A 107,140-nucleotide genomic window follows, 5' to 3' on the forward strand; every position below is an offset into this window, starting at 1 on the left:
AAATATGGAGCCATTCATACCTAGAGAAAATAAGAAAATTGTGTTATGCAACCCAATGAGACACACAATCACATTGTGAGAGATGTAGAATGCATTTAATGTAACAACAAAATGAATTGTCAATTTTTGTTTTATACACAAAGGGCCACAATTGTTTTACTTTCTTTGAAAAGCATTTGGCACATGGATCCAACAAAAAAGGTTAGAACCTGATTAATCCTCAATAAAACCTTGCTTTAGAAGGATATATATATTTAAAATTTGTGTTGTATATATTAATCAAGGGGATCACACCAAATGTTCCATATAATAGGTTCATATTTGATTCAAGTCATTGTCAAGAGAATGTTTATGTTGGTAGGAGACAAGAGAATATGTTACTAGTATAATCTTAGGGACCAATTCTAAAAGCTAATTTCAATGGACATCCATGGTATTTTTTGTTGTACGTTGGAAGTTGAGATTAATGAATCCAAAACAAAGGATCATTGCCCCACCAATAATCTCAATAGTGTCTCAAACGTCGTTGTGAAGGGGCTAGTTAGCCCCATTATATAATCCCACTCTTTAGGGTTCCAGATCGCCACATGGTTTCTCCTAGAATAACTAGTTTCTCACTTACCTTTACCTTAAACCATTGAAATTAACCTTTTAGATTGGTTCCTAAGGTCATGCCTATAATAGAATCATACAAAAATGAATTGCAAAATCATTCATATCTTGACTTCTTGCCGTAATATGTTGACACTAAAGAGTTATCAAGTTGCCCAAAACAACGATGGCATTGGACTAGAATCTAATGCCACTACTATATTAATTGGCATTCACAATCCAAAGGTGGACATTAGAACATTTTAGAGTTATGTTGTTAAGCAGTTCCATTAGATGAAAAATAAATCCCTTACTACTAGATAACACTATTGCAAATAGTCGTGAGAAGCAAATTTCCCAAGTAAAGAGGTATCAAGTTGCCCAAAACAACGATGGCATTGAATCAGAATCTAATGCCATTACTACTCTGATTCCATTAGATGAAAAATAAATCCCTTACTACTCGATGACATTATTGCAAATAGCCATGTGAAGCACATTTCCTCTACCTGGATACAACTTCTGTTTGAGGTCACCATTTGGATAACATGAGCAACTTTAATTTTCTTGCTGTTGAAAAATGCCATATGTCTTTGAAGGTGAGATGGTATCAAATGTACTAGCAATGCTGAAGGGAACATGGGGGATAGCATAAACTTAAAGAAATATGGAACCATTTTTACCAAGAGAGCACAAAAGAAATTCTGTTGTGCAATTCAATGAGAAACACATTCACATCATGAAAAATGTAGAATGAATCAAGTGTAACAGCAAAACTAATTGTTCAATTTTTGTTTTATGCCAAAGAGCCAAACTTGTTTTACTTTGAAGAGCGTTTGGCACATGGATCCAACAAAAAAGGTTAGAGCCCATTTAATCCTCAACAAAGCCTTACTTTAGAAGGATCAAAGAGGATATACACATTTGATTTTGTGCTGTATAAATTAATTGAAGGGATCATGCTAAACATGCCCCAAAATAAGTTCATATTGTTGATTTGATTCAATCTCATTGTGAAAGCCCCATCCATTTGAAATAACTTTTCTTTTAGCAATCAAGTCATTGTACAGATGACATGCTGATAGCTAGCCTGTTTAAATTTTCCCCAAATACATGCCTGGAGAAATGCTTTTCAACATGTTCTCTAGCTGACTTCCCCATTGATATCGCCTTCTCAGGTTCATGAAGCAATATATTCATTGCAGTACAAAAGTTCTGGGGACTAGGTTCACACAAAAAGCCAGTTACATTATGAGCAATGCTCTCCTTTGGTCCTCCACTATTGCAAGCAATGACCGGTTTTTGAGATGCCATGGCTTCCAATGGCACAATTCCAAAATGTTCATCCTGTAATGGTTTTATCTATCAGGGAACTTTTTGATGGCTTAAGAAAACATAAAAAAACATGGACACAGATATAAATTGCACTGCTAAAATTTGATATTCTCAAGCATTTCGGCACAATTACCGTTGGAGTATAGATAAGGCATAAACATGAAGAAAGAAATTCATTCCTTTCTTCAGTTGAGCATGATGGTGAGAACACAACATTGTCCACGATTCCTTTCTCCTCACAAACGTGTTTGAGCTCTAGAAGATATTCACGGTTTTCCTTCAGCCGTTCATCATATCCTCCTGTCATAAAACAAAACAAAATGTCCAGAGATCACCTCTATTTGAAGGAATGTATGAATCCTCCCACAGTGGTTTCTTATGCACGGCTCAGTACAGACTTTGATTTCCAACTGTTGTATTGATGAGTTTTTGTGCTTTTCTGATAAAGACTACACGACAATTCTAATGGACTTTACGTAAGTTAGTTAAACTATGTTCCTAAACAAGAAAAAGGATGCACACCTGCAATCACAAGCTTCAACTTCTTTCTGCTTGTGTCACCTTGATTTCTATTCTCTCGCTCTTGTCCAACCAATAAAGCAAATGCTGAGATTGCTAATCCAATATTTTTCTTTCTTTCAAATCGATTGATGGACAAGAAAATGAACCTACACGAGGGAAAACAATTAAATAGTTATGATGCTGTGGACAACAAGGGAAAAATAGAAGCAAATGCTCAAGGTAAACACAATATATTCTCTTGCTTTTGATAGGCATACAAGGCAATGCCATCATCATCTGAAGTCCATAAATTAACCATCTTCTGGAGGTTATAAATTGTCGTCTATAACATGAATGATGTTCCATTTTTTATAAGAACAAACGTTTTATTACTGTAAACATATCCGTAGGTTGTATATAGAATGTGCAGAATTGTATGTATGTATAATCACCGTGGTTTATTCACATTCCTTTCCAAGTTTCCCATCGCTATTCATCACAGCCTCTAGCTATTATATTGGCTGCAACTGGAAACTGGAAAATCTAGCTACATCATTGACACAACTGGAAAATCTAGCGAGTATTTACTCTTCTGAAGTTGACGATCGCAAATGTACTGGAAACTGACTAATATTGACTGCTGGGTAAATGACCTCTGGCCTGATTCCTTTTGCATGCAGCGTTGTAAAAGTTGATGCAAATGTAGATGCTGTGAACTTGCTGTTAACAAGCACAATATCAGCCATACCTGTAAATCAAATACACGCACACAAATTCTAGTCATTCTTTGCAATGCAGTTTGCATTCAGCTATGTAAGAACGAAATACAAATTCTATGGAGTCAATCTATGCTAAATCTTGAAAACATGATTTGAATCATAGATATCAATCACGACTATTGAAAAATCAAAAAGATTATAATAAACATCAATTTAAAAATCTGGTTGGTATGAAGAGAAAATCACAGAAGATTCTGCTTTCACCTTCAATAAAGGCTCTGGAATAATTTTTAAAGTATTCTATCCTTCCGAAGATAAATTGACATGCAAACCTGTTGTCTTTTCTTCGATCCAATCAATGGGCTTTCTATACAATCTTCTCAGTAAACTAGTGTGTTTTGCAAGAAGTAGATCAGGAAAGTGGCAGTAAAAGATAACCTGTACGCAATGAATAAATGCAACTTTCAGTTTTCACATTGTTCCTTATTATATTATACCCATTTTCTTTTGTTCAAAATTTTATTGATGATGTACAATGGTAATCATGTTACTTCATTTAATGTGACATAATGTTCTCAAAGGCTTGTTGTCAATCAAATGTAGGAAAGACCCACTCTCCACCAAATAACACATCTGAGGCTACTAACAGAAGATAAAGAAGAAGAAAGACGAATGAATAATACAGTGAAATGAATACAGACATCTAAGCATCCCATGATTTCTTATCCAAAGAAAGCTTTTTTTTAGTAGGTTTTAAGTGCTACAACAGAGGATGATCAAACAAAATCATTTCGATGCTGGTATCTACTAAGATGAGAGCATCATTTTGTCAGTACCACTAACAAACCTTTGAAGAAGTAGTCTTGAAAACAGGTATTACAGCTGACACTTGATCGACTAAAATGATATCAAATGCTGCCCAGAACCAAATCATGCAAAAGGCTACATATATGCAGCGTACATAAGCACACAAAGCATGAAGCCTGTAGAAAACATGACGAGGCAGAAAATCGCCATATACTGTAACACGTAGCTTTCCTGCAAAAACATCACAGCAATTACGACAAAAAACATTTAGAAAAGAAACCCATAACATAAATGACAACCATATAGAATGTTAGATGAATTACCATCTTTTGTTTCATCAAAACACCTATTCTTATCATGATGCGCCGTAAAAATGTGCACATCATGTCCTCTTGATGCGAACTCTACAGCTGCATCAACTATGAGCCTTTCTGCACCACCTGATGCAATGAAGTCCAAGTAAATTGACCTTGCTCCTCTTAGAAAGAATTTGACCAAAACTACTCTCTCGTTCATAAAAACATGGAAATATCAAGAATTCAAAGTTCTCGTATGGGATATTGTGATGTACATACTGTCAAGACCTGTTATGTAGGTCATCATGTGCATGAATTGAGAAGAAAATACTTTAGTTTCAATGCTGAAATTTATGGTATGCGAAGATTCACAATTTCATACGGATAAACATAGATTAAATACAATGATCACAAAAGAGACACAATTAAACTTCAGCATCATTCTTATCTTGATTTTTTTTTTCTTTTCAGTTGATTATAAAGACTTACCAATTCCAAGATCAGGATGGCATATTGCAATCCGTAGCTTATGATGCTTAGCTGACATAATTGGCATAGAACTCAGTCTGTTATGTACATTCAAGATGTCAGCAGACTCTTTGCTATCTGCAGTGATGAAGGACCGTCTGTAAAAACATCAGGCAGAACTGTCTTTTGAGAAAGAACGAATGAACCAGCGATAAGAAGAAAGAATGTAGTAAAGGTAAGACGTCAAAAAGCTAAGCAAAAAATATTGCTCTTTTATTTTTCATGTTTAGGTCTTTGTATTAGAATCTTTTTACTGTATAACAAATAATGTGCAAGTGTAGTTTCAAAATTTACCAATTAAACTCAACTGATTTAACTTCTGCTATGCGTATCTTAAGGAGAAAATAAACCACAATCCACACCCCATATATGCAATATGTTTACATGTATAAGAATGCAGTACAGGTAAGAACGTCAAAAAGCTAAGCAAAAAATACTGCTCTCTTATTTTTTCATGTTTAGGTCTTTGCATTAGAATCTTTTTATTGTATAACAAACAAGGTGCAAGTGTAGTTTCAAAATATACTAACTAAACTCAACGGATTTAACTTCTGGCATAGATATCTTAGGGAGAAAATAAACCACAATCCACACCCCAAATACATAAAAAACAAACAATGACTACAAACGAACACTACCTAAATGAGTCACCTTCCTCAAAATATATGACCAGCATGTCTTTTGGTTCCCACCTTAGAAGATATGAATCGCATTTTAGAGAAATCTGGTGCCCTTGAGAACATAGCTATCTTCATCGGGGATAACCTCGCATTGGTTCGGCAGCATGCATGCAAGAGTGCATGGTAGAGATTGACGAAGCCAAAGACAATGGAAACGTATCCTTCCACCAAGGAGGCAAGGTGGTGATAAAGAGAGTGATGCACCACATGACAGTGTAAAACCTACACTTTTTACATGCTTAACACTTAATTTACAAATGCTTTTGGAAGGGTTAACTACAATCTAGACAAAACCTTGGGTACGTCAGAAACAAAAATGTTTCCACTCACAAAACCCAAATTCTAACTATGGTTTAGAAACATGCTGAAAACGAGTTGTCATGATGAAATTGCAAAAAGACGAGGTTCCAAGTACAGATAGAGGTCCATTGGGATCACTGCTCCCAAACAATTGTACAACATTTTCTGACTACTCATCTGTCAGAAATGGGGAGATATGCATCAGTTGTTCATGAGTAAGGACTCCAGCAAGGGATGGCGACCACACTAAGAAAACTCAACATCTTTGTCCATCAGTTTCCCCTGATACCAGGCATGAGTATGTGCAATCTCTTTATGCACTGTGCCTGTGCAATCCTTCTTACCTGAAACATGAGACGAACCATTATCCCTACAACTCTGATTTCTTCATATAACTGATGGTAAGGAAGGGAATTTACAGACTGTGTGGGAAAGAGCACAATATCTGATGGTATTATTGGGGGGCAAACTATACTTGCTAAGCATCATCATTGGTGAATCATTGTCAAGACTGAGTACAGGGGAGAGCACAAGATAATTATAGTGTTGTCATGGCACAAGTTATACATGCTAAATCTCACCGTTCATCAATCATTGGCCAGCTTTTATACATACATACATATATATCCATTCTTGAGCATGATTTGGGCAGCAGGATGGAGAGCAAATGGGGTCATTCAAAAGGACAGAATGGTTTCAAGAGGAGATTCTCTGCAGTGGATCCACTGGCTGAATGCCAGTGGACATCACAGATGAATCACATCTGCAATGTTGTTCAGGATGCATGAGCTGCCAATTTGCAGATCATATCTTCACACATCAGGCTTTTATTGAGGAGAGAAGACCATAAGAGAGAGCCTATTGTAGCTTTGATGGATGTTTGCAAATCATCTGACATGGTCCTGAGAGCCGAATTCATTGGCAGACAATGGAACTGTACGTGGATGTACATGGATATCTTACACATACATACGCTATACACGTAAATATGATCCATTCCAACCTGATCTAGTTCTTCTGAATATCTACGACAACAAAACACCTCTATCGTATAGCTAAAAGAATGTATGTATATGTGTACCTTATGCATGCATACAGCATACAGCATACAGCATACAGTATACATGTATGCATGATCCATTGCAACCAGATCCAACCATTCTTAATATCTATTAACAACGAAAATGCTTCTTTAGTGACTGCATGTTATGTGACCGAAAACCTACATTGAGTTCGTATTCAATAGCCTCAAGCCGAGAGACCACAATTTAGTACTGTGAATAAACCATTTCCTTTACTCTATCTGTCTCTCTCGCTCTCTCGCTCTCTCTTTATCTCTATCTCATATATATACACATATCATAAACAGTCATATATCAATCCGTTCAAATATCCGATGATGGAATATATCCCGTCATTAGATGAATCGATTGAAGCAAACGGATCAAATAGAGAGAGAAAGAGACCAACCTGAGAACGGCGTGCTGAAGCAGAGAACAGAAACAGCAGAGACCCAAAATCTTACGATGCGAGTCTCTTCGAAAAGAAGCCGCTTTGGGGGCACATAGCTCTAGCTACCCATCCAATCCATCACTTCTCTGATGCAAGAGATTTCCTCTGTTTTTGACTCTCTGTTTTTCTTTTTCTTTCTCTTTCTCTTTTTCATTTTCTTTTTTTTCATTTTCATTTTCTTTCATTTTTTTGTTTTTCTTTCTCTTTTTCTTTTGGATAAATACCACGAAGTTAAATTAAATTCAACTGTGTGTATGTAAAGACCAACAATTCCAAATATGTATTGCAGAAGAATCTCCTATCCTTTTTCCTTGTTATGGTTAATAGTAATGGTTTAATCACGAATGTCGGATTACAATCAATAGATGGAATATGAGGATACCCTATCGGCTCACCACCACAGAATCGATCGATTAGTCAATCAATCAAGGGTGTCCCCATCACTTCCCTCATCGTCTCTACAATCATCGATCAATCATTATGAACCTCATATTATATAGATCCATAACGATCGATCAATCGATACAGTGTGTTCCCATGAAATCCCTCATCATCTCCATGTACATTGAGCGATTGTAGTGCGATCAAGCCCAGTGTAGAAAACGTCGGGTTGACGATGCCTTGTCGTTCGACTAATCCCTAACCCCTCACTCCTTCATCAACCTCCTTGAAAATCTCTAAGTACATAAGTATATTGCACATGACCAAACACCCGTTGTAGCAGGGGATTTTGATATTCCACTTATAGCAACCCACACTAGATAACTGATAAATCGATGTTGATTATGTTCCTTTGAAAGTATAGAAATTTATTGGACTTTGCAAAGCATATCCTAGAGGTATTCCACCCACCATGAAACCTCCAATAAGCACATCAGCTTTGAAAGAAAGACAATATATGCCACCCCTTTTGCATCACACTTTGCCACCCCCTATGGGATCGCGTTATCCACCGGTCTTTATTAACTCGTTCTACCATCCATGTATACTTACCTATTAGTTTATGATATACATCATTTGTTTTGACTTTGTCAAGGCTTTTGTGACATGCAAATCTTCAATCTATCTTCGATACCTCAAGGCTGAGACCATATGGCATAATAATTTCTATGAATACAAAACGTTGTTCTAGTTGTCCGAAAAACCATGTTTTTTTTTCTTTTGTGTGTGTGTGTGTGTGTGTGTGTGTGTGTGTGTGTGTGTGTGTGTGTGTGTGTTGGGGGAGTGGGGGGGAGGGGAGGTGTCCCAACATGAAATTATGCATGTCAACCAAGCCCAAGTGTGTCATATAGTTAAACTAGGTTAGAAGGGAGTGCTTAGCCCCCATCACAAAGAGACAAGATGTTCCCAAGCCCTCCAATATCAAAGAATTTGTATTTTTCCTTTCAGGTAATGGATGCCACTCTAAAAAAACCCCAAAACTTGGCCAATAGGCCAATAAATGTTCATGTATCAATGACCTTGGACATTTAATTTCTCTATCAATAATTACCACATGCCACCAAGAAACTATAGTCTTCACCTCTCCATGCTTGATACCTTCTTTTCTTAATAAAGTAAGCGGCAAATTCTATGAAGGTAGTTGTCCTTTAAACATAGCCTTAAGCAAACCATCTGCTCCTATAGATTTAAAATTGTTGTCCCACAGGTCTTTTTGTAGTACAAATATGATTGTAGGCTAAGCTATGATATTTCCTCTTCCACAATGTGAATTTGCATTGAGGTTGCTAACTTCTCAACAGTTTTTTCAGACCATGGCAACAATGGTAAATAACAAGATAGAATATAAATCATGATTGATTGGACCACTTTTGGTCTAACATGAAATGACCATGCTTGTGATTTTTCGATACATAAATTTGTATACAAGTCAAGAAAATATCCGGTCTATGATTTTCACTTTAGACACATCCCAACCAATAGGATAGCCTAAATGATGCCGAATCATACAATATTGTACTACTACCTCTATCCAACCAAGATCCTCCAAATTTCTCTTTGTACATGAGATGAGAACTAATTTATGCATGTTTATCTTCAAACCTAAAGTTGTGGCAAACAATTCACATGTTGATCTTCAATCTTGAGGTTGTAGCAACATCCTCATTTATTGACTTGGTATGCATGGCGTCTCCATGCATCAATGTTTGTTTTTTATTCACATCAATACCATTACTAATACAATTTGGCCTTTTTGGCATTAGCCATGCCACAATCATCAATAAATTGCATTTCTAGCTCCCTCATATCATAATTTCCTGTATTTTGATTGGGATATGAGCACAAGCTTCAAAAACTTATCTCCATCCTTGGAATGCCTCAAGTGTAAGTCTATCCTTGCACCTAGGTTGCCTTGTTGTTGCAGTGTTGTTCGTGCCATGGCAGCCAAAACAATTGCGTTGTTTCTATTGTTCTCCTCTACATAGACCACCAATTTGACGTATTATACCTTGTTGTGAAGCTCTTTGTATGAGCCAACATAAGTCTTTAACATATTCTTCTAACCTGTTCTTCTAGCTAACATAATTACATACTTCTCTTATTTCTCTATTCTACTCTTTCTTATTTCTTTTCTTTTGATCTATCTTGTTATTAGCTACATTCTCTATTCTATTATTTTCTAATTGTTTTCATTTCGCTCTATCTTGTTATTGGCTACATTCTTCTCTTATGTCTCTAATATATTCTTTTTTATTTCTTTTATTCCATTCTATATTGCTTTTGGCTGTAACCCTTACATTCAACGCATTAAAGCATGGTTCTTTGGAAGTTTGGGATCCAAATTGAAAATGGTTGTCAACAAGCCTTTGTCACTCACTTTGCTCACATATTATTCTCTTTCAAAAGAATTGCAAGCCAAAAATCACCAAGAATAATTGCATCCATGCCAAAAATCACCAAACAACACTACCACCACCAAGAAAACCACAAATTGAATATCTATGGCCATTTATAAATTCTTTATGTGACAATTGGAATCAAGAGATATTGATGGTCCTCACCTACAAGGTTATACAAGGTACTTTCATAAGAAAAGAACTCCCCAATTACTACATCCAACAAAAATATTACGCCACGTTATTGCATGCCAAAGCACCGTGTGAAAACATTGCCTTTACCAATGATAATCAAAGAAGTGCAACACGCCCTTCACCAAGTTAATAAGTTATTGCATGTTTTTAGAGATCCAACCCATTTTAGCTAATCACTTCCAAACTCATAAGCTTAATACATTAATATTTCTGTGTTCTTATATGTTTAGGCATGATGGTAACGATGTAACTTTTGGTTAACAATCAAGTCGAAGTTGTGTATATAAAAAATATACATACTTTGCTCCCAAAAAGTTGGCCTATAAAGTCTCTTTCCATAATCCAATAATTGCCATCACCGAAAGGCTCTTGCTTGACTAGCATCAAACCTGTTTTTTACTAGTTTGAATTATGAATCATGGTTTACTTCAATAAAGCACTTACAAGTGCCACCTCATAATGCATCTTCAATTAAAACGCATGAATGTAGTGACAACTTTTACTTATCTTTGATATATATATTTCTTATGCCTACTAGAAACAACAATAGGAGCAAGAAGATAGAGAGGAACTAGGTATGTTTATACCCAACACTTGTCACTACAAGAAATTGAAGACTTGGCATTACATATCTTTGCCTCCACGATTCTATAGCACAATCATCTATCCTATTAATCTACATGCGAGACATGCTATTACGTGCATGACATACAACACTCTTAAGAATCAATGTCAACATGCTGATCCCAACATCTAATACAAAAGGTGAAGATTAAGAGCTAAAATATTTCATAAATAAGATTTATGTGACCAGCTATTAATAAACCCTATTGACTGCATAAAAACTCTTCCATCTATCCCACATTATACATAAACCAAACGTCCTTTTACTTCCAGTTTGCAACCCATCAAATAAATTAACCAAGTTAAGAGATTTATCCTACAGATTGCATAGCATGTTAGCATTGATTTTAAATACCCCTGAAAGTCATTGATAGCATAAAGTATCTAAAAGCACCAAGTTCCAAGACTCTCATAATGTGCTGTCTACAATTTTAACACAATTGATAAGTCAATACAGAATATTTTGTAGTAGTTTGTTGAACATGATGCAAAGACATAAATACGTTCAGTATATATGTATACATTGAGAGATGTTATCCACAGAAATGATCATGTGACTACTACTTCAAAAACTATATGCTTGAACTGATTCAACAAAGCACTACTAATGACCTAGACTACCCCAGATATTTACATTTCCAGAAGAGTTCCTCCTAAACCAGGTAAAATGCGACATACATAAAGAGGAAAAGAAAATTATGCAGAACCCTCATCAGCAGGTTTTAGCTCACAAACATCCCGACGGCAGAGAGGACAGATCCTGCGTATGCAAACATGCAGCATTAGATAATATGTCAGTTGTTGCATGCATGCATGCATACACACATATTTATTCACATGTACCTATGAATCTCCTTCAGCCATTTGTCAATACATATCATGTGATATTCATGGCCACATGGAAGAGCTCTCAACTGTTCTCCATCTTCGTATTCCATCAGGCATACATGGCACCTACAAAAACAAAATATGTTAACTCTTTAGTGAGATCTCATAAAAGATACAAATATTATGACAAAACTGAAGGATTTCCATGTTATAATTATCGTCTGCAGCAATGAAAATCATGGTGTTTGAAAAATGCTGAACTTCCATCCCCATGTAAAATGCAAATTCCTTAAAGATAATAGAAGAAATTAATAAAGAAGCCTCGCAGGCTGGCTGAAGTGGATAAACTATAGTATTTTCTCTTTCATCATCTCAACTTCCATTCGAGCTGAATTATAATCTAATATTATGTATATGATTCAATAGTTAAGACATGGGGACGATTATTACAAATACCCAGCATAAATTAATCATTATTATTATGACAACCAGCTTAGAACTTCCATATTAGAACTGCAGGAAACCCAAACATGGCCAATGCACGGTTTCATAAGAAAGTGGATCATACAAGGGCCACATGGGGGACTTCGTGGAGGTTCAACAACGTTGTTACTTTCAAAACTCTATCTGCTTTGTTACAATGGAAGCTTGAAAAGGCAAGCCCTACTTATAGTTTTTGCATCCAAGTACAAGACAGATGGCCATGAAAAAAACTCTGAACATGATGTTTGCACTATTGATTTTGAATTTAAGACTTACTGTGGCGTAGAGCTTTCGTTCTCAACTTTGTAAAAGATTTTCAAAGGAATTGATTCTACCACGGCATCAGGTGCTGGAAGATATCCCAATGATAGTCTAGTTGTTTGAGAATCCGAAACTGATTGACGGTGTATGTCTTCCAAGACCTTCAAAACCAACAGATGGATAACCAAGGAAGTTATATAAAAAAATGTTCAAAAATGCACAAAATCATGATGACTCACGATCTACAACCATATATATATTTAATTCGTACATGAAAAAATTCACAAAGGAATAACATGTACCTGAAAAAGAGCTTCTGCAAGCATTAACATCCGTGAAATACTTGTTCTTGTGGCCATCTCTCCATGTAAACGAGAAGAATCCCTAGAGCTGTTATGTCGAATCCCTACTGCATATGGCCTTGTACGTCCAGGTAGCTGCTCAAGATGAGTGCTTAGTCGTTGTACAGCCCAGACCTGATTGATTTAACATACATTAGCAGTAATAATAATATTCTCCCTTCTTTTCCAGAGTGGAGCACAGATATAAGCAGCTAAATTTTTATTTATTCATTTGACTAGGTTTATGCTAAAACATACAATTGAATCAAGATGGAATGGCTGTTGCTAATGTTTAGAAATGGCATTATAACATATGTTATAGTACAATCTTCGTATATATACAATATTCAAGCAAGGTAGATTGTAGATATGTTAAAATATAGCATCCAAAAAAAACATTCATCTACTCATTCTCATGAACTATGTTCTCTTTTAATGCTTGAAGATTGTATAACATAGTAACTTATGTTATTCAATCTTCAAGCATATAAAGCAAAATGTGAAATTGAAAAATAACAATTTCACCAATGCTAACATGTGCAATTTATTATTGAGATTGAATGGTGTGGTAATTGTTATCATCGGAAACGGCACCCAACCTGAGACCTGAACCTTCGCCTCCTATCTTCTATATTTGAATTTCTATTCCTCCGACGATGATCATTCTCTTCATGGAGAAGATTTCTAGCTTCGACCATCCTGTTTGGTAGCCTTGTTCTGCTATGATAAAGAAGTAGTATGGGCTCAACATCTTCCCGAAAATCCCTATTACCATTTTCTCGTACTGATACAGAATGCATTAATGTGTCCCAGAACTGTCTAGCACTATTTCTCCTTGCCTCCGAACCTATACCACCTCCCCTATATATAGCAATACCTGGCACATCAGAATAGCTCAAAGGACTAATGCCTATCATCCCAATGGAGTGTACATTATCAAGACGATAGTCAAAAGTATACCTATGAGACTCTTCAGCATCTTGTTGTGAAACATAACTACCCACATCATCTGTTGATTGCAATGGTATTTCTACTCCTTCCTGTGCATCCCTAGTGCCCATGAAACTTTGTCCCTGAATTTCTTCTCCTTCTATGGTTTGCTGACTTTGTCTTTGTTCACTTGACCTTCCATTATGCTGAAGACACAATCTTCTCAATGGAGCCATATTAACATGTCTTTTTCTAGAAAGAGTTCTCATAGTTGAATCTCCTGTTGTTTCTACAATCTCTAGAGACCCTTGAACTTCGTCTTTTACCAGTTGCATGGAATATCCAGGTGATTGTCTTGTGCCATTGTTAGAACTAACTGTGGTATGCACTGCGGAGACCTGCTGCTCAACCCCAAGATCTAAGACGATGTTCTCAGATCTGCTTGATGGCTGTCAATAAATTTAAAGAGAGTCAAAACAATCTTAATCTAATGCCAAAATCTTAATAGAATAATGAGAGAAAAGAAAAACATACATGAAATTAATTTTAGATTAAAAAAAAGTAATTGAATTAGAATGGAAAGGTGGCACAATAAACTTTAAAAAGAGAGAAGTTTGGTTGTGTAGACTCGTCAAAAATGAAGTACTCAAAAATTCAATAGAAGACATTGCCTGCATAGAGGATACAATGTATCATTGCCCAAAATCAAGCCCAATTTCCCATGTTCACTATGGAGGACATGGATGCCATATTGCATCATCCATGAATGTGTTCATGAGTTGATCCACTCATATTCTACCTCTCCTAGATGATAAGTGTTTATTTATTTATTATGTATCTGCAATACTCATACCCATGGCTCCAACATCCTTGTACTTTGATCACAGCCTAGTTATTTCATTGTACCTTCTCCCTCTATCCCTTCATGCCTCCTTTCTTTGCCTATTGGTTTTCCTATATCATTGTAATATGATCAAATCCTAGTTATATCATGGACCATGCACACCCATCGTGCCCACTCTCCCCCACCTTCTTTGGGCTCTATATCAAACATGGAGATGGCAAAGGAATTGACATATTAGTATTAGGTACACCCATTCACATTCTTCTTCACTTTGATGACATATTCTTGGACATGGATCTACAACCTCATCCTAACGCCTATATAGTTTTGGAGATAACAAGGCCTGGGAAAGACTAATGCTAAAGACACAATCTTACACTCTGTATAAATACTGTGGTGACTGCAAAAACCACTAAGAAGTTAAATATTTATTTCTGAATCTCCACCACATCAAGCACAAAGCAACAAAGCTATCTTCCTCTTTTGCAAATTCACCCCAGCACCTATCCAACCACACCTTACCACGCACATGAATCTTAACTCACACAGATTCCTCACACTTCTTTGAACTCACTCGCACAAGTTAGGCATTGAGTTAGCGCCATGGCATCAGAAAACAACAAGCACGCATAAATGTAAGGTATGTAATGAAGACTTAGTGAAGAAACAAACTCACTTACTTCTCATATGCTCAGGATATAATGTGATTCACGAAAATTATGAAGACTTGTTAAGTTAGATGGATTATTCAGGTGCCACACTCAAAGCACTGCCTAAAAGGTATTTCTCATGGAGAAGTTTTACTACAAAGTAGCAATCCTCTTCTTGGAAGAAGACACATACAAGATGTATCAGAAGCACTCCCAATAAGCATCCTCATTGGAATACCCTTTGCTAAAGTGGAAGACTAAAGCTCAAGTTTGTGATTGTGTAAGTGCCAAAGGCTTTGCATGTTCTTGAAAACATGATGGTTGTACCCAACAGATACGCTAAATGTATTTTAATCTTATCCATTAGAATAACAGTATTGGCTTTGTAAAACAGCTGATAATGCGCCTTGTAATCTTTACCTAATGCAGGCATAGGTATTAACAGGAGTATCAACATTGTCTCTTTATTCCATATGGATTCCTGATGTAGCCCAAGCCTATAATGACATGTCATGTGCTTGAAGTTTAATCATTGACCTTGATCATTTATCACATCTTGAATTGACTTCAGCACCTTCTTTGCGGTGAAAAAGGTTTTCCTAGATTCTTGTTGGATAATGTTCAAGAAAATATAGCACTCCAGTGTAAGCCTTCTTAGTGCCCCTGTTTGCGAGTCTCCTCTGCATTTTATGTATTGCAATATTTACTCCCTTCCAATATTTTAGAAGATTGGAACTCAATCAGCAGCCTTTGATATGTCCATCAAGCTTCCCAGGTTAATCTCCCATGCCAAATGGCTTGATTTTTAAATTGGCAAATGAATCTACTTTTACTCAGACTTCCTGGGCCAATGTTTGGGAGATACTTTTGGCTTTTTGGACAGATTCTTCAAGTCCTAACAGCAAATGCCTATTTTGTCAAATTGAAAAGGTTTTGGTAGCTTCGGATCATCTGGATGACTCGCAGTTGCAAGGTGTTTGGTCAAAATGAAGTGCAGGAAGTTATCTTCATTAAGCAATCCCCGACCCATCTCTTTTTGATTGCCTACAACCGAGGAACATCCAACCCCAAAGTTACACTCTTTACTTTGAGTGCCCCTCTCTATTTTACTGTCTACTTGAAACATTCGACATTTCTCCTTATTCTTCGTAGGTTTTCACCTCACATTGATGTTTCCCACAAGTGTGTGAGAAAAGCTGTTAATAGCAGCAGCGGAAGACTTAAAACTAAATAGACACAGCCAAGCTGTGAGAAGGCTGTTAGACAGCAGTAGAAAAAATGGTTGCAAAGAGCAAAGACACAGCCAAGGAATAGAGCTTGTTTTTAAGTAGCAACAAAGAAAATGAAAACTATACAAAAGAGGTTGGTATAGCCTATTTATACAAAATTGGGGAATGTGGGTGAAATAGCTGTTTGGTAGTTAAGTGACTCTTGTACTACCAAACAGGTACAAAAAACTAGGAATAAAAGGGAATATCTTGGAAAAGGTAGAAGAGAGAAAAGGCATTTAAAGCATTGCAGATTCTAGAGAGAGAAGGCATTTAAAGAGTTGCAGATTCTAGAGAGAGAAGAATCTGAGAAAAGAGAGAATGTAGTACAGAGATAATAAATATGAAAGAGAGTGCAGGTTTGGAGCTGCCACCCTCCAACGCCTCCTCTCAGCTCCAGAACGGCCATCAAACATTGAGTCGACCGAGGAGCTGATTAATGGCATGCCTTGGAAGCGGGAAATATATGTATATATATATATATAGAGAGAGAGAGAGAGAGATGTGAGAAAAGCTGTTAATAGCAGCAGCGGAAGACTTAAAAGAAAATAGGCACAGCCAAGCTGTGAGAAGGCTTTTAGACAGCAGTAGAAAAAATGGTTGCAAAGAGTAGAGACACAGCCAAGGAATAGAGCTTGTTTTTAAGTAGCAAAAAAGAAAATGAAAACTTTTACAAAAGAGGCTGGTATAGCCTATTTATACAAAATTGGGGAATGTGGGTGAAATGGCTGTTTGGTAGTTAAGTGACTCTTGTACTACCAAACAGGTACAAAAAACTGGGAATATCTTGGAAAAGGTAGAAGAGAGAAAAGGCATTTAAAGCATTGCAGATTCTAGAGAGAGAAGGCATTTAAAGAGTTGCAGATTTTAGAGAGAGAAGAATCTGAGAAAAGAGAGAATGTAATACAAAGATAATAAATATGAAAGAGAGTGCAGGGCTGGAGCTGCCACCCTCCAACACCTCCTCTCAGCTCCAGAACGGCAGTCCAACATTGAGTCGATCAAGGAGCTGATCAATGGCTTGCCTTGGAAGTGGCTTAGTAAATAAATCAGCCACATTTTCTTGAGTAGGGCAATATGCCAAGTTGATGACTTGTGATTTCACTAAGTCACGAACAAAATGGTAGTGCACTTCGATGTGTTTTGTTCTACCATGAAATGCTGAACTATGTGCCAAGGCACGTGCACTTTGGCTGTCGGTGAAAACTGCAATAGGAGAGGCTTGCAAAACACCAATGTGAGAAAACAATTGCATCAACCATAGCAAGTCACAGCAAGTATCCAAGTAGGCGCGATATTCAGCTTCCGTCGATGAAGTAGAAACTGAGTTTTGCTTCTTCGATTTCCAAGAAATCAAGCCTGAACCTAACATAAAACAATAGCTAGATGTGGACCTTCTAGAATCAATATCACCTGCCCAATCAGCATCTGAGTAGCCAACAAGCTCAATGCCGCCTCTAAAAGATAGACCATAGTCGAGTGTGTTGGCCAAATACCGAAGAACTCGAATAGCTGCTTGCCAATGACTTTGTCTTGGAGCAGTTGAGAATTGGCTGAGAATACTCACGCTATAGGACAAATCAGGCCTGGTATAAGTTAAGTGAAGAAGGGACCCGATTAATCTCCTATATTTCGTGATATCCTCAAATATGGGAGAATCGTCTTCACGAGATAGCTTTGAGTTTGGATCCATTGGACAGGAGAGTGGCTTGCAATTTGTCATGCTATAGGTCTCAAGGAGCTGCTTGAGATACCTATGTTGGCTGAGAAAGATACCACCATGTGATTGATAGACCTCCATACCTATGAAATAATGGAGAAGTCCTAGATCAGTCATTTCAAAGGTTGTTTTGAGGTCAGCACGGACCTCCTCGATTTTAGATGCAAGGGACCCTGTAATTAGAAGGTCGTCAACATATAATATGATCAAGCAAAGCAAATTATCTTGGGAAAAAACATAGAGATTGCTGTCAGCATTACAGTTTTGAAACCCAAGAGAAAGAAAGAAGCTATCAACTTTGTCATGCCAAGCTTTGGGAGCTTGCTTTAAGCCATACAAGGCTTTGTGTAACTTGTAGACCATGTTTTTCTGCTCTAAAATCTCGAAACCTGGAGGCTGTTCAACATAAACCTCCTCTTTCAAGTCACCGTTAAGGAAGGCTGACTTGACATCCATTTGAAAAATGGCCCATTTGTTGTGAGCAGCAAGTGCAAGCGCACATCGGATAGATGTGTACCTTGCTGTTGGAGCAAAAGTTTCCTCATAATCCACTCCTTCAACTTGTGAGTAGCCTTTTGCCACTAAACGTGCCTTGTGCTTATCCAAAGTACCATCAGCATGGTATTTGGTCTTGAAAATCCATTTCAATCCAATGACTTGTCGATGTGGAGGCCGTGGGACCAGCTCCCATGTATGATTCCGCTCAATGGAATCAAGTTCAACTTCCATTGCTGCTTTCCACTTTGGAAGAACAAGGGCCTCTTTTGCTGTTGTGGGTTCTTTTGATTGCACAACAATGCACAATAAGGCAAAGTTGCATGAGTGAAGAGGCCGTTGTGACTTACGTGTTCGAGAACCAGATGTATACTCATGAAGTTCAGCATCGGAGAGATGAGAATCACGAATGGTGGCTTGAAGCCACTTGGGAAGTGGTGGAAGCTGGTTTGTAGAGAGAGTGGAAACAAGTGGAGTTGAGGGAGAGGTTTGAATTGTTGGCGAAGTTAGAGATTGAGTAGGAGGAGATGGGGGGCTTGAAGATGAGACATCTTCGTCTAAAATAGGAGATTCCGGAGGAGCTTGGATTTCAACCATGAACTCAGGTAAAATCCTAGAGTCATCCGGCTGAGACTCCACAAAATGAACATCCCTAGATATGACTAGGGACTTTGACTCTAAATCCCATAACCTGTATGCTTTAGATTGTGTGTTGTAACCAAGAAATTTGCATTTCTTGGTTTTGGACTCAAATTTCGTCCTTTTATGATCTGAAATGTGCACATAAGCATCACAACCAAAGACTTTAAAATGAGATACTGAGGGCTTTACACCTGTAAATGCTTCTTCAGGCGTCATTCTAGCAACTGCTTTTGTTGGGCAGCAGTTGATGATGTAGACTGTTGTGTTGACAGCTTCACCCCAAAACGAGAGAGGAAGATCAGATTGAGATAGCATCGTACGAGCCATCTCTTGGACTGTCCGGTTCTTCCTTTCCACGACTCCATTTTGTTGAGGAGTATTGGGTGTAGAAAATTGGCGAGCAATGCCTCGTTGAGAGCAAAAATGGTGGAAAGCTTTGGAGATAAACTCTCCACCATTGTCCAACCTGATCTTTCGAACTTTCTTCGATGTCTCGTTATCCACGAGAGCTACCCATTCTAGAAATTTTGCGAAGGCTTGGGATTTTTCTACAAGAAAATAAACCCAAACCTTGCGGGAGAAGTCATCAATTATAAGCATGAAGTAGCGTGCACCACCAAGAGTAGTGGTTTTCATGGGACCACAAAGATCCATGTGCACTAACTCCAAGATAGATGTTGCTCGGTGAGTGGCTTCATGAGGGAAATGCTCTCGATGTTGCTTGCCATGAAGACAAGCAACACATGGGGTATTGGGAGATTTGAAAATAGGAAGACCCTCAACTAGTTGGGAGGAGGAGAGCTTTTGAAGAGAATCATAGTTGAGATGACCAAACCTAGCATGCCACAACGTGGGATCTTCTTGTGCCACCAAGGCATGAGAGCCTTGAAGAAGATGAAGAACATGAGATTTGGAGTTTTCCAAGGGGCTATGGGAGCTTTTTAGGCGATATAAACCCCCTTCTTGTGTACCACTAGCTACAATTTGTAGGCTGTTGGTGTCAATCACTTCCAAAACTGAGCTATCAAAGTAGACTCCATAACCTTGCTTGGTGATTTTGTAAACCGAAAGTAGGTTGGTAGAGATGCGAGGCACATGTAGCACATCTTGAAGAACGACAAGTTCTTCACTTGAAGAATTGTCAAGAACCACATTACCCACACATGAGGCCTCAATGCTTGAGGCATCTCCTATAGAGATTTGGGAAGAGCTAGGCTTCACATCATGCAAAATGGATTTGTCATAGGTCATGTGTGAAGTGGCACCACTATCTACTAACCACTCATCGATGGTTGAAGTAGTTGGTCCAGCCAAATGTGAAGTATGTTCCTCAATGCCAAGGAAAACTGTTTCTTTGGCTGAGTGGGCCGAGTTGGATTTCGGTGTAGGTTGATTTCTAGTAGAAGAAGAATTCTTAGCATTGTCCCTTTTCTTTTTCCGACAATCTAGGTGAATGTGACCTTTGTAGCCACAATAATGACAAGTGAGCTCCTTGTAAGCTGGGTTGTTTGGCGGTCTTGGATTGGGTTTGTTGTAGGAGTTACCATTTTGCTTCCACTTGCCTTTACTTGTCGCATGTAGAAGCGTCTCATTGGAAGTTTGAGCACTTTTCTTCCGTGTTGCCCTATCTTGTAGCATACCAAGAAATGTATTCATGTCAGGTGTGTTGGGAAGAAGAGAAATGGTGTCACAAAAGGCTGAGAATGACTCAGGCAACTTTATCATTAGACGATGCACAAACTCAACTTCAGTGGACTTGCTTCCCAAAGAAACTAGTTCCTTTTGGAGAGTGCCAAATTCCGTTATTTGATCCATGATGTTGGGAGTGTCATGAATCTTGAGATTTGCTAGTTGGCTTTCAATAGCTATCATTTGAGCATGATTAGCTCGATGATACCTCCTTTTGATGGCTGTTCATAGTTCATTGGCTGTCTCGTCATCTTTATCTTGAAATTGAATAGCGATGCTTGGTTTAATATTAAACATGAGGAAAGCATGAGCACAAGAATCCTTATCTAGCCAAGCTTCAATCTCAGCGTTAGATGAGCCAGCAACTGATTTGGTTGAAGAGGATGAAGTTACTGGTGGTTTCTTGTCACTACCATTGACTACATTCCATAAACGATGGTATTGTAGCAAGGTCTTTATTTGTAGCTCCCAATCCAAGTAATTGTTCCCATCCAAGATGGATTCTTTGGGGAGTTGGGGAATGGTTGATGAAACAATGGTGGCATGTGAGGCCATGGATATCCTCCTCTTGAGCTACAGCTGGACAATTTACAGCAGTTGTAAGTAGATACTCAGGGTCTTTCTACTTCTCCCTAGATGCTAGGTGAGGCTCAGGTAAGGGGAAAAGAAAACAGAAGAGCCTCCCCTGTAGGGTTGGGAGGGAGGGATAAAAGAAGATAGGTCTGTGTGCTCTTTGGCAAAAAAAATCAGGCTAAGGATATGGAGACCTCACTGCTCTGATACCATGTGAGAAAAGCTGTTAATAGCAGCAGCGGAAGACTTAAAACTAAATAGACACAGCCAAGCTGTGAGAAGGCTGTTAGACAGCAGTAGAAAAAATGGTTGCAAAGAGCAAAGACACAACCAAGGAATAGAGCTTGTTTTTAAGTAGCAACAAAGAAAATGAAAACTATACAAAAGAGGTTGGTATAGCCTATTTATACAAAATTGAGTTTAGTTAAGTGACTCTTGTACTACCAAACAGGTACAAAAAACTAGGAATAAAAGGGAATATCTTGGAAAAGGTAGAAGAGAGAAAAGGCATTTAAAGCATTGCAGACTCTAGAGAGAGAAGGCATTTAAAGAGTTGCAGATTCTAGAGAGAGAAGAATCTGAGAAAAGAGAGAATGTAGTACAGAGATAATAAATATGAAAGAGAGTGCAGGTCTAGAGCTGCCACCCTCCAACAAAGTGCTCTAAGTATTATTACTAAAACGGCCATAACTTTCCACACATCCTCACAGACCAATCAAAAAGTTCAGTTCATCCTAGCAAGTCAGCAGTTGAAGCCGTGGATTCCCGTGTCTATTTAAGAGTATCATTTACAAGCACCATAGGGTGCCAAAGATTGCCTCATTCAAGGCTATGCAGCTCTGGACATGCTATGATGACAATGCCACCAAGCACACTTCCAGGAACCTAATAACAAAATGTGGTTATTTGACAACATCATCATGCCCACCCTCCTGTACACTGCAAATATATGGGCTCCAACACTCCTTGCCCTCACGTGGACACAGATAAAGCTTCGACTAGTCACAATCCCAAAGATGTTATGTGTCACACATGATAAAGTGATTCTAATAGCCTCTACATTGAGCACCCGCAACTAACCATCCAAAACAATGAGTGGAACAAGGTAATACAGAAGAACTTAAGGTAACTTGGATTACATAAAGTGAGCTTCTTCCCACAAATAGGCTGCTACAAAAATCATTCCATGACCCTCTCAAACGATGGATTCATTCAAAGACCAAGGGACATTGACACCTAATGCCCCATAGCGATCATAGAGCAACAAGACAACTTGAAGTTTCCCCTCACCAGCAGATAGAAGAGAGGTGATCACATTGCATACCTAGAGCTGATAGAATTTGCATGTCACGTGAAGGGGGGGGGGGGGGGGGGGGGGGGAAGAGAGATATAGAGACTGTGTACAGGTGCCCAGCTTACAAGCAAATAGAATGAAATATGCTACTCTTTCCAGAGCTCACAGCCATTCAGCAGATGATGGAGAATCGTGTCCGTTTGGCCAGGTTTTTCTTGAGTTCCAGAAACATAGGGGATCAAGCCTTACAGCATATTGGATGCAGCAGCAATCACACATCACTAACTTCCTCTATAGGCCTGCATCAACACAGATAATGTGGCAAGGAGTCACCATTGAAATACCGAGGTCATCAGAGACCATGAGTACAGGGATCCAAGGGACATCATTGATTCCCATGTCTGATCCACACAGAAGAACCTCATTATAGCTTGCTCCAAAGCAGACACCAACATTGGATGCAATGTCCCCTCACCACCACTCATCCCGTACATAGAAGTTGTGCATTTCTTGCTCGTGAAACCATCACAAAAAACTTTACCAATTGTAAAGCCACGTCGTCATTAAGATCATTCTCATGTATCTTTAACAAACCAAGACCTTTTGTTTTTTGTTCCAGCACAGATAACTTGAATACCCGTATTAGTAATCAGGATCTCTCTCTCACGATATTTGGTAAATCCCTGAAAAAGAAAGACAGAGAGAGAGAGAGGAACGGGACACACCTTTGAGCTAGGACTCTCTGATTCATATCCATCTGATCCATATCTAAACGCTTCACGGCTGCTTGTGATCCCCATTTTTCGGGTTTCCTGCTCTTCAGATCAAACGCCTTTCGACAAAAACATCAGATCTTACTTGTTTCCCAACGGCGAAGGAAGAAACTCTGCTTTCTGATCTGAAATCAGGACAAAATGGAAGCCAAAGAACGGAACGAACGGACGAAGACGAAGACGAAGTGGAGGAATAAGAGCATACGGAAATGCAAAGCTCTTTTACTCAGATATGAGAGAAAAAGAGGGGTGTGGTAAGGAAGGAGGGTCCGAGTAGTCAGGGAGAAGAGGAGGAGGGCCTGCGGCGGCGGAGGGAGGTTCTCGCGACGCCATCGCCAAGGAGCAGGGGACGCAGGAAACACATGGAAGAAGAAGAAGAAGAAGAAGAAGAAAACGTTTTCCCTACATTCATTCTTGTGTATGTGTGTGTGTGTCTGGTTGTTAAGGAGCACAATATGGAAATTCCCCAAATGCCCCTCTCAATAATAATTTTTGAGCTAATCTCGAATTCTACCCCTACCTCTTACCAATAGAGAGCATTGCATATATTATACACACACACACACAATAGAGAGATCAATCCAAGCGTTCGGTGGCAACTGTATGTACAATCCCATGATCGAGTAGATCAACTGTCGTTGTAGTACCCAATTGTTGTCTTTATCGATTGACACAATGAGTCGAACGTCTTAATTCCTAAGTCATTCTGCAAAGAAGATTGCGGTTGGAGATGTGATGTTTACCGACTCGGATAATTGCTTACTCAGAACATTACATAAACAACGTTCACTCGGAACTTAATTAATAGGGCTATAACATAAGATCTTGATCGATTGATAATTATGAATATAATTTGTGTAATAGAGAAAATGAATCAGAACATTTGAAACAACGAGTACTCTAACTACCAAAATTATATTAATAAACCAAAACATACCGATGTTGATACAATGCTATCGGCCCCTTTTTATAGGCAACCTGAGAGACTCTTCCAAGATAATACACTTGCCTGTTCGGCAAGAACCTACAATTACACTAACTATTCTATTTTCTACTTGGCAAAAATATAATATCGACTACTATCTTTTCACACTCATCCGACTCCGACTACTCTATCGACCTTTACACTTCGGGTAGCTGACCAACCAACACATGGCACACCCATGGAACAGTGCCTTGCACGGCTGAACCCCACACTCAATCTTGGTTGTCCTCCTCAGCATTGCTAGCTTCTAGCTCATCGTCATTCGGGTTGTTCTCCTTAGTTTCTTTCGCATCATCATCGTCATTTAGGATATTCGGTAGGGTAGGTTCTTCTTCTTCTTGATCTGCAACATTGTTTGGAGCTTGCTGACTTTCTTCGTGCTATGATCTCTTTGTGCACATAGTCAACTCTACCTCCAATTTGACTCCTCTGTTTGCCTCGTTGATTCATACCATGTGACCAAATTCTTCCTCGATCAGTTCCGGTCGAATCGGCTCCGTTACTGTGTCCTCATTGTGCTCTTGTTCATTGTCCTACCGACGACATTCCCTTTCGTAAGAGTCGAGCTTTAGTGCAAGTGTTATTTGTTGGTCATCATATTCCTCCAACAACTTCCGGATTTATGCCTTGTGTCGCATTGTGAACTCACCGATGTGGGCGAGGCGATATTTCAAAGCGCTCATTTTCGTCTTTATATCTTCTTGCCAAGTTGTGTGGGAATCATTCTCCAACAGTATTTTTGCTTTGGCCACTATGAGTGCATTCCTCACCTGTTCATACTTCTCGATGAGTTGTTGGTACCGGTCATTCATCTCGTCTTAGTAGGCTTCAAACACAACTCAGTGTGTGTTTGATATATCTCTCCTTGTGTGGTAAGGGCAACTTGGAGTTCATAAATCATACATTATTTTTTGTTAAAATGCATCTTGAGATGCATAAGTTGGCTATTGAGGTGGTCGATTTCCTCCTCTGATTGAAATGTGCCCTAAAGTTTAACCTGGAACTCGTCCAACCGATATTGTGCCTGTCGGAGTCGATCCTTCATGTTTTGCACTTTGGTCTCCGCTTCTTCTATTCTCTTATTGGCACGTTCAATTAACTTCTCCTTCTCATGTAGTTGATCCCATAACTGCCTGTCGGGTACATGTGGGATCTTCGTTTCTTCGTTTTGAAGATGTTCCTCCGCCACCTTTAATGCCGATTCGATTTGTTGTAACCAAGATGTTAATTCTTCATTGGCTTTCTGCTGCTGACCATTCCACATGCATATGTTCGGACGTCGTTGTGGTATGCTTGCAGACTTCGACTATCTCCTTGGCCTCTCGAGTTGTCTTGACCAATTCTTGATGGGTTTCGACCAAAGCTGTATTCAAAGGAGGCATCTGAATTGCCATCCCTTTATTCCTAATGTCGCATTGTCAACCGATACATTGCAACTCTCGTTCCTCCTCCGACTCTAGTGCACCTAACATTGCACACTCTTGTGGTATTGTGCCAATTGATCCGAAGCAAACTGTAGGCGCTTAGCTAACCAGTCCACCAGCTCGTGTGATGTGCCAAAATGTAGTATGGCCGCAATTTCATGAGCCACTAGTGGTATGTCTGGTATCCCTAGGACCTCATTCGGGGATATCTCCAACGCTTTTCCCCGCTCCATAGTTCCTCTTGGAACATATTCAACTGGTTCGACAATCGTTGTTGGTCCGTCTTTCTGTTGTTGGTCACTCTCACACACACACACACACACACACACACACACACACACACACACACACACACACACACACACACACACAGAGGAGTAGCAGGAGAGGGTGCGGGTTTGTACATGAACTTGCGATGCATGTGAAAGTGTGTCCCTCGGTTATTCTTTCGACTAACTTGGTTTCCATGGGATGGGGGGGGGTGTCCATTTTTTGCTTGTTTAAAAGCCTTTCTAGGCCAAACCCAAAACTGTAAATAATTGAAACAGAGAAGCTCAGCAATGTCTCTCTGTTGCCATGGAGTGCGAAGCTCCTTCCTTCTTCGCTGCCATGGAAGGGGAGAAGAGCCAGAAAAAGGTGGAAGAGGAGGAGGGAGACGACGAAGACATGAAGCGATGCCTCCAGGGTTGTTTCCCTCGCAAATTGGTCCCCGAAAGATCTTCCTCCTCTGATCTTCCTCATCCCATTCCTTCTTCTCCTTCCTCGATCCGTCCACTCCCGTACCTTCACGTAGATTCTTATCTCTTTGGCCTCTCAGGACAGGCTGAAGGTTTCGGTTTCCAGGCCATTGGTGGCCTCCATGGACAGATCTACCATGTCACCAGCTTAGCTGGTATGTCTCCTAACCTTAATGACTGTTATGTGTAGAAATTCAGAGACATGAAAATGGAAATGACGATGACAATGACAATGGCAATGAAAATGACAATGCCAACGACAATGGCAATGAAGAAGAACCAGGAGGTAGGAAGAAAATTAAATCGTTTTTACATCCGAGGAAATTCTTGAAGGCTTAATTTGCTCATTCAAATCACGAAGCCAGTAGTAGAAGAATAAAGTAATTATTTTATGTCCAATGAAAACTTTGAAGACTAAATCTACTCCTTCAAATTTCAAAGAATTTGATGAACAAAGAAGGAAAGGATTCATTTTACATCCCATAATGCCTTCAAGTCTAAACTTGCTCAATTAAATCATAGAAACAGAAAAGAAAATCACACTAATGACATGCTTACAGTAATTCCTTGGAGGTTAAATTTGTTCATTGAAATTGTGATGAGTTATCTCATCTTGCTAAATTTCAGAAAAGATCTATTGGGCAAATGCCAACTTTGCTCACTTACAGTACCTGGGTTTTTTGGTAAAGGCTGTGCTTTTTCCCATTAGGATCAGTATCGGATCAGCAATATGTCAGGTCTAATTGTGATGGCTGTATATAATATTTTCGATCCTAGCTGCAAAATAAACATCATTTTAGTTTTAAAAGCTTTGAATAGCAAACCCATGAATCATGTCCATGAGAACGAGTATCAGATGTGTAATTGGCTTTCTTACTACCTGCATTATGCAATAGCTAGTAGACATTGCCTTCCCTTATCATCTTTAAGCCAGAGGGTGCTTCAAGTCTTTTTATTGGTTTGATTTACTTGCACTAATATAGTTCAAGTTAACTTAAATACAAGGAAGAAAGGTATGAAGCTAAAACTCCTTGATCACTCAGACAAGGAAGACAACAAAATGAAAAAAACATGTAGACATCTTTATGGCTTATCACATATGCTAATTGATTGAAATAGATAGATAAAATTAACAAAAAATATAGTCTATTTTATAACTGTCTGACATCATCATGATCTGAGAATCTTTATCTCAGGAGGATGAAGAAGAGTTTACAATGTCTGTGTATCATGAATCATGTAAACATCTTTTTGGCTTATCACATATGCTAATTCATTGAAATAGGTAGATACAATCAACAAAAAATATAGTTGATTTTATAACTGTGTGACATCATCATGATCTGAGACTCTTTATGTCAGGAGGATGAAGAAAAGTTTAAGATACACTCCTTACATTTGGATTGATTGTGATCACAATTTACTCTTTTCCCATTTGTAATTGTGTACAATCAGGGGAAAGATGGTGAAACCAAAATCTAAAAAGAATGAACCAGAAAAGAGAGCCAAAAGCAAAGGAAAATGAATAAATCTATAAAATCGGAAAAATTCAGCCATGGGAAAAAATCACAAACAAAATTATTGATGCTGATAAACAGCTATTGTCCTTAATAAAATGGCTCAAAGCATCCATTTTATGCAACTTTGACTTACAGGTTGTGAAGTATTTGAATGAAGATAGGTATCAACCATACATTACCCTTCCTTATCACTTGCTGTATGCAATGTCTGAGTGGATATCTATTTATTTCACCACCTCTACGAATATTATGGCCATTTACAAGTTTCTTCATATAATATTCTTTCTCACTAGTTTTGTAATGAAAACTCAAATATCTCTACAAAGTTTACAGTTATTTTGAGTGCTAAAATTGATGTCCCAATCATGTGTTTCATGCACTCATGTTAATGAGACATAGCAAGGCAATCAAATTATATTTATCCAATATTGCAGATGATGGTGATGGAAGCCTTCGAATGGCGTGCAAGTCCAAAAAGCCACTCTGGATTGTATTCGACGTGTCTGGTGTTATAATGCTTTCATCTGCCATCAAAGTTCAGTCTTTCAAAACCATTGATGGGCGAGGCCAAAGGGTAAAGTTGATGGGAAACGGTCTACAGCTGCGAGAATGTGAACATGTCATCATTTGTAATCTAGAATTTGAAGGCGGACGGGGTCATGATGTGGATGGAATTCAATTGAAACCTAATTCCAAGCATGTATGGATTGATCGCTGCAGTCTATCTGATTATGATGATGGACTTATTGACATAACAAGACAATGCACAGACATAACAGTTTCAAGGTGACCACGTTAACTATTGTTTTTCCCCCACTTTAATTCTGTTTTTTCTCTTGACAACAGGGATTTCAAATTTCTGCATTTAATGCCTCATATGGTACTAAGGTTATGCCTGTAGGATCTTTTGTCATTCACTTTGTTTTGGAGATGTAACATGCACCCATCATTTGATTGTCTGGAACCTGGGGCTTCTCTGTTATTCTGTTCATTTCAATAATTGCTAGTAACATTCTCAACAGATGACTACTGATAGATATTGTACATGTAAAGAACTTTGCTAATCATAAGCCCAAGTTCTGAGTTCTATGGTGAGTTTCTGTTGCCACATGCAATGTACGTGAATGCATATGAGTCAATTGTGGTGTGCACATATGCATGTGAATATCACTGACCTACAAATGAATAGTCATGTAGATGTTTGTGATGTTAAGAGGTTTTTACTATATGGAAATGCAATATTGTAGGATTATCCAGTGGCTGCATAGGAAAAGTTTTAGTAAGTTAAGAAATTGGAATGTTAATTCAGCTGTTGTTTTCTGAAGGTGTTACTTCTACAATCATGACAAGACTATGTTAATAGGAGCAGATCCATCTCATGTTGGTGATCGATGCATCAGGGTGACTATCCATCACTGTTTCTTTGATGGTACACGCCAACGCCATCCACGTGTACGGTTTGGAAAAGTGCATCTGTACAACAACTATACTCGAAATTGGGGTATTTACGCAGTATGCGCCAGTGTAGAAGCACAGGTAACTAGCTACCGTTGATGGTAACTCTTTGATAGGATTTCAAACATAGTTTCTGCTGATATTTTATGGGATTTGCATTGCTTGATTCCTCTGTGATGGAAAATTCTAACATCTTTTGTGCTGCTACCCAATGGTATTTTACATTTCTTGATCCTACTCTTTGATGTGATCATAGACATATTTGACACTGATATTTTTCTTATGACATTGAATGCTTTTTGGGGCAGATTTTATCTCAATGCAATGTCTATGAGGCTGGCAAAAACAAGAAGGCTTTCGAGTACTATTTTGAAAAAGTAAGAATGCATTTGTTCATTTAAGCAACCTTTTTAAGAAAGAAGGCCTTTTGAGTCTGTCATGAAAACCTAATAATAATCTGGAAGCTTCTTATACTCATTGAAAGAATCGATCTCTCGATGCATTTTGCACAGGCAAGTGATAAGGAAGTGCAGGATTCAGGTAGTATTTGCTCGCAAGGTGACATTTTCTTGAATGGTGCCGTTGGAGTCGAAAGAAACCCCGAGACAGTTTTCAGGGCTGAAGCACACTCCCTGAAAAGCACAATAATTTCGGCACACGATCTGGCACCAGCGGTACAAACAATAGTGGGATGGCAGAATGTTCCAAGGCCACCTCACCAGATTGCATGATTACAAGAAGTGTAAGAGCCATATTCCATTACATTTATGATCTAACTCAAATATTATATCAAAACAGACATAGTTTATGGATAATTCAACATGTATGCACACACACATACATGTTGATTTATGCATAAAACATGTGTTTTAATATAACCCACAGGCTCACACACACACACACACATATTGGGAAAACCTAAGAAATTCACCTGAATTCTTTATTTCGTCAAATGCCCCTTTAGTTATTGTTATTTCTTGAAGTCAGTCAACCCCCATCTCAACCAACTGTATGCTGTATTCGACATTATTTGGTCAATTCACCCACCCTTTTTTCTCTATAATGTGTGTTGTTTGGGCAATTATATGGTGAATTCACTGTCTTTCTATCTTTGGGAGGATTAACCAGTGGCATTCGGGGAAATACTGAAAGCATTTTGCGAAATAAAGAAAGAAATAGGGGTATTTAGGGATTCTTTCATCACAAACACCCACATGCATGTGTATGTGTCTGACACACATGTTTTGATTTTTAATCAGTTTAGCAACTTTGTTCTCTCAGAAGTTATGAAAAGTCAAAAAACTTGGATTTTCATGAATATGAAGGATTGTAAGAGCATTAACCAATCTCCTTTTTAGGTAAAAAAATAAAAACATTTAAAAACTGGGTATTAAAAACATTTTGTATTTTATTTGTTTCTTAATCTTGGTGAATTTGACGTGGCTCTAAAACTCGGAAGTGTCGCAACTTGATTATTATATAGGTATTTTGATGTTGGGGAAAGAGTGAAGATATTTTCTTTTCATTCATTCTTCTCAAATAAAGAGGTAACGCCTGTTTTCTCAAACAATATTAATAGAAAAGAAAAAAGTCATTGCTCAAAAATTGTTATGCAATATAGATGCACATAAGAAAAAGCAATGAAATATTAATAAGCGTGTTGGCCCTATACGTTAAAGAGATTGATTGGCATTGCTCGGTTGGGAGATATGGTATAATCATTGTAATGTCTTGATGTGTGAGTTGTGACTTGCACTTCATGCTACATGTACAAACATCAATTCCATGTTTTCAATGTCGGGTTAGGAGGCATTTGTTAACCATTGCAGACTAATTTGACCGATTGATTGTAAACTACAAATTAATAGAAAATGGAATGCATGTTTCAACATTTTTACATGCACGAATGTCAGTTCTCATCAACTTGGGGTTAGGGGGCATTTATTTCTTGCTATAGACTAATTTGACCTGATGAGAGTAATTGAATTACTAATAGGAGATAGAAGGCATGCTTCAAAATTTTCACCCAAAGTAAAATCATTTGGGTTCATTCTCCACTATTGCATGGAATGAAGCGCATTGTATAATGCTTTATGCATCCAATTTTTACAGAACTCTGTGAGTGCATTTTACTGTGCCTATGATACATACATAATTGGGTATATTTTATGTTCTTCATCAAATTTTCAAAATCTTATTTAACTAACATTGGGGCTGTTATGAGAACCACATTGCTTTTTAAAAGGGAGTACTATTTGTTCTCATGCATTGTATGGTGGGCAGAATGACACTTTCAATGCTGTAAAGTCTTATGTGGGGGCAAAATTGTTTTGTGCATGAGCTTAAACTAAGAAATATATATATTTATAGTGGATGCGACATCAATATCGTTATTGGATATTCCAATCCAGATACTTAAATGTTCCAAAGCACATTCCTCTTGTCATGTTGATCACGTAGCCTACTTGAGTCTAAACTACTATGTACAATAGCATAATATTTACATTATGCTTTACCATGTAATGTCTACTTTGATGAAAGGGTCTAGGATAATATAAAAAGGTATGTGATGACAATGTAAGGAAATAAAAAGGGTCTAGCATATGCCATCAACAAGATACGAACCTTTCACATGCCACATGGCTTCATATTCTCCTTAGTTTTAATCATTATCATTTACACACACACACACCTAATTTCAATGGTAACACCTATTTTTGTGACCACATGCCTTGCAATGCAATGTTGGCGTCAATTTTTTATAAAATAGGTCATGTGCAAGAGTGTCTCAGATGTATGTTCTCATGAAAATTGTCAATGTTTGTGTCACGCTTTGGATGTGCCTTCAATTTGTTGCTCGAAAATTCTCAATGTTTGTGCCACGCTTTGGATGTGCCTTCAATTTGTTGCTTGAAAATTCTCAATGTTTGTGCCACGCTTTGGATGTGCCTTCAATTTGTTGCTCTTATCATCGCGTGTTCTAATGCTCTGATTGACTATATAATTAATAAAGATTTAGAATTGCCAACCAACTTTCCCTTTTCTTTTTCATGACATTTGATTTATAGAGGAGCTCTTGCAAAAGTCTTTCATTTCACCCTTCTATAGAAAGTGCAATATCTAGGAATAAGCCCACATCCTTCCATGACATTTTTTTTCATGTATACATTTTATTTCATGTTATGCAAAGATGTGGCCTCTTACAGAAATGTAGTAATTCGGTCTAAATGGTAGGTTCACAAGTTTAAGAAATAAAGAAGACTAATGGTAACTTCATAATGTACTCCTTCCCTTGGATGGGACACCAATGAAAACAGTACATATGGAATGAAAACTCTTGTACATGAAAGAAATTGCTTACACCAACTATAGAAGAATTCATTAATCCAAGAATGCACATTCACTATCCAATGTTGATTCATGTAATTAGCAGTTAATGTTAGCCAAAGTAGCATTGTCGATTGCCAATAGTGTACAACAATTGTTGTCATACAATAATTATTCTCACACTCATATTAAAAGTAATACAAAAACTACCCTAGTTATGCATGTGTGGCCCTTGGGACACTAGAACGAAATTGCACACGTGTCCAACTTCAAGAGCCACAAATAAAGTTGTTCCTTTTTTACGTCATTGTCATATCTGCACTTGTATATGGGACAAAATCTGGGATAAAAGACTTCATTATATTCGAAGACAAAACACAAAAAATATAATTACAATGTTGCTCATCATATTGCTATGATGTATAATATGAGCAAAGCCTCAACACCCCTTGTGGCTAAAGCTATATTCTTGATAGTGACTTTAATACCAAAATAGAGGAACCTTCCTTGTGATCTCACATCCTTGATGCAATTTGCACTCTCAAATGAGCACTTAGATTTGCAAGGTATAGACAAAGTACCACCTTTAACTATGGCCCCAATTTAGGGGTTCATGCATAAGAAGTTCATAAGTTGTCATACTAAGGCTAAACATATAGAAGATACAAGGTAAGTGCCCACAACTCCCCAAGGGTCACAACGATAACAAATTATCATTATGCGCTTTCTCCAACTAAGTTATTACCCTCTTCAAACTGATCCCAAACAAACAACCCACACAAATATAATGCACATATGATTAAAAAACAACATCACGATCGAAAAACTTGAGGTAATAATGAGGTAAAACTCTTTAAGCATTTTGAGACGAGTTTGAGATAAAGGTGGGTGGGGAAAACCGGAAGATGAGAACCCATTTCTCGTACTTTTAATAGTACCATAGCCTCTTAACACTCGAGGGATTCAAGTTGGTCTGTGGTTCCTAATGCAATAATGAGGATACGATGGTGACTCGGTGAGGTAAAAACTGTTTGAGCGCTGTGAAACGAATCAAGGGAAAGGCAGTGGGGAAGATTAGGGGAGACGAGAGCCCCATTTTCTCGTTACTTTCCAATGGTATTCTGGTACCCGAGAATGCGGATGTGGGCAGGGGGAGTTGTTGAGAGGAGGACATCACAGAAGAATGAGAATATACATACATAGTTGTATCTGTGTGTGTGTGTGTGTATTTGGCATATGGGTGTGGGTGTGGCCCCCCAAGGGCCACAACCATTCGATAGGTAGTGAGTTCCTTGCACCACCCAAACACAACAACAACAACAAAAAACATGAAGAAAAATGAAAGACATCATTAAACCGCCGCCAAATTTAGAGAAGGTCCTGCCAAATTTAGAGGCGGTTTTTTTAATTTAGTTTAGCGGTATTTACCGTGCCCCGCACTCCTCTCTCTCTCTCTCTTCAAGCAAACAATCACGCCCCCTTTTTCTTCTGTGTCTTCTTCTTCTTCATTTTCTTCTTCTTCTTCCATCCATCGCTCTCTCGCCCTCTCTCTCTCTGCGCCTCGCTCTCGCTATGGACTCTAATTCCTGCAGAAATAATCTCAATCACACCACGAATTCCCAATTCCTTCTTGCAGTCTCTGCGACCTCCACCGCCGGTTCTGGCCATGGAACCTTCCCCTCCTCCCCTCCTTACATTAGGCTCTCTAAATCATCCTCTTCTTCGACGCCTTCTGACAAGCAGTTGTGTTATCCTCATCGTCGGAGGCTTCCTCATCGAAATCGATGACGATGCAGACTCGGAGGACATGTTCATGATGGACATTCCTTCCCACATGCCTTCGTCCACCATGGATCCACATGAACCTGCCTCGCATTGGCAGGAGGCGGCGGCGATGGACACCTGCAGACCTAATAACCATTGCATCCATTCATATGTCCATACCTGCCCTAATTGTTCCACACCACCGGAGTCTGTGAATGCCTGCCCTAATCATTTCTTCGTCTTTTCTGCATCTCCTCAGGCGCACCCTGTAAATAACTCGATGCATTCACCATCCGAAACCTACTCCATAAATTCGATGGATTGTTCGATATCACCTGTACCTAACCCTAATTCCATCGATCCAACATCATTCGCAACCTGCCCTGTAAATACTACTACTGGTTCAATCTCCCCCACCACTCACCCTAATTCAATGGATTCATCATTGCTTGTCCACTCACACATTAATTCGAATGATACATCCTCAACTGGAATCCTCCCAAATCATCTGACCAATTTATCATCATCCTTGGACGCCGTCTTCCCTAATCGGAATTGGATTGATTCAACATTGCCGCCATCATCGGCTCTCCAACCTAGTAATTGGATGCATTCATCATCATTAAATTTGGTTGTTCACCCAAATCATCATTATTCGATCGATCCATCGTCCACATCGTCCATCCCCTGCACCGATTCGATTGCAGAAGTATCAATTCCCCATGCTCCTAACGATAAGCCGGCATCCGGCGATTTAATATTTGACCATGACATGAATCAAAGAGCGGGGTTTAACATTTCGAGCTTTGTCGTGCCGACCAATTGCTCGCACGAGGACCTCATCATTGGGCAGATATCTATTAGTGAGTACAAAGAGATGATAAGTCAAGGGAGGAAAGCAAGAAGCAAAAGGAAAAGGAAAGGGAGGAGGAGGAGGAGGAGAAGGAATAAGGAGAAGGAAGAAGATGAAGACATGGATGAGGTAAACCATGTTCAAGGCTTTGTTGTAAAGTGTGATAATGTTAATAATAGTGATCATAGTGTAGTACTAGGAGAATTTAGTGGCAAAGATACTCTAACAAGGAACCTCATGTGTCCCGGACCCGATCTCGATATGTTGTCCGTCGAGTCATCCCAACCCACAGTACCGAAGCATGCCCCTAAATCACACCAGAGCCATGTACCTGTCGTCGATGCCGGTATTGTGGACACTATCAATATTGTCAATGTTGATGACAATATTATTGGTTGTGTCGGTGAGAAGATCATCGGGCAATCTCCTGTGCCTCTGCCTCCTCCCGTGTTGCTCATGCTCAACAAAGATTTCATTGTCACTTCTCCCTTGAAGGAGAACCTCATGCTCACACTCGCCCTGACTGGTCATAAACGTACTGTTGGGGACAATGTTGAAGCATCGGACCATACTCCGTTCCGACAATATGACATGAAAAGACATATCCTAGTTGGGCAATTCAAGGCATTTTCGTCGTTCTTGCACTTCCGACTTGGGCATGATGCGATGAGGGTTCGCACTGAGAGCAATGCCGGTGGAACTTCTACAATATCGGAGGTAAATATTCGTTGCTTTACAATCAAGAAATGTATCACAAAGTTTTTAGAGGTTATATTGTTAGCATTACAAACAAAACACTAATGGATGTAATGAATACTTGAAGTGTTAAGAGGACAAGGGGCATTTATCATACATGCATACCTATATGTCTTGTGCTTTGCAACGTTTTTGTTTATATTTGAACTCCATAAAAAAATGGATAATGCATGCTTAGTTGTAACTTTTTACTGTTATATAAAGAGTTCAAATTTGAAATCCACTAAATGAAAACATGTAAGGTATTACTAGAACATGATGCACTACATCACCACATCGCGTTATGTAGGTTATAATGTCCTTTTTTGTCTCTTAATGGGCAAATTATGGAGGAGTACGATAGAAGGTCAAGGAGATAGGCGCCACAATCTCTTGAATTGTGAAAATTAGAGGACATGTGAGATGAGTTGAAGGAGTAGCTATGCCATGCCCATGTTTCCTTTGTGCTTTTGTATATATGAACTTATTAAATGATATTGGGTGTAGTCATTGTCTGTGGAGTACTTTGTAAGGAGGTTTGGAGCCAAAGACATTGTCACTGAGATGGAGGTGGAATATTGTGCATTCAATTGGAAAAAGGTAGATTACATATGTTCTCTCTATGGGCAACGAGTTGGGGTTTCAGTTACTCGGGCAATGTCATTTCCCGATCCCAAGGAATTCTCTACACAAATGGCTTACAGGCTTTTATATAAGAAGCTCTTTGGTTTGGTAAGCAATCAATGCAAACATTTAATGGGTACCATCTTGATGGTTTACATAAATAACAATGATGCATGTTGGTACTAATCTATATGCAAAATTCCTTAGGTGGTTGCCCGACATGGTGTATCGAAGCGACATTGTTTTTCTCAATGCATATTACATGTTTGGTGTGAAACCCAGCATAGTGCCCATATTATGCAACGAGAATATGACGGTACATAATTCTGGTGCCCAAAAATCAATTGATTTTATGTGTTTGAATGCAATACATATTGCCCTAAAGTCCTTCTAGTACCAACATGGAATCGTAATATAACTCCCACATTCCATAAGACTTGTGACGCACATGAATCTTTCATGATAATAAGACCAAACCTAAGAATACAAGTATAATTACTCAGCCTATACAGCCACCTAGTCTACTATTATTTGAAATAGAACCTCACTAATTGCAAATGTAAGCATAAAAGGAGTGGATACGTATCATCATTGACGAAATACTATTGACGAAACAATTTATTAATATAATACAGGAGTGTCTCGAGAATTGGATATTGCTGATGATGTGATAATGGTGTTGACAATTGCTGAAGGATGGCATGCAAGACCCATTTTTTACGAAAAACTCTTGAGGAATGCATGAATGCAAGTGAGGTAGTTCCCTCCAGTAAATCAATTTGGCAATGTTTATTGTATATAACCTTGGCATTGTTTCTTTTTGTGTGCTTTGATGTTGAACAACATGCATGACATATTGTGAATGTGGCATCGAAAGATGAACTTGTAAATTTATTTGTACATGGAGAGCATATATCATGCTCATTTGTTGTAAACAAAACTGACACAAGATGGTTAACTTGTAAATTTATTTGTATATGAAGAGCATATTGATGTTCTTTTGTTGTATAGAAAACCAATTATTTGGATGAACTTGTAAATTTATTTGTACATGGAGAGCATATTCATGCTCATTTGTTCTGAACAAAGTTGGTATAGATGGTCAACTTGGAAATTTATTTGTATATGAAGAGCATATTGATGGTCTTTTGTTGTATAGAAAACCAATTATTTGGCTTCATTGTAAAACAATACTCAAAATTGAGTGTTATACTCAAGAATGCCTTGGAATAAGCACGATCAAGCCTTGAATTCCTTTGAGATGTACTTTTGTTTGAAAATGTAGAAAAGATATGAACATATGTGCTCAATGTGTTATGAAGTGAAGCTAAAACTAACTATAGATTATATTATCAATGAGTATACTTGTTTATCAAATGCTCTTTGGTAACGTTCTAATAAAAAGGAAATAATGTGCACAATCAATCAATTTCTCCAAAGCTAGAAGTTTAACCTTAAGTATATTATAACTTGCTCAAATGTTTCTCTACTTAATACAATGTGGATTTTGCTATGGATTTGCTAGAAACTCCACTAGTAGTAATTGTCTTAAAGCTTAATCACTAAAACCGCCAAACCCCCCCAAATTCTCTCTTAAACGAATGTGACATTTTTGACAGTCTATGGAGGTAATCAAACAAGAACACCTTTCTCACGCCCCAATTGTAACATATATGTAAGGTGTCACTAATACCATAAGGTAAAGCTTTGACTCCGTAGGAAAAACCCCAAATTAATATTGCAACTAATGATGCTCAAAGTTGTGAAATATCAACCAAATGATTTTTGCAATTGGGCACATAGGCATTTTTGTATGCCATTCTACTCAAATACTATATAGAAAAAGTGTGTTTTTTCCATCTAAAAGTTGTTGGCATTTTGTTTTGAAGTCATTGCCAAAAGATAAAAATCGCCCACTAATGTATGTGTCATCAACACTTTCACATAGAATTGGAAGATGGTATTACTGTTGGGGGCAAGGCGTTAATGTTGAAGATCAGACAACGTCTGTGATGGTGAAGAACCTGCGTATGCGAGTTGACACTAGATACAGAGAGAGAGAGAGAGAGAGATACACAAAGAAATAGGATTTTATTTCTCAATAGCTAGAACTACAAGAATTACAACCAGCCACTACTAACAGGTTACAAAGTCACTTTATATAGTGATTGTCCTAGGGCAACTACCCTTTGTGCTATTTACAGAAATAGCCCGAACTTGGGATGTCCAAGGGAACAGTGTGAATACGACCATTATACACTCGTATTCGACACTCCCTTGTAATGGGCGTATACATGGGTTATCTAAAGAATTACAGGTATATATACAAGGTTTATTAGACAGATCGATTTTGTTAGAGTCGGCAAGATCCGAAGACAGAAGACCGAACCGGTCAAGTCGGAAGAGCTGAAGCCGATCCTCAGGGAACCGATGTCGGTGGTTCGAAACCGTCCTGTGTTGTGTGTCTGACTTTAACCGGACCGATTTTTCGTTACGCCCATCTGGTGCCGAAGGGACCGGAAATGATCTGCCGAAAGACACTTGGTCATTACATCTGCGACATTATCGGTTGTGGATATCTTCTCTAGACTGATTTTCCCTGAAATGATGCAGTGCCGAACGAAGTGATATCGAACGTCGATATGCTTGGAGGCGTTGTGGTGAACCGGGTTTTTTGACAAAGCAACAACACCCTGACTGTCGCTGTAGACAATTGGAGCCGAGTCAGAGTCGACCTGTCGAAACGTGTGTGCCAGCCGATCGAGCCGTAAGGCTTCTTTTGCCGCATCGGACGTAGCTACATATTCCGCTTTAGTCGTTGAGGTGGCTGTAAACTCCTGAAGTTTCGATTTCCACGAGATTGCTCCATTGCCGAATTTGAAACAGTATCCGGTTGTTGATTTCCAACTATCCACACAGCCGACGAAGTCCGAGTTGGTGTAACCAACTACACCTGAGGTTGAGTTCGGGCTGAAGAGAATGTCGTGGTCTTTTGGTCTTTTGTGCCAACTAGATATCTGAACATATGCTTGACTGCGTTCCAGTGCAATCGGTCAGGGTTGTGCATGAATCTGCTGAGGACTTGTTGAGAGACAAGCTCAACATCGGCCGGATCGGCTGAAGAAGCCGAGGACCGGATTGGTTGGGACCGATCGGTTAGGCCGAATGCGTAAACCGGTACGCAGACCGGTGCGTAGTTAGGGCCGGATCGGTGTGTAAACCGAGAGGCCGTTAGGAAAGATATTCCGTGAGGAATATATTTGGGAGTTAGTGTAGGAGCTCTTAGTGAGCATTGAAGTACTGTCTCTCCCGCGTATATTGCGTAAGCTCTCTCTCTCACTCTCTCTGTCTCTCCCGCGTATATTGCGTAAGCTCAAGCTCTCCATTAAACCTGAGTGTTCTTCCTTCTGTTCGGTCTTCATACTTGCTTCCGCACGCTACTTTCTACATGGTATCAGAGCGCGAGGGTTGAGAACCTCTTTGCAGCCGACACAACTTGACGAAGAAGAACAAGAAGGACGATGGATAGAGGCATGGCGAGCTCGCTTCCAACAGAGAAGCTCGACAGAACCAACTATGCGTCTTGGTCCTACAAGATGCACCAGTACCTGCTCGGGCACGACTATTGGAGTTATGTCGAAGGAGCTAATGACGCGGCACCCGAATCGACACACAGAGACTTCCCGTCGTGGGAGCAATCGGCGAGCAGGGTATTATACTGCTTCGCGTCGTGTGTGGGTGAATAGCTATTGAGCTATTTTCAGGATGCAAAGACGCTGAAGGGTGCGTGGGAAAATCTGAAGAAAATTTTCGCCGCGAGCACCACTGCCAGGAAGCTTCAGCTCCGACAGGAGTTGAGCAACCTACGACAACGCGACTTGTCGGTGGCGGACTATACCTCGAAGATCAAGGATATCTGCGACTCCCTCGCCTCCATAGAGGTGAACATCGAGGAGAGCGAGATGGTCCAGATTTGTCTCGGAGGTTTGGCATCGAAGTTCGGAGCGTTCCGAACGGCTGTGTGTACCCGGGAGAATACGTCGTCCTTTTTCGACTTACAATCAATGCTCATGGTAGAGGAGAACTACGCGGGTGCGTCTACAAGCACGCACACCAACAACAGAATGTTGTACACGGAGGGAGATAGGCCCCGTGGACGTGAAGGACGAGGCGAGTCGGCGCACAATGGAGGTGGCTGACGAGATCAAGGAAGAAGGCACCGAAGTGATGCCGACAGCAACTCTGGACCCTCCGGAAACAGGGGGAGTCAAAGCGATGAGAACCGGCAAGGGAAGGCCATCGCGGAGTGCTGGTACTGTGGCAAGAAAGGCCACAGGGAAAGTGAGTGCTGGAAGAGGCGCGCCGATTCGGAGAGAACAGGTTCCGGAAACAGCTCCGGACATACCGACAAGGGAAATCGGCAACGATCGCACTACGCTAAAGACTCCGGGAGAGCCGGAGAAGGGTCTGCCTTCGTGACGAGACACGAAGCAAACTCAATGAAACAGAGCACCCCGAGATCGGACGAGGTGTGGTACCTAGACTCCGGCGCGTCAAACCACATGACGAGCCATAAGGAGTGGTTCTCGTACCTTGAAAAACCGATACAACCTGGAGTAGTCGCAACTGGAGACGACACTCCGCATCCGATCGCAAATGTCGGAGAAGTTCCCCTTAGCCATGTCGGGCAGAAAGGGAAACTCATGAACGTGCTGCACGTTCCGACAATCACGAAAAACTTGGTCTCGGTCGGACAGATCGTCGACCAAGGGATGGGGGTTCGGTTTACACACCTCGGGTGCTTCATTGAGGAAGAAGGCCGTGTGATTGCGCAAGGGCGCAGAGACGGGAGGATGTTCATCCTCGACTCCACTGACGGCGGCACCGCAATGTTCGCGAAGGGACGAAAATCTGAGTTGGACATCGACTTGTGGCACAAGCGGATAGGCCACGTCAACTACCAACAGCTTCAAGATCTGCAATCGAAACAGGTAGTGTTCGGATTGCCCAAATTTAGTGGCCGAAAGGCACAAATTTGTGAAGCCTGCTAGCTCGGGAAGCAACACCGACTTCCTTTCCCCAACGAGCGAAACCGGAGCCGGAACAAGCTCGACCTTATACACTCCGATGTGTAGGGGCCGACACAAAATGTTAGTCTTGGCGGGAGCCGATATTTCGTCTTCTTCATCGACGACCACACGCGGCACACGTGGATCTACCTCATTGAAAGGAAGAGCGAAGTCTTCGACTGTTTCCTGGACCTCAAAGGGTTCGTGGAAACGGAAACGGGACGAAAGATCAAGTGCCTACGGTCAAATGGCGGGAAAGAGTACTTTTCTGGTCAATTCAACGGTTACCTACAACAAATGGGAATTCGGCGCGAATTCAGTTGTAGATACACGCCGGAGCAAAATGGCGTGGCCGAGAGGAAGAATCAGTCAGTTGTGGAAGCGGCACGGGTAATGCTGGAGGAGAAGAGCTTGCCCAAGTTCTACTGGGCCGAGGCGGTAAGGACCGCGGTATACATCCAGAACCGGATCGGAGACAAAGTGTCGGCGTACGAGCTATATTTCGGAACGAAGCCGAACTTGCGACACTTGAGGGTGTTCGGTAGCATTGCGTATGTGCATGTACCAAAGGAGAAAAGGAGGAAGTTGGACGCAAAGGCCGAGAAATGCATCTTGGTCGGTTACTCGGACGAGCAGAAGGGTTATAAGTGCTATAACCCTCGCACCAAACAAGCGCGTGTTAGCCGCGACGTTGTGTTTGACGAGTCCGCGTCCTGGTACCAGCCCCCGACTCCGAACCCCAACTCCAATCCGAGTTCTAACGATGACGTCAGTGAGGCCGAGATGCCTCCAGATGAGCCCGAAATCGAGACCCGCCAAGAGGGTCCGATTTCACTCCGCTTAAGTGGACCGATTGGATGACTGAGTCGGTACGATCAGTCCGATGAAGAGCCGGTGAGTAGTGGAGACTCGATCGTGCATTCCCCGCGCAGGAAGCCGAGGAGACGGCTTACGCGCAAAGAGAAAGGGAAGAAGAAGGTGTCAGATTCCGGCATGGATAGGAACGAGTCAGACCGACGCGGGTCCAACTCTGAGGGAACCGGTGACGGGTCTTTAAAAGTGAAGTCCGCGTCGACCGAGAAGGCCTCGACATCGGCTAATGTGAGATTACGCCGATCTACCCGCCAGAAGAATCCTGTTTTGCGGTTCGGATACAACGAGTACATGGCGCATCATTATGCGTACATGACCCGTGTAGCGGAGTGCGTGAGCCGGAGAGCTACGCAGAAGCGGTTAAAGACGCGGCTTGGCGTGCCGCGATGGAGGAAGGGATGCACGCATTGGCGGAGAACGAGACCTGGGACCTGGTTGACGCACCGAAGGGTGTGAAGCCGATCGGGTGTAGGTGGGTGTACAAGGTCAAGTACAACACTGATGGCTCGGTCAACTGGTACAAGGCTCGGCTAGTGGCAAAGGGCTACGCGCAGAAACACGGCATCGACTACGATGAGACGTTTGCGCCGGTCGCGAAAATGACGACTGTTCGTGTTTTGCTCGTGGTAGCTGCGGTGAAGGGGTGGCACTTACATCAGATTGATGTAAAGAATGCATTCCTGCAAGGTGACCTTGAGGAACAGGTGTACATGGTACAACCCCCCAGATTTCACTCCAGAACGAACTCCTCGGTAGTATGCCGACTGAAGAAGTCCCTTTACGGACTGAAGCAAGCCCCGCGTGCCTGGAACGCGAAGATCACGCAACAACTGCGTCGGATGGGCTTCGTCACATCAAAATCGGACTCTTCCCTATTCATCCGGAAAGGTCGACTTAGATCAGTTAGTATTTTACTGTATGTTGATGACTTGGTCATCACCGGCGCCGACCTAGGTGAAATCGACCGCGTGAAGCTCCAGCTTGCGGCATCGTTCGACATGAAGGATCTGGTGGACCTTCATTACTTCCTCGAGATCGAAGTGATCCGTACCCCCGAAGGCATATTGATCAGCCAACGTCATTACGTGCTGGGTATGCTCTTCAAATTCGGGATGGCCGACTGTAAGTCCGTCTCGACTCCTCTGGACAGAACCGTCAAGCTTCGTCCCAATATAGGAAAGGTATGCGACCCGACGAGGTTCCGACAAATTGTCGGAAGCCTCATATACTTGACCATCACCCGACCCGACCTCAGTTATCCGGTCGGAGTGATTAGTCAGTTTATGGTGCGACCTACCAAGGAGCACCTTTAGTGTGCGCAACGCATACTTCGGTATGTCAATGGCACTAAGGACCGGGGATTGCTATATTGGACCGGTGTAGTCGCGCAGTTAATCGGCTACACCGATGTTGATTGGGCTGGCAACGCCGCCGATCGCCAATCCACGTCCGGATATGCGTTCTCCCTCGGGAGTGCCACGATCTCGTGGAGCAGTAAGAAGCAACCGACAGTTGCACTATCGAGCACCAAAGCTGAGTACCGAGGAGCAGCTGTCGCGACATGCGAAGCCATATGGATGAAGCAGCTACTTACGGACCTGCAAGAGGAGGTGTCAGATCCGACGACGATATACAACATCCAGCTCGCGAAAAACCCCGTTTTCCACGCACGGACCAAGCACATTGAGGTGCACTACCATTTCGTCCGTGAGCGTGTCCTTTCCGGTGAAGTCGAACTTCAATACATTCCGACGGATCGACAAACAGCCGACATCTTCACCAAGCCTCTTGGTCTGGACAAGTTGCGGCAATTCTCAGGTGCGCTCGGATTGCGTCACCTCGACATGCCAAACTTGAGGGGGAGAACAATCCCGAACGACCAAGCAAGGCAGCAGGAAAGGAGCAGAGACCGCGACACCGAGTCGGTTGTTGAGTTCGACTTCGGATCGATTGAAGAAGTTGAGGGCGGACTTGCGGAAAAGTCCGGAAGCGGACAGAAGGGGAGCAGCCGAAGGAGAGAGCCGAAGCCAACCACGCATGGGGAAGATGACGCCATCGAGGGCGAGAAGACCGAAGACAAGTTGGAGACAGCCAACTCGGATGAGAGCGAAAACCGATCGGAGATAACTGAGTCGGTTCGGATGTTTGATTCAGATACGCTGAATCAACCAAGGCCCAAGCGGAAGAAAAGGCAACAGGAGAAGCGTCAACACCGCAATAGCAGAAGAGCTAATAAGGGCCACATGAGCAGACAAGCCGACCGGAAGGGTCGAAGCACGCAGAGTCGAACAAGTCGAGGAGCGTGAGCGAGGCGTGAAGCCAGGAGGAACTGGAGTTGTGAGCCCAAAGATCCCGAAGAGCCTCAAATTGAGCTTGAGGGGGAGTGTTGAGAGACAAGCTCAACATCGGCCGGATCGGCTGAAGAAGCCGAGGACTGGATCGGTTGGAACCAATCGGTTAGGCTGAATGCGTAAACCGGTACGCAGACCGATGCGTAGTTAGTGTCGAATACATGTGTATAATGGACGTATTCACACTATCCCGTTTTGGCCATTTATGTAATTAGCATAAAGGGTAGTTGCCCTAAGTCGGTCACTATATATAGTGACCTTGTAACCTTTTTGTGAGGTTGGGTGTTGTATTATTGCTTTGTGAAATAAAGAGTCTTTTGTGTGTGTCTCTCTCTCTCTCTCTCTCTCTCTCTCTGTGCAATGACCTACATTCTGTCATACGCAGGTACTCAGCAAGGATCGAATGCTTCTTGATCTTCCGCATAGACGACCTCGTCTCCAACATCTGGTATCAGAGCCTGCACAGTAGTCGGTCCTTCAATCCGCTGTCGGCCGTCGTCTCAGCATTCGGTTTCCTCGCGTCATTCGAAGAAAGAGAGAAGAAGAACAAAAAAACGAGGTTTGCACCTCATCGCGTTAGATCCTCTTGCTTGGAGTAAGCCATCAGGTTGTACTCTGTTCCTTGTGATCGTAACCGCTCGAGGTGAAATCCCCTTGTGCATCATTGACACGATCGTGCTCCATTCGGTTAAACGGCATCCGAAAAGGTCATTAAACGCTGCTCGCTGCTCGTTGTAACAACTCGGTGCAGATCGGTCTTAAGACAACAACCCCAAATTCGTGCTTCATCTGGCTGATCGACATTCGGGAGGATCAGTTGGATCCGTCTCTCTCGTTGCTGCAGTCAACCGAAGCAGAATCGGTCCAGATAATCGGTTTCAATAATCGGTATTCGGCATATATATCTGAAGCGAACCGGGCTCACTCCGACTCGGCAACATTCGGGAAGACCAGTCGGTTCTGTCCCTCAAGTTACCGGAGTCAATTCGAGCAAGTTCAACAATACATATATCCGGAGCCGAACCGACTCGGGTTCAAATCCGACTAGAACGATATCGGGTGAGCCAACCGGCTGCACTCCAACAAGGTTCGTAGTCAACTCCGAACCGAGCTCCGTCAACCGAAACCAATTTGATGGCATCAACATCCGGCTCGTCAGAAATGAGTCTACGAAAGTTCGATGGATCGAACTTCAACTTCTGGAAGGAACAAATGCAGGACTATCTCATAGTCAAGGGGCAAATCGATCCCATCGAAAATGAAGAACCTCCAGAAGGATACAAACCAATTGAGTGGCAGAAGCTGGACAGAATCGTCCGCGCCACGATTCGGATGCACCTATCGGAATCGGTATACTTTACGGTGCAATCGTGTACGACAGCATTCGAACTGTGGAAAACACTGTCGGACACTTACGAAAAGAAGGTCGCCGCAACAAAGATGTTTCTGATCCGGCGCCTCTACAACTTGCGGATGAAAGAATCCGACTCGGTTCAAGCACACCTCAATGAATACGAAAGCATAAGCTCCCAAATCTCGTCACAGGGGACGGCAATCGAGGATGAACTCAGAGCAATGATACTCATGAGTAGCCTTCCCTCATCATGGGAAACTTTCGTCACAACCGTGTGCAACGCGTCAACCACGGCTGTTAAGTACTCCGAAGTCACGAGCGCAATCCTGACCGAAGCAGCTCGGAGAAAGTCTTTCGCCAAAGACTCAACAGACGACGCTTATGTAGTACAAGGTTCGACAGACCGATCGAACATACGAGGAAGAGACTCCTCACGGCCGCCGAACAATCAGCGAAGACGGAGCCAGTCACGGGATAACCGAATCTGCAACTATTGCAAGAAACCCGGACACATCAAAGCCGACTGCCGCGCACTCAAGAACAAGAACAACAAGAAGAGTGGCCGGCATGAGGAGATCAATTACGTCAGCTTCTCGGCTGATGTACTACCGGACGACCCGAATATACTGTCAATCGAAAATCCAGTCGGATCCGAAGTTCTGCTCACGACTGAAGAATCGAGCACATGGCTCTTGGATTCGGGCGCGTCATTTCACGTGACTCCTCATAGATCCCAATTTCGGCAATATACGATCCGTCACTCCGACTCAGTTCGAGTCGGCAACTCACAACACTGTGACATCATCGGAATCGGCACAGTAGAGCTCAACCTTGCAGGTGGCTCTACACTTGTACTCCACAATGTCCGACATGTACCCGAGCTCTCAAGGCCATTGATCTCAGTCGAACAACTAGATGAAGACGGCATTCGTGCCGGTTTTTCTTCGGGAGGGTGGACACTCCACAGGGGGAACCTCCTGCTTGCTAGAGGACCCAAGATACACTCCCTGTATCCGTTACATGTTACGCTCAGAGAGGGTAACCTGTTTTTGGTGGATATTCCTGTGTCATCACTATGGCACAGAAGATTAGGACACCTCAGCAAGGCCGGCATTACGCATCTATCTAGAGCCGGATACATCCCCAAACTCTCCTTCTCCGACCATCAATTCTGCGAGCATTTCCAGTATGGCAAATAAGCAGCCGCATCACACCCGACATCAGCACCAAGAGAAACGAGACCTCTTGATTTAGTCCATTCGGACGTCTGTGGCCCAATGCCGCATCAGTCTCTAGGCGGTGCCTCTTACTTCGTCAGTTTTATTGACGATTCGACTCGAAAGGTGTGGGCTTATCCAATTCGCACCAAAGATCGTGTCTTCTCGATCTTCACTGATTGGCTCGCTATGGTAGAAAATCAAACCGACCGAAAGCTGAAATGCCTTCGGACAGACAATGGGGGAGAGTTCAAATCTGAAGAATTCGTCAAATTCTGCCGACAACGCGGCATCCGACGTGCATTTACGGCACCACACAGTCCGGAGCAAAACGGGATTGCAGAACGAATGAATCGGACAATCCAAGAACGGATAGTTTCCATGCTCCAACACTCCCGACTGTCGGATGGCTTCTGGGCAGAGGCTCTACTCACGGCAGTACACATAATCAATATGTCGCCAAGTAGACCTCTAGGACTTCAAATTCCTCAGGAACTATGGATCGACAGTAAGCCGAATTACGACAAGCTAAGGATCTTCGGATGCGAGGCGTACGCCCTTATTCCGAAAGATGATCGCCGAAAACTTGCACCTCGGTCCAGGAAATGCATTTTCCTCGGATATGGATCCGACGGCGAAATGGGATACCGACTCTGGGATCCCGAACGCAGACAAATCGTTCGAAGTTCGGACGTTGTGTTCAACGAGTCGGCTATGAATCCATCAGTCGAAAAACCGATCGAAGTCCGAAGGGTAACATTCTCCGATGTGCCGACCCTTCAAGAAGGCCCCGCTCTCAACACACGGTCAGCTTCACGGGTAGCTGAACCTTACACTACCGACTCGGACAACTCTGACTCGGCACAGCCGAATGATTCGGTTTCGGACCATCCGACCTCGATACCCGATGCGACCAGTCCAATCATACCTCGACGATCCGAGAGACAGTTGCAACCTCCGGAGAGGTATTCTCCTGGAATTTTCTTCACCGACGCCGGCGAACCGACGTCTTACGAAGAAGCATCGACATCTGTCGATTCAGCCACCTGGCATCTGGCGATGGAGTCGGAAATGCACTCCATTCGGGCAAACAAGACTTGGGATCTGGTTGAATTACCCAGGAACCGACGTGCTCTTCCTTGCAAGTGGGTTTATCGACTAAAAGAGACGTCTGATTCGACCACCCCAAAGTACAAGGCCAGATTAGTTGCGAAGGGCTTTCGACAAGAATATGGCGTCGACTTCGACGAGATTTTTTCACCAGTGGTGAAAATGACAACCCTTCGTTTCCTACTCGGCGTAGTGGCAGCCGACAACTTGGAGCTGATTCAGCTAGATGTCAAAACAGCCTTCCTCCATGGTGATCTTGAAGAGGAAATTTATATGGAGCAGCCAAAAGGCTTCGTGGCAACTGGCCAAGAACATCTAGTCTGCCGACTCAGGAAGAGTCTATACGGCCTCAAACAGGCACCGCGACAATGGTACAAGAAGTTCGACGACTTCATCCAATCGATCGGCTTCTCCAAAAGCGATGAGGACCATTGTCTCTTCACCAACACAGCTCAAGATGGATCACCCATCTTCCTCATCATTTACGTGGACGACATGCTAATTTCTGGACGCCACGCGGGCGAACTTGCCGATCTCGTTCGGCAACTGCGGTTGAAGTTTGCCATGAAGGACCTCGGTCCGGCACGACACATCCTTGGCATGAAAATTAGTCGGCATCGCGATAAACAACATCTCTTTTTGTCTCAGACCGACTATATCGGACGTGTCTTGGAACGCTTCAACATGCAATCAGCCAAATCTGCTTCAACCCCGCTCCCAATGAATCTTCGGCTCTCTCAGCGAGACTGCCCGCCATCCGGCCCGGAGGGGGAAGATATGAAGTCGGTACCGTATGCACCGGCAGTCGGCTCCCTTATGTACCTGATGGTCGCGACACGGCCTGATATTTCTCATGCCGTAGGAGTCGTTAGCAGATTTATGCACAATCCTGGCCGATCGCATTGGAACGCAGTCAAGCATGTGTTCAGATATCTGGCTGGCACAAAAGACCATGGCATTCTTTTCGGTCCGAACCGAACCTCAGGCGTAGTCGGTTACACCGACTCGGATTTCGCCGGCTGTATAGACAGTCGGAAATCAACAACCGGATACTGCTTCAAATTCGGCAATGTAGCAATCTCGTGGAAGTCGAAACTTCAGGAGTGCACAGCGACCTCAACGACCGAAGCAGAATATGTAGCTGCGTCCGACGCAGCAAAAGAAGCTTTGTGGCTCGGTCGGCTGGCGCACACGTTTCAACAAGTCGACCATGACTCAGCTCCAGTTGTCTACAGCGACAGTCAAGGTGTTGTTGCCTTGTCGAAAAATCCGGTTCACCACAACGCCTCCAAACATATCGACGTTCGATATCACTTCGTTCGGGACTGCGTCATTTCAGGGAAAATCGGTCTAGAGAAAATATCCACAACCGACAATGTCGCAGATGGAATGACCAAGTGTCTTTCGGCAGACCGTTTTCGGTCTCTTCGGCATCAGATGGGCGTAACGACAAACCAGTCCGGTTAGAGCCGGACACAGAGCAGGATGGTTCCCGACAACCGACATCAGTTGCTTAATGATCGGCTTCAACTGTTCCGACCCGACCAGTTCGGTCTTCTGCCTTCGGACCCTGCCGACTCGAACAAAGCTGATATGTCCGAGAACCTAAGTCTATACCTGTAATCTAAGATAACCCATGTATACGCCCATTACGGGGGAGTGTCGAATACATGTGTATAATGGACGTATTCACACTATCCCGTTTTGGCCATTTATGTAATTAGCATAAAGGGTAGTTGCCCTAAGTCGGTCACTATATATAGTGACCTTGTAACCTTTTTGTGAGGTTGGGTGTTGTATTATTGCTTTGTGAAATAAAGAGTCTTTTGTGTGTGTGTGTGTGTCTCTCTCTCTCTCTCTCTCTCTGTGCAACGACCTACATTCTGTCATACGCAGGTACTCAGCAAGGATCGAATGCTTCTTGATCTTCCGCATAGACGACCTCGTCTCCAACAGTTAGGGCTGGATCGGTGCGTAAACCGGGAGGCCGTTAGGAAAGATATTCCGTGAGGAATATATTTGGGAGTTAGTGTAGGAGCTCTTAGTGAGCATTGAAGTACTGTCAGTACTCTTGTCAGTCCTTCTAGGACTTGTATAAAAGTGTTCATTGAACACACATATGTATAGGATAGTGAATAGAGATTGATGTTGGGATTACGGTCCCTTCGGATGGGATGGTCGGATGTCGGAGATGAATGCCGACGAGCCCGGTTTCGGTTTTGGAACCGGATGATGAAGACCCCGGCTTCGGAGCCGGATGACGAATGTACCCGGAGAGCGATCCGGATGCAGGGACATATCCGTGAATATGTTTGCTATAGGCCCCTGAGGCTATAGTTGTAAATAGCCCCAAAGTCATATATGTATAAATATGACTTAGGGCAAACTGTTTTGTAGTTGCTTCTTATTTTTCTGTTTTTCCACTCGAGAGGAGTGAAGAGAGAGCAGCCGTGAGTGAGATAGAGCGTGAGAGAGGAAGAGGTCGACGCCTCTGTGTAATTCCGCCGCCTGTGGCGAGGACAGCGAGCTCAAGGTCGTCGCCTTGCAGCTCGCCATTGTATATTTCTCTGTGCATAGCTTTGGTTCGGAGTCTTGTACTCCCGTGGTTTTTCCCGTACAGGGTTTTCCACGATAAATCGTGTGTCCACTCATTTACTTTTGCATTTCCCATTTTCTGCAACAACGATTCGTGTGGTTCCTTGGTTGTAGCCGAGAAGTGGAGTTTGGAAAGTTGCGATTATTTCCATCAATTTGGTATCAGAGCAGGCTGCTGCAGAAAATGGAAGGCGGCGGCAGCGGGCAGCCGGGGATGATGGTGCTGAATGCGCAGAATTACGCCGACTGGAAGATCAAGATGGAGGATCTTCTGATTGTTCGGGACCTGTACGAACCGATTGACAGGTCGGAAATACCGAAGGGGGTACTTGAGTCGGAATGGAGGCTTCTGAACCGGAAAGCCGTTGCAACCATTCGGCAATACGTCGATGTGAGCGTTCTACAACATGTGGCGAACGACATCAACGCATATGAGATGTGGCGGAAGCTGTCGGGCCTCTACGAGAGGAAGAATGCGTTGAACCGGACCTCCCTGATGAGGAAGATAGTGAACCTCAAGTACCGGGACGGCGAGAGTATGGTGGAACACGTAAGCACGTTCATGGGATTCGTGAACCAGCTTGCGGCGATCAAGTTCCCGCTGGAGGATGCAATGCAAGCCATCATTCTGATGTGTACGTTGCCGGAAAGCTGGGAGAACTTGGTGGTGACTCTCAGCACCTCCTGCACGGAAGATAACTTGTCCCTACAAACGGTAAAGACAAGTATTTTGAACGAAGAAGCGCGTCAGAGAGATAAAGAACCGGCCTCCGACTCGAAGGCGCTGCTTACCGAATCGGAACGAGGAAGACAATGGAACCGGAGTCCGCAAAGACGGGAGAAGTCGGGGACCCGGTCGCAGTCAAGAGGAAGACCCACATGCTTCCACTGTGGGAAGCCGGGGCACTTCCGGAAGAATTGTCGGCATTACCGAAAGGACAACGGAGCCGACAACACCGATTCGAAGAAGTCACCGGAGAGAAACGGTGCATATCGGGGAGCCACGGACCGGAGAGGTCCGGATCGGCGAGGGCAGGACCGGAAAGGAACGACGGCACTCGCGGCAAGTGAGGAAGAAATCATGCTCATCACCGAAGAAGGTGAACTAAACATTGCCGGCGATGAGACTACCTGGGTGGTCGATTCCGGAGCGTCGTTCCACCTGACCCCGGAAAGAAGATACTTCTCATCCTACACAGCCGGTGAGCATGGCTGTGTTCGGATGGGAAATGAAGGTACGTGCCGGATTGCCGGCATAGGAGACGTGTGGTTGACAACCCCGACCGGATGCAAAATGCTGCTGAAGGATGTCCGACACGTTCCGGAGGTTCGATTGAACCTGATTTCGGCCGGGAGGCTAGACGATGAAGGCTACACAGGTAGCATCCGGAACGGCGTAATGAAGTTCAGCAAGGGAAGCCTGATAGTGGCTCGGGCCCGGAAAGTCAACACACTGTACCTTATGAATGCCTGGTTGTGTCCGGAAGAGTTGAACGTTGCAGCCGACACTGCCGGTGAGCTGTGGCACAAGAGACTGTGCCACATGAGTGAGAAGGGGATGAAGAGGCTTGCAGAAGACAACCTTATTCCAGTGAAGCATGTGCACCTGGAGAAGTGCACCGATTGCCTGGCCGGTAAGCAGAACCGAACCTCCTTCCACTCAAGGCCACCGACGAGACGTAGCGCACCATTGGAGTTGGTGCACACTGATGTGTGTCAGGTAGAAACGAAGTCACATGGCGGAGCCCAGTACTTCGTAACATTCATAGATGATCATAGCCGAAAACTGTGGACGGCACCGCTGAAGACAAAGGACCAAGTGTTGTGCGTCTTCAAAGAACTCCACGCGAGAGTGGAAAGGGAATCCGGCAAGAAGCTGAAAGCGATACGAGCGGATAACGGAGGGGAATACCGGGGGCAGTTCGCGGAGTACTGTCGCTCGAAGGGAATCCGGCTCGAGTTTACTGTGCCGAAGACGCCGGAACTGAACGGGCTGGCCGAGAGGATGAACCGGACCATAATGGAGAGGGTCCGGAGTATGTTGGCGCATGCGAAATTACCCAAGGGATTTTGGGCTGAGGCAATGTCGACGGCGACATACGTGATAAACAGATCACCCTCAGTACCTTTGGACGGAGACACGCCGCAGAGAGTGTGGACCGGTAGGGAAGTATCCTACCGGCATCTGAAGGTGTTCGGGTGTCTCGCATATGTGCATGTGGCTAAGGACCGGAGAGGAAAGCTAGATCCAAAGACCCGGCCATGCATATTTCTCGGTTACGGCGATGACGAGTTCGGCTACCGAGTATGGGACCCGGTCGACAAGAAGATATTCCGGAGTCGTGATATCATCTTCATGGAGAACAAGACACTCGCCGACTGGGAGTCGGAGAAGAAGATGAAGAGCTCCAAGTCGACCGGTGAGGATCAACTCTACGAGGAGCAGTCCCGACCGGCAAGGGACCGGTTAGCACTCGAGGATCCGGCCGAAGACCGTGAAGAAACAGAACCGGCCGAAGAAGATGAAAATGATACCGGAACCGGCCCCGATCCCGAAATGGATTCGGATGAAGAAGAATCGGAAGAACCGGTTACCGAAGCTCCGGAACGGAGATATCCTCTAAGAGAGAGAAGGGCCCCCCGGAGATTTCCGGAACCAGAGCACGTGCTGCTAACCGACGAGGGGGAGCCGGAGAGCTTTGAAGAAGCAAAGCATGACACCCAGAGCCGCAGGTGGTTGAGTGCCATGCAGGACGAGATGGATTCCCTGCATGAGAACCACACATATGAACTTGTGGAGTTGCCGAAAGGAAAGCGGGCACTTCGAAACAAGTGGGTGTTCAAGCTGAAACCGGGAGATGCCGGAAACCCCCCGAGATACAAAGCCAGGATCGTGGTGAAGGGGTTTCAGCAGAAGAAGGGCGTCGACTTCGACGAGATATTTGCCCCGGTAGTGAAGATGACCTCCATCCGAACGGTGTTGAGCATAGCGGCAAGCATGGACCTCGAGGTAGAACAGATGGACGTGAAGACGGCATTCCTTCACGGTGACCTCGAAGAAGAGATCTACATGCAGCAACCGGAAGGATTCGAGAAGAAAGGGAAGGAGCACCTGGTATGCCGGTTAAAGAAGAGCCTTTACGGACTGAAGCAGGCTCCCCGGCAATGGTACCGGAAGTTCGACTCTTTCATGACCGACGAAGGGTACCTCAAAACGCAGTCCGACCACTGCGTGTTTGTGAAGAAGTTCGAAGGAGGAGACTTTCTAATACTCCTCCTGTACGTAGACGACATGCTGATCGTCGGACGGGACCAGGTCAAGATACGGATGCTGAAGAAGGCTCTTCACCGAACCTTCTCAATGAAGGACTTGGGTCCGGCGAGACAAATACTAGGGATGCACATCATCCGGGACTGGAGCAAGAAGTAGTTGTGGCTGTCACAGGAGAAGTACGTGACAAAGGTGCTTAAACGGTTCAACATGTCGGAAGCAAGACCGGTCGGATCGACCCTCCCGGCAAACTGCAAGCTGTCCAGCAAGCAAAGCCCCAAGACAAAGGCTGAGAAGGAGGACATGATGAAAGTGCCATATGCCTCTGCCGTCGGAAGCTTGATGTACGCAATGGTGTGTACAAGACCGGACATTGGATACGCAGTCGGAGTGGTGAGCCGGTACATGAGCAATCCCGGCAAAGAGCATTGGAACGCGGCCAAGTGGATACTCCGATACCTGAAGGGCACGGCAAACGTGTGCCTCCGATTCGGCTCCGGTAAGCCCGAACTCGACGGCTTCACCGATTCGGATATGTCGGCTGATGCAGATACCAGCCGGTCCACATCAGGGTATGTGATGACGTATGCAGGGGGAGCTGTTTCATGGCAGTCGAGGCTGCAGAAGACGGTTGCGTTGTCAACCACGGAGGCGGAGTACATGGCGGCTGTTGAAGCCGGCAAGGAAATAATATGGATGAAGGACTTCATTAGAGAGCTCGGTATCCGGCAGGAGGAGTACCGACTCTACTGCGACAGTCAGAGTGCAATCCACCTTGCGAAGAACGCGGCCTATCACTCCCGGACGAAGCACATCCAGCGAAGATATCACTGGATCCGGGAAAGAATAGAAGACAAGGAGTTCGTGCTGACGAAGGTCCACACGGACGAGAACGGGTCGGATATGCTGACCAAGGTGCTCACACCCGACAAGCTGGAAGCATGCCGGAAGAGGATCGAATTGGAAAGACATCCCATGCCGAAGTGAAGGGGGAGTTTGTTGGGATTACGGTCCCTTCGGATGGGATGGTCGGATGTCGGAGATGAATGCCGACGAGCCCGGTTTCGGTTTCGGAACCGGATGATGAAGACCCCGGCTTCGGAGCCGGATGACGAATGTACCCGGAGAGCGATCCGGATGCAGGGACATATCCATGAATATGTTTGCTATAGGCCCCTGAGGCTATAGTTGTAAATAGCCCCAAAGTCATATATGTATAAATATGACTTAGGGCAAACTGTTTTGTAGTTGCTTCTTATTTTTCTGTTTTTCCACTCGAGAGGAGTGAAGAGAGAGCAGCCGTGAGTGAGATAGAGCGTGAGAGAGGAAGAGGTCGACGCCTCTGTGTAATTCCGCCGCCTGTGGCGAGGACAGCGAGCTCAAGGTCGTCGCCTTGCAGCTCGCCATTGTATATTTCTCTGTGCATAGCTTTGGTTCGGAGTCTTGTACTCCCGTGGTTTTTCCCGTACAGGGTTTTCCACGATAAATCGTGTGTCCACTCATTTACTTTTGCATTTCCCATTTTCTGCAACAACGATTCGTGTGGTTCCTTGGTTGTAGCCGAGAAGTGGAGTTTGGAAAGTTGCGATTATTTCCATCAATTGAGTACTGTTCTTGAATATAGTTCTTGTGTTTCTCTCTCTCTCTCACACTCTCTCTGTCTCTCCCGCATATACTGCGTAAGCTCAAGCTCTCCATTAAACCTGAGTGTTCTTCCTTCTGTTCAGTCTTCATACTTGCTTCCGCATGCTACTTTCTACAGGACTCCTATGACGTGAGAAATATCAGGCCGTGTTGCAACCATCGCGTACATAAGGGAGCCGACTATCGGTGCATATGGTACCGACTTCATATCTTCCCCCTCCGAACCGGATGCGGGCAGTCTCGTTGAGACAGCCGAAGGTTAATAGGGAGCGGGGTCGAAGTAGACTTGGCCGAGTGCATGTTGAAGCATTCCAAGACACGTTTGATGTAGTCGGTTTGAGACAAGAAAAGTTGTCGTTGATCGTGATGCCGACGAATCTTCATACCAAGTATGTGTCTTGCCGGACCGAGGTCCTTCATGGCAAACTTCAACCATAGTTTTCGAACGAGTTCAGTGAGCTCTCCGGCATGCCGGCAAAAGAGGAGCATGTCGTCCACGTAGATGATGAGGAAGTAGGGAGACCCGTCTTGAGCTGTTTTGGTAAAGAGACAGTGGTCCTCATCGCTCTTTGAGAAGCCGGGCGATTGGATGAAGTCGTCGAACTTCTTGTACCATTGCGGGGTACCTGTTTCAAGCCGTAGAGACTTTTCTTGAGTCGGCAGACTAGATGTTCCTGGCCGGATGCCACAAAGCCTTTCGGCTGCTCCATATAGATTTCCTCCTGTAGGTCACCGTGGAGGAAGGCTATTTTTACATCTAGCTAAATCAACTCCAACTTGTCGGCGGCCATGACGCCAAGCATGAAACGAAGGGTCGTCATTTTCACCACTGGTGAAAAGATTTCGTCGAGGTCGACACCATATTCTTGTCGGAATCCCTTCACAACTAATCTGGCCTTGTACTTTGGGTTGGTCAAGTCAAACGTCTCTTTTAATCGATAGACCCACTTATACGGAAGAGCACATTGATTCTTCAATAATTCGACTAAGTCCAATGTCTTGTTTGCCCGAATGGAGTGCATTTCCGACTCCATCGCCATATGCCATTTGGCTGAATCGGCAAATGCCGATGCTTCTTCGTAAGACGTCGGTTTGCCGGCGTCGGTAAAGAAAATCCCGGGATAGTACCTCTCCGGAGGTTGCGACAGTCTCTCGGATTTGCGAGGTATGAATGGACTAGTCGCGTCGGGTGTCAATGTCGGATGGTCGGGTGCCTAGCCATTCGACTGTGCTGAATCGGTGGATTTAGGATGAGAGGTGTCGGGTACCCGTGAAACCGATCTCGTATTGTGGGTTGGGCCTTCATGAAGGGTTGGCACTTCGGAGAATATTACCCTTCGGACTTCAATAGGCCTTTCGGCCGTTTTATGCATAGCCGACTCATTGAACACGACGTCCGAACTTCGGATGATTTGTTTGTGCTCGGGGTCCTAGAGTCGGTATCTGATCTCGCCGTCAGGTCCATACCAAGGGAAAACACATTTCCTTGATCTTGGTTTGAGTTTCCGACGATCGTATTTCGGTATGAGGGCGTATGCCTCACAACCAAAGATCCTCAGCTTGTCATAATTCGGCTTACTGTCGGTCCATACTTCCTGAGGTATTTGAAGTCCTAGAGGTCTACTTGGCGACATATTTATTATGTGTACTGCCGTAAGTAGAGCCTCCGCCCAGAAGCCATCCGACAGTCCGGAGTGTTGGAGCATGGATATTACGCGTTCTTGAATCGTCTGATTCATGCGTTCTGCAATTCCGTTCTGCTCTGGACTATAGGGTGTCGTATATTCACGTCGAATGCCACGTTCCCGGTAAAATTTGACGAATTCGTCAGACTTGAATTCTCCTCCATTATTGGTTCGGGAACATTTTAGTTTCTGACCGGTCTGGTTTTCGACCATTGCAAGCCATTCGAAGAAGATCGAGAACACCAAATCTTTGGTTCTGATGGGGTAAGCTCACACCTTCCGAGTCGAGTCGTCAATAAAACTGACGAAGTACGAAGCACCGCCGAGAGACTGATGTGGCATCAGGCCACAGACATCCGAGTGGACCAAATCGAGGGGACTCGATTCTCTTGGTGCTGATGTCGGATGTGATGCGGCTACCTGTTTGCCTTACTGTCAATGCTCGCAGAATTGGTGATCCGAGAAGGAGAGTTTGGGGATGTAATCGGCTCTGGATAGGTGTGTTATGTCGGCCTTGCTGAGGTGTCCAAGTCGTCCATGCCATAACGATGACACGGGGATATCAACAAAAAATAAGTCACCCTCTTTGAGTGTGACATATAAAGGGTACAAAGAGTGTACCTTCGGTCCTCGAGCAAGCAGGAGGTTCCCTTTGTGGAGTGTCCACCCTCCTGATGAGAATCCGGCATGGATGCTGGCTTCGTCAAGTTGTCCGACTAAGATCAAGGGTCTTGAGAGCTTAGGAACATGTCGGACGTTGTGCAGTACGAGTGCAAAGCCACCCGGAAGGTTGAGCTCTACGGTGCCGATTCCGATTATAGCACAGTGTTGCGAGTTTCCGACTCGAACTGAGTCGGAATACTGGTCCGAGTATTGCCGAAACTGAGATCGGTGAGGTGTCACATGATACGATGCGCCCGAGTCAAGAAGCCATGTGCTCAATTCCTCAGTCGTAAGCAGAACTTCTGATTCGACTGGGTTCTCTATGAACAGTATGTTCGGGTCGGTCGTCAAAATTTCGGCTGAAGAGCCGACGTAGTTGACCTCCTCATGCCGGCTACTCTTCTTATCCGCTCTCTGAGCTTTGTCAGTTTTTGCTTTGAGTGCCCGACAGTCGGCTTTGATGTGTCCCTGTTTCTTGCAGTAGTTGCAGATTCGGTTGTCCTGGAACTTGCTCCAGCTTCGCTGATTGTTCGACGGTCGGGAAGAACTTCTTCCTCAGTTGTTCGATCGGTCGGTCGAACCTTGTACTACGTAAGCTTCATCTGCCGAGTCTTTGGCGAAAGACTTTCTCTGAGCTGCTTCAATCAGGATTGCGCTCGTGACTTCGGAGTACTCAACAGCAGCTGTTGAAGCGTTGCACATGGTTGTAACGAAAGTTTCCCATGAAGAGGGGAGGCTACTCATGAGTATCATTGCTCTGAGTTCATCCTCGATTGCCGTCCCCTGAGACGAGATTTGGGAGCTTATGCTTTCGTACTCGTTGAGGTGTGCCTGAACTGAATCAGATTCTTTCATCCGCAAGTTGTAGAGGCACCGGATCAGATACATCTTCGTTGCGACGACCTTCTTTTCATAAGTTTCTGACATTGTTTTCCAAAGTTCAAACGTTGTCGTGCATGATTGCATTGTGAAGTACACTGACTCTGACAAGTGCATCCGAATCGTGGCTCGAACGATTCTGTCCAGCTTTAGCCACTCGTTTTCCTTGTATGCTTCTTGAGGATTTTCATTCTCAATCGGGTCTATCTGACCCTTGACTATGAGATAGTCCTGCATTTGTTCCTTAAAGAAGTTGAAGTTCGAACCGTCGAACCTCCTTAGACTCATCTCCGATGAGTTGAATGTTGATGCCATCTAATTCGGTTTCGGTTGGGAAGACTCGGTTTGGAGTGGACTACGAACCTTAGTGGGGTGCAGCTAGTTGGCTCACCCGATATCGTTCTAGTTGGTTTTGAACCCGAGTCAGTTTGGTTTCGGATGCTTGTTGTTGAACTTGCTCGAAATGACTCTGGTAACTTGAGGAACAGAACCGGCTGATCTTCCCGAATGTTGCCGAGTCGGAGTGAGCCCGATTAGCTTCCGATTGTATGCCGAATACCGATTACACGAGACTGATTGTTTGGACCGATTTAGCTTCGGATGACTGCAGCGATGAGAGGGACAGATCCAACTAATCCTCCCGAATGTCGATCAGCCGAGTGAAGCATGAATTTGGTTGGTTGTTTCGAGACCAATCTGGAACGGGTGGTTACAACAAGTTGGTGAATAGCGTTTGACGACCTATTTGGATGTTGTTTAACCAAATGAAGCATGATTGGGTCGATTGTTGTGCAAGAAGCTCCTCTCAAGCGGTTACAATCACAAGAACAGAGTACAGCCGACTGGCTTACTCCAATTTGTGATTTAACACAGTGAGATGTGAGCCTTTGTTTTTCTTCTCCCTTCTCTGTTCTTCAAGGAAAACGAAAAACGGAATGTTGTGTGGTGTACTATGACGGCTGGCAACGGGTTGAAGAACCTCCAACGCTCTGATACCAAATGTTGGGGGCAAGGTCGTCAATGTTGAAGAGCAGACAACGTCTGTGATGGTGAAGAACCTGCGTATGCGATTTAACACTAGATACAGAGAGAGAGAGAGAGAGAGAGGCACAAAGAAATAGGATTTTATTTCTCAATAGCAACAACTACAAGAATTACAACCAACCACTACTAATAGGTTACAAAGTCACTTTATATTGTGACTGTCCTAGGGCAACTGCCCTTTGTGCTATTTATAGAAATAGCCCGAACTTGGGTTGTCCAAGGGGACAATGTGAATACGGCCATTATACACTCGTAATCGACAATTACCATCCCATCTCCAACAAGGTGAAATGCAAGCAACATCTTCATCATAAATGAAACTCTATCTTCAATCAACTTATGATATACATTATTGGCTTCATAAATATTCACCTTTGATATTAAATTCTCTCGATTTCTCTTTGTCAATATGTTCTAGAATAAGGGCCAGAAGATCAAGGTGCAAGTATTTCTAATAAACCTAAGCCATGCCTAGCCTTGACTCTTAGGGTTCCTTAGTCACTATATACTTTAATGGAAGAGCCAGTCGATAATTGTTTTCATCGTGAATGGAAAGAATGACAAAATCATTGTTTATTGGATTGGTTTGAGTCTTGAGTAAAGTGGTAAACAAATAAGCCTTAATACTTCCAACAACAAATTGGCAAATGAGGGTGGGTGTGCCTTGAGTTTGAAAGGTGAGGGGTGGTTGGTTATGATGAGCATTGGGTGGCAACATGGCACGAATATAGTAGCTAGAGTTGGGTGCTACCTTTGAGCAAGCATTTTCTTCGTGTGGCAGGAAGCTTGCCATATGATGTAAGACCTAGCCTTGTCACTTTTATTTGTATCGCCCTTCGGATACATTTTTGGTGTGAGGTGTATGAGCCCCCTTGCCGATTTCACTCTTGTGGGTTTTGACTTGGTCCATCCTTGAGTTGTTTGTATGTATTGTGTGAACGTCATAAGGAAGTGTGCTTGAGAGTTCGTGACTCTAGTCGCTTGAGAGCTATTGACAATTGCTCTTGCCTAGTTCGCCATTAATAGGAGTATGACAATATGAGCCCAATGACTTATGATTTCGGCAACAAAAGAGACCTTCAACAAACGTGCACTTGATGTGAATGTCTAGAGCTGACATAATGGATGTCTACATGGTCCACAATGATCACAAATATATAAGCCAATTTAGAGTTTACCATTACCAATTAGAGATCAAGGCAAGACTAGCACGTCTCATTCCTAGACCTAAATGATTCTACAAATTATGTGTAGAGATTGGAATTGAGGAACATTTTGTGTATATAGGTGTGTCGCTTTCAACCAAATCGGAAAGAAGTATGCTCTATATGTGTGAACTCCACCATTTGACAAATGATGGAGAAGGTTGACATGCCAAGGAGTCACCATAGAGCCAATAGAGGGATGCTGACAACAAAGAAGGTCTTGAGCACAAGGGTGTAAGCCACATGGTCCATGACATCACCAAATTATGGAGAGAGAATTGCTTGCCATGTCTAATCTGCACGAGGACACCCACATTCACTTGCTAAACTTCAACATAGCTTTATATCACCACAATCCAATCACCACTGCTGTCATGCATGTTACTTATGAACTTCATTCTTGGAAACTGTAAGAAAAATCCTTCCACCGCACGTGTACACATAATGATGGGGGGACATGAATTCATTGAAATTGTAATCATGTAAACATAGAGTCCAATCTTGTTGTGCTCCGTTTGAGCGACCACACCACAAGATCCAAGAGATCTAAGACTTAAGTTATGTAATATGAAAAGTGATAGAGATACAATATACAGTATACTTATAGTGTTGTGTGTGAAGGTGAGGAAATAATGATGTATGAACAGGGTATAGTTCTACCCCTGATAGAGACAAAGACAAAGATGTGTCCTGATGCAGGAGCCTCTCAGAAAGTGCTCTGCTACAGTGCCCTGCTTCAAGCCAAAGCTTGGAGAAGCGCTTGTGTACAAGGAAAACCAGAAGAATGGTAACAGTAGAAGGACCCAGAAAGAAATCACTGAGATTCTGTTGAATCTCAAGGCTTGTACCAAGAAGAAAGACCTTCGTGAAGGTATCAAGGTCCATGCTTATATTCTACAAAGAGGTTTTCTAGCAAAGAATAACCATATTGGAAGTAGTTTAGTATGTATGTATGCAAAATGTGGTGATCTAGTAAAAGCTGAACAAGTCTTCAATGAACTACCCACGAAGAATGTTGTTGCTTGGAATGCTCGCATCACAGGATGCATTCAATGTGGCCAAGCTTATGATGCCATAAAATGCTTCAAAAAGATGAAAGAAGGTGGTATTTCCCCAGATGTTATCACGTTCACATGCATCTTAAAAGCATGTGGTATTGCTGGCTCACTCTCATGTGGAAAACACATTCATGATGAGATTATGAATGGAGGATATTGGGGTAAAGATGTGATGCTTGGAAATGCTCTGATTGATATGTATGCTAAATGTGACAATCTTTCGAAAGCAAGAGAAATACTTGATGAACTTCCAATTCAAAATGTTGTCTCTTGGAATGGTATGTTGGGAGGATATGTTCAACAAGGAAAGGATATAGAAGCATTAAGCTGTTTTGAGGAAATGAAAACCAAAGGATTCTCTCCAGGTCCGATAACATTTTCTTGTGCATTGGCAGCTTGTGCTAACTTAAAAGAACTTAAAAAAGGAAAAGAAATTCATGATGAGATTGTTAATACGGGTTTGCTGGAGAAAAACGTTATCCTTGGCACTGCTTTGGTGGATATGTATGCCAAATGTGGCATGTTGAAAACTGCACATCAAGTTCTTAATCAGATTTGTATCCGTGATGTGGTCTCTTGGAATGCATTGATTGCTGGATATGCCCAATGTGGTGAGGCCAAAGAAGCAATGAGATGCTTCAATGAAATGAAATGCGAGGATATTCCCCCTAATGCTGTCACTTTCTCATGTATCTTGAAAGCGTGTGGCAGTGCTGGGGCCCTTCATGAAGGAAAACATGTACATGATGAAATTATCCAGAAGAAGTTGCTTGGAAAGAATGTGGTGCTTGGCACGGCTTTGGTGGATATGTATGCTAAATGTGGTGCGCTTAGAAAAGCTCGGAAAGTTCTTGATGATCTTGCCGTGCGGGATGTGGTCACGTGGTCTTCGTTAATTGCTGGATATGCACAACAAGGAGAAGGTGAGAAGACACTGGAGTGTTTCAAAGAGATGGAACATGAAGGAATAGCTCCAAACACCGTTACTTTCCGCTCTCTACTACAAGCATGTAGTTATTCTGGTCTAGTGGATGAGGGTCAAATGTTGTTCACGCTCATGAGCAACATCTATGGCGTTATTCCAGATTTAGAGCACCATGCATGTTTGGTTGATCTTTTTGGTCGTGCAGGACACTTTGATAAGGTGATGACGATAATTACCAAGATTCCTTCTTCAGATTATCCTCCTCTTTGGGGTGCAGTCCTTGGTATGTGTCAGAAATGGGGCAATGTTAAGCTTGGGAGGTTGGCGTTCGAACAATCTGTACAGTTCAATGAAATGAATGATGCAGCTTATGCTTGTATGAACAATATTTATGTAGCTGCTGGCATGTTAGATGATGCAAAAGGGATTGAAGCTATTCGAAGGAAAAACTTCTCTGAAGAAGACACAAAATATGCATATTTATACAGATCTTGAAGGCATATTGTTTTACTGTTGGTTTGGCACCATATCTATACATATGTCAAAGGAAGAAATGTAGCATTAGTCGATGCTAGGAATGAACATTCATATGAGGAATGGGTTTTATCAAACCCTAACTCATCACACAACTAGTTACACACATAGTTTATAAAATGGTGTAATGAGAAATGCAAACAGCGGTATCAAAGGAGAGAAAGCTACTTACATAAAGGATTATCTCAGAGGTATTCCAAGAAAGACTTTTATCCACGTCCAAATATACAAACAAGTTTTGTAAACATCCTTTTTAAGTCAAACACAAAGTATGCACATTCATGAGGATCCTGAAGGTTCATTGTTTTACTTTTATTGGTTTGGCACCATGTCTATGCATGTTTTCGTAAGGAAAAAATGTATCATGAGTCGATGCTAGGAGTGAACATTCATAAGGGGAATAGATGCTATCAAATCCTACCTCATCACACAACTATAGATGTATATTTCTACCATGTTACACACTTTATAAAAACAGCAAACAGTGCTATCAAAGGAGAGAAAGCTACTTACATAAAGGATTATCTCAGAGATATTCCAACAAGGACTTTTATGCATGTCCAATTATGCAAACGAGTTATAAAAGCATCTTTTTAAGCTTTGGCTCTTTCACTTGGATCAACTGATCAAAGGCATTAAACTCTCCTCAAGTTTCCGAAAAGATGTCAAATGATGATACTTCGGTACACTGTTCCTGGATGTGTGCATGATTGCATTGTCATTCAGCGTGATCAGAGGTGCATATCCTCAAGAGAGTATATATTTGGTCACAGAGAAGTGCCCATAAATGTGATTCCCAGATAGACATGCATCAATCCAAAAGAAGATTGGGCATCAATTTGCACATTCTTAGAGGAAGATATAAATGAAGATGAGGCAAGTATGTGCTTTCAAATCCCTGTCATGATAAAAGTTGAGGTTGAAATGGAATATAAATGCATTTTTTACAGCTTTGGTTGAGCAACTCAAGGTTCCTCCTACCATGTTGGTTCAATATGCATGGACTTTTGGTAAGATGCTTGATTCATGAAACGTTCATCTCATTAAGCTTATTTCAAAAGTTGTTTTCTTGGTGTCATGTGTTTGCTCTTGGTGTGTTACACCAAGTGCACGACTTCAATTGGTGGAGTTTTGCCTCCATGCCGATATCGTTAGTTGAGGGATTCAGACCATCGTATACCCTATTGGTGGCGAACTAGGCGAGAGTAGTTGTCTATTGCTCTCAAGTCGCTAACCTCACCAACCCTACCTTTGCAGACTTTCACTCTCCCCTCTCACGAAGACTATGTTGATAAGAAGTTAGCAACAACTATTTAAAAACTCAAGTGTTAACTATGTCAAGGTAAGCAAGTAAACACTAACAAAATATGTTAAGCACACCTCGATTAATAAATAGGATACAATGCAGAGAGTAATTAGTGTTTAGCTAAAAGCTCTTAATATTAATCATTCCCTAATATGAAGGAGAAAGAGGAAAAGAGAGAACACTAGCTTAAATTTAAAAGAGGGAGGGATTTTACAACTAAGGATCAAGAGGAAGCTAAAAAGTCATGTTATATAGCTTTTTACAAAGGTTTTGTACCTTTTCACATTACAAGGGGCTTGGCATTTTGCCCAAAAGTTTTCCATGTTTCTTGTTCTTGTTTTGGTACTTGGTGCCTTTGCAAATGTTATTATCTTTGTGATTCATGTGTTTTGTTGTGTATATCAAGGGCTTAACATGTGCCTTGGGCAATGGAGATGTATATCCTTAATGATTGAATTGCGTAATGCTTTTGTTACACTGAAGCACTGGTAGTAAACTACATGGTTTTTTTGTATGGACATCTTGTTTCTACTATTAATTCCTAATTTATTAGGTAATCATTAATCATTTTTACAATATAGAATATGTTTCTATATATTAACCATTATGATATAGAGATAAAACATCAATAAGGGATTATAGACAAATAGTTGGTATAAAATGCAGAAGAATCATAACCATCGTTGGCAGAAATATTTAATAGTTAGAAACAATTACCAAGATTAATAGAACCATAAATAAGAGTGAGGGCAAGTTTAATAAACAAGAGTAGAAAAAAATGGGATTAAGGGTTAACAAAAATGAAAAAAAATTGCTTCTTTTCACCATGCCTTTTAGCCTCAAGAGCTCGCTAAAAGCTCCACTTCGTGTGCAAATCCTTGCATAGGATCAGGTGATATGCACCATTTTGTGAGGGAAATGAATAAGTAGGTGTAAACCACTCTTGAGTGTATCTAATAAGGGATCCTAGACTACATAAATAAATCTCCTAATAACATTCTTCCTCTGCTTACTAGAGATAATGAAAGAGGTTAGCATGAAGAATGTCTTATCTCACTTAATCACTTATAAACTAAACCAGGGAAAGAAATGAAAAATCATACATTTCGTCAACAATATTTCCTTATTCCGCACTAACCACACTTTGAGATGGAAGCTTAACGCTTAAGGTTAGGGTATGAAAGTTAAGCTATGGTATGGAAAGAAAGAGATGAGCACAAGAGATTAAGGATCGAGCACTAGCTTGAGGTAGAATTGAACAATGATGATGATCTAGATTATATTTCCAGGTTTTCTACTTGTTTTTATTTTTATTTTTAATTTATTATATCCTCCATTGGTATTAAACGAGTCCACTATTACAATGAATACTGCATGTGAATGTGCCGTTGCATCAGGTTTTAGACTTGATTTCAGCATACATTAGGTTTAACATTGGATAACCATAACCATGCATGCATCTAGAAGATACTCGCATTTCGCATACATGTCAACCAACATACTAACAATAAACCTATCATTCTCATATCCTGCAAATAAGATCTGGAGATGTATCTTTTGTCCAATAATAATTGACTTCAAATTGCCACTAGTTCTCACTATACATGCTGATGTGATAACATCAAGAAATAAACCATCTAACTGAATGTGTGTAAAACAATGTAGCACTTCGTTATCTGGCCCAAACTCAGCATATCCTGAAAGAAATGTGTTCCACAAGTCTAGATCTCGATTTGGCCATGAATCAAAAATATCTTGTGCCTCTTCTGCAATCTCCATGTGTAATTTTACATTCCAATAGATTATACAAATTCCAATAGTGTCCCTTGTCCCTTGTTCTTTTTGTGTTGGTTGCTTTTGATGCTCAAGAATTTACCATATAATGTTGTCACTTTTGTGTTGGTTGCTCTTGATGCTCGAGAGTTTTACCATTTAATGTTGCAATTGAGACTATATCTTTTGACTTAGAGAGAAATATGTGTAGGTGTATGTCAAAGCTAATAATGTTGGGAAAGCAAATTGAATATGATAAAAGGTGGGGTTTGTGGGCTTTGGAAGTAGAATGTGTTAATCTTGTAAACTTGTTCAAGGCAAAACATGTATGTCAAGTTTCTCATCACATTCCCAATAGAATGATTCTCATTGGAGAACATGAGAGTTAATTCATATGGAAGTTGTGCAACATATGTTACGATGTGTGAAGCATGAGCCTCCATACCCCTCCCAAGTTGTGATATATTTTCATAGTTAAATAGCCCTATTATGTGTGGAGTCTACTAAGCCATCCTGAAACTAGTGTTGCGATCCCTTCGGGACACCTGATAAAATTGGAACTATATAGAGAAGATTAGCATGGCCCATGTGCAAGGATGACACACACAAATCGAGAAATGGTCCCATTTTTTTCCAAATTGGGTTCAACATTCCTCCGGAGACTATGATTGCACCAGTTATTCACTCCATTCGCCAAAAGTTTATACATCGGAGCTCGAAAAAACTCTCGCTAGTAGGTCGCATCATAGTGGCAAACCAGGTATTACTCGCAACAACCTATCATGTTGGACAATATCCAAGGAAAGTGTACACCAGATTCAACGACTGGTATGCAACTACATTTGGTATGGTAAGGCAGATCATGCAGCCCAGGCCAAGATGACATGACCTATACTCAAATCCCCTAAGTCAAGAGGAGGATTGGGTTGATTGATCTCCTCTCACAATCCAAAGCCCTACTTGCCAAATTTGTGGTGTGAGGACTCCAACCACGGGATGACTGCTAGAAAATGTTATTGCGGGTACGCTTCGCTTACGTTAGGCCACAAAAAGGGGCCAATTGGGTACCCCAAACAGGATGGATTCTAAACATAGATCTCAAACATAGCTTCTCATGCATCCATGTGGAAGGCTTGGTATGACATTAGACGAGGGCTCAAGTGCAATCAACCTAATTCTGAACCGACCTGGCTCAGTCAACGCGTCCTAAGGAACCCATATATCATAGATGAATCTGATCAACTAAATGGATGAAGTAAGGGGTTGTCATGGGGATACATTGTAGAAGGTTGAAGAAAGAGTATAGAATGTTGGAGACAGTTTATGTCATTGCCAATACAAGATCAAGCCAACATACTCCATGGAATCAGCGGCAGGTGGATAATGAGATCTAAAACCATTGCTTAGGGAAACTGTTAACTAAAGGACGACAATGGAGAAGTGGATAGGCTACAAGGAGGAGGGCTCTTTGATCCCAAGAGGTAGGGAAACACCAGACAAGAACGAAGGCCATGAATGGCGAGACAATGAGACACTAACATTGAATATGGCAATTCGAGTACTCGCATATACTAGTCATAAATAGATTATAGATCCCGATCCGATCAAAGTACAACTAGAATGACACATATGCACTCATGAGAACAGATGGCTACGTAAGGTCAATTGGGACCCTTTGCAATGGACGTGGCGCGATCCTTATGCGGGTCAATGAAGCAAAGCCATCACGTTCTTCCAATCTACGACTAGTTTGGGTCGCTATATTCTAATCGCTCAAACCACCCGAGAGTCGGCTATTACAAAGGTATGGCACACGTATCATGTTCCTCACACCATAATATGTAATATACTCGAATGCATTGGCAAACATTCTTTTTCATACGTTCTTAAGTTTTTTATTACACTTTTTACCTTAAATATCTTAATACCTTTAAAAAAAAAAACCTTATAATAAATAATGAATACAAAGTATGGTATTTACCATACTTGAATGGTTGAAACATTCTCGAATGTGAATGTCTGTATGCTACGTATGGTTCATATTATGCCTCACACAATTATCACCAAGTTTTGATAGAAAATCCAAAAACAACATCACGCGAGGCGAATTACCACTTTCCAATGGCTATTAATACATAAGGCACTACCAGTTAGAGCATGACAACATGGGAACCTTAGGTCTCCTAATTGTGTAGCGTGCCCAAATGCAACAAAATCAATTTGGCACGCTCTGTGGGACTGCCCAAAGACCCTTCGAATATGGCAGGGGGTTGGTCGCGTATTGCAATTATGCCAGGTGCAAGGCACAATCAAGTGGAGAAATGTATGTTGCTTATCATGGCAGGCCCTAGTTGACAAGTACGAGCATCAGGAGGAGGGGATGACTTTGGTGATAAAAGCACAAGAGTTTTATTTTCCACCATCGGCAATATCCACTCAACTCCTATTAATGCCAAATCTCAAGTTGTGTTGGAATTGGTCAGCCCAATAACTCTTTGGATTCTATGGAAACATCGGTGTAAATGGGTCTTCTCCAACCAAACCGCGCATCTAGTAATGTTAATGCCACTATAAGGAGCCAATATGATGGCCTCAAGGGTGGCTCCGATGGAGTTGAAATACAACGAACCTTCATCCAACACTAGTCGTCCTCTCCCTTTCTTGAGTCATTGGGCATCCACATAAGATGGAACTATCATGTCCCTACAAGGATTTGTATATAACACTCTTATCTATAAAATTGTATAACTAATGGAAGGAGTGTTTTTGGAAAAAATAAAGAAAAGAAAAGAAACTAGTGTTGCGTATCTCATCTTCCAAATAATTTATGCATATTTTGCATTCAAAGGAATTCAATATTTTCCTTTTTTGAGTCTCGACTTTTCTACTTGTTTTTTCATGTAATTCTAAGAAGTCAATCTGAGGTTGTTGTCTTTATTATTATGCAGATAATCCATGAACCTCTCCATGGGAAGTGATATTGTCTCAAAAAGTAGATGCATTTGTGGCAAGTGGCACATTAATGCTCAAGGCAAAGGTATTTGAATTTGCTCTACCATGCCAAGTGACTCAATGTTGTACACAAAGCATGGTTTGTCATATTGAAAGTCCTCACCAGTAAAACCTTTGTTTTGGTGTTACCTACACACCTCATTGCCCATCCAAGACTTTTCCAAGAAAGTCACATACTTTTATGCATCTTCTAAAATAGTGTGGAAAGCATTACATCATCAGAATGTAATAATCGCATGATGATTGCATTACAACCACGAGGTCATTAGTTTGATACATTGACATGGCATGTACTTTAAAGGAATAGACTTATGATATAACAAGTGCGCAAAAGTAGGAGTTTTTTTTTAAACAAAACTACTCCCTAGTTTCCATTACCAATCCAATAAGCATATAGTGATGCAATCTAGTGGAGGGTAAGATAAGAGAGAAAATTTATATCCCCCACTATGTCATAATTGAAACCAAACTCCACCTATAGAAGACACAACCATCGAGGGGGTACATATTGCCAAACCTTTTTGTCATTTCTCTTCACAAAGATGAACAAATCCTTCCACTTGCCTTTAAAGGATTGTTGTTTCAGAAAAATAGTATCTTCATTACCAGTGAAGGTGTCATATTGACCTTTTAAAATTGAAATAAGCATCGACCAAATTTCCTTCACACAGTGAACCGGATTTTGCTTTATTGGTTGATACACATGTTTGCATCAATCTATCCAAAAGTAGAAATTTTGAGATGATGCCCTAGCATTAGCTAAGCTCATTACAATTTAAAAACAAATAACATTATATAAATTGCATATTATAACATATCAAAACCATTGAATTTGCCCTTCCAATTAAAAAATATTGGCACATTCTTAGTTCATATTTCCATTAATGCGATCTCTATGTGTTTCCCCACCACTTTCGAATGGATGGACATTGTGTTCAAGTTGAAGTGTGAATTCAAGATTGAGTGTAAAAAGAAGTTACAAAAGAGCTCAATTTCAATTGGTGTAAGGTGGAGAGGGCATGTGGGTTCCCTCGTCCAAAACCCAAGTGAGTGAAAGTAAAGACATCCTTAAAATCGTGAGTTGATACATCTTTGGAAACATATTGACATTAACTAAAGGTAAGATATATCATCATGAACCCTCAATTTTCATCAATGTACATAATACCTATGTATGTGAAAACATATTGACATTCATCAAAATCAATATGCCATCATTAATGCTCAACTTTCTTCAATGTCTATTTTACTCTCTCCTTGAACTCTCTTTCTGCTACCCTGAGGTAAGTATTTCTTCATTTTCACCCATGTACTATTGCAATCTTGCTTTCCCTAGTATCATCACAAAAATTCCTCTATATTTAATGTGATACCACACGTCTTGTCGAATCTTCCGAAGAAGACATAAAGTGACGATAACGTATAAAGTCTTGTATGGGTTGTAATGGAATTTCCTCCTCTATTATGTGTTGGTTCCCTATCTCTCATAATATGGAATAAAAACCAATGGTAACTTAGAGTTCTACTTGGATTGTATTGTACTATTAGTTGAACCTTGCTCATTGGAACATCTCGTAAATCATTGTTATGATGTTGAAATTGTCAAGGAAAGTGGTAAAATGGTTAAGTTTTTATGTTCCAATCGAGAACAACTACTTGTGAAAACACTCAAGTGAAATTGATCTCATCCACAATCAAGTGTGACATAAATTGAGTCTAGATTTATGATTCATATACATATTGATCACAAAATTGTGTATGTCTACTATCAATAAGGTATACTCAAAGTAACCAAAAGAGTGATTGTATTATTTAAAAACACTTACTAGTTTTTTATGTTGAAGGCAAAGGTGTGCAAATTATATTGGGGTTATAGGTAAAGTATCAAAATATCATGAGGACTACATCAATACCAAGATGACAATCATACATGTATTAAGGGTTAAGGATCAATGCATAGCCCCATGCATGAATCCTATAAATATTGCATGGCCTGAGTAGGAACAACAAAGTCCTTAATCACACTCAAAGGGACATACTAAAAAATTGTATGTAGGTGGTGCTTTTTCAAATATCCAAACCTCCATAAAGAGCCAACATATGTGGAATTTAGTTATGAGTGATTTCAAAAGTGATTTGGAAGCCTCCTAATATTGAAGGATAAAGTTGGGTTATCTACCAACATCTATGTACTTAATACATATATGATCCCAATTTCCCCAAACAAGAGCTTACTGTGATCTATGAATGCAGCTTGTTTTAAACTCTCACTAAAGTACCTCGTCCATGACGGAAGAGTGCTTGTGTCATAAACACATCTAGCTTCTCTCCCATTATTGAAAATGTGGGGATTAAATCCACATCGAAATCCTAACTTTTTACACTCAAATGAATAGTAATAATCTAATTTGGACAATGTTTCTTTCGTTGTAACCTTGACGATTGTCTTAAGTGGAGAGAATTACCCATGTGAAGCTCTATTTGGTGCATATACTCTCTAGGGAACTTGAAACTTCATGCAAACTACCTTGGGATCATCATGAAAGTTTTATGTATGAAAATGTTCAAATCCAAAGTTACTTTAGAACAATACGACCTTGGGAAGTGAAGGCCAATGATTCTATGAAGAGGGAGGGGAATGTGCTTTATAAAAAAGGAACCACTATTTCAAGGGGGCTCATAAATGAGTAGATTCTTAATCCAGAAGTTGAGGAGGAGAGTGTAGAAATCGAAATGATTGTATGTCATTGAATGCCCTCATTAAGTAATTTTGTACAATAGCAAAGTGATCGAGCTTCTTTTCAAGAAAAGTGGTGTGAACCCTCACTCCATTGTTGCAAAGTATGTGACGACAACACCCGCCCAACATGTGGTACATCGGTTTGTCCACATGGATATTTTCATCATATAATGATTACTCCACAAGAATACACAACAAGAGTGGAGCGCGATTTGAAAAACATACTACATATTTTCAACAAGAACAAACTTGAACAAATGTATAATGAGTATACCCATGTGTAGCATATAGACCTCATTGGTCGGAGTGGACATATGACACATTGTTTGCAACAAGGAAGCAAAACACAATGTTTGCACTAAGGGTACTTATCATCAATCTTAATACATGGGACTCACTCGGCAGTTGTGGTTTCCTCCAAGCCATTGATTAGCAAGTTGCTTCCTAGTAACGAGGGTTCATTTAAGGGAACATGAATGAAGATGGAGGTAGAGCGACCAATCGTGAGCTTGGATGTTTTTTCTTTAGTGATATATGGTGAGGTTGCACTAATAGTAGAGAAAAAAAGGCCACTCGAGGTAGGGGGGAAACTAGAGAATGGTCCATGTTTTTATGTGTTGGCTTATGCCTAGCGCGAAGAGCCTCATTGTTGCTAGTAACACGGCCAATGGGCAGTAGAGAATGCCAGATATGATGACCCCACTTGCTACACCCTGATCTTCTTGAGCTCCAACCACTAGAATCCTTCAATTGGGCAAGGTAAGTTGGCTTGATCGGAGATGGTGGCAGTAGAAATACCGCAACTCGAGCTGCCACAGGGATGGTGTGCACCAGTTGGGGTCAGGTGGAGAAGTAAGACTAGATTTTCTTGAATCTAGCAAGCTGATCATGGGATTTGGGCAACAAAATTGCAGTTGCTTTCAGATAAGGCACACCACGGTGCGGGTGTCTGACATTGGCACAACCACATCTACCCATTTGTAGATATGGTAACTAGGATTTTAATGGGGAGCTAGGCCATAGTTTGTGACCAAGGAGGAAGTGACAAGACCAACCCACCATCTCTTGTCATTGGTCATTGGGCAACCCAACCAACACACTATCAAAAGCATTTGATGTGGTGGACCATGGGGAAGTGTAATTCCCTTTCTTTCTTTCTTTTTGTTTTGAAGCCTTATCCAATCAACTCGTTCGTGAATCTATGTAACGGGTAAGTGTTCGTGTATGTGCACATGCATTAGCATTGTTCCTTTTGAAACAATCTTCATCCCAAGTATTGTTCTCTCTTCAATATTTTTCAACAAAGTTCTTGCAAGTTGTAAATTGTACAATGTGTGTAGATGTTTTGTTCCTCTTTCTCTCTTCTAGGGATGTGTGACCACTCCCATTTAGCTTCCACTAGTCTACACGATAATCCACTATGCTTGCTCTCTCACCACATTGTAGTGTACCAAAAGTACTCCTTGTCCATATGCCAAATCCCATGCACTTGTTGTGCTTATGCCCAATTAGTAACCACAAGCTTTTAGTCAACAATGGAAAGTTTGTGGCATCACATTCTAAACCGTGTGGATGGCCTATGCAATCTAAAACTTTTCAATACTATAGATTGTAGTTTAGGTAAATGCCATATGTTACTTGCCAATCCTCAATACCTCTCTTGCAATGCTTACCAACTACCAAGTGTGAGTTTGGAGTTCTTGATGAGCATTTTTATGTCGATGATAAATAAGTTAACGACCAAAATAGATTTCATTATTCGTGATCAATATGCCTTTCACCTCTACCAATTGTCCTGTAAAAGACAAACATGGCATACGTATTTACCTGGTCTCAATATTTTCTATCAAATCCATTTACTTCTATGCACATCATTGATGACACATTTACATTCTTGGGAGACTCAATTGATGAAATCCATAGAGATAAAAAAGGTAAGTGAAACATTCTATGTTACACATTTTCTTTCCTTCGTCACTAAATGAAACTTTTTGAATTTATTGGTTGTTATGTTCCATCCTTACTTTTGCTATTCTTTAGTGATTCTCGAACTTGGGTATTCACACTATTTATCGACATTCCAAAGAGAGTATGCAAGTTCTATTCATGGAAATAGAAGGGTAAATTTGATATGGTGTCTTATCTAGTTAGACATTTGTCTTCACAAATAAATGAGAATTTTGAATTTATTACATTCTTAAGTTGTGTATTCAACTTCGGGAACTACTTTTTGACATTAAGAGACATTGAGAGCATACAATGGCTCTTGTAAAAGTTAGATTATTAACTGAACTTATTAGATCCCTGAATGGGGGACATGGGGGAGATGTAGAGAGAGAGAGAGAGAGAGAGTCTAATTGGTTAAGATATGAGCTTAGTAGGTACCCAAAGTTCATGACTTCAATACTTGCCACGGGAAACATATTGTGTTGGTGTGTGAATTTAGATGGGAATGCAACTTGTTTCCTTTCCAACACCAACACACTATAAAATGATGGGCTATGACTTCAACATTCATCTTATATGTACCTTTGAATGATTAAAGTTCAGACCTAATATAGTTACATCTACAATCACACCTGCAATAATGGGCATGAGACAAGTGATCAAGGAGTATCAGAGTTGACATCCAAAGCTACATGATATTCACCAACCTCAATCATAAGTTGGGTTGTGTTGCATGCATATTGTTCCGAAATCCTATTAATGTTTAATTCACTATATTTAACACTAATGTTTAATCATTTCAATGAGTATTGGAAGATTAACCTTGATGACTACTTAATATTAAATTTTCACATATCAAGGATGTAGATAAAGAGTTCATATAAACTACAACAACTTTTTGTTACTCATTAAAATGTTGGCATCAAAAACAAATTTATTATAGAATGTCCATGTGTTCTTTGCTTTGTTGTATGGGGTTGCAAATATCTACAATCTTGTAGATTTCCTACTCTTAAATGCTAAAGATATATTGCTCATGAAATGTCTAGTTGAAAGGCCAAGAATCGATGGTGCAACCATTCAATGTATTGACATTCCTTTCTATAAAAATCTACAACATGTCAACGCCTTTGTAATAATTAGATTTTGGTTGTGATTAATTACCGTCATTTTAATGAGTTGTACATGCCTCAAAGAAGAGGCTCTTCGTCCTTTCACGCCTGACATCAGAGAATGGCATTCATTTGATCATGCTTTATAGCCATTTGTCAACCAAGTTCTTATGCACTTTTTTCCCTTTACAAAGAGATTCTTTAAAGAAACACTTAACATAGTGTCGCTTGCAAACCTTCTTTACCATTATTCATCAAATTGGAAACTTTATTTACATGTGCATTTTGTGTTGACATCGAACATGTTATAATTGTCCTCAAATAATTCACACCCAGGCAAGTCTTGGCAAAATTCAAATACAACAACATGAGATTTTACGAGAAAACACAATGCAATGTTCGACCACTGTTATTCTTCTTGAATGTTAAATGAAGTTACTTAACAAATAGATTCATGTGAGTTGGAAGGTCAAATTAATTATTTGTATCAGAAACACAAATGATCAATATATTAGAATCAAGGATGTTAATTTTCCATATAAAATAATGCACACTAATTTTATAGGATCAAAGTATGTTGCTCTATGAGTTTAGCGTTTAACATAAACTTTTCAAATGAGAATAGATTGTGTCTTAGAGGGACAATGGTGTGATAGAAATGACATGAACTACATTGCACTTGGTGTGACAAAAATGACATCAATTGATAAGATGTCATTTTGTGTTCATTGCTTCGAGACATTATACTTGTTGCATGGCGATAAGTAATTGATACATCAAAATACTTGCAAAGATAAGGATTGGAATTATGAAGGATGCACATCACATAGAAGTTTATTGCTTCCTTGAGTAAATATTTTGTACATTACTTTCGTGGGTAAGTTCATTATGTTCACATTTTTTTATGGACTCTTTAACTTTTTTGGATTCTTACTCTTCACTCATCGAGTGTTGTAGACTTTTCACCCTACACTCAATTGCTCATGGCCAAAAACGGTAATGAGAATGGTAGCCCGAAGTTTGTGATAATTATGCACACGGGCTAGTAAACTCTAGAGAGTCAAGGGGTCTATTGAAGCCTACCAACATTAGGAGTAAAAATGGATCTCCAACCATAGGGTATGACCTAGCTAAACAAAGTCATGGCTATAAATTTTGGTAATCACATGTAAACATGATATATATCGAAGGTTTGGGTGGAAATTTAGGGTCATTTCTCCTTTCAATTGAGCTACAAATGGACGCATAGAGACAAAGTGTGGGAGACAAAATAACATTCGAGGTATATTGTTGGGATGAACAAAATAACACATGTCATCAACTCGATCTTGAGTTTTGATTGTTGATGTGGACTAGTGTTGGATCAACTTGAAAATCCTAGTAGTACGACAAAGGATCACTTAGTGCTACGATAATACATAATGCCAATCTACATGATAAAGATAGTAGATAAAGTTTAACATTTAGGGGATCTTTTATGTTTCATAGTCAAGTCAACATGTTAGGTGAAACAAGAATTGCTACGGTTCAAGTTTATATATGTTTGTTGAGGTTCATGAAAAATTAGCCTCCTATGGATAATGGGTTGGTTGTAGTATGGTTAATAGAGAACTTGTCATTGTACTACATTGTCTTACATGTTCTTGAGGGTTAGGCCCTCTTTAGCTACCCATTTTTACCCACGCAATACGTTACTATTATTTCCTATTGAGTATTGTGTATATTATAATTGGCATCAATGCAAACCCCCATAAACTTGCTCAAGAACAATCGTTGTTTTCCATTCATTGTGAAACCAATTATCATTGTCATACTACATAATCTTCATATTTGTCAATGTCCAACAACTTAGATTGTTGGTAGCTATATTTAGAATTTTGAGCTGATATGATTGGTTAATGGGTTTGTTCTACACCATATATCTACATAAATGTTATTGTTTCTCGATATGTATAAACCAACAGTAGAACAAGTTGGCATTAACATTTAAGGTTAAATTTCTCAATTAAGTTTTAGTCTTCGATATTTGTCTACCCCCCCCCCCCCCCTCTAAACAAACACATACACACATTCTCTCTTTTGTGGATTATAAAAATTCTATTCTATTTCGTTGCTCTTTGGTGGAAACACACAATTATATTAATAAATGTGTGTGAAAAACACTACGATTATACCACAAATGAGCGGCGTCACCACTACATAGGTAGTGAGACGTGTTATATTGCCAATAGCCAAGACAAACACTCCATCGAGGAAAGACCTTTTGCTTGCCCCAATAAACAAAGTGCCCCAACTTTCATAGGTATGCTCTAACTCCATGCTTACCATCAAATACAAAACCATTGTGCATATTAATCCCAATTATGACACCCAATCACACACACGCACATCATTTAAGACTCATGTCAACCAAAAACCTTAGTCATGTCCACTTTTTGCTGATTGATTGCTCAAGAATGTGCTCCAACTTGCTAGCTCTTGATCAAAGCCTCTCCAACACTCCCACCCACTCCAATCACCAACATGAATGTAAAGAAAACATGGATGAATTGGATGATAATGACACAAAAATGATGCAACAATGAATACACGTTAATGATGAATCATCCATACACATGCATGATACAGACGAGTTTCTAGGTTGACATGGGCAATGCTATGCTTGTAGTAACGATGGAGATGATATGGTCCACACAACATGGGACATGGACAAGAGTTTTAACATGGGCTTGCAAGTGAATGATGCAATCAGGTGGATAACAATGATGGGGAACGCCCGAAGCATAGCGCAAAACACATGTTTTAACTTATATGGAGACTAGAAGTCAAACATGGGTGATGATGTGTGCGCAGAGGTAAGAAAGATAGATCATGAATGGATTGGGTGGGAGGAAAGATCCTTTTTCTAGTTTTGTTTTTATCTACTAATATATACGAGCCAATGAATGATGCATGATGTGAGTTGTGGACTACTCACAACTTGCTCAAAAGGGAAGGGGGGAGGGGGGAGTTGATGAGCTAGTGGGTGGAAGGGAGTAGTAGTAAAGAACAAGGTCTCTCTCTCTCTCTCTCTCTCTCTCTCGGAGTAGTTGGAATATGTATGGTGGTGGGGTTGGTTTAGGTGTGGAGAAAATGTATGTGTGTGTGTGAAAAGGGACGGACCACTGACTTTGTCATTAATGGCTTGATAGCTCCATTGTCTGGAGAAAGGAGGACACGCCTAGTGGCCATGGTTAGGGAAGGAGGGGGACAAAAGACTCATCTCCCCTCACATACAACTTGCACTCTACGATGCACGCATACATCCATGCATGCATGCATGGCATGGCATGGCATGTATGTATGAGACCATGACTGCTGCTTCTAGAGTCTACTACCACTATATATATATAGCACACACATACATACATGTGTGCATTGAAATGCTGCTCCGATCGTATATGTACATAATAAGATCATCTATCATCCTTTCATACTCATAATTATTAAGAAGTGTTGGAAGCGGTCTTCTTCTATTTCAACAAAAATCATCATGCTCCTCCCTCCGTTCCTCTTCCTCTTGCTGCTGCTCTTCTCTTCCGCCTCCGCCGCCCCGCCTCCCCCAGCCTCCCCTCCCCACCACTGGAGCTCTGCCCACGCCACTTTCTATGGCGGCAGCGACGCATCCGGCACCATGGGCGGCGCCTGCGGCTATGGCAACCTCTACTCCTCCGGCTATGGCACCGACACCGCCGCCCTTAGCACCGCCATCTTCAACGCCGGCCTCAGCTGCGGCGCCTGCTTCGAGATCAAATGCGACGCCGCCACCGACCCCAAATGGTGCGTTGGCGGCGCCTCCGCCAGCGTGGTGGTCACCGCCACCAACTTCTGCCCGCCCAACCCCGCCCAATCCAGCGACGCCGGCGGCTGGTGCAACCCTCCGCGGGAGCACTTCGACATGGCGCAGCCGGCGTTCGAGAAGATCGGGGTGTACAGCGGCGGCATCGTGCCGGTGGTCTACCGCCGCGTGGCCTGCGCCAAGAAGGGCGGCATCCGCTTCACCGTCAACGGCCACTCCTACTTCAACCTGGTGCTCGTCACCAACGTGGGCGGCGCGGGAGACGTGGCGGCGGTGTCCGTCAAGGGCTCCCGGACGGGGTGGATGGCCATGAGCCGGAACTGGGGCCAGAACTGGCAGAGCAACGGGCGGCTGGACGGACAGAGCCTGTCGTTCGCGGTGACCACCAGCGACGGCCGGACGCTGACGTCCTACGCCGTGGCGCCGGCCGGCTGGAGCTTCGGCCAGACCTTCGAGGGCGACCAATTCTGAGTCTTAGCTTTTTTGAAAACAAACAAAAGAAAAAAAAAAAGGATCGGACTCCCCCCTCGATTCCACAAAATTCGATTTCATTAATGTCGGTTAATTACCCCTTTCATTAACCTGCATTAGTTGAGCTGATTATATAACACCCAACAGTTTTTATTGTAGAGTAATGAGGCTGGCCGTGTAATTATATTTTAATAGATTGGAAGCAATGAACTGAAACGAATGAATGAATGGATTCAATTTGCAAAGCCTCCCTTTTTTTATTTCTTCTTTAACACAGGAAAAAAGAAGCATATACATCTATAAACATCGGAAGGATTAACACTTTGGGCTGCCACATTACTCTCTAAATACTTTGTAAACGGAAAACAAACGGACCCAAATCTAGAACACTATTAATTTTTATATTAAATCGCTCCCTCAACATCGTGCGTGGTGGTGCATTTCTATGATCCATTATTAAAAAAGCAAAGAAAAAACATCCCCATCCACACACACACACACATGCATGCATGCTCTTCTATTTGGCTGGTAGCAAATGAGGGATGCATGTGGAATTGTGGGTCATACAAAGCAAACGAGCTTCAATGTTGGGCCGTTTGCAACATGGGTCATGCATAGCAAACAAGTCCAAGGCCCGATATTGGGTCAAGGAACTATGGGCCGTCACCAAAGAAGACAAGGCTCAAGGATATGGGTTGTAGTAAACATTGGGCCTCCCAACTTATTGGTCATGTACAATTTTGGTTATGGAGTTCTGGGTCACAAATAGTAAACGAGGGTCGTTGTTATTGAGTATGGAAGTGTCGGGTTATAACGAACCATGATCGTATGCCAGTGAAGTATTATTACTCGGTAATTCGAGAAGTAAATACATCTAGGAGTTTTGGTTCATAACAAACAGGGTTCATTAATAATGCGATATCACTAGGTAATCTGTAAGGAAATTTGTTTTATATAGAAATGTCACTAAAACTAAAATTGAAGGGCATCAATATGTGCACCTTACTCATGTTACTTACTACCTCCACCTCCCTTACCTTGACATTGCCTCCAACATAATTATATATAGGTCAATATTACTACGTAGGTTGTAACTCTAATGTCACTCTCCTTGTTTTAAACCTCCCACTACATATGATAATAATAAAATCTTAAATATGTATTGGGCAAAATGGAATTACCACTCGGATTTAGTATTTCTTGTCATACGGCAAGGCCCATTAATCGACACTAACGAAGGGGGATGCAATTAGAATAATGTTGGTTAGCTGCATATGTTTCACAACATTCCTCATGAATCTTTGTGCACAAACAATTTAGTCAAACAATTTTGATTACTATCAAGAAACAATGAATTGAGGCAAAATCCAACAAAAGGATCGCCTTTGTTTCCTGATGATAAAGTGGTGTTTGTCGCTAGCTATGTCCTTTTGAATAATTGCCCTCTTTCTCCAAACCTACCAACCCTAAACTCAACACGTCATCATTCTAAGAAGGCTGATATATTCAACAACTAGTGATGAGAACTTTTTTTAAATATGTTATATATATATACACATATGTTGTATTAAATGTTTCATGTAAGAGTATGTTGTAAAGTGTGAGCAATGCCTAGATTAAAATTGATATGCAAATTTAGCTTTGAATATTCAATAGATTTTCATACAATGCGAAGGAAGACAAACATATGTCTAACCATTCTCTCGGTCTGTTGCAAAACGCATGACACATGTACATATGTGATATGATATATTAAAAGCTATGACGATTTTAAATCACCATGTGACATGTTTCCAATTGTTTTAGCAACTTACACTTTATAAGTATTTCATGCACAAAGCGCTCAGGAAAAGGTGCCATATCAATCTTTGATTTAACCAATGTACTTATTGTGGCTCTCAATGGAGACTTATAAAATGAGAACCCATTCCACATACTCAAGTGTACCAAAGACCCCCGTTATGAAGGCAGTCAAACATTGGCCTATACAATGGGGGAAGCTGGTAAAGGTTTAGCCTCTCTATGCGAGATTACAATGAATCAATGACAAAATTTCCATGGCTAAGAATGCCCAAAGTTCAATCCAAATGGCTACACGCACAAATTTCCCTAAAAAACAATCTATGCATGGCATCCTCCTTAATCGTCGTACAACGGGGAAAACATTGCATTTGAAACATGTCAATGGTTCAGAAGTCTCCAACATAGGTAAGTTCCCCCAACGTTGTTACCATAGATGCATTCACATGGCACGAGAGAGAAGATTGTCACTGTGGTGTGTCATGACACTAGACACTGCCATTGTCTGCATATGGGGAGTGTGCCATGCAAAGCGACAACTTCGCCACTAGTTGAGAGGCATGCATGGTGACATTGGAACCAAAACATATGGTCAATGGGGGTGTGTTGGGTAGGCCGTTTTTTAGCAAATGATCCAGATGTGAATGCAACATTGCTTGGCAAAGAAATGCATTCACATGGCACAAAGGCAGAAGAGTGTCACGATAGTGGGCACTGCCATTGTATGCATATGGGGAGTGTGGGCATGCAGAGCGACAACTTTGCTGCGCCACCGAATGAGAGGCATGCATTGTGACGTCTGAACCGAAACATACAATTCACGGAGAGACGGTACAACCGTGGGGTGGATATGACTCGGACACTAGGAACGAGATGAGGTCTAGTGTGGGTGGACACAAGAAAATAAAAATAAATGAATAATTAGAGGTAGGGAGAAGATCAATTATCGTATAAATAATAAGAAGCCACCAAAGAAATAAATAAAATTAAAGAAATAGATAGATAGATAAATAAATAAAACTAAAAAGATGGATAATAAATAAATAAAGTAATGATAAGTTTTAGCAAAAGAGATAGATAAATAAAGAAAATATTAAATAGATAAATAAAAGAAGAAGAGAGACTCTGAGATAGATAGATGAGAGAGAGAGAGAGAGAGAGAGAGAGAGAGATGAAGAAGACCACTCTGCGTTTCTGAGACATCGCCATGCCTGTGAAACCCTAGCCATATTTTTATGAAGATGAAGCACAGGAGAGGTGAAGAGCTAAGTCGTGATGATGAATATATTGGTAAGATTAATGGAGTGATCGCAGAAGATATTGATCACGAGACCGACATGGCTGATGAAGATCTTGACACGGAAAGGATTGCTGGAGTTCCCGATGATCGCAGCTCCCATGATGAATTTGGCAAGGACAGGAAAGGTAATATCGAGAATCTTGATCTTAAGGCCAAGATTCATATATCTGGTGAAGATTCCCACGGGGAATTGGAAGAAATACTTGACAAGGCTGACAGTATGGCCAAAATTTACAGCTTTGGTGAATACCTTTACAAGGAAAGGAATGGAAAGGTTGAAAATGTTGATCAGAATGCCAAGATTCACAGCTTCGAGGAAGAGTTGGAGAAGAAAAGGCAAGGAATGGTTGAAGATGTAAATCACAAAGATAAGGACGACAATTCCAATGAAGGTCTTCACAATTCAAGGATTCAGAGCTCTGATAAAGAAGATCTTTACAAACAGAGGAAAGGAAAGATTGGGGACGTTGATTGTAAGACTAAACTTCAATATTCTAGTGAAAAAGTTATTCTTGAGGAGAGAAATTTAGGAAAGCTTCAACATGGTGATCACAAAGGCAAGATTCAAAGTTCTGATGAAGACTTTTATAAGGGAACGGCAGGGAAGCTTGAAGATGTCGATTATAAGACCAAGGATCACAGTTGTGATGAAGATCTTGTAACGAAACGTGTTTCCTTGCTGTTGAAACATGCAAAAGCGCTGCAAACTGCTGGTTCTGCCCTCAGTTCTCGCCTTAGAGTTGAAGAACAAAATCTGAGCCAACAAGCTGTTTCTTTGGAGAAAGAAATGAAGATTGTCAAATCAGATGTAACCTCTGCCCTGGAGATGGGCAAAATCAGCCTTCAGCTCGCTGAAAAGGTATAGCTCATCACATTTTGTTTAAATTTCAGCATTTTAGCTGTGTTTTTGCAAATTTTTTCTCTAATAACCTGTTTTCATGCATGACATACTAGGAAATTATGAGAAAATACAACAAATTTTGTAGGATTTTAATAGAGAAGTTATGTACTTCTGCTGAATTTTACACCTGAAAATCCATTTATGTCTTTGAAACTCTTTTTTATTCGTAAGGAACAATTCTTGCACTAATCGATTTAGTTTCCTTGTTTCTATGCATGAAATCAAACGACATGATGAGAAACATACCTCTGCATTAATTGGATTTTGATAGAAAGGTTATATATTTCTGATAGATTTTTCCTTCTTTATATCATTGAAATTCTTTTCAATCCAGGTTTCAGCAGTGAGCGGGGATTTTTTCTTTATCAATCATCTGAGTTGCCTTTGTTCATGCATGGAATTGAGAAAGTACCATACATTTATATGATTTTCATGGATTAATTTATGTTGGAATATATTAACACCTACAAGCTCGGATATTTGACTCTTATTTTATTGAGTGAGTGCACCTTTTTCACCAACACGTTTTGTCATGTTCTAATGGAAGCTTATGTGTTTTATCTTTCTGGTTCTTTCATGGTTTTCGCACAGTTGGAGGAAAAGATTGATAGAGCATATTGGATGATTTATGAGAGTGATGTGCGAGCACTTCTTTCTCCTAAATTTAATGGTAACGCCTACTTCATTATTTCTTCAAAATTCATACTTTAAATAAAAAATCCAACCTATCGTATGACATTTTTAAATGCATCTTTTGGACAAGAATGTGAATTAACCCCAGCATAGACTCCCTATTGTTCATAACTACATTTGTGTAAAATTTCTCGTGCAGGTACATTTCTTAGATTGTTTTTGGGCCCTGTGAATGTAAAAGCTTCTGGGGATGATGTTCGTTTCAAAGTCAAGGAAGAGTACAATGCTTACAGGGTAATGATGGTGCAACACCTTTTATGTAATAGATAGCGTAGATTTAGCTCAAGAGATCCAGAAAACTGCTGCCATTGTTTTTATGTGGTTTAATGGCATGATAAGGAAATTGATTGACCACTTCATCGATAAAGGTTTTATCTCACTTTTGTTTGTATAAATAATAGACAATCGGTTTCATTAAGATTATAGTAAAAAATGTAACACAAGTTCCACATATTATTCCACACTCAGACAGTAATATTCTAGTGATATGAATGGCATTGTGAAGGTCATATTTCAGCGTTTGATCCTGGTGTAACTAAGATCATCTAACATCTCCATGAATAGATGGTTTCAATATATTTCATGATCTGGGAATTAAGTCAATGAAAATTCAGGACTTTTTATATTTGATGTTTATGAATTGACCACATCTGTTAAGATCATATTCAATTCATCTGATGGTACTTGAATATACCCTAGATACTTTTTGTAATGTATAACTCATATGTTACTTTTCATATGGAATCATTGAAACTTTTCTTCTTTCCTAGGAAACAACAATATTTATAAATGTTCAGGCTCATACATTTAGTGTAATGTGCATTCTGGTGCAACACTGTCTTTATGATTCTTGCCATGCCAAGGATGATATAGAACCAATTGATGGCTCATTGCATAATAATGTGAGGTTCTTTTGCTCTCGAGCTTGTGTGCATGTTTATGTGCTGGAATATCAAGATTCTCATATATGCTAAAACGTATTTTGTTTATGAACATTGTTATGGTGAGAACCAGAACTGAAGAGCATATATCTTAGCTTCCATTCTTGTATTACCTGTCTTTTTCTCTCATTCTGGGTTGAAATATAACCACCTTTCCTATCACTATATTGGTATTGAAGGACTGCTAAAAAACGTGGTTAATCTATTGGATATCCTCTCATAAATTCTTGTTCTCTTTAGGATCGTACTGCAGCCTTGTTTCTCATGTTTCCATTGATCCTGTGGCTGTTAAAGAATTGGCTTTGGAATGGCTGCTTCCCAGCCTTACCTGTACAGGTCTATCAGGTTGGAATTCAATCTTGTTTCAAACAAAAACTTTGACTCAAATCACTTGTCTTGGTTTACAAACTACTATGTACTATACATACAGGCTTGGCTGTTGTTCTTTTATACAAGTCTTGCTTTGCGAGAAAATATCCTGAGGATCAATGGTAGTGACATACGTCCATGGTATGTGAAGTGATTATTTAACACTATATAAATGTGTTCACAGTTTTTTTGTAGGATATATTTCTAGCTTGAAAAGGATTAAGTTATAATCAAGATAATTGCCATATAATGTCTTCATTTGTGTGCTGTTTCAGGTGGATTTATCATCACTATTGTGCAATGTTGATGGCGGTTATCTCTCTTACATGGGATTTTAAGGGGCAACATCCTCATTGTGAGGAAAAGCAGGTGAGTAACTGAAGCACTTTGGAATATATTTATGTGCAATATTTGAACCTTCTAATTGCTTATAATCAGCATGGAATCCGACATTTCTTGCTATGGGCAATGATGCAAGGAGTAGTGATGCTGCTTCAAAATCGATATCAAAGGCAGCGGCTATATACAAGAATTGCACTTGGAAAGGTACCCCTCTTAGCAGTAACTTTTTTTTTTCGTGTTTTAAAAACTTGCTAGTGGATTCTGGAAACAGATAATTCTTGGCAGTCAAAATCTGCACAACTCTAATATCGTGTTTATTACAAATGGAAGAGTTGGTCCCTTTTTCCTGGGATGTCTTTTATTAATTCTTACTGGTGAATTATGAATGTTATTGCTCATAGATCTCTCTTCATGTGAATGATGATATTAGGCTGGACGAATGGATGTTGTATGGGGTGAAACAGCGGGTAATGATGGTCAAATTCTGCTTTTATATCCTCTTCTCTTTGCATTACAGGTACAAATGCAATAATTTATGTGTGTGGAAGTCTTTTAATGTCATATATACGCCCGTGTGTGTGCATGGCCGGTTCTAGTGTAACATTTGCTATCTGACAGATCTTCCAAGGATTCATTGGATTTCTTTTGCTAAGAACTGCAGTAACTAAGAGATCCGAGTGGCAGGTAATCAAAATGCACATATCAAAAGAGTTCCTAGTTTTTATCTTCCTATAGAAGAGTTGCATGAAGAGAAATTTCTGGTGTTGGTTTTTAGGTGTCGGGTTGTGGAATTTTGCTCCTTGTCATGGCATTGGGGAACTTTGTAAATACCATGGACACGTTGTTTGTGAAAATGAAAATCAAGAATAGGATGAAGCACAAATTAACATTTGCAAAAAAGTCCTTCTAGGGTATTTTTGATAGCTACCCAGATGTGTATAACTGTAGCATAAAATTTCTGAACTGTATAGATAGATCATCATCCCCAGTTTTGATAGTTCACTTCATTTCAAGATGTGATTATTACACACTTCCTTTTATGGGGGTAATTACAAGTAGGGGGCAGCATATGATCTTTCTGAGTGTGCATTTCAGCAAAGACAACATAAACATACCATACCTGAAAGCAGCAATAAATATCTTTGAAGATCAAATGTATCAACCAAATACCATTCGTAGCCAGAATGTATATGAGCACAGGTGGTATAGATTGATGCTACATGATACAAGCGCAAACTCGTGAATAAAAGAAGATGATGCTATATGTTCTTTGGTTCAATGCTAATGCAAAATAAAGATCTCGGTTATTGGCCTTCTTTGATGGATGCATCATATAGAACATTCTATGCTGGTGGAATTCGACATGAGGTTGGCGACATTGGATTTCATGCGTCTTAAAGAACATTCAACATATATAGGTCCAAGCAAAGCATATATATAGGTCTTTATAATAATTCAACATAGTGTATATTTTAGCTACAAATACCCCCTTCGATCAACAGATCTGCTGCTTGGAGATTTGTGTTCTTTATATATTCAACAAGTGTATTAACCAATTGTGCATTATAAAGCATACAAACACAACTATTTACTCTTTTTCTTCAATGCCTTTGCTCATGTTGCATGTACATTGTTATTGACTACAAAATTTTGGCAATTTGCAATTGTGTGGAACATGATGGCCCACTTTGATCTTCCTTACATCCCATTTGTTCTTGGATTGAACGTTTTCTCTGTAACGTTAAATTTTGTGTTTCTGAACATAGTGCAAGGTATACTAAATATAAGAAAGGTTCAAATGCTATGGCCTTATTAAAGTATTCAATTTATCTTCTTATGTGGTTATTGACACAATGGTGATAGGAAATGTAAAATACAGTTTTAATTGCCAATTGACTATTAGGTAGTCGCTGCTCTTGAAAAGCTCCTTGTCATTTGCCTTCCTTCATACTATAACCATTGAGATGGTCAAGTTTCTTGGAATTGATTGTTATCATGTAGTGTTGTTGAATTTCATCAAGTTAAAGCTTCTTGGATTTTAACTTGACGCCCACACTCTTTTTAGCTAGATTGCCACAACCAAGAAACAACGAAACATCACTTGTTGACTCGATTTGACTAAGTCAGCTACAATAATAAGTTGGAGCACAAAACATAAATTCATGAAAACATTTTGCAATTCAAGAAGTGGCTTCATTAAAGTCATGAAGATATTCTTTAGCTCCATTTAATGTGAAGCCCATTGGGGTAAACGAATGGAAATGTTAGCCTCTTGAATTTATTTCTATTTCCATTACTAAAAGACCGAAATGGTATCCAATTTTGTCTTCATTATTTGGTCTCAATGTTTAATTACAATTTACGAGTATAGGATTAAGACTTGGGAGCTTGTCATTTGGCAATTGATTTGCCATTTGTATTGGATGTTCAATTGTGTCAAGTCGACAATATGTGCAATAATGCCTAAATATATGTGTAGGAGAAAGTTGACCAGGGTCCTTCAAAGGCATGTTCCTAAGTTATATATATTATGGACTCCATCCATGCGTGAATCAGAACACATTTGCCCCCTTGTAGATTTTGTCATTTCTATAGTTGATTGGGATCTTAGGTGATTTAATAGCACAACCTTCTCCAAATTGAATGTATGACTCTCATTGGTACACCTTTAGTTGTCTAGAGTAGATCCAAAGTGATGTACCGATGATCCAAACTGATTAACAATGTGATTAATTAAATCCGAGTTATGGCCGATATTTTAATACTTTCTCTCTTTTAGGACTACAATCAATATTTTAATAAGTACGTGGTTATGTTTTGTATAAGATTGCACAAAGTACAAGAATGTGTGTTACCCAATGGGACAAGTGCGACAAGTGCGAAACAAACCAAAGGGAGCCGAGCACTAACAACCGAAGATCAAGGAAGGAGTGGGTGAAAAGAGCCGAGCAGAAGGGAAGATATAGATATAAAGGAGCACTGAATACAAGGGATCTTAGAAGACTAGGCCGAGGAATAGACTAATAGAGAGTGTGTGAGTGTGTGACGTTCGCTTTGGGTACGGATGAATATACGAATCAGTTGTAGTTGATCCCATAGTGTGTCAATCTCATTCTCTGTAAGCGATCCTTGAGTCCCTTACGCACCATGATTCCTTGACCCGATTACTCAAGAGGAGTAATCGAAGGTGTTCTCCAAGAGGGAGTAACAATGTGTATAACAATTTTTGTCAAAATACCTCAGAAATGATCAAGAGTCACTAGAATACTCTTGTGTAGTACAAATGTACTATTAATTGGTGATATTTTGGCAATTTTTGAAAACTCATATCCTACTCCATGTGACAAGTGATACAAAATTCACTACTATAGAGTGGCATTTTGGTAAATTTTGAAAACTTAGGGCTATTTTGGTAACTGCACGACTATTTTGCGATGATTTGTCAAAAAAAACCAAAAAGTGCATTGTCTTTTATGTCAAAATAAACTACTATATAGTAGAAAATGTACTAGACCATTATATAGTACAAAATGTACCATGGCATATGTATTGGTATGTTGGGCAATTTTCTAAAACCCCGAGTTCATGTTTATGAATGACAAGAATGCTCCACACCCCAAGTGACAAATTTACTAACTATAGACAATAATTTGGTAATATTTGAAAACTTAGTGTTTATTGTTGTTATAATGCACAAGAAGGGAAGGAAATAGATTGTTGCATAGAGTATATGCATAGGGTTTCATCTTATCTCTATGCAAGAGACTATTTCTTAAGATGCATCATGCAACAGTGATATGAAATCAGAGGGCTATTGTCGTAAACCTTAACTTGTGAAAAAGACGGGGAATATTTTCTAAAATACCAAAAACATGGATTTTCTTATTCGTAACATGCATCACGAAAGGATGGTCAACTAGAGATTAGGTCACTTCCCGATTTGTTAGTCGAAACGTGGCACCCATTCTCCAAACACGACTCTTTCTCTTGATGATGATAAAACTATTACAAAGCTATGCGCTTAAAGATTGATTCTTACGATTAGAGTTACGCATGCATTATAATATAGTTCACATATCATATGAGGTGCGTGCACCATAGGATGGTGAAGGTTATACATTTCCGATGACTTGTGAGAAGAGAATAATTGGGGGGTATTCTCACAAATATTGAAAACACGGATTTCGTTTCCGTAACGTGTGTAGGAGGGTGTAGGTTAAGGTGTCGGAGATTTTGTAAGAAAACACAGAAAGGAGCCCTTAGGGGTATTCTAAGATATAATAATAGAACATGGGTTTTTCTTTCACAAACATGCACCCCCTGAAGAAGGAGAGGAAGAGAGGTTGAGGTGTAGGGGTAGTTCTGGTGATTTGTAAAACCTAGGGGTAGTTTCAGAAATACCTAAAATTTAGATTTTCTTCCCCACCCATTGATGCTTGCTTCCCCACAGAGAGACAGAGAGAGAGAGAGAGAGAGAGAGAGAAAAAACGAAGGCAAAGCTTTAAAATGGATCTGTAATATTTGAATCATCATATATAAGAACAGGGTGTTTCTGTTGGTGGAGCAGTTTGCCGCTCCTTTTCCCTGCATCCTTTCTCCTAGGTAATCCATCTCTCCATTTCCTCTAAATTTTAGGGCTTTTGTACAGGAAAGAAAGAAAGAAAGAAAGAAAGAAGCCTACATATATATAAGTAGCCTCTTTTTTTATTTATTTGAAAAGTTCTGGTACCCACATTTCTCGTACTGTTTTTTCTTTTCTTTTTTCCTGTTGTCTGCTTTAGAATTTGTTGCTTATTTTTGTTTCTTGTTAGGTTTTTGTGGCTAGGACCTGTTTCTCTATTAGTGTTTATGAATCCGATTTTTTTTTTTTCTGTTTGCGGCCTTATGCATTCCTTTCATGCTCTTAATCATGAAAAAGCAATTAAAGACGGTTTTATGTTTGGGTTTTGATGCTTCCGTGATGTTCTTGAACGTGAGGGATAGTGGGTATATTATGTTTCTTGTAAGGGTTTTTGATGCCACTTCTAGTTTTTTTTCAAGAAATCTCTGCGCCTTTGCTTACGTTCTTGAACTTGAGAGGAAGTAGATGAATTCTGTTTTTCTTGTGTGATTTTGATGCCGTTTCCCATGTTTTTGAACACGAGAGAAGGAATGAAATTCTGCTTTTTTTAGGTTATTGATGCTTCTCATATGGTCTTCAACATGAAATAAAATGGCTGAAAATTCTGTTTTCCCTTAGGGTTTTATTAGAAATATGTGTTTAACGAGCTGATTAGTGCACCAAAAACCTCCAGAAAAAAGCTTTATGAGAAACACCAATTTATATGAACCGAAATTCGGAGTTATACAACAGTGATGCAATACAATTATTTTAAGCACCAGCTTAATTCAGGAAATACGAGGAAAAAAGAGCTGAGGGATTGGAAGATATTTAATGGAGGGTTCAACTGATGTTATTATATATGTGGAAAAATTGCCCTTCAAAACAGGGAAGAGATGGGTGAAGGCCAGACAAATGATCACTTTCCAAACCTTTTTGATGTAATTTGCCACTTTAGCATAGCCATGTCAACACAAAATCCTAGAGCTAAAAATACTCTCAAACAGAAGCCTATTCCCTAATATGCTTCACCAAAGATCCTTCAAATTGAATCTTAGATTCCATTTTCCTGCTCTTCAGGTAAAATATGAAGGGAGGAGGTCCAAGATTGCTTATTTGGCAAACAAATACGGGGTGGATATTGATGGTTTTGGTAAAGGTTTATCTGAGGTTATCTTCGGAAGGGAATTACTATTAACCAAATTCCAGCACTGAATTGTTTTCTAGTAAAGTGATAGATGGCATTAATATGCTTGGCATGTATGTGGGGGACAGGATTCTTTACCAAAGCATCTACGCTTTTTCTGTCAGAGAAGATGGTCTTTCATAAGTTGTTTTATGCACAGTGCGCGTACACCTATTAATTGTATCCACAACTGTGCATTAGATTTGTATTCTGATAAACTAGAGAAAAGGGAAATAGAAGTTTGCCTTGTCCTTACCCTTGGCATGGGTTCACTATAATACTAAAGACAATATTCTGAAATGCACCTTCTATGAGTAATGCACAGATCATGATTGGCATCAGAACAATCATAGGTTTCAGCAGCAGTAAAGTATATTGTGCTATAGTCAGTTGTGTAGGGACAAATACTTTAATTACCCTCTGGTCATTGCCCTCTGATCACTGAATAACCAATTTAAAGTATCAACTGCAAAATATTGGGGCAAACCACAGAGAACTAGTCATTGACCTGTTCTTATCTGGTTCTTCAAATTCAGGTGAACAACATTTTTTTATTCAAAGGGCCATGAAATATGCTTACAATCCTGAAATTTGTAATCCTCCAAAAACTGCATCAGATACTTGGAGAGACCATGTAGAACACTGGACTCTGTCATCTCAAATTTGGACTTTGGTAGGAGCTTGAACTTCAGATCAGGTTTGTGTTGACTAGATTCTGGTGAAGACAGAGGTAGAGATGAAATAGTATTAATTCTTTTTGAATAGGTTTTAGAACAATCAGGGATAGAGGGTGTAACGATATTAGGCTCAACAATTGAAGGGTAATGGAAAACACTTACCATTCATCCTCATCGTTTTTGGCAAAGTCTTCATCAGTGACAAGTTCCTCATTGGTGGCAATCTGATCTTTTCTTGGATTCCAGAATCTATTAATACCTATCTTTTTGGACTTTGAGTCTGACTTTGTATTTTTGCTTTCTGGATTTGGCACATATGCAAGACATACAAAGGCTCTAAAATAGATAAAGGGCTTAAGATTAAGGAATACTGCCAAAGGAGTCTTTTCTCTAACCATCATATTCATTGCCTCTAGCCATAAGGTCTTATGAAAAAAAAGAATGATATATTAATGTCTTTTAAGACCAAGCAAGATAGTATATCTTCAGTGTTGTCTCGTCTTTGAGAACAAACCAAAATAAATGTTGCTAAGTAAAAAGAAAGAAAAGTAAAAAATATAAAAATTGACTATAGAATCTTGTTATTGGTACATGTAACATTCTCAAATCAGATATAATTTTGTCTTCGAAAAATCTCTACCATTGGTTAATACAGAATGGAGAGGTCTTAGAAGCGAGAGAAGCACTTGTGATGGTGGGAGAGGATGGCCTTTATCTAACAATGACAAGGGTGGTGAGATTGTGGTCCATGAGGCTGGGGCCTATGTGCACGACAAATTGCTGTTGCTCGATCTATTGTAACCTTGTCGTTATGTTGTCTTTGGTAGCCCACTTGTGTATCCCTTGATTGACGTGCAACATGAATGATGGGGCTAAAGAAAGTTGTGATTGCCCTTTGTTGTTGATGAGCTTGTGTGGCTATATTGTTGTCCTTCAACAACTTTTCCCTACGTGTCTTGAGTTCTATTGTAACCTTGTTGTTTTGTTGTCTTCGGTAGCCCACTTGTGTATCTTGATTGATGTGCAACATGATTGATGGGGCTAAAGAAAGTTGTGCATGAAAAGCCCCAAGCACATTGGTTCTCATATTCCATTACCTTGCGTAGTTGGCCAAAGCCTTGCTGAAAGAGGCAATGGTATCTCCCTCATTTTTCATGAAAAACACTGTAGTGACAAGCAAAGTGTTCTTCAAATTCCAGTCTTTGATGATACAATTTGCAAATTCTTCTTCTAGAGGTTTTCATGCATATTTGCTTACGTCAATCTCTAATTGGTGTGTTGAAGTTTGCAGCTGCCCTATCACATTGTGTAGTGCATAGGGTAGATGTATGTCCTTATGATGAATCCATCCTCTGATGTGTGTAAAAAGTGTCTTATAGTGGGCCATCTTCCTACCAAATGATATTTTGGGGCTGATCAATGTTATCTTGTTTTCCAAGTTAATAATATCAGTTCAGTTCACATTGTTCTTTTTCTATCTGGTCATATCTAGATGGGGACAATCCAAGTTATATTGGAATGGGGGTAGTGCATTTACGCTTATGCCATGTGACTTGAACCATTATTGCATTTCATCATACAAATAATGAATATCTCCATGTTTAGAAAAGTTGTTTTGATAACATAAGTGCCAACCTTGAATACCTTTGTTTGGGGAGCTCCCAAAGTTGTTTGATAACACAAGTGCCCATGATTCTAGGGCTATTCTCATCTTTGCCCAATGTATATCATGGGACACTGATGCTTTGCTCCTTATCATGCGGGCAATAATTGAGGCTAAAGGTCTCTCTAAATGTTGCTAGTTAATTGCCTTGTTAAGACTTAGTCCCCATGTTTCTACTCCGTAGAGAAAGTTCGTGTCACAAGTGTATCAAATAGCCAATTTAGGTTAATAAAATCCTTCTTGTAATCGGTATACTTTGTTGTTGAGGATATTCGTAAGCAAAAGAGTTCTTCCCACACTTCCATTGCATTATGATGTCGAATATGCTTTGCTTTAAATTGTTGCACCAACAATTCGTAATTTACTTGTTGGTTTGGCTGCAAGGACTTATACCAATCCCTTGCTCTTCCATAGAAAGTGGCCACCGATAAAGGAAGCTTCTCGATATCTCTGATCTTCCCTATTGGTACTGCATAATGTTCAAAGGTGGCCAACAAAACTCTTGCATCTTGGACTCTATCACCGGCAAAAGCAAATTGAAAAGCCATATTGGCTAACAAGAAGCCCTTTTAATGATGCTGAAAGATTCTACCCTCCTTGGAGCACCAAAATGATGAGAGATATTGAGAAGATAGAAGAAAGAAGAAGAAAGAAAGAAAGATATATTAACGTCTTTTAAGAGGCCAAAATGGCCTATAAGACCAAACAAGAGATTATATCTTAAGTGTTGTCTCCTCTTTGAGAACAAATCAAAATAAAATAAATATTACATAGTAAATATAAAAGTAAATAAGATGAAAAGAAAAGAAACGAGGGAATTTGGTTTTTGGCACATGTGAGATTCTTAAGTTAGATAAATTGTAGCTTTTGTCTTCAAAAGATCTCTAGCATAGGTCGATCCAGAATGGAAATATCTTGGAAGCGAGGGAAGCACCTACGATGGCGGGAGATAATGGCTTTTATCTGTCGATGGCAAGGGTGTCGAGGTTGTGGTCCTGGGGCCGGGGCGTACGTGCACTAAAATTGCTATTGCCCGATCAATTGTAACCCCTTTGTTATGTCCTCATTTGGAACCCATTTGTGTATCCTGTGATTGACTTGTAGGAGTGATGGGGCTAAAGAAAGTTGTGATTGTTCTTTGTGGATGAGCTTGTGTGGCTGTATTCTTCACAGCATTTCCCGATGTCTCTTGAGCTCTAGCAAGAAAAGTCCTAGGCATTGTTGGTCATTTTCCATTACCTTGCGCAGTGGGCCAAAGCCTTGTTTAAAGAGGCAATGGTATCTCCCTCTGATTTCGTAAAAGACATTACAATGACAAACATAGTGTTCTGCAGATTCCACTCCTCGATGACACAATTGGCAAATTCTCTCTTCTAGAGGTAGTCGTGTATATCTGCCTACCTCAATCTGTAATTGATGTGATGAAGTTCGCAGCTACCCTATCACACTACACAGCGCATAGGATAGATGTATGTCCATATAAGGTGGCCTGATGATGAATCCATCCTCCGATGTGTGTAAGAAGTGTGTCTTATAGTGGGCCATCTTTGTACCAAGTGGTATTTTGGGGCTGATCCATGTTATCTTGTATTCCAAGTTAATAAAATCAGTTTGAATCCCTCTACTCTTTTCCACTTTGGTCATATTTAGATGGGGACAGTCCAAGCTATATTGGAACGGGGGTAGTGCATTTATACTCATACCATGTGACTCGAACCATTGTTGCATTTCAGCATACCAACAATGAGTGTCTCCATTTTCAGCTAGTTGTCTTGATGACATAAGTGCCAACCTTGGGTACCTTCGTTTAGGGAGCTCCCAAAGACGTTGGATAAATGTCACTGATTGGAACAATGCCTCGGTTATTATAGGTGCTGCTCCCATCTCTGCCCGGATTATATTGTGGGGCACCGATACTTTGCTCCTTATCATGCAAGCAATCATTGACACTAAAGGTCTCTCTAAATCTTTCCAATGATTTGCCTTGTTAAGACTCGGTCCCCATGTCTCTACTCCATAGAGAAGAGTTGGTGTGACAAGTGTATCAAATAACGACAACTTAGTTCGTGGCTCTTGGAACTGCAAATGTGCGCATTATCTCTCGAGAGCACCAAGGGCTGCATATCCACGAGAAAGTCGGGCATAAGCAGCTTCCTGTAAGGAGAACCTAGGCCAGCAAATGTTACTCCTAGGTATGTGTAGGAGCGTGTGTATTCCACCTTTTCCTCTCCCAAGAAGAATTCTGGTTCTGATTTTGTTACCCATGCTTGAGTGGTGTTAAACACCATCACTTTAGTTTTATCCATGTTGATTGACAAACCTTTGTCCGTACAAAATAGTTTTAAGGCATGTAGATGTCTTTGTAGTTCTTCCGGAGAGTTAGAAATCAACACAATATCATCAGCATATAGTAATATTTGTATAGCTATACCGGCTAGGCGTGCTCCCGAACCCCCGAATCTCTGTATGTAATGTGATACCTCATCTATATAGAGACCGAAGAGAGTGGGTGATAGTGGACTTCCTTGCTTCACTCCAATTGTGCTAGCCACCGCCTTTGACAAGCCCTTGGAAGAGCGCACTTTTCCTCACACGGATTCATAGAGTGCATAGATTACCCATTGCATATCTGTAGGAACCCCAAGGGCTTCTAGCTGAGCACATGGCACAGTGTCAAAGGCTTTTCAGAAATCCACAAAGCAGCAGTAAATCCTTTTATTATGGGCTCTGCCCTCAATAAGGGCCCAGGGGGTGAATATGTGATCCAAAGTTGTGAACCCCTTCCGAATGCCTGCCTGCCTGTTCAACTGAACGGCAGCCATTCCACTCTGCCCATATACTCAATTCTGATTCTAGAATCGACCCATATAGTTTAGCCAAGTAATGGCCAATGATGATTGTCCTATAGTTGCTTGGCATCATGGGGTCTCCACTCTTGAGAAAAGATTACTTCAATATACTATTATGAAAACATTACAATCTTCTTAGACTCTAAAAATAACCACAACACCAAAAAACAACTTTAATCTCAATGACTCTAGTTGATAATATTATTATTCTCTCTTTCTTCTACTAAGCCTCTTCTCAATTCTTCTAATCTAATAGGGACAATGCTATGTTCTATCCATCTCGTAGGGAACCTTCACACATAGCTCTATTATAGATGTTCACTAACAATGGGAGCTAAATGTCAAGGATTTTTGCCATCTACATGATCATTGTGTTCTTCCTCTCCATCTCCCCACTTTGGGATGTGAATAGGTAAAGAATATCTACTGCCTATTTTCTTTCTTCTAAACAAAATGCGGGCAACTGTTCATTTGACAAATGTGTGACGGTTGTCTGGCCGAATGATCCTGCATCAAGTGCACTCCTTGATGTTGTTAAGGTATCAGATTTGTCTTTAATAAGGAAACTTTAGCCATTCTAGAGTAATCATTCTACAGGGCCTTTGAGGAGTTGGGAGTGATTGGTCCACAATTATTAATGTAGTATGAATCCTAGAAAATTGTTTGCAAGGATTGCAGCTTTATAAGGCTGTGACTTAACTTGAACACCTAAGCCATTTCAGAGTTACCATCTACAATGAACATTAAGTATCTATGGTGTGGGAGGGGTTGGTACACAAATATCTATTTAACCCAATCCTGGGACATCTCTTGCATGAAAATGCGTTTCATGAGGAAAATGATTTTGATGTTCCCTTCTTTATAAACTGCAATTTTTCTTGTTCAGTGGCCTCTGACTGACTTCTGTTCTGAACAGTAGAAAATAGCTGCATTACTCAGCTGGGATTGTCTTGGTGGACATTCCAAGTACTGCATTTACAAGTTCTTAAAACTGTGATGATTTTTTGGGTTATAAACCACATACTTTTCTTGATTCTGTGTAAGCTTGGAGCCCTCTGATTGACTCCATGTTCTGAGCAGTACATTACTCAGTTGTACATACCTCAAGAAGAAAGTTTTGGTCTTGGTTGACATTCCAAGCACTGTCTTTGCAAGAACTTAAAACTGTGATTATTGTTTTGGGTTGCTTGAAACGGATTTAGATAATAGAGATTCCCTCCTCCCTTCTTTAGTTCATGTAAGACCTGAATATTTTGAAATAAATTTTGAAACATGAGTCATCACAGTATACCCAGTAGTTATTTTTCACTGTGTGGGCTATAGTTAAGAAGCTTCTAAAGAGTTAGGAACTTTTGATTTACTAGTGGGTGTAGTGATCATATAATCTGCCAGCTAAATTGGAACCTCTCATAGTCTATTGTTCACTAAGATTTTCTGCATTTTTCTCATGTGATAACATGTGACTGTTAAAAATAATGTGGGAGCTTCTTCGAGAACTTGAACTGGAATTAACTTCCTTTTTAACTTATTTTTCTCAGCCAAAGATATTTTTCCCTTGCCATTTCGTTGTTACCGGACTCTTTTTCTCTCAAACAATTTTGAAAAATTTGGCTCTTCTTTCCACAACTAGATAAGCTAGTTTCTCGTGAAAATTCTTTGGTCTAAGCTCCTTTTTTGTAAACTGTGATGATGCACCTTCAATGTCTTTAGAGCTTTCATTTCATCCTCAGCTGGACAGTTGATGTGGTTGAATGTTTCCTTCATATTTTGGCTTGATGTCCCTCTCCTCCCAATACTGTAAAGCAGACAACCACAGGCTGTCAAGAAGTTCAGGACCATGGTTTTCCATCCCGCAGGTTATCATCTCATGCAATGTCTTGTGGGGCAATTTATTGTCTAATGACTACATTGGACATTAACATTGGACGACATGGTTGCTAAAGGAGGATAGGTTAGGGTAAAACTCTGATACCTATGCTACCTAAGCATTACATACTCACCTTAAAAAAAATCTTAGAACTGAAAGGGCTCCAAACCGTAACCATGTTCTTTGAGATGTTTCACCAAAATTTCTTCAAATTAAAACTGAGACTTTGACAAGTTTTAAGGAAAGAAAGTAAGAACCTATCTAAATTATGTTTTCTGTCAGATTCCATGCAAAAAGATAAGAAGTATTTTATTTTCTGTTATGGGTTTCATGTTTCTAAACATGAATTTCGATTTTTGATGCTAAGTTTCGTTTTCTGTTACCTTTTGATGTTTTCCTTACCTTCTTGAATGTGAGAGAAATAAGCAAAGTTTGTTTTTTGTTAGATTTTATGTATTCTTTGATGTTCTTGAACATAAATGGAAGTACCTTAATTCTGCTTCGGATTAGATTTTTAATGCTTCTGTCATGATCTTGAACATGAAAGAAAATAGCTTAGATCTCTGTATTCTGGTTAGATTTTGTCTGCAACGGCGCGTGAATGTAGTTAAATTATATTTCTGTCTGGTTTTTTTTATGGTTTTGTTCTGTCTCTCTGGATCATGTATTGATTTGGTTTGAATAGTTTATTGAATTTAGCAATGGAAGTGGAGGATCAACCAATTAAAAGAAAGCGTGGGAGACCTCCAAAGGAATCTTCTTCTCAGATGATGCCTACAGAAACTGCAGAGAAAAGGAAGAGGGGGCGACCGAGGAAAGAACTTAGTGTGAGCCCTGATCCTCCTTCTCAAAAAGGAGATGCTAAGATCATTGTGAATGGAGATGATGATTCATCTGATGATGACTCACATGATGATATAGATATACATGACAGAGCCTCAGATATGGGTAGAATCAAGTATCAAGGAAGAAATAATGCACATGGAGGAGGACCAAGCCATGATAATGGTTTACCAGGAATCCTGAAGCTAGATCGGCCTACAGAGAGGACAGCTCCTCCTAGGAATAGGCGATTCTTTGAAGTCACACCACAATCTCCATCTAGTGGTGGATTAAGCTTGATGCCTGTTTCACTCCCATCAACACATGCACATGCGGATCCTATCATGGAGGAAGCTGTAAAGCGCTCACCATCCATGGATGCTGTGGTGAAAGTTTTTTGTGTCCATACAGAGCCAAATTTCTCCTTGCCATGGCAGATGAAGAGACAATTTAGCTCCAATAGTAGTGGATTCATTATCAGTGGTCGAAGGGTTTTGACAAACGCCCATTCCGTTGAGCATCATACTCAAGTTAAGGTGAAGCGTCGTGGCTCTGATACCAAATTCTTGGCCACTGTTCTGGCAATAGGAACAGAATGTGACATCGGTATTTTCTCTAAAACTCCACTTTATTTCTTTATATGTATACTTTTCATATAATGACATTCATTTAATTAAAGGCAAACCTGTTTATTATGTGGATTTATTCCTTTATATGTATGCTTCCTATGTAATTGCGCCCATTTAATTAAAGGTAAACCTGTTTATTATGTGGATTGAAAAAGGGATATAATTTTACGAATTGATCGGCAAATTTCTCGTTTTGACGTGTGAAAATGCTCTATGTTCATTATCACACCATTTGCTGGTTTGGTTGGTTCATATTTAATGTCGATGCATTTATTTTTCCAAGTTTCTAATCTGACTGTTAGTTACCCTCATTTGCAGCTTTGTTAACAGTTAACAGTGATGAATTTTGGGAAGGAGTTTCACCTGTAGATTTTGGTGCTTTACCAAGCTTACAAGATGCTGTCACTGTTGTTGGCTATCCTATTGGTGGAGACACTATCTCAGTGACAAGTGGGGTGGTGTCAAGGATTGAAGTCACATCATATGTGCACGGTGCAACTGAGCTTTTAGGAGTACAAGTAAGTTGGATGAACCAAATGGTCAGATTTCAGTATGTATTCTTGAGTTGTTTGAGATTTCCTGCAGTTCACCATGAAATCCACTGGTCCAAGTGTGATAAGATTAAGCATGTTATCCATCTCTCCTCAACCGAGTTCTTTCTGTTAGATTTGATGCCCTACTTGTTTGTGGATATGTGTAATGTGCTCTATTGGGAGTTGACAAGGCCCCTCCTCATTGTGTACTTGATTCTCATGTTGGATAAATGTAACCTGATTATATATTCCAATAAGAAGCTCGGCATATTTTTATTTTTTATTTTTAAATTTCATTTGAAACAGAGAAGCCACTGTATATGCATGTATGTTTTCTCATAGGCTAATTCTGGCCGAGCATTTTTTGTAGATTGATGCAGCGATAAATTCTGGAAACTCAGGGGGGCCAGCTTTCAATGCGAAAGGCCAATGTGTAGGCATTGCTTTTCAATCCTTGAAACATGAAGATGCTGAGAATATCGGATATGTCATCCCCACACCTGTTATTAATCATTTTATCAATGACTTTGAACGCAATGATGAGTATACAGGTAAGGCCATTCTCTACTATTATAGTACTTATCTTCATATTTGTGTGACCATTCTAAGCTTTACTTATCTTCATATTTTATCAATGACTTTGTTGTAGGGTTTCCCATACTTGGAATAGAGTGGCAGAAAATGGAGAATCCAGACTTAAGGAAAGCCCTTGGAATGATATCACATCAAAAGGGAGTGCGAGTTAGGAGGGTAGAACCAACAGCTCCAGCAGCGAAGTACTTGCAGTCATCAGACGTTCTCTTGAGTTTTGATGATATTGATGTGGCTAATGATGGCACAGGTACAAATATGTTCATACACCATGAAAATATTTTAGTCTAGATTATGCATTCTGTTTAGTTTTTGACCTCCTGTGTTTGCAGTTCCCTTCAGACATGGCGAAAGAATTGGATTCAGCTACCTTGTGTCACAGAAATACACTGGAGAATTCGCAAAGGTTAAAATACTCCGAGCTGCTGAAGTGTTGGAGTTCAATGTACAACTTCAAACACATAAACGTTTGATTCCTGCACACATAAAAGGCCGGCCTCCATCATATTATATAGTTGCGGGTATAGTATTTGCTGCAGTATCTGTGCCATATTTGCGTTCCGAAGTAAGTGATGGGCTATTGGGTCTTAAGAGATCAACAGATTTATATAGTTCTGTCTAATTTTTGTGTTGTGGTGCTTGCAGTATGGTAAGGATTATGATTATGATGCCCCTGTAAAACTACTAGGCAAACTACTCCATTCCATGGCGAAAACAGAAGATGAGCAGCTAGTTGTCATTTCTCAGGTGCTATTCATCTTTAAGCATGAAGTACTATGTGTCTCTTTAACCAATTCAGAAATACTTGTGGATGCCAATATCTCTCAATGCTAACAGCTGTTGTGTTTAGATGATACCTGCAGATAAAAGATGCACATATTAATATTGCTTAGAGATAGTATGCTTGTTTTGTTTGATTTTTCGAAATGGAATGCCTAATTTTGTTCTTTAAAAGGACTAGAAGCCCCCCAAACTCTTAAGTCAGACGTCATATAAAGAATATTACGTATAAATGTTTTTTTTTCTAGTAATACGTTACATTATCTCAAATGTGAGGTGAATGTCAATGAAAAATGATTACAAATAAATGGCCCGCAGATCATTACGTCTATCTCAAGCACTAGAAACATTTGAAGAATAGGGCACATAAATGGTCCCCAATATCATGTGAAACTTAGCAAGCATGGAATACAAATAAATGGCCCGCAGATCACTACGTCTATCTCAAGCACTAGAAACATTTGAAGAATAGGGCACATAAATGACCCCCAATATCATGTGAAACTTTATTTGACAAAGCTAAAGATATGGGTAATTTTACAAATTTTGAACTGATTTATACATTTTCATGACAGGTGTTAGTTGCTGATATTAACATCGGTTATGAGGAAATAGTCAATACGCAGGTGGTTGATTTAGCTTTTAAAGCCAAGTCATGTTTTGTTTGGAAGTTACTTTTATAAATGAAATTGCTTGTGTCTAATTTCCAGATCCTTGCATTGAATGGAACTCCAGTAAGAAATTTGAAGCAATTGGCAAATATGGTGGAAAATTGTGACGAAAAGTTTCTAAGATTTGATCTAGAACATCAGCAGGTAAAAGATAGTGTTTCACATCAGCTTTCATTCAAATTGTCATGTTTCACAAATATAGTCATATAGTCACAGGACTTATTTGTATGTTACATTTTATTTGAATAGCTTGTGGTTTTAGAGGCCAAAAAAGCTAAGGAGGCAACTGCTGATATTCTTGAAACTCATTGCATACCATCAGCCATGTCTGAGGATTTGAAGTCCTAGAAAGTGCTAGTCTGGGTAAAATCTTCAAATCACTAAGTTATATGGTTAACTTTGTGAGCAGTATGTCGCCGAGACAATGTACATTTTGTAGTACGTCATATACTACATTTCTCAATCAAGATTTCTTTCCAAATGGTGGTTAGATCCTCCATTTACTAGAGTAACAAAGACCATGAAGCATTATTGTTGCATGCTATCTACATGATGGTACATGCGATGCCATTAATGAATTTTGATATAAGGGTGTGGACCAGACTGAAGGATGCTAACTATCTTCTACTAATGGCAGCCTTTTCCATCTCTCTTACAAACTGTTCTAGTAATCACTATGTATTGATTGCAGCAAGTACTTTTTTTGTGATTGTGAATTTGAATGAGAGGATCAAGTACTTAACATTAATCCATCTAGCTTGAAACATGTGGAATGCATAACATGCTGATCATGTGTAATATGATACCTTATATAACCTTCTGGATTCCATCTACTCGGTTGTATTGTCACTTTGGAATTGATTCACAGCATGACATGGACAATAAACACGTTACCTTAGTCATTGTCATTGGGTAACTCTGGGTGGGTTCATCTTGCTCTTGATTGAGCATCCCATTCATTTAGTGATAATTTTTGTGATAGCACTGGTTTGGATGTTCTATTGTTTTGTGAAGCATTTTCTATGCTTGTATAGCCCTTAGAACATCGAAAAGTCGTCTCTAGATGTTGAATTTGAATTTTCTGTAGTTTTCTTGATGCTTGAAATGAGAGGATTGTGTCATTGTAGTGTTATATTACATACAGATGGAAAAGTCTAGCGATTGCGATGGTGTTTTGTCTACCTTACGATAATTTGGTAGTCATTGATGCATTGACAAATAAGTTGTTGCTATATGCACCTTTTCAATTGTGTTGAAAGTTTTAAGTATTGCTAGTAAAAATAGAGGGAATCCATACAAATCGTTTATTTTGAAATTAACGTTAATGCTTGTATTGAAATTTGGGAAGCTTCCATTTGAAGGATTTACGTACAAACTTATAAAATGCAAAAATTGTTAAATCTTCCCAAAAGAAATAGAATTAATAAGATGGGATTTTTTTGTGAAATTTCGTTCTTTGGTGTTACAAGAGTAGGATTTCCAATAAAACATGCTTGATATCCTCCTATGTAGGTAGGTTATTTTGTTCCAATTTCAGCTTATTTTAGGAGTTGAGAAGATGGGACCTACCTTGACATGCTAAGTCCACATGCAATAGTTATGACCTCAAACCAAAATATATTGTTGCATTGAAACAAAACAAGTGTTTGTGTCTCCCTTTGTTCCATAGAATTGGTTTCCAATCCATCCTTCTCTCTTGCTAGCATCAATTTCCAATGGATCAACCCCAAAATATTGCTTCATACGAAGATGGCCCACTACAAGACTCTTTTTATGCACATTGGAGGATGGATTCATCATCATGCCACCTTATATGGACATACATCTCCCGTTGCATAGTGTGATAGGGTAGTTACGAACTTCATCACATCAATTAGAGACGGAGGTAGGCAAATATACACGAATACCTCTAAAAGAAAGAATTTCCCAATTCTGTCATCAAGGAGTGGAATCAAAAGAACACTATGTTTGTCACTATAGTGTCTTTTATGAAAGAAGAGGGAGATACCATTGCCTCTTTAAACAAGGCTTTGGCCCACTACACAAGGTAATGGAATATGAGGACCAAGAGTGCCTAGGGCTTTTCTTGTTAGAACTCAAGAGACATAGGGAAAAATTGTAGGAGAACAATAGTATAACCACACAAGCTCATCCACAAAGAACAATCACAACTTTCTTTAGCCCTATCACTCTTACTAATGCTACAAGTCAATCAAGGGATGCACAAATGGGCTCTTGACCAAGACATAACAAAGGGGTTATAATAAATCAGGCAATAGCAATTTGTTGGGCACATAGACCCCGACCCTATGGACCACCACCTCAACACCCTTGTCATCGATAGATAAATGCCATTATCTCCAACCATTGCATGTGCTACCCTCACTTTGGAGATCTTGACCTATGCTAGAGATCAAGATCTTTCGAAGAAAAAAGTTATAATATATTTTTTTGGAAAAAAGAAGAAGTTATAATATATCTAACTTGAGAATCTCACTTGTGTCAAAAACAAGATTGTTTAGTCTCTTTTTATCTAATTTACTTTTGTATTTATTGAGTAATATTTATTTTATTTTGATTTCTTTTTCTCAAAAACGAGACAACACAAGATGTAATCTCTTGTTTGGTCTTATTGGCCATTTTGGCCTCTTAAAAGCTGTTAATATTTCTTTCTTTCTCTTGATTATTTCCTTTTTATTTTAATTACTAGTAATGAGCACGGTTTCGGCTCAAACCGAACTGAACCATTAAGCCATGGTTTAACGGTTTATTGGTTCCAAAATTATTTGATGGTTTGGTTTGGTTTGGATTTTCAATAAACGGTTTGGTTCAGTTCTAAAACTCAGGTTTATAGGTTTTTGGTTAACTTTTTTTTTACCCTAATAGTTTATTAATTTAATGGTTTTTTATTGATTTAATAAATTTAACTTAAATGCTTATTTAATTTAATGTATTTTTGTTTATTTCGATGTTTAATTAGTTTGATTTAAATGGTTAGGTTTAATTTTTTTTTAAATGGTTCGGTTTGGTTTCAACTTTTTCCTAAACAGTTTGGTTTAGTTTTTGTTTTATATAAACGATTTGGTTTAGGGTTTCTTTACCTTGAAACC

At 40.7% G+C, this 107,140-nt stretch overlaps 8 protein-coding genes and 1 non-coding gene across 13 annotated transcripts; 7 read left to right on the plus strand and 2 right to left on the minus strand.

Moving 5' to 3' along the window:
* Positions 1–1,328: 1,328 nt before the first annotated feature.
* On the minus strand, positions 1,329–7,408 carry LOC147864483 (UDP-Glycosyltransferase superfamily protein). 2 transcript variants are annotated; one of them, XM_087320348.1, is made up of 9 exons: positions 7,228–7,408; positions 4,739–4,875; positions 4,277–4,393; positions 3,994–4,184; positions 3,479–3,584; positions 3,016–3,175; positions 2,449–2,594; positions 2,060–2,226; positions 1,329–1,938 (listed from the first exon to the last, which is right to left on the minus strand). In XM_087320348.1, exons 2-9 carry the CDS (start codon positions 4,803–4,805, stop codon positions 1,651–1,653), a joined length of 1,242 nt encoding a protein of 413 aa, XP_087176474.1. In that variant the 5' UTR covers positions 4,806–4,875; positions 7,228–7,408; the 3' UTR covers positions 1,329–1,650. The 2 variants fall into 2 exon arrangements, with proteins under 2 accessions (XP_087176474.1, XP_087176475.1); XM_087320349.1 differs by lacking the exon at positions 4,277–4,393.
* Positions 7,409–11,329: 3,921 nt separating this feature from the next.
* Positions 11,330–24,110, minus strand: LOC147864484 (uncharacterized). The gene is made up of 7 exons (XM_087320351.1): positions 23,669–24,110; positions 13,799–14,217; positions 13,438–13,699; positions 12,800–12,973; positions 12,513–12,658; positions 11,769–11,879; positions 11,330–11,685 (listed from the first exon to the last, which is right to left on the minus strand). Exons 1-7 carry the CDS (start codon positions 23,741–23,743, stop codon positions 11,622–11,624), a joined length of 1,251 nt encoding a protein of 416 aa, XP_087176477.1. The 5' UTR covers positions 23,744–24,110; the 3' UTR covers positions 11,330–11,621.
* A 2,627-nt stretch (positions 24,111–26,737) lies between these two features.
* Positions 26,738–31,728, plus strand: LOC147864485 (putative pectate lyase 21). 2 transcript variants are annotated; one of them, XM_087320353.1, is made up of 6 exons: positions 26,738–27,017; positions 28,817–29,168; positions 29,708–29,918; positions 30,146–30,214; positions 30,350–30,579; positions 31,321–31,728. In XM_087320353.1, the coding sequence occupies exons 1-5, from the start codon at positions 26,792–26,794 to the stop codon at positions 30,566–30,568; spliced, it is 1,077 nt and encodes a 358-aa protein (XP_087176479.1). In that variant the 5' UTR covers positions 26,738–26,791; the 3' UTR covers positions 30,569–30,579; positions 31,321–31,728. The 2 variants fall into 2 exon arrangements, with proteins under 2 accessions (XP_087176479.1, XP_087176478.1); XM_087320352.1 differs by lacking the exon at positions 31,321–31,728 and having other exon boundaries at positions 26,739–27,017; positions 30,350–30,652.
* Positions 31,729–34,774: 3,046 nt separating this feature from the next.
* LOC147864486 (uncharacterized) lies at positions 34,775–38,138 on the plus strand. 2 transcript variants are annotated; one of them, XM_087320354.1, is made up of 4 exons: positions 34,783–36,498; positions 37,024–37,248; positions 37,348–37,456; positions 37,776–38,138. In XM_087320354.1, the coding sequence occupies exons 1-4, from the start codon at positions 34,831–34,833 to the stop codon at positions 37,883–37,885; spliced, it is 2,112 nt and encodes a 703-aa protein (XP_087176480.1). In that variant the 5' UTR covers positions 34,783–34,830; the 3' UTR covers positions 37,886–38,138. The 2 variants fall into 2 exon arrangements, with proteins under 2 accessions (XP_087176481.1, XP_087176480.1); XM_087320355.1 differs by lacking the exons at positions 37,024–37,248; positions 37,348–37,456 and having other exon boundaries at positions 34,775–36,498.
* A 24,655-nt stretch (positions 38,139–62,793) lies between these two features.
* On the plus strand, positions 62,794–64,578 carry LOC147864487 (pentatricopeptide repeat-containing protein At1g11290, chloroplastic-like). Its single transcript, XM_087319759.1, has one exon. The coding sequence runs from the start codon at positions 62,794–62,796 to the stop codon at positions 64,576–64,578; it is 1,785 nt and encodes a 594-aa protein (XP_087175885.1).
* Positions 64,579–68,226: 3,648 nt separating this feature from the next.
* Positions 68,227–68,328, plus strand: LOC147864488 (U6 spliceosomal RNA). The gene has a single exon (XR_015529892.1). It is a non-coding gene; the product is annotated as a U6 spliceosomal RNA (small nuclear RNA).
* Positions 68,329–79,948: 11,620 nt separating this feature from the next.
* On the plus strand, positions 79,949–81,053 carry LOC147864489 (expansin-A10-like). The gene has a single exon (XM_087320356.1). The coding sequence runs from the start codon at positions 80,040–80,042 to the stop codon at positions 80,814–80,816; it is 777 nt and encodes a 258-aa protein (XP_087176482.1). The 5' UTR covers positions 79,949–80,039; the 3' UTR covers positions 80,817–81,053.
* Positions 81,054–83,752: 2,699 nt separating this feature from the next.
* Positions 83,753–88,767, plus strand: LOC147864490 (uncharacterized). Its single transcript, XM_087320360.1, has 10 exons — positions 83,753–84,775; positions 85,409–85,487; positions 85,650–85,744; positions 86,692–86,796; positions 86,882–86,961; positions 87,096–87,189; positions 87,259–87,366; positions 87,593–87,679; positions 87,781–87,846; positions 87,938–88,767. Exons 1-10 carry the CDS (start codon positions 83,852–83,854, stop codon positions 88,070–88,072), a joined length of 1,773 nt encoding a protein of 590 aa, XP_087176486.1. The 5' UTR covers positions 83,753–83,851; the 3' UTR covers positions 88,073–88,767.
* A 2,865-nt stretch (positions 88,768–91,632) lies between these two features.
* On the plus strand, positions 91,633–104,689 carry LOC147864491 (protease Do-like 9). 2 transcript variants are annotated; one of them, XM_087320358.1, is made up of 10 exons: positions 91,633–91,764; positions 100,704–101,432; positions 101,774–101,973; positions 102,359–102,539; positions 102,638–102,829; positions 102,912–103,144; positions 103,225–103,326; positions 103,935–103,985; positions 104,070–104,174; positions 104,280–104,689. In XM_087320358.1, exons 2-10 carry the CDS (start codon positions 100,706–100,708, stop codon positions 104,376–104,378), a joined length of 1,890 nt encoding a protein of 629 aa, XP_087176484.1. In that variant the 5' UTR covers positions 91,633–91,764; positions 100,704–100,705; the 3' UTR covers positions 104,379–104,689. The 2 variants fall into 2 exon arrangements, with proteins under 2 accessions (XP_087176484.1, XP_087176485.1); XM_087320359.1 differs by having other exon boundaries at positions 91,642–91,764; positions 100,690–101,432.
* Positions 104,690–107,140: the final 2,451 nt, after the last annotated feature.

The sequence above is a fragment of the Azolla caroliniana genome, unplaced genomic scaffold (genome assembly GCF_043228905.1).
Source record: "Azolla caroliniana isolate FFs.n. ecotype wild unplaced genomic scaffold, voAzoCaro1.0.p SCAF_5, whole genome shotgun sequence".
Classification (NCBI taxonomy): Eukaryota; Viridiplantae; Streptophyta; class Polypodiopsida; order Salviniales; family Salviniaceae; genus Azolla; species Azolla caroliniana.

Excerpts from the sequence above, each read along its gene's own strand:
- LOC147864483 (XM_087320348.1), bottom strand. The coding sequence starts at position 4,805 with ATGCCAATTATGTCAGCTAAGCATCATAAGCTACGGATTGCAATATGC. Across the intron at positions 4,394-4,738 it reads CCATCCTGATCTTGGAATTG|GTGGTGCAGAAAGGCTCATA; the intron begins GTAAGTCTTTAT and ends TCATTGCATCAG. Across the intron at positions 3,176-3,478 it reads GATCGAAGAAAAGACAACAG|GTATGGCTGATATTGTGCTT; the intron begins GTTTGCATGTCA and ends TTTGATTTACAG.
- LOC147864484 (XM_087320351.1), bottom strand. The coding sequence starts at position 23,743 with ATGGGGATCACAAGCAGCCGTGAAGCGTTTAGATATGGATCAGATGGA. Across the intron at positions 14,218-23,668 it reads CAGAGAGTCCTAGCTCAAAG|CCATCAAGCAGATCTGAGAA; the intron begins GTGTGTCCCGTT and ends ATTTATTGACAG. Across the intron at positions 11,880-12,512 it reads AACGAAAGCTCTACGCCACA|GTGCCATGTATGCCTGATGG; the intron begins GTAAGTCTTAAA and ends TTGTTTTTGTAG.
- LOC147864485 (XM_087320353.1), top strand. The coding sequence starts at position 26,792 with ATGAAGCGATGCCTCCAGGGTTGTTTCCCTCGCAAATTGGTCCCCGAA. Across the intron at positions 27,018-28,816 it reads CCATGTCACCAGCTTAGCTG|ATGATGGTGATGGAAGCCTT; the intron begins GTATGTCTCCTA and ends CCAATATTGCAG. Across the intron at positions 30,215-30,349 it reads TCGAGTACTATTTTGAAAAA|GCAAGTGATAAGGAAGTGCA; the intron begins GTAAGAATGCAT and ends CATTTTGCACAG.
- LOC147864486 (XM_087320354.1), top strand. The coding sequence starts at position 34,831 with ATGGAACCTTCCCCTCCTCCCCTCCTTACATTAGGCTCTCTAAATCAT. Across the intron at positions 37,249-37,347 it reads ATAAGAAGCTCTTTGGTTTG|GTGGTTGCCCGACATGGTGT; the intron begins GTAAGCAATCAA and ends AAAATTCCTTAG. Across the intron at positions 37,457-37,775 it reads TATGCAACGAGAATATGACG|GAGTGTCTCGAGAATTGGAT; the intron begins GTACATAATTCT and ends AATATAATACAG.
- LOC147864487 (XM_087319759.1), top strand. The coding sequence starts at position 62,794 with ATGCAGGAGCCTCTCAGAAAGTGCTCTGCTACAGTGCCCTGCTTCAAG.
- LOC147864489 (XM_087320356.1), top strand. The coding sequence starts at position 80,040 with ATGCTCCTCCCTCCGTTCCTCTTCCTCTTGCTGCTGCTCTTCTCTTCC.
- LOC147864490 (XM_087320360.1), top strand. The coding sequence starts at position 83,852 with ATGAAGATGAAGCACAGGAGAGGTGAAGAGCTAAGTCGTGATGATGAA. Across the intron at positions 85,488-85,649 it reads TCTTTCTCCTAAATTTAATG|GTACATTTCTTAGATTGTTT; the intron begins GTAACGCCTACT and ends TTTCTCGTGCAG. Across the intron at positions 87,367-87,592 it reads CAAGAATTGCACTTGGAAAG|GCTGGACGAATGGATGTTGT; the intron begins GTACCCCTCTTA and ends TGATGATATTAG.
- LOC147864491 (XM_087320358.1), top strand. The coding sequence starts at position 100,706 with ATGGAAGTGGAGGATCAACCAATTAAAAGAAAGCGTGGGAGACCTCCA. Across the intron at positions 101,974-102,358 it reads CTGAGCTTTTAGGAGTACAA|ATTGATGCAGCGATAAATTC; the intron begins GTAAGTTGGATG and ends CATTTTTTGTAG. Across the intron at positions 103,145-103,224 it reads TGCCATATTTGCGTTCCGAA|TATGGTAAGGATTATGATTA; the intron begins GTAAGTGATGGG and ends TGGTGCTTGCAG.